General features: G+C 30.9%; 3 protein-coding genes across 5 annotated transcripts; all 3 read left to right on the forward strand.

Moving 5' to 3' along the window:
* Nucleotides 1-5,004: 5,004 nt before the first annotated feature.
* On the forward strand, nt 5,005-5,862 carry LOC132739804 (uncharacterized; the record flags this gene model as incomplete). The annotated part of the gene is made up of 1 exon (XM_060727608.1): nt 5,005-5,862. A coding segment is annotated over one exon (831 nt), but the record flags the coding sequence as incomplete, so codon positions are not given.
* Nucleotides 5,863-17,648: 11,786 nt separating this feature from the next.
* On the forward strand, nt 17,649-87,735 carry LOC132739801 (sonic hedgehog protein-like). Of its 2 annotated transcripts, none has more exons than XM_060727605.1 (5): nt 17,649-17,802; nt 65,854-67,167; nt 81,803-81,987; nt 82,937-83,034; nt 85,006-87,735. In XM_060727605.1, exons 2-5 carry the CDS (start codon nt 66,856-66,858, stop codon nt 85,680-85,682), a joined length of 1,272 nt encoding a protein of 423 aa, XP_060583588.1. In that variant the 5' UTR covers nt 17,649-17,802; nt 65,854-66,855; the 3' UTR covers nt 85,683-87,735. The 2 variants fall into 2 exon arrangements, with proteins under 2 accessions (XP_060583588.1, XP_060583589.1); XM_060727606.1 differs by lacking the exon at nt 17,649-17,802 and adding an exon at nt 31,420-31,874.
* Nucleotides 87,736-91,376: 3,641 nt separating this feature from the next.
* On the forward strand, nt 91,377-103,428 carry LOC132739791 (uncharacterized). Of its 2 annotated transcripts, XM_060727583.1 has the most exons (12): nt 91,378-91,633; nt 92,398-92,604; nt 93,044-93,153; nt 93,669-93,828; nt 94,279-94,323; nt 99,615-99,722; nt 100,270-100,473; nt 101,059-101,172; nt 101,412-101,435; nt 102,061-102,154; nt 102,445-102,800; nt 103,201-103,428. In XM_060727583.1, exons 1-12 carry the CDS (start codon nt 91,576-91,578, stop codon nt 103,206-103,208), a joined length of 1,488 nt encoding a protein of 495 aa, XP_060583566.1. In that variant the 5' UTR covers nt 91,378-91,575; the 3' UTR covers nt 103,209-103,428. The 2 variants fall into 2 exon arrangements, with proteins under 2 accessions (XP_060583565.1, XP_060583566.1); XM_060727582.1 differs by lacking the exon at nt 103,201-103,428 and having other exon boundaries at nt 91,377-91,633; nt 102,445-103,169.
* The last annotated feature ends 15,762 nt before the right edge of the window (nt 103,429-119,190 follow it).

Consider the following 119,190-nt stretch of genomic DNA (forward strand, 5'->3'; position numbering starts at 1 on the left):
ATACTCGGTATATCTGTTTCCCAGCGTTCCGAACTATTATAATGCTGTCTTCCTCTCCACTCTTAACACGTCATTAAAATGACGTCAGTTGATATGGAATATTGGTAAAAAGTATGATATGGGTAATATAGGAAATATCTACATGTGTGTACTATTCTGATTGTTACAGATCTGTACAGCTCTGGTTATTTGAGTCAAAAATAGTTTATAGAACGTTGCTTTAATCAAAAAGAGCCCGAGCCAGTTCACATCCGTGCGCTGCAGCCCGTAGTCCGAATACTCCTCTTTTGTCATAAATTTTCTGTAAAAAGCGTAAAGAAAATATTAACAGAAACAAAAGCAACAGTTTTTTTTTAAAGGTTTTTTTGACAGATGTTAAAATTTTATAACTGGAGCAATACGATTTCATAATGAGGCTGGATAGATGTTTAAAAAGAAGGAAAATGTGTGTATCATAAAATGTGTACATGTATAGATCTGCCAGTTTATAAAAATGAATGGTATATTGTTTATAAATAAACATGTGATATTGTCAGTTAGAAACTATTTGTTACCTTTTCTTCCCGATCGTTATATATACCTTTGTAACATACGCTTTCTAAACATACGAATAATACATATGTTAAATATATGTCAAGATAATTATATGTTAAAAATATGTTATTTAGACATGGACGTTGTTAATTGGTGTGATATGGTTTGTTTGACGTTTGAAGTTCATTGTTAAATTTACCATTTGTTAACTCATTATTTGTTGACACCATCTCTGATCTGGTAGATTTATCTGTAATATCATTTAACATTGTTATACATTATTATATCGTTTACGTTCTTACAACGTTTTACGTTATTACAACGTTTTACGTTATTACAACGTTATACGTTATTACTACCTTTAACTATATGTTGTTACAACGTTATACGTCATTACAACACGTGTTGTATTATGTTATTACGTTTTACATTGATTACAACGTTATACGTTTTACGTTATTGCAACACGTATCATGTTATTACGTTTTACGTTAATTTCAACGTTATACGTTTTACGTTATTACAACGTTAATTAAACGTTTTGTATTGTTATATCAATGTTTGTGTTGAACAAGGTCCATTACTGGATGATGTATTATATACACACAATATAGTACAGTGTCATTAGAATACTATAAAGATTTGTATGCTTCGCGATTGAAGTGCTTTGATTTTAACATGCCAGCGTATAATAGTGAACATGTATGTTTTATTTCAGTTTAAATGTTTGTTATTTAAAACCTGGCAATCTTTGGTGCAAGAATTAATAAATAGAAAGCATGTGTATTTTGTGACTTAAAAATCCACATCAGGTGTAATTGTTTTTGTTTTTTTTCTAAAAGTTCAAAATGTGTTGAAACAGTTTATATAAAGACATTTAAATACCATATAATATAGAATCACGTTGTTTTAATTTGTTCTTTTCTTTAAAGAAAATTTTGATAGGGTACGTATATTATATACTTTTAGTTGCTTTTATGCGATAGATTATCATTTAATTCAGTTATATATTTTAGATAAGTTCAAATTATATTTTTAAAACGATTTCATTTGTTCATTAACAGGGTCAGGTACCGTGTGGAACTTAAAATACACATATTTCACTCCATTATTTTCTGTTCGATGTTACACCATTAAAATGGTATTGTAGGTAAAATTGATAAGTTTTTTTGGCGTTTATTGATTCGGATTGTTATAGTTGCTTTCTGACACACAAAATCGCGAATGTTTCATAAAAGATCTATTAAAATATATCTCTGTTTTTCACCGCTCGGTAAAGTAGATATAAAGTAAACATGTAGTGCATAGTACTATATACAATTTTGTACTTTGTTTTAAATGGAAAGGGGTATTGTTATGAGCATTTTGCAGTTTTGCATTTTTCTGCATTGAGCTCACAAGGGGCTGGTGGTGAGGTCTGAATATATTTGTGTTCACTTCACAGCCGACGTCCGTTTATCACTTGACTGTCCATTCACTATTGAAGTTACCCGTTAATGCACAGTTTGTGTATTTTGACCTACATTTTATGGACCGATTCTAATTAGGAATATATTCGTCAAGTTTAGAAAGAGCCTGAAACAGGTACTTTGATATTTGTATAGACAGCTTTCACCTTAATTTCCAATGTTGCCCCTTTTTAAGTGAATACATTTCTTCTTTAAAACAAGCTGTTCGAATCCCACTGAAGACGATTCTCTTGAGTGGGCAGTTGTTCTACTTTGGTATATGTTTGTGCTTATGCACAAGGAGCATTTTAGGTCTACTCGCACTAAAATACTAAAAACTAAAATTTCGCTAGATTGCCTTAAGGAGGTCACTGTTAAAACCATAAAGTACGATTTGTGAACGAGCTATGTGCAAGGGAGATTACTAGGTTAATAATTGAGATCTTGTTTAAATTTGGATTTGTGTGCCATACATATATATACATGTATATATATTAGTTTATCCTGGCTTTCTCAGATGTTGTTTATGTTTTATTTTTATTAAAATACAATAGATATATAAACACTGTGTTGTTATGTTGATATGTTATCCCGTGATATATCTGCATGGAAAAACTATATACACATGTAGCAAACGATCAAGCATATTTTTAATTATGGAAAAGATGCTTTTATTAAGTAAATGCATTTAAATCGAATTCCTCCTTTGTTTTATAAACAATCAGTCGACCTCTTTCGATACATATTGCATAACAGATATTTGCAAATCAACTCATTTACTTTCGATAAATGTTCACAGAGCTTTAATGTCAAAGAATTTGTTTAACAATGTATGAAATCTTTCACTTCTGTAAACTGATGTCATCTAGGGAGATAATTCGGACAAAACTGTCACTTCAATTTAATAACTTGTTATTGTCACTAATATTATTATTTTAACACACTTAAATGATTTAAATTGAACTATTTTCAGCTAAATTAAGGAAAGGTTATTTAAATATGTCAACAGAATTGGAAACTTCATCCTTGCCCGTACTGCATTGACTATACTACATGCAGTGTTTTTGGAAAATAAAATGGAGGGGGATAACTTCCCTTCTAACATGGTCGTTTCGGCCAACTACATGTACTTAATGATATCCATACACATAACAAAATAGTTCACAGTTATTTAAGTAAATAAAACAGAAAAAAACTATTTACAAAGTTATATTTAAAAAAAGAAAAAGATGAAAAACAAGAGCAATGTGTCCATGAAGGTTTGGCAACGAGTGAAAATATAACACCTGGTATTTACGAGTGAAATACATTTTTTCATACAGGCAAAACAAACCCAACCACTATAGTTTTAACTTTATGATTTCCCCATTAATGCAAATTTTCATGAAAATTTTGAAAATGTATTAATAAGTAAAATATTTGCAAGTGAACAAAGAAAGTAACTATTACAATGCAAAAATGCACTTACAATTTATGAAAGTACCAAAAAAGAGGTTGAAATATGCAAAAAATGCCCGTTACGCAGTAAAAATATATATATGGTAAAAAAATTACTGCAAAATCGGTCATAAATCTCATATAACATGGAAATAATGACTTTTATCTTGAATCATTTTACTTCTCCTAAAATTTCAGTCCTTTTTTCTCAAGTTTGAATTTCTTGAACTTTTTTCGTTCATCTAGAGTCATATAGCTTTAAATCAATTTGACATACTGATTGAACTGAACAATATTGCGTTTTTCATATGCGAAACGAAACCCCTTTGACAAAACTCCTTGCCAAGAAAAAGACTTTAGTTTATCCCATTCATTATCCAACATAACAAATCATAAATTTCATCATTAGGAAAAATACCTTTTTTTTTATAGATTTCACACGACATTTATGCATTGAAAAGGTTAATTATTACAAAACAATGGCCACTTTATGTGACAAAATTGATAAAAAAAATCACTTCTAATAAAAATGAACACTGTCAATTTGGTGACTGTAGTTCACAGGAAGTGTGTTGCTTTTTTGTTAATTATTGAATTTCGAAGTCGGAGTTGATGAACGCAAATGTTTAAAGAAAACAGTTAAGGGACAAAGATGAGGCCTGCCAACAACATTTTCTTAAATCTACTGACCATTTTGACTCATCTATTGCCGCTAATATACCTGAGCTTGCAGTTTAGTCAAGTTAGTCCAAGTAAGTGATTTTCTTTCTTTCATTCATTATTTCTTTTTTAAATTTTCTTTTTTTAGACACATGCGTATGAGTTTTATTGTGGGGAAAAATCGTATCTTTGCTTGAGAAAAATGATTTTCAAACACTAAAAATTGAATATTGAATAGCTTTTAATCATATCGCAGACATCTTTTCTTATGGTAAACGGATAAAACAATTTTTTAAAGTACATAAAGAATTTGATACCTAACATTTCTTCAAATTACATTTGTATTTGAGAAATTTAGAAATTTCTTCTTTGAAATTTCTTTTTTTTAATGTAAGTACATGTATTGCCCTTCATTTAGATACTTTTATAGAATTATTCTGCATCATTCTGTTTTCATTCTTTGTTAAACCCATCATGTCCTGATATAAAAAAATGTAAATCGTATACATATACCTTTACTATTTTTTAAAATGAAAATACGATCACTTTCAACTGAAGAAACACATAAACCCGGATCGCTTTTACCGTATTTCATATTCATATTTCTGGAGTCTTTTCGTGTTTATGTGCAATGACGTTATATTCATTTGCTTGTCTAAACCTAGTTCGGGTTTTATTCCTTAGGAAGAAAGTTTCAGATTTGTGTACGAATTCTTTAGAAGGTATACACTGCCCGCTCGTGTGGACAAATATAACGATTTAATTATCAATAGTAGAACACTTATGTACCTAATGAATCTCATATATGTTTTATTTTTTCTTATCTCATTAAATGTGTTTTATTTAAACTCATAACCTGTTTTATATTTCATCTCATAACGTTTTTTCTTAATTATCTCATAACACGTGTTTTATCTTTTAATCTTTCTCAGGCGTATTTGGACAAGACATTTACTTGATTGCCCGTGAGTTTACATCAGACATCTCCCCTGCCGAATGGACATATTACGCCTATATACCAATATGGACGTGGCAGCTTCTATGGATATTTTTCGGCATCGGGAACGATTGCCGGAGAACTAAAAGCGGAAGATGCGTTTCTGATTATGACGTCATTTCTAATGACGTATTTATTTCATATTCATTGGCTAATATTATCTTAACAATATGGATGCAGCTATTGACGCGGAAACGGATAATATTTTCTTCAGTAGCTTGCATGTTTGTGTTTGTATTGCTAGTTGTTGGCTGTGCAAGGTCATGCAGACATATACAATTGCATCTTGAAGATTTGCTGAAGGCGGAACTTGGGAAAGACGTTTGGTATGTCAGAATCGTCCTCCATAACGGACTAGCGTGTTACGCCTTGCTTATATGTCAAGTAATGCTTGAAAACACGGTTGCGTCAATATTCTACACGTATGACGTAAGAGATGACGCAGTGTCTTATGCGTCGACGTCAACACTCGCACTTGTCGTGCTGATAATGTTCTGGCTGGATCTGCTCGTGTTTGACAAGTTTATGCGATATCTTATAGCGCCATATTTCTTCTATTTGTACATTTTAACTGGACTGTTTGCAAAGAACTATAACATTGGATCAAACATTGAAGTATCGATGTTCTTGACGTGTTTAGCGTCATGTAGTGTTTTGTTACTTTTTACAAAGATTCTGATGACGGTGAGACGTCATAACAGGTACCCGCTCGGAAATAGGTACACATATGACGTAGCAGAAACATCAGAAAATGAATGACGTAATTGAACTTTCCTCAAACCTCTTATCTGTGGAACGATTCAACTTTTAAAGTACAATTTTTCGAATTCAAAACGAAATGACCGTAAACAAACAGAAATAACTAAAGAAAATATCAATGAATTAGATTTAAGTATTTGTGCAGAACAGATAAATTTTATCGGTAGTGCTGTATTTTAAAGTTTCTATTTCATGTGAATCCCCCGAGAGGATGATTTTTGTAATGCTTTCTTTGAATATATTCAAAATAAAAAAGTACTTGTAATTGTACTGAATAAAGAACACAAATATTATTTGTTACTGTACAGCAAAGAAAGATACTGATGACTTATTAGTATTTAAACAATGCATGACTCACAAGAAAACGAAACCTAAAAGGTGACCCAAGACACTGGCGACTAATTTAAGACATTGCTCACAAGGAAACGGAATTTTTGACCCAAGAAGAGTATATCACTCAAACTGTCGCTAGAAAATAATATATTCTTAAAGAAACAAAAAACGAAACAAAAAGACCGTACAATATTAATTGATTCATTTAAGTTAATGATTATTTCTGAATTCAGGTAGTCTTTGTATCATTCAATCAACATGACAGCTTCTCTGTTACTGTCATTTTTTATTCATAATTACTTCCTGTGCATAAACAAAAACAACGAGTGGTGATGTATAAATTTGTGAATTGTTAATGATGTAATATTGAAAACTGGGGTGTTTATTGTTTGGAAGCTGATTTAAAATGTTATTTGTGTCGACAAAATAAAATGTAGGGCATTCGGGACTTTACTAATCAATGAAACCTTTCATTAAATCATCAGTTAAAAAAACTTCTATATTATAACAACCTAGTTTAGGCATGAAAATAACTTTTTCCTTGTACATATGACATAACTATGTTGGTGTGCCTTCAAGTCGGTGCTAGGGGGCGTGAGCTATGTTGCATTTTATAGCATCTCTCATGAACAGACTGAATTAAATCATTTTTTAAATTAAAGAAACACAGAGTTTCTAAAAATGCTTAAAGCTTTCTGCTAAATATATTTTGTATTTGATTGTATTTGCATTGTGTATATATGTTTGACTGTAATAATTAAATATATTGATTAAACTATTCAAATCAGATCTGCAATTTTCTCATTTTTACTATATTTAATTTTGCTCTAGATGAATCTCCATTTTCAAAGTTTTCTTGTCTTTAATATTTGAGTTTTTAAAACGATCGAGTGTCCTGATATTTACAATTATATTATAGTGATTGCCATGTGATTGTTCTACGACAAAATGTGGCTAAGGCATTATATTGTAAAGAAAATCAAATTTCTATTAAAACGGTCGTATTTTTGCTAGAATTGTATAGCATATGTTTATCCGAATCTTTTATTTAATGTCTACGCATTAAAACGTACCTTTTGATGCGTTTGTTGTAACCATACATCGTATTTAAAAAGAATAAATTGGCCTAGAACAGTGTTTCTTATAATAATCTTACAAACCTTAACTAATTGCTGGGAAAATCACTAGTATCTTATAATTTTAATACAAATTAGTGAATAAGTTTTATGTCATTCGGAACCATTAGGCTTAAAAGCCCACTAGACATACAAAACTTTATGACGAGCAGTTTATACATATAACAGTAATTTCATTATAGAAATATATCTTAGAAACATAAAATACATGGTATAGTTTGTTTTTATAAAAAAAATGTCTGATTCTTAACAATGTGAATTAAAGTTCGGGTATCCTACCTTAATATTTCTTTGTTTAGTTTTACGGCGCATCAACCCAGTTTATGTTATATGACACCGAAACATGAAGATGATATTGGCTAACCTCGGATGTAACAAACTTAAAACAACTACATGGATCAAAACCTGCTGGAGCTAAGAGATACATAGACTTCAGTTATTTACGATCACTCAGGGATAAACGGTGGCAGCAATTCTGATGCCTCAACCATGATAGGCAACTCGTCAGGCATAAAAAGATCCTACCTTAATAAGCAAAGTCAAAAGTGAAAATGAATCACCTTTTCTGTTATGTCTTATTATACATACTTTATCCAAAACAGGAAGATTATTTTAATGAAAAGAGAAGACAATGTCTGGCATACTTCTGGATTTCGTTTAGGTTTTACGAACATAAGATTTGATTAGAATGTATTTACTTATGACATAAATGATTCCAGGTCGTAAGGAAATATATATTAACCATTCGGATAAATAACTTTCTCTCTCAAAACCATAAATTGTGTTTTGCTTTCGCAATATTTGGTGTATGTACCTTTACTCTACAGCTGTACATATATATTTTAAGAAAGAGAAATAGAATCATTACTGCAATTGTATTATTATATTTTAAACATAAAGTTATACAGTTGAGCAAAAATTCTAAAATCGCTATATTTATTATAAAAGTGTTTGTTACTAGAACATACCAGATTATATGTCTAATGATTCCATTTCATTTTTATAAAAACTACATAGTCCAGTATCTTTAAGCATCACCTTAAAAAGTGATGATTGTGTTGCTATGATTTTATAAATACACTAATCTTAACCATTGACGGTTTCAATCTTTTATTCTTTAAAAGTTAAAGATAAAAATATAACTCAAATCACCTTCGCTATACGCTATAAATTGTCCCACCATTTTAATATATAGGTAGGTTTTATCTCAGTTTTGATAAATACATTTAAGCAAGACTGCAAATATATGATAACGGCAGCAACAAACAAATAAGAAATAAATCTATATATAAATAAATTCACAGAGCTAGAAAAATGACAACGTACACCCAAGGAGGAACACATCACGAAAATTATAAATTCTCAGGTGAATTGATTTATAATGGAAGGTCTGTTATACCATAAATAGTTATGTTGAAAGTAGTCAGTGTTATGTAAGACAAATTACCACGAACTAATGTATGTGATTCGATGTGTCATATCTTTATATAGCGCAGATAAATTGTTCTAGAACAAAATATTATTCATCATATAAATGATCATAGTAAATCACATAGAATTTTATAATCATTTCTTTTACAAGAAATATTTTTTAAAGAATATCCAAATGATACATTTCTATTGTTGTTTGTTTATTATCCACCCATTGTAGACCGATCCATTTTAACAATATTTTAACATAATCTTAATTATGCTTCTTTTTTATAAAGACCGTTATTTGCAATGTAAATGGAAAATTATTTTAAGGTATTAAGTAATTCAGATATTCTTTAAGTGCATTTAACATACTCGAAGGCGTTGTTCTACTAGAATATCTTCCTCGATTTGGTTAGTATGCTTGCAACATCCAAGTTCTAATTCTAAATTTTTACATAGAACAGTTATGTCGTTTGCGGTACCCATGAACACTTTAATTTTAAAATAGGATGCCGTTATTTTAAACATTTGCAACTGGTAAACTTTATGTACATTATTCTTTACATCCAAGTTAAGTTGTAAGCCATTGAACTCTTGAAGTTACATAAAATCAAATATATTGGCAGTTGCAATCTATATATTTATCATACGCATATGCACTGCTATGCGCACCTGTTTTATTGGCTCCTTTGCAAGAAGAAAGCAATTTTCACTGAGTCCAAATTGTTTCCTGTAAATTACACTATTGTTTCTTTGAAAATATTAACTCGATTTTGTATGCGTAACTTGGTTTCTCATATCACAGATTTTAGAAAGCAAACGTATTAAAAAGCAATTTAGAACACATCTGATGAATATTTATATTTGAAATATGCAAATAGCATTGAGGGCAAATCATGATTACGTTGAACAATCCCAGAACACAACTTTCAATTACAACAACAAAATGAAATTTAGTGGAAAGGCCGAGTAAAGAAAACAATAAATACGAAAACAATTGGAATAAAAGCATACTAATAACAGTACAAAAGATGATTCTTGACTGAAAACCAAACAAAAGACAACAATTATAATGAAAACATATTAGTGAAAACAGACACTATTTTGTTGAGACAGAAGGATACGAGTGTTCCCTAAGGAACAATATAGACACGAGTCTACAGAGTTTGATTATATACAATTGACGTTAAACAAAGATAAAAACATTTAGAATAAACAAAAAAAGAAAACATTTTACAATAGAATAAACATAAAAGGCCGTATCTGTTTTGGCTCTTTGAAAGTACTGTACTAAAACTATTATGACAATTTCAGAAAGTACTTTAAAGTATCATCGAATAAAGACAAAATATAGTTACAATCATTTTTAAGGATATTCACAGTCGATGTCAATGTAAAAGTTAAACTATTCATAAATTTTAGATGGTGAACATTAAGATTTGAAATGGCTACTAATCAGTTTGTGACAAATCGAAGAAATGCTTAGGATTTTAGCATATAGGGATCGAATTGTACAAATAAGAAAATTGTAACTATTTTTATATAAAAAAACGCTATTGAAACGATAATTAAAAAAAAGTGTGAAAAGGGTATGGTACAACCATGGTAAGTCAGGTCGGTCATACAAACATTATACTTGTTGCCAGAGAGACTACAATAACTGTCACCATCTCATATTTTGCAAATTTACTGAACTTTTCTATGATTTAACATTTTACGAATCGTTGAAAATACATAAAGTAAATGTAGTTTTTATATTTTATTAGTTTCTTGGAATAAAAATTTCAAAAATAAAAAATGTGATAGAAAAGAGACGAAAAAAAGGAGACAATAAATGTCTTGATGATAACCTTGACCATTGCACAGACACATCACAAAAATTAGCAAAGAACTGTTATAAACAATACGTAAGGCAATATTTTCTTCTTCATTAGACAGGCCACATTGGGATTTAAGCCTCTAAACTTGGCAATACACTGAATAAAGCCAGGATTTGCAGTTAGATAAATGTTTCTCACAAACAGATATTGACCATGTCTGCTATGATCTGAAAGTTATCAGAGGGCATGAAGACGGAGCAATCATTATTTCATCTTGGCCTAATATGTCTGGAAGCAGAGCTGTAAATGGACCTAAGATAAAGACTGCCTTGGGACGGCTGGTTGTGTGTGTCTGCTGCATATCGGGACCATTTACTATACAAACTATGACTCATTCCACTGTCGGTCTGTATATCAAAGATTGGTTCTGACCAAAGGAAAGCTACTTCAGAAAGGAAATTATTTTTTGAGGAAATCATTATTCAAAGGTGAGCATTTTTATAACTATTTCAATTGTATTTCATTTACTATGTTGATATATCGTACTACATGTTATCTTTCTAAGTTTTAGAACTAGGTTTTAGAACTATAGCATTCGTTATAAAAGCTTATTGAAAAGAGTCAAATGTACTTCAAAATGGAATTATATGTCAGTACGATAGCATTGTGTACGCTAAAAAAGTCATCTAGGTATATACATGATTAGGAACAACATTTACTACCTTATGCTATTAATTTTGAAATTAATAAATTTATAAACTTCCAAAGTCTTGTGAAAGAGACAAATGAATGCATTTTGGAGTACATTGTATATAAATATATAATAAATATGTCCTTAATGTATGAATAATAAAAAGCAACATTTTCATTATTAACATTCATTACCTTTGTTTGTTACAGAAGTAATGTCTATTGTAAAGTACCTTAACTTTTCATCTTTGCTTATATGTTGTATGATTACTTTTAATTACATTTAAATTCAAGTGTTGAATTCATTCATTTTGCAAATTTCATTTACAAAAAGGACGTATTTGATCTATGTAAGTTAAAATATGAACCACTTGCTAAAGTTATTGAGACGTCTAGACTTATAGTTATAAAATATGTCTGATGTCCTAAAAAAAGGGAAAAGTAACGTAAACTCTTGCGACGACCAGAAAAGTGGATATTGCTATTCCTCCAAAATTGTAGTATGTCTGTTTCATGTGCTAGCAATATAAAACACAAATTGTCTACAAATTCATCAGAGAATTGTCTGTTCCACATGTTTTCTCTTGCTCAGACTATCATTACATATTTTTGTCCGGGAACTGTTGAAAAATTGTAAGTAATTTTAGAAGTATTGATGATGGACGCAAGGAATATCGTGCAGAATGTGGTATACTTTTTGTATTATCTTTGTTTTTTTAAAATTAAGGTTAAAAGTTGTGTACATTTATTTACCTAATCAAATAATAAAAACAAAAATTTGAAATATGTAAAAACATTAATTACATATAATCATCAATAAGAATATAACATTTTTGCATAGTTTTTCACATATATATTAACAGTTATACGCACAAAATGAGACCAAAATATTTATTTCATTAAAGAGAGATCTGATTGCACGGAAGTAAAATTTAAGGTGTAATTACATAGTTGCAAAATTTGTTCAACATTTCACCTTTTCTCCCTCAGTATTTTAATGATAATACTTATAAAAATAATTCCCTGGCAAGTTTGCTCTTTGAAACGAAAAATGTTTGAAATAAACTAAGAGCAATAAGTTATAATAATAAATGTATTACCATAGTTTACTTATATATGGACGTCTTTGGCAGATTAAAATGTTTCGGAAACAGTTCCCTTTCATATTAAGTAAAATTGATAACATATATGAAATTGGATTTCAAAAACTACATGTTTGACAAGATTATCTTGAATTTTTACCTCAGCAACAATACAATCGATCTTAGTTTGTAAGGTATGTATTTATAAAGGAATGCCTATGTTTTGGGTGTTGGGCTAGATTTTGTATTGTTTCGATGGTTTTATGTAACTTTAAGAATATAATGAAAGATTAAGAGTCAACACATGGTCAGCTATTTAGCCAATTGTTTTCACGACAAACGTAGTGATTTCTATAAAAAGAAAAGAATATTGCTTTTTCGTGCATCATCAGGCTAAAGATGTTTGGCTTTGGGTTTCCTACGAACCAGATTCCGTTACACCCTACACTAGATATTACTTGCCTTTCCATTTTTCAATGACCCTTTCTTTACTTACATTTATATAGGTATTGCATTAAGAATATATATAAGATTATATACAAGAAACTCCTATTTCCTACCCTTTATTGTCCAGAAACACCACTTTCACCTTTTGGCCGGCTCAAGTACAACACATTGCAAGACCGAGATAAAAGTAAAACCTACAGATATGGCATAACTTATAATTATATACTTTATCATAATGACATACATGATTGAATTAAGAAGATAGATATTTTCAACTCCTACTTTTAGAACATAGAGAATAAGTTCATTTTCAAATGATTTCATTTAATCTTGTCGTTTTTCGAAACACTTTTCATGAAATCTTATTTCTTTATTTTGAACATTAAAGTTAAAGAATATCATGATATATTCCATTTGTGATTACTCTAAAGGTAGAAATTTTCGTAAGACAATGAGTGCTAGTGGCCAAGGATAGTAACGTGCATTTATCGATGTTGTATATTACTAGGTCCAGTCAAACAGTAATTGCAATTTGTCCAGCTTTATGTATTTTGTTTTCCAATATACAATACTCATGAAATATGTCGTTCATTGTAGACGTTTGAAAAGGTTTGAAGATTAAATGTCTGTTTTATGTTCTTTAGTTTTTTATGTATTGTTATGGACTGATTTTAGTTCTTCGTAAGTTACGTCGGCAACGTTAGTAGAGTTAGTGTTTGCTTCAAGGTTTGCAGGTTGCTAATGTACTGTCATGGACCGATATTCGTTCTCAATTACACTGAGCAACGTAAAGATATTGTCTGTCTCAAGGTTTACAAGTCATTTCAGTTCTGTTATAGACAGATTTTCGTTCTCATTAACATTGAGTTGCTATGTAAAATTCAAGTGACACATGAATGTCAAAGTTAAAAAGTTGTGTTCTTTTTTTAGCCCTTCTTATAAAATTTCAGTATCATTCAACATATCTGTAATCTTAAATTATAACGTCTATTTTGTCTGGTGATCTTAAGGTGGGAAAATAATTAAATCAGACAAACTATCGGTATCTATCTTAAAATAACTTTGAATTGGTATACAGTGCCTACTACGTGTGGACAAATAAACCCTTGTGTAGGTTGTATAGAACGAAACAAGGGGGTGGTCTTTGTGATGGCCCCGGGGTCACGTCAATCAAACAGGTACAAAATCTGTTAATTGAGACACATGCAAGGTTCATTTAAGAACGCGAAGTCATGACCCTGTGAATCGTTGATACCCGATAAAGCATAGAGTCTAGATGTAGATATACGGAGATACGTGTTACGTAATACCCCTCGTGTTTCAATGCAGTCTTAACTTATAATTACCCGCCTTATCTGAACGTGAACATCTTCGTCTGAATTTCACACGCAATGCAACGAGTAATTAAATGAAATAATACTTGAGTATTCGCTAATTGTCTCAAATTTGGGCATGTAATTCATCCACGATACAGGTGTCAGTACAAAAATAGGGAGACAATAGATATTAATCGAATGACTAATTGATTTTAATTACATGTAAAGTGCCACTTATCTGCACATCTGGTGTAATGGAGGATTTTGTTTTACTATGAAACGATACTACGGTACACAGTTGTTAAGCGCCAATGTCGAAGATTATAATATTGATACGTATAATCGTGACTCAATGGCAAAATAATATAATATAAATACAATTTAAAAAATACAAACACTGTATTCGGTCAACCAAGTGCGATAATACGCCAACGTATATTGCGTTTGTTTTCGGCATCTCATGCAATCATCCTCCATACCAGAAAGATAATAATTCCCCTTTTATTACAAACGATAATTTTCCTTTTTAAAAAAAGTTCCTAACAGCCAAAAGAAACCCATTTGCTCGATTTTTAAATAAGCGTGTTATGATAATATTTTATGGAAGATAAGAAGAGCATTAAAACTGTAAAAGTCTGAAAAACTAAATATATTAATAATCATATATTAAAGACATGGATTTCTGTTGCTGTATCAATTGGAGACAAAACAAATAAATAAAAAAGAATGAAAAATATATTCAACATGTTACCAGATAAGTCTGTATCCAACATCATTTGATATGTTATATCACTTAAATCTATCTGTTAGATAATTAAATAAAGTCATGGTGAGCAGAAAACGTAAACTTAATTGTAACCGCTTTTCATCAAACAAAAGCGACGAAACAGAGATGAAAATAAGCTTGTGTGGTCTGTGGTTTCAGTGGTGTTGTAATACAAATATCAATTATTGTTCAAGGAAATGGCACGCGACTGTCCTTTTTGGAGACAAACAGTAGCAATATTAGGTAAAAAAGGTAAAAAAACATAATGTGTAGCGGGGCATTAATTGTTGTTTTCAGATAAGTTGATGTTTTTTTTAAAGATAAAAGTGATATACATGTAGTTTCTATTATCAATGAATGGTGTATATGTCATTATTTAAAACACACAAACACAAAAAAGTTTCTTTATATAAGTCAAAGATATGTGAAAATACAACATAACAAAGGTGAATAGTGGCAATACATTTTGATTATTGCCAATTTTTCTCATCAGCTGAATGTCTGTAAACATTTTAAATTTTAGAAATATATGTACATTTGTGATCACTGCATTTTGAAGTATACCGTATATCAAAACGTATCGATGAAACAAATGTTGAATGAGGTGAAACAGTGATTATTCGTTAAACTAATGAATAACACCATATAATGCTGAAAAAGGATCAGATCCGAAAGCATAAAATGTTTATAAAGGCCTTTTCCTAACATAGGATTTATTACTATAAATTAGACGGGTTTTTGAAAATGTTTGAAATACTGAATAAGTAGAGAAGATAAGTATGAATAATAGTAGATTGAAGAAAGATGAAATTAAGTTGAAAATAGCCTTTACTAAATAAGTTTTAAACGGCTAAAATATACCTGCTATTCAGTTAAAACACTGCACTAAATCATAATAGAACACAATTGAGACGTCGATTTTCAATGGATAACCGTGACTATTACGTAATATTTACAATACTGATCATTTGTAACGTCGCTTTTCAATGGATAACCGCGATGATAACATAATCTTTATAAAACGTCGCTTTTCAATGGATAACCGTGATGATTACATAATCTTTATAATATTGCACGTTTGTAACGTCGCTTTTCATTGGATAGCCATGATGATATATTCTATATAAACTGCTGCTGTAAAAGTTTGAAGTAATATTCAGTCAAATAGTTGTGCTGTATCTAAAGATTAATGACCAAAATAAACAAAAAATAACCTGTCGAATATCTTTATAAGTAATGTTATAATCATATATAAACCATGTATAAAAAGAAGTAAATTCGTGCATGCAAACTATTATGGTTAAAAATAATGGTTTGATGTGTTTTAACTTTGATAACTATTTTACATTTCATATTCTGCATGTAGTTACGCAAAACAATAGTGCAGATATATTCTTTCTGAATATGTTTGTATATTTTGTTACCAAAACTATAAATAAAATCATGTATTTTTTTCATTTGAAATACCTACCGGGTATTTAACAAACTTTAATGTTTTTAGCTCGTGAATATTGTGATAATTCGAAAATATTTTGATGATATCAGATATGAGCTGTATTTTTCTTGTGCAACACGAACCCGATTGATTCTACAATAGCGTAGTGTTTTAGGTACTATTTTGTCCTGTAATGTCCTATAAAGCCGGACATTATTTAGTTCTGCTACATGACTATGTTCTCCAAAACAAGAGGAGGGGAAATATGAGAAATATGAGACCGCTAAGGAAGCCGCTAATTTATGAATTAAACTTAACCGGAACAATACATATCCCCATCAAACGGAGTTTTATGTGAATGATTTAAGTTAAAAAGAATTTTAATACTGATTTTATCTTGTTGACGAAAAACATAAAATTAATGAGTTATAACACATTTTATTGACTAAAGATCAAACCTCCACTTTAATCGCCGTTCTACGATTATTTAATTTTGTACAGGTAACATTTTGCAGTTTCTTATTACAAAAGAATAACACTTCGGCGACAAAAACAGATGCTAATAGTGGCAATTAGCACTTTAAGGTACTAAAATTTAGACAGCTAAATTTATGAAGTACTATATTTCATTAATAAATTTTATAAGTTGTTTCTTTATAGAGATTTTGGCGTTGGTGTGTGTATAAACTGTCATTTTTAAGATTTAGTTCAGATCATTTGTCTGAGACAGTAATGTCCGCGTGTGAATATAATGTGGTCAGTATGGTTCATTGTTCATGGTGTCATTAAATCTGCCCACACCGGTGCTTTCTTACAAGTACCATATGGTCAGACGTAGTAGTGCTTCAACAACGTATACACAATGGCAAATTGAGACATTCCGGTCATCCTATATGTGACGATGAGGACATACTTGTATATTCCCATAGTTTTTCTTTGCAAATAGGGATGAGAAAAAAAACGGATTAAAATTGAAGCATTCGAAATTGAAATGACCTAAGGTCGCAACTTACTTTAATCTATACTAACTTTTTCGCGTTTAAACCTGGTATCAAAGTACAACATAGTGCAATATTAGTAATTATATAGATTTGCGTGATGTTTTGATAGAAGAAGGACAAATTGCAACGAAGAATCGTCACGGGTGGGTACGATTGTCTCTCAAAGGTGAATGTTACAAATCAGGAATATGTTACCTTTAGTGTCATGACCATTTAATTAATCGAGCAGTGTGTGTTTTTTAAAAAGGGATCTTAAACAATTACTACAAACTTGGATTAAAACCGCAAAGATTTAAAGATAATACTTTTTGCAAGTATTATCTGAGATCAGGTGCTTAAATTTCACAAAAGGCAGAGGATACCCTGTCAATTAAGTGTCAGTGGAAAGAATGACATTCGGATATAAGATGGTTACTTATGTTAGATAATGCAGTGTAACTCATTCCATAATCTGTGACGTTGGTAAACGACCGAGGAAAAGTTAATTAAGAATACTATATTTGGATTTAAATGATAACAAGTCAGGTATTGTAATTGTTAATTATTTAAGCTTGTATTGTTAACAGGTATTTATCTATTTATAAGTTCAAATTAATTGGATGCATTGCAATGCCTGTGAAATTACTCGATTTAACATTGGAAAAAGGCGACGAAAGAAGCTATCATACTTTTTATAGAAATGTATTGTACTTTTTTGTTAATACTAGCAGTCACCATTAATATCATCATACTAATATGTATCAAAATATAATATTAGTTTACATTACTTATTATTTAAAAGTTGTTCTTTTCTTAATTTTGTTATGATACAGAGATATAAAAATATGAAATATACTTTTTATGATTTGAAAAGTGATAGATGCATTCTAGAATAGTATTGCATTGAAAGACAATGGCTTAGCTTTTAGAACAAAATAATTATAATCTGAAACATTTTCTATTAACCATTAAGAAACAATTGAGCCATGAAAAATATGTAATACATTTTGGTATTAACACAAAAAACTAATATTAAATTTTCCTAAAATAATTACTGTATATAAAGGAATTAGCTTTATAAAATAATCTTGTCCAAATTTATTAATGGACAAATCAATTTAAGATATTTATATAGTATTGATGTGCAAATATGATATATTTAAATATATACCCTATTAATTGAAGAAATCTCCACGTTTTCTTTACTTAACATAGGATGCCAATGAGATAGGTTAATACTTTTGTCTCTAAAAATTATGTAAATAAAACCACTACTTGGAAGATGTTTAAATATCAGGATTGTAAACAATGCTAGTTCTCGTTTGTTTTTAAATCATTAGATGTATGATTATATCATTCTTTTTTGTAACCGTCGAAATTCTTTACATGTAAAAAATAAAAGATAAATGAAATGAAATAAAATGAAATAAAAGTCATTTCTTAAGTTACATTTAAAAAGTGATGCAAAAAAAAGATATAAAATCAGTCCCATAAATCATTTCCAGACGATAATCAATTCAAAGCATAAATTAAAAAATCAAGCGATGAATTCCGAGGTTTCGAATGGCCTGATTTATTATTTTTGATGTGCAATTTGATTGCAATTTGGTCAATATTCATTTCTTTCTAAGTCATATTTATTTTTTTATTGTGTCAAGGGTGTATTTTATCAAATTGCCTTGGAGTGTCTCTCTCTTATTCGTCTTACACCTCCAGGTCAGTCTCGGCTTTAACATCTCCATGAAGTTTCCTTTGTTGTTTCAGAGGGTCAAATCGATCCCGCCCATGGTTTTGTCTTTTCAATCTTTATAGATATATTCTGATGTTAGATCTTCCGCACCACATAGGCAAACAGTTGATGGTATAAAAATCTGGAAGAAAAACAACAAAATTACATGAAAATTGCAGACTTGGTTTGATTGAGTCAGTACATGAGGGATAATGGAAAGGTGCAACAAAAGCCTAACAAGCCTGTTTTTTTCTGTATATGTTACCTTTTATTCAATTGTGTCCTGAGCAAAGTTCTATTTCTTATTTTTTCTTGTTAAACAGGTGATAAGCACCCTCTAGTTCCCATTGCGTATTGAATGACTTGATATTACTTTTCCCTTGTAGTTTACATGTTTTATTGGCTGGTTATTCTGTTTGTGTGTCTGTTTTGGCTAGTTGGTCAGCGTTCATTACCAGTTACTGCACAATATGCTGGAATCCATTTAATTTCAGTATTGCATATTTAGCTGAGATGTTCTAACCCTGTAGTAAGCTGTGCTGTTTTGATGTTTGTCAGGATTTCAATGACCGATAAGTTACGACTTCAACCATAGAAACTACTTTTATGAGTGCAACAGTGTCTGCCTTATAGTTACTAATTGTGCGGCTAAAGATTTGTGTTTCTCTTGCAAGATGTGATTTAATACGGACATCTGTTTCTCCATTTCTGATAGCTCTTGTTGCTGATCCATCAGTCTATGGGCCTGATTGATAGTCTTTTTGGATCATTGCTGGTATCAAGCTTTCCCGTAGTTTGATGTCCTGTTGAAAAACAATTTATTTTACAAAATTGATCAAATATATGATTTTCGGTTACTGTCTCACTTCAATTTAGATTTACATATCACGTGATCACATGGTGGAAATAGCAATGTGCTAGTCATCATATTTAATTTTGCATAATTTTCTATATGAGTTATCTCATGGCATTACACATTCTTGTAAATGAAACAAAAAGTGTTTTGGACCACCAAGGGAGACGCAGTCATATAATTATGATATTATAATTTGGTATGTTATTCTATATTTATATAAAAACGAATATTTAACTACTGGTTAGATAAAGGGTAATGTAGTGTAAATAAACATATCTTTAAACTAAGGATATCTCTATCTATTTTACATACAGATATATGTATACAGAAAAAAATGACACATCAGTGATCGGGTTTCTATATCTGTAAGTGTCCAATGACAAGATCTGGAATTTCAAAAGAAAAGTTTGTTCTCGAACGTTAACAACATTTTTGTCTTGTTTTAATCTTAAGATCAATTGAAGATGACCGACGTTGGTGTGTGTGGCATTTCGTTTTTGAATGAGGATCAAATCAAATGTGTGATTTCTGACCATTCTTCCTTCAATGTGCATGTAAAAATACTGTAAAGATCTATTTGATTCGTCTTTGTGTATTTGCCTTGAAGAACTGTAAATAAGTCATGGTACTTTTCTATTCAATAACGTATTTTCATCACTTTTTTTTGTTCACGGAAACCTGATTAGTGAGAAAGTTGTCTTGATATATTCATTTGAGTTCCATCCAGCATAATCATAAATGTGAATGGACCATTAGAAAAGATCTGATATTTATTAGTTATTGTACAAGAGAATCTTATTTTTGTTTATCAACTGGTTTTAATTTTAAACAGAATAGTTTAAGTGTATTTATATTATCATCATTCAATTTGGTCCAAGGTTTTAAAGAACCTTGCTAGGCTCAAACTCAGATCTCAGAAATTTGACTTGTCAGAAATCCGCAAAGAATGTACATTGATCATAGAATGAAAATGATTAGATTTTAGACAGAACTCAGAAAAAAAGGTTTATTACATTGGGGTTTGGTTAAATAAAACTTTTTATTTTTTACATGTAATTGAGCTAACTCCTTTCAAAGTATTAGCAATTTATTGGGCTATTTTAATAGCAGTCAAAGATCTAAGCAATGACGTACGGTTTGCTCTAGACTAAATGTCTTCAATCTTTTCAATATTGGCAAAACCCATTGTGTTATTGCATAACTCAAAATAATCCAATGATAATGTCAACCCGCCCGTTATAAACCAGGTATGTCAGTAAATGAGAAGAATATCAGAAATATTTTTTTAAATAAGGCAAGATGTGTAATGACCTTTCTGCGACCGGTATCTGTCAGCCATATTGTTTACACCATGACAGGTGTACAAATTTGGCCTAACTTCAAAAATAGTACGATTTGTAATAGTAACCAATAACGGATTTGATAGTGTCTAGTATTTCCAGCTCTGCGGTAGTTGAAGTAGTTTTTATGGATACGATGTCCTACTTTGGCCCCGTTGTGCAACTATTAGCTGTTTGCAGATTTTGAAACACTATAAAGTGTCATCGTTGTTTTTTGTTGAAAGACACACAACTTCTCATAATTAAAGAAATATTAGTTCTATAAGAATCAATTAAGTGTTTGGTTACTTAGCATTGTTTGATTTGAGAACATTTGTATCTGCCTAAAAATATGGTTGAAGTCTACATTAAATTACAGCTATTCAAATATTTTTGAAGGAAACACACATGTTTTTCAATGTGATGTGAAAAAATCAAGGCTGATTTTCAAAGTTTGGGTATTGTATATTCTTTGATTTTTCACTTTGGGTTGTTTTAATAGTAGAACATTTTCAGACCTAGTAGGAAAACAAATAATTACTCATGAGTCTACTACTTAACTTAATTACCTGAAAATGTGATTTTAGCACCGACATTGATACATTAATTCAATCTGTTCAAATTTAACCTGGTATTGACGTGTTCATCTACCTCCTTATCTCTATCATTTTTATTGCATGTTCATATTGACTAATGACATCTTCCTGATAGAATTCCCCACACCAACTTTTATGATACAAAAATTGCATAAGCATATAAGAAAATAAGGACTAATAAAAGTTGCTTGGTCTTTACAGTCGACATGAATATATGTAATATACAAATTTTATTAATTGTTAAGTTATATATGTTTATAAACCGCGCGATTGTAACATCAATTCTCTACAGTTTTTTAAATGATCTAAAATCTGTAATATTGTTTAAAATTTATCTCAAAGGATTATTTTACTCAAACTATATTTTTTATTGTGAATATCAAAAGACAAACCAACGTTAAATTGAATAAGACATTCGGTCACGTTGACTTTTATCAACTTATCAACTTGATTTAGCATCATCAATACTAATATAAGAAAATCTTTAGAACAGAATGTATGTTGCAGACACTCTTGGGACTAAAAGATATATTTTCCCTCCAAAGTATTTATAACACATTTTTTTGTCTCAGAGAGAGTATGAGCAACCGAGATAATTTTAAGAGAAAATCAAAACTATATAAATCGCAAAATCAGACATATTGTACATATATTACGTCAGGCAAATCATAATGTAATAAGTAAAAATATTACAATGTCATGAAACATTTTATCAATTATAAATTTCATACATTCATTTACCGGTTTCTACTTAACAGTGTTCTTGTACATAAATTTATCTAAAATGATAAACAAATTTAATTATTTTATATGAAATTTGATATGAATTATCAGCATCCTACTTCTAGAAAACCTGACGAATCTCAGCCTCGCCAGACGCATCTTAAAACATAATAAATCCTGATATAAAAACATTTGTCTTATTTGTCTCTTAAACTGTTGATTTTGAAAGAAATTTATTCACGGCGCCTGCATTTAAAGAAAACTGAATGCTATGGAACTGATTATCTACCTAAATCTTTAAGTTTTACCTTGCCGGAACCGAAAGTGTTTATCCTTTGTCACAGGTAGAGAGCACGGCCGGCTTATATATCTTATATATCTGTGCAATCTGAAAATGCGGCTCTATAATGTTGACTGACTACTTTTTTCAAACTTCCTCTTGATATCAAGTTTATAATGGACAGTTACAGAGTAACGAAGCTGGAAAAGTTCATTCAAGAAATTAAGCAGAATTGGTCGAAACTTATAAATTGATACATTTGAATCTCGTCCTCTGTCACTTATCTTTGTTATGATAACTTCGTACTTGATTAGAATTATACTATAGGTAAACTATCGCGCACTAGTATATTTAAAACATAAAAAAATATTTTTCTGAATTAAATTTAAAATCAATACAGGAGCTATGTTACACCTGATCTATCTTCAAATAACAAACAAGGTTACATGTAATAAACAATGAACAAACAAATTGAACAGGTGGAGCTACAAGGTTATGTTTGCTACAATAATTACGTCTTTTCGCATTTCATCAAATGATTTATCATACACTAAACACAATACGGTATCAAAGGAAACAAGTGAGAAAGCAAATAGTTGAAATTCAGTAGATAGTTGAAAGGGAAATGTTCTTGTTTAAACTATTGTTCAAGAATCACCTCCGGTTCTGCACTAGCAGTCTGATGTCATAAAGGTCATTTTTTTCAAAGAAACAAATAAAGTTATTAAGGGTGAACTCTGCCACACCCTATTTCTTCATGGGTATTGCTTTTCATTAACAGGTGCAGTAATTAACAGGTATAAATTACAACCAGAAGCTATAGATAAAGATTTGAACAGGATTAACGAAATAGTCTTAGAGAATTCTTGATTTATGTCTGCTATGCACTCAATTGTTTTTAATGCTGCACGGGAAACATGTTCACTACCGGGAAGGTAGATTATACCGTGTTTTATTATTCGTCAAATCGTGTCACATAATTATGTTACATAAACAGATATTGCGTTTCATTTTAATATCATAATTGTAATTCTAAATGGTGCATTCATTTGAAATTCATTCATAAAAACCGTTTTCTATTTGAATTGTTGGTTATCATATTTAGCGTTTGCTCTACTGTTAAAGCTGTACATAGAACAGCTGTTCTTTTTAAATATTGAATTTTGATATAATTGTTATAAGAGTCACATAAAATAGAATAATATCAAAGCAAGTCAATTACACTGTTAAATTTAAAGTAAAAAGATTGTGCACGGTATTATGAAATGGGATAGCATTGAGATTACTTCTTCAATCATAGTGTTTTTTTTAGTTAATTTTATTCGTGTTTTTTTTAAAAGAAGGGTGTGCAAAATAGTTAAATTATTTTGTTCTGAAATTTGCTAAAATTATGCTTCTAACCTATATTGAATACAGGCAACTGAAGAAAAACCGTCGAGCCAATAAAAATGAAACACATTTTTGCAACTTTTTTTAAGAAATTACATGTAAAATCTCTGTATATCTTTTCACAAAAATACAAACATTTTTATAACTTTAAAAGCTCAAAGCCAATACTTATCTGGGACGTGGTCAAACTGTTTAATTCACGGTTTTCCTAAAGTAATGATATAGCCCGAGGGGAGGTACAGTGAAAATGAAATTATAAGGTCAATTGATACGGATGGTTCTAAACCTAACTGACAATGAGGATTTGAATAGTTCAGATGTTTTGTTGAATATGTAAAACGATACCTAAACATCACATAGAGATAGAAACAGTTTGTAAACATTAAGAAATTAATTTCGGACGCATCAAAATGTAAATAAAAATAGTTTGTTCAGGCCAAGATGGAAATGTTTGGTTTGTAAAAACTAATCATTGCTTAAAATATTATACAATTCGCTGACCATGGAATAGAGTTTAAACCTTGTCAAAGGAACATATTGTCCGAGTTTGCGAAAGTTCAGTTCTTCTAGGGTAATCACTTTGGCCTCTCTGAATTGATGCTTCAAGGAGTCATCTGTCAGTAAACTTGTATCTTGTAATCATCGGTATTCAAGTTTATGAAAGTTTCAAGGGAAGAAACGATATAAAACATTACATTTTGTATCTCAAAGTCTTGTTCTATGAACTTTCACACGAATAATTATAATTTAGTTTCTTGCTTTATAATTTACCTATCACGGTGAATGATATATGTTTTATTCACCTTTAAAGTAATCCAACACTGTAATTACGTTGGTTGTCTATTAAAATGAATTTGCTACATTATTGAAAACTTTCTTTGACATTTAAATTAGTTTTACCTGTCTGACCGCATGTCGAACAGAATCACTCCAACAGAATATGCATCTGTAGATTAGTACGGTAATTTTCAAACCACTATTTTTATACTTTTTTGCAGTGGGCAAAAATGACCATCGCATTGTGCGTAAGAATATAATGTATCGAGCAAAAATGACAATCGCAGAAGTATACAAAATCATAAAAATTGTCATTATTTTGAGATTTATTATAAGCAGAGCAAAGTTACAAAAGCTTTGGTAAATTCAACTTTACAAAAGTCCAACAAAACCTTTCAAATTGTGTAAATGAATTATGAAATATCACATTTCTATCTCCACAATTTATCTACCTTTAATCCAAATAGTAAAACTAATTAATCTTTTCAAACTGATTTCTTTTTTACTCGTCCTAATGTGTGATCATCTTAAATGCGAATTAAATAGTCCTTAAAATACTTAACAACTGTTTCAAAAATTGAGCTTTACTGACTCATTAGACAAGAAAAATAGTCCATTACACGGTGAACACACGATCGCCTGTGTGGAGTGATCTGCAGTCTACAGGGGTCGCTTCCAGTTTACGCAAAATTAGGTGGCTATACATAATCTTCTATAAAAATTCATTCATGTTGAAAATTGTTTGCAGTTTTGAACGATGTAATGTTATAAAATGACTGTCCTGGTTTACATTTGCTGTGCAATCTGTTTCTATTTGTTGGTTGGTTTTTTAATGTGCACGTGATTTCTTATGGCTTTTATGCTTAATGAACATAACTACGATAGATTTTAAATATAAATTTTGTAATATGTACTCTTAATATAAAATTAGTGAATTGAGAAAAAAGACGGACACGAAGTGATAATATTTATAGTTTTATTAGAGTGTTTCGTTTGACAGGTTGTCACAAGAAAGAAAGTCTTGAATGATTATAAAACGTTAGAAACTCTAAAAGACAATTCCTGGCATGATAATGTTATCTAACATCACTATTCCTGTTTTCCTGACAACGTTCTGAATTCTTGTCAACGTTTTTATTTCCAGTTGATAATTTTCGTATGAAAAAAAACCTGTTGAAGGATGCACTTAGATAAATTCACTATATTAAGAAAATTGTTTCTGATTCGGAACGAATTTAAATCGATAACAATTAGATAAATATAGGAAATGAAACGAAAATAACGCACGTTTACTTTGTAGACAGTAATATGGTTGCCTATAAATGTCAAATACGTATCGCACTTATTTGACACTTTCATTAAGATGAAACAATATTCTCACATTAGTTTTTATGAATCAAAAATCGATTATCAGTCGGTATTTATGATTCTTTTATCATTATCAATTTGCTTAAAATAAATACAAAAACGCTATAAATTTCATTCATAAGTTCTAATAATTCTAGGCCGTTATTATTTTCATATGTGTTTTATAGGCATAAGACATTTATTCCTTTGATAAAACTAGTAAGCCAATTTAAAAATACTTTTAGCTCGAAGTAAAATATTTCTGATTAGCGTTTTTTACGTCTAAGTAATGTATATTAATATATTCCTATTTCGTTAATATTTATTAGTCATTTAATTTTTTGTTGTACTGTAAAACTTCATGTTTAATAGAATATAATCATGAAAATTCCGAATCTTAAAGATAACAAATAGCTGAATGTGTTTATTTAAAATACAAGTACCAGTAGATAGGTTTTGTCCTAACCGCAGTGTCCAGTGAACACTCACTCATTCAATAGCTTTATTATGCCAAGTATTCAATGCACAAGGAACTCCTTATCAATGAGGGACGATATGTTAGTTAGGGTAATTGTAGGATTACATTCATCTTCTACGTCCATTACTTTATATAAAAATGTACATGCAACTGCTGCGTCATCTGAAACATAAATTAATTTCATAATCCGCGAAAGAAATGGGGAAAACACCAAAGCTCAAAGAGACACATTTTCTTGTTTAATTAGAAAATGACCCGGTGTTTCAACTTCGGAACAATTTTGGACTGACCAATTCTTTTCACGTTTCGATGATTTTCAACCGCTGTTATAAAAAGATACTTTCGGGGCCAAAGTCAAATTGCAAGTGTCAACATGGAAATAATAAGAAAAAATTGATACATCTCCTTTAAAGAAATACAAAAATTTATAAAGCCCAAGTGACCGGGCATCAGTACAATTCTTTTGTATGGCAATTAATTAAGCACTTGTCAATTTTCTGTCAAAATGATTAAATCTTCCTTTCATGTGTTGCTTCCAAATCTTCAGACCAATTATCAATCTATATATTACAAATATAGAAATACTTCCATACAATCAATGGATCAACAATTATATAAATAATTACGATGTCTTGAACAAAATTGTACGGTGTAAGACCAAGGTTTGTTCTTTAAATCCAAACGTTGCTGGTACTGAACGGACTTTAAGTTTCAGGTAAATCATCACTGTCTATAATTTTAATAAATACCTATTGTCTAATCTTCAAGTTTTTTGGGGTTTTTTTTTAAAAAAATACTGTTTTAGATATATGTTCATTTTCTTCTAATGATCTTGCTTTTTTCCTCTAATTATCTTGCTTTTTACATCATTTTTTCTTGTCATTGTTTCAAAATCATATCTATTTTTATTCAATCTTGTAAATTGGAAATAAGTTTCTTTTATTCTTCGAACTTATCTAATGTTTCAATGAGGCAGGGATTGATGGAACTTATTAAAATATGATTTACATATTTTCTTTTAGGTGACGCGATATTGTTGTGATTGTTACTATTTCAAGTTGAAATGATCATATATAGGCATCAATTGTTAGCATACATCTAATAGCATTACTCTTAAACATACAAAAAAGGTGAAAGCTGTGGCAAATATACTTAATTCTGAAACTAACGCATTGTATTTTCAATGAAAGTGAACCGAAAATGCTTTACATACATGTATATACATATTTGTATAATATAACAAAACAACAACAACAACAACAACAAAAACTACTCATAATTGAATGATGACATAAATATTTTTGATAAACAATTTTGATCATATTCTTAACAGCCGAAAAAACAAATTCCGAGTATGAACACATGAGCCAAAGTTTCATTTCTAGCGCAGTGTGATAGTTCTGAATAAATCTACGTCATGGACTGACTATGTTTTTGTACGGACTATTTCCTGTCTGGCATCGTAAATCCAAATTATTGATTTACAACAATGCATTCGATCTGCTAATATCTGCGACTATTTTTGGATTTCATGTCCCCATTTGGCATATTTATAACGACAATATCATGTTAAAGACTCTATTTGCATTCTCTCAATGAAATACAAGCAGAGCACTTTTGCTATCTTCCAATCTCCATCATAGATATTGCAAATATTTTAAACACCCTCGACATAATTTGATTCATATCTGCAAGTTTTCTATTCTTTGTGCAAGCATAGAATTGCTGATGTTGTCATTTTCATTAACAGGGATATGGGAACATGTTTTGTTATGAAAAATTATTTGCATGTGCAAAGATAATACATGTTCATTATCAGCCATTTACCAGGTTAACGAGAACAGTAGCACCAAAGTGAATAGTTTTTTTTATTGTGTCAATTCTTTCAAATTTCAAAACCATATATAATGTTATATTCTTGAACTGTTTTAGAAAAAGTACCTTTGGGCTAGTTAAAAGAATCACAGTGAAAAGCAATATTCTATAATATAGAAATAGATCTGTGTGCTATATGAGCATATTTAAATATTCTTCCAAAAACAACTTCTGATATTCCCTGAACTGGACAGATAACCGACACTTTCATATCTTTTCTATAACTCTCCAAATTGCGCAAAATACCTTAATTATAATACTTCATTAAGAGTGAATCATTGTCAAACTTATTTAACACCCTTTTTCTTACCTGAAGCACATTTTTGTAGAATCATAGCTGGATTAAGAAACTACAAATTTGAGCTCTATGTTCAATATGAAGATTGGACTAATCAAGAGAAATTTAGTCGCACATTTTGTAATGGTTCGCGTGTCAAAAAGTTTCGTTTACCTGATTTTGTCAATGCTCGGGAAATGAGTTCAAAATTTAATGTAAATAAAAATGATACAATTTCAACTGGAATCAACAATTAACACCTCAAACATGAGACGTTTCAAAGCGATCATGAGTTCTTTAATATCCGTAAATATCAAACATTTTAGTACGGTAGACGTTTAATTCATTCATGTTTTTGTGTGTATGTACAAATAGATCTACTAGGACGAGCGGCTTATCATTAATCACATTCTGTGTATTTTGATATTATCTAATCGTTTTACCCACGCCCGTGATTGTGTGTGTTTATTGTAACTGTACGTAGTATTAACTAAACAATGAAATGACACCTAAACATGAATAATTATAACTGATCTTATTACCTAATAGATAGATTGAAAATAAAATGATTAATACCGGCTGTAAATACAAATGATTTATGACTTCTTATGACAAAACTCGTGTTGATCAAAGATTTCTATCTTATACATATATTTCTTTATTGATAAACTTATCAAATCGCAAACTGTCAGTTAATTATTAAATTTTATCAACATAAACGTATACGTTTAGTTATTAATTATGAATGTTTAATATTACTTAATGATATAGTTAAATGATTAATTGCTGTCTCAGTGATTTATAGGTTAAATAGTTAAATGTGTTATAGTTTCAATTTTCAAATCAGTGTTTTTATGAATACATTCGTCTCAACAAAAGATCAAAGAATTAACCTTCATAAATGTAAAATTTCTTGTATTCTGCACGTCCTTAAATATACGTGATTGTTTGTTTTGCGTCTCACGGTAGATTATTTTCATCAACTTTGATGTAAAGTGTGTCTCAGATGTACATATCTAATGCCAGTTCAGACAAAATGTACTTTAAGTTATGCAGAAAATAAGACCTTGGGCATGTCATCAGACATTCCTTACAAATGTTTAAAGCAACGTGATCAAATTGCATTGCATGAATGTTTATTAAGTTTATACCATTAGAATTTTCTTGACATCTTATAAATAAATAAGGCAATGACCCCATTTCCACAAGAAGCTTCATTACCAAAAAATGACACAAAGTTTACCTAGAAGCTCTGCTTTGGTTTCAACTTTGATGTTGCAAAATGTAACGAAAAATCAACAGTATAAACATTAAAGCAATTTTTTAAAAGTACAGACCCTTTGTATTTTAATTGCAGAAGTCGGAGGAAGTCCGAAATAAAGTTACTCAGTATTGTTAAATTTTTGTAGTTAAAAATCAATGATTTCAATACTTATAGTGTTGGAAGTGGAATACTGCTCGAGCCGGTGCTGGCGAGGGGGTTTAGTCATATATAAGTGTTTTTTTCTTTCTTTTTCTATCAATTTAATTAATCGAAACCTTTTTGCGATTTTTTATTTTCATTACTGCCCCTTTACCAAAAAGTGAATAAAATAGTATTTTAATTAACCTATATATAATTCATAATGCCATGTTATAGAGTTTCACAAAAAAAATGCAAATCAAGTAAATATCTTTTGATATCGGCCTGGTCAGTTATAATGAAAAATTTATTCACTGCAACTATAAAATGTATAAAGCTTGTTAAAAAATTCTATAAAATATATAAATGATAATATTATGCTGTTTCAGCAATCGTATTGTAACGTAGAATGATTGTCTCTTTTATCTAAAACACCTACATATAATATTATGCTGATATTTTAAGGAAACACTTCAACCATAATTATAACAATGATCTAGCTCTTAAGGAAAAAAGAATCAAACATATTCAATCATACAAATATTTCAGGTATTTTTCTTTCAAATTAAAACATATTTTTGTAAACATGCAGAGAGAAGAGAAGATATATAATTCACCTTAATTGAAAAATGGCATCAGATTTAAAAGCAAACGACATGAATCTTTATACAAAGTGTGGGATCATACTATGCCATCCTTTGCCAACACTCCTACAGTTTTCGTTGTTAACTCACAATTGACGGTTATGCTAAATGTTAATTTAAATGAATTATCAAACCTTATATTTACTATTATGTATCTAATTCTTGCTTTGGTTTGTGACAATCCGTACCAGTCATTTATCAAAATTAGTGTTATAGTATGAAATATGATTAACCTCGCGAATTACAACAGCTTTTCAAAGGAAACACAAATCATATTTGTAGCAATTTTATCATTAGCAAATTGTAAAATAAAATTATATCACCGTAATTCGTTAAGGAAAATCTAAGATATATAGTAGCTAGCAAAGTTCCAATGATAAACGAGTGTATGAAATTGATACCTGCAAAGCGGTATTGGGTAAAAGAAAACCTAACTATTTTTTCCATAATAGATTGAACACTAGATCACTAAGCTCGTGATTATCACTTTATTAACTTCTTATATTCATTTATTCACTTATCAAACTATTTCAATTTATTAGAAATAATCTGGATATCGGACACATAGTTTTTTTAATAATCACATTGTCGTTAATAAAACTGGACTTGAAAACTGCAATGGTTGTGAAGGAATGTGGAAGAACAACTAAGCATATATGTTTCACAGCTTCTGAATGAAAACTACCTTAGGAATAAACTATCTTGTACTATTTTTAAATTAGAAGTATTTATATTTGTAAATTGTGAAAAGATGCACAAATAGTAACCAAACGTTTAAAGTACAAATATTCTAAGGATTATTTAGCGGTATAAATAACAAAGATGAAGATCTAAATGGAGGAATATTATTCTAAAAATGGACTAGAAATATTTTACAGTGACACAGAGCGTGTAATTAACAGGAAATGTATGGATGTCAATATAAGGTAAGAAAATCCTCTATAATGTATTCACTGTAATACCTCTAATCAATGCACCTTGTCTTTGTTTTGTCTTTTTCACGAAAGCTTAAATCTCAGTCAATATATAATTGTGTCACCTAGCTTAGCGTTAAGCTTACTTAATTGAAGTATTACTTTGTGAAGTAGCGTTGTTAAATGTACTTGTTTAAATGATGAACCTGCCAGTCATTGAAGGTATAAACGGCTCACTTAACAAACCATTTAAAAATCATGTCAAGATATAACTGATGTTTTGTCTTCCTGATTATAATTTTTGAATTTCCCATTTTCTAACATCCATCTTTTTTAGTCCGATGCATCGAACAAAACAGACCCTATACGAATTATAACTTTAGGTATATTGTAAAAATTGTTAACTTAGTACCTGGGAATTTATCAGATACAATACGATAATGCATTCAACGTGTGAAATATTTCGTGTATCATGAAAACGTGAACTATGTATTAGGTCAGGGATGAGACGGTTTCTCGTATTGGTGTCAAATACTTTGTCATATTTATCCGCTTAAAAACTCATCATATCTGTTGAATGTAATTTTGACAGGTGACTTAAATACTGTAAATTAATGCTAATTTAATATGTAAGCTGCACTGATGTATAAACAAAACTATTAAAAAGCTACGGTTCATGTCTATATACATAATGATATAACCTTAAGACCCTTATTGCTATTTTTAGTTTTTAGTGCATTGAATAAAAAAAACACAATGACTATTTGAAAAAAAAACGCCCCACCAACACACAAACAATGAAGAATTGGGGGATTATACTTAAATCTATCTTTCCTAATATAACATTTAAATTCACGTTTATGACAGCAATGCTGGTTCAAATTAAAACAGCTTATGAGGTACAACCACGACGATATTATTTATTTATCTAAGGTAATGTGCATATCTAAGATTTCTGTTGATCTGCAGCACTGTTAGTTTTTCTGCTGCTCCAGATTCGTTGATGTGTTGGAGTTTTAGTATAGGTTAGTGTTTAATAATACGTATAAAAAGCTGTTAAAGGTCGTACATTATGGTCTAGTACTGTAGGGCATGTTGGATGTTGAACGTTCTATTATATCTCATTTTGAGACTCAATCAAACCGAATTATTTATTTTATTTTCAAAACCTTTGAAGGATGCTGTTTTTCGCGGTTATATTTTGTAAAGAAAAAAAGATCATAATACATAAAATGGATTGCCAGTTATTATGTAATCAAATCATTATAATATTAGACTTGTTTATTGTCGAATTATCAAATTATTTACTAAAGGTCAAACAAGTACTCATGAAGGTCATTAACATTATGATATCATGAGGTTAAATAATGATAACATGATTAAGCAAAAATGCGTACTTTTGTCTTGCTGGACCTTGAAATTTGGTTATTCGGTTAGATCAACATATGTCCTATCCAAACATGCACCTATTGCAAAATTAAGCACTTCGTATCCCTTTAAAAAGTGTTCTATTTAGATGTGATAAGATAAACTTGTTATTTATAGACAAAGAAAAATTAACTTGTAAAGCAAAAGTGTAAAAGGATATTTATACATTAAAAAACATTAAGATATGAGCAATGGATAACAAATTTATCCAAAACACCACCTTTAAGGGCGGAACAATAAAATGGGAAAAAACTGTTTTGTGTTTTACTTAACTTACCCTTGGGTGAACCTTTAATAGCGGAATTGTTCAATGAATGAGGTGAATGTAATTACTAAAGGTCAAGATGTCAAATAGGCATGACTATGATCACAAGCGGCATAGCTAAGAAGTCGCTTAATATGATATCACAAAAAATAATTAACAAACAAACACAAGATATCGTACACTAGTGTACCGGTGTCATTATAAATGACATAACAAATTCTAAAATTTCTGTTTTGACAACACACACATATTTCTTCTTTAAAAATGAAAATACTGACGTAACACAGGCACATGCAGTGTAACTTCTGTCTTAAAGTTTATTAAGTGCAATTTTAAGCTTCGACGAAGAAATGTGTACAAGTCTTAGTCTAATAAAAGCCTTAATTGCTGTTTTCTTTACATTGATGATAACTCAAAACTGGTTCTTTTCCATTACATCTGATTAGGTCTACATCAGTATCAAACTTAACATTTCTGTGGTTGCTGATTTGTGCCATGTCGTAGTTTTGCCACGCGGGGCGCTAGACGAAACAAAGAAAACACTAAAAAAAGGAACCACTTTGCTGTATTTTCGTGTTTTACCTTGAGCCTTGCAGAGCAAAAGGAAGACGAAGTGGTCAAATTGTCGTAATTTCGTGTCTTCGCCTTGCAACCTGTGGAGCAAAAATACGACATGACACAAATCAGCGACCATATTTTTCAGTAGAAAGTAGAAAATGATAACCCTATAGCCATCAAAAGATCACATTTGTATTTATTACTGATATAGATTAACCTGCTTTAAATTTGGAGCTCAAAGAATTTAGATAAAAAAATATATGAATTAGTTACTACCAATATAAAGCCTGCTTGGTCAACATGGATGTGCAGGCTTGTCTTGCTCTATACTTGGGACAAAGGTTGTATCACTTTCAGTTGCAACAGGGAAAGTGTTAAAGCCTTTTGTGAACTGTGTATGGCATTAACACACAGACTAAAAGTTTCCCAATAATTGTTGGCAAATTAGAAGTAACAATGTCGTGCAGGCGAGGTTGGTCGAGAATTATTGTATCCTTTCTATCAATCTGTCAAGCATGTTTCTAAAATAAGTTGACAATACAATACTCTCACCTGTTTTATATTGAACTTTACCTATTCTTATAGATAAATAGTTGTTGTTGTTTTTGGATATTTTTGATTTTGCTATTTCCTCTTGTGTATGCTACATATGTTCTTTCGTGTTTACCTGTTGATAAATGGTGCGCAACTGTGTATGCCTGGTTGTGGGGGGTGGGGCGCTTTGATCTTTGGATGCTTCTCTTCCTTGTTGACTTTTTTCAGTAGTTTAATTTGTCAGACATTTAAGAGAAAATGCTTGCATAAAAAAGTTCATTGGAGAATTGTTCAGCACGACATCAATCAATTTAATCTTTGTCTTAATGAGTGATACTCTGACTTAAATACTGTTGAAATTAAATCTGCTTTTTAAATTTGTCTCATGGCAACTGTCCTGTCTCTGATATACAGGCTTTATAACCTCTGACCAACTCTCAAGTTTTCGTTTTGAGCACACCCATTTAACTTTTCTTGTGGACCTTTGGCCGCTTTTCAAGGAATGGTATGAAGTGTCACATTGAAAGTTCTATGATTAACGCCGTGTAAATTTGCGGTTACTTCTAACATGTAATTTATACATCATGTTATTTTGAATTGTTATTGTTGTTATATTAAATTGCAAAATGCTGGTTCTAGCGCTGTATAACCGTATTTTAAATTTGGTCGCGTGTGGCGTTCTTTAATGTTTCAATTTTATATATTTCATGAAATCAGTGATATACTAGGTATGGTTGCTCTCTTGCTATTTGATCCAGTATATTTTTGTTTTACGTATACATTTCTTAGTCTCCTACATATTTCATCTTTGTAATATAATTGATCTGATGTTTTATTTTACAAATAAAGAAAAAAATGATCCACATTGCAAATTTTAAACTTGATGCAATGTTTTAGTGATTTCCTTGTACATCCAATGAATGTGATATATGTTTCACCTTGTGAGAATGTTGTGCAGCTAAAGATTTCCGGGAATGCTTTATTGCTATGTTAAGAGGTATACCTAAAGCGATTAAAAAATATAAAGACTGCCGTTTTTATATCTACTTCATGATCTCTGAATGGTTTTGGCTTTGTGCACGGTATTTTTAAATGCACAACTTGTGTTTCTACCTCAGGCTGGTCCTTTCACGTTACATATTTATTAAATGTATTGTTGTGTAAGATCAAGGTTTGTATAGACTTTTTAACAAAAGTTATTACATTTATTACTTTAAGTTTTAGCAAACATTTAGCTTTAAACAAACTTAAATTTGTTTCAAACGCTGGAATTCTATCACTTCTTAGTAAATGTATTATTTGAAAAACTGCTAATATCATTAAAGAATGGTTTTAAAACATTATTAATGAAATTATGTTTTACAAAATGAATGTAAGTAGCAAAACAAGCCCATGTATTTTGCTTAATCGAAAATTTGATAAATCCACAATCAAATATAAAAATATGAAATATATATTCTGTTTAGAAAGAACAGAAAGTAATTAATTGGAACTGTTGCGCCATTCAGCCACATGTTTGGTTCGCCAGTTTATCGATGCAGCTTAGCATATCTAATGTTGTTTGGTTGTTTAAATGCTAATTACAAATATTTGAAATATAAGAAGTAAATGTTTATCAAAGCAGACACTTAAGATGGGTTACTCTACGTGACTCTATATTGAAGCCAGGAGCAGTGCACTCCCTTGAGTTACACTTTTTTGTGTAGTGTTGAGACAAAATACACCTTAAGTTTGATTAAACATCAAAACTTTATTCCGATAACTTATGCCTGTTAATGGCTCTTATTGTTTAAAAAAAAAATTCTTGTTTAGACAAACCATACATTTGATGAGCTGGCAATTATTTCAGAGGTTGTCGTTTTGCAATCTTAATTATTGCTGGTCTGCTGCTTTATACGCTTCAACATGAGTAGTTACTGGTATTTGTAAATCACAAACTTTATGGGTCAGTATATCAATTCAAGCATCTTCTTTAGTAAAACTCTTATAATTTCAACGTTTATGTTATTCAGAACTGTAGAAATCACATACATCTTGCAGTTCTTGTTAAATGACATTGTCTCATTTCGATTTTTTGAATTTTTCATTCATTTATTTGATGGTCTTTTTCTCCGCCAAAAAATAGAAAATTGTCAACTGTATACATGTATGGTCTGAGTGGACATTGAGACTGGGTTGGTCTCGCTTTATTAAAGTACTCTGCTTGCACTTCTAGCGGAAATATAACGTGGTCTATTTTTGAGGTTTTTTAATTCTTATAACAACTACTTTCGAAATGATCATAACGAGTTATAACACATCTTTAAATTTTAAACCCTTTTAAATGTGGGGGAGAATGGGGTTTGGTACATTGTTGCAACACTTAATTACTCATCGAAACAATCAAAGACGTAGCAAGGATTCATTTTAATGTCTTGAATTATTTTTTTTACTTTTAAGTGATTTCTTTGCCTTCTGTATTTTATGGTCGATTTCATCTTCCGACTAACTAAGTTTGTTTTATTGCAGTGCACTAACCGAAGCACCACAAGATGTTATCCGCCTTTTTATACTGAGCATCGCGGTTTTAAGTTCCTGATATGACTTAGATGACAGTGTTGTCTCATAAGTGTGAGTTTTCTCAGGTTTTTGCCAAAACAATAAATTTCTTTAAACGACTATTATTTCTGACTTGTTGACAATTAGGTATTTTTAATTTATGTTGTTAGACTTGTTCTAGATATGAAACTTTTGCATCAAAATGTGGTGACCCGGAAAAGAAATCATATATACATATGTTTACACCTAATATGCTCATATCTGCATTTAACGTTCACTGTAAATAGCGTTTTAAGGACAAAACTAGTTTATTTAATAACAAAAATCTTAGGACAAAATATATTCATCTTAAGACAAAAGTTCTAATATATCAAAGTTGTGAAAACTGAATTGAAACGATTGGAAGAAGTTAAACCCCTAAAAAGATATTGCTTGAATTTTGTCAGGTAGTAAACTGTATATACTGTATGCACGCATGCAATGCCAGTCCATTACTAATATATTTTACAGACATGGGCCATGAGTAAATACCATTTTAATACATGTATATATTATAGTTAACAGCATTAGTATATGCTGGTAGGTATTTCTACATACATGAGTACATATAGTTGAGTACCAATTTTATAAAATAAAGCAAAACGTTTGCTTATGTTTCATCAAAGAACTGTGAACTCTGATATGATATTTTTCATGTGCCCACCTGTATTACATGATGAGTATCGGAACACAGGTGGTATTCCAGCAGATAACACGTATTTTATTGACCAAACTGTTGACGTGATTGTAAGTTTATTGACAATTTATGATACGGAAAATAAATTCAAATTAACACTTGTATCCAAAGTAGGGATATATTGCAACGTTATTGCATCACAAGCATCGCTGGAATTTCTACAGGTCAAAACAATCGGTACTTAAAACTGATGTAAAGTAATTAAAAGTGCGGGATAAGGACTTGGTGAGGGGGCGCCTTCATCACCACTAGAGGCGTTGTTATACAAATATAGAATATTTTCTTTCTTTATCAAGTTTACGTAATAAAATGTGGATTATTGGCTTGTAAAGATGGCCATAAAGTTGTACTCGACATGATAGAAGCTAAACCTGCAAAGCACCATACGAACACTTTTAAAAAATGTTTACATTACTTTACATAAATGATAATATCATTACATAAAATTCGGATTTAAAGTTGTATAGTAACCAAAACTTAAGTTTAAGCATATGCACTTAGATCTTTGAATAGCTACTCAAATTCACCGTATTACACTGAACAGTCGAAACTAAAAGACACTTTATTTGTGTGGCCACACGTCGTCCTTGCAAACTTATAATTTTATATTATATTATATTATATTATTATATTTATAGTTGTAACAAAATTTAGCTAAGATTGTGCAATTTTAAATTTAACTTTCTTTTTGTTTGTTTTAATATTTATCATGATGAAGGTGAATGCTGAAACGTTGATAAGTAAAAACAAGTAATTTATATTCACGTGTTTTTGTTGTTGACTTTTGTCTCATACAACCCTCTCCTTCAAAGCAATTGTTATTTTCTGTCCCTACCAATTCTGGAAAATATTCTTCTAAACTATATGCATGATTAGGAACTATCACTGCATACTTTATTTATTCTTTATAGAAAAATACATGAAAACATGTATATCGTTTTTCTCAGTGTCGCAGTATGTACTGGTATTTTATGATCAATAAGCTTTTGAGGACATTTAGAAAAAACTTAGTTTAAATACGAACATTACAGGCCCGGATCATTTCACATACTTTGTTCACGAAATATTTAAAAAAAATGCAATATCTCTAATGCTCCTTGCATAAACTCAAGATTATTATTTATTATTATTATTTATCATCAGAGCTTTGATCATTGAAATCAATGCCATTGAGGTATAAGTAAGATATAATAATACCGAGAAAGGGTGCAAGGTGAAAAGGGAAAATCTTAGAGAGCCATGGAAACAAAATTTCTGAAAAAAATTTATAGAACAAGATTGCAGACTTGATAAGATTGTGCTAAAATATAGATTCTTTTTTATTCAATTATTTCTTCACAGTTTCTAGAATAAAAATCAGATTTCTATATACATCTCGCCAGCTTTGCTGCAAGTAGGTCAGACAATGCCTTTTTTAAAGAAGTTACTAAAATTCTTTCTTATTTGTTTAAAACAAATCTTAGAAACATTTTATTCAATTACCACACCTGTGCTTAAACGATAGTTTAATCTTATTGGAAAATTACTGGTTATATAGATTGGACTGTAGTCACAGATGGATTTTGTTTTTACAAGCAATGGTGAGGATGACTGGTGAACTGGATGTATGTGTAAAGATAGTATTGCTGTTCAAGATGCTTTAAGCGAATAATTATAGGTTTACGTAGTATCATTTAAATAAATCATTGAGAAAGGAGAAAGACTGATGTGTCGATATTTAAGGATAGTTTGATCTTGGCCTTTTTGCATTACAGAGGACCCCAAAGCATATTGGTCGTTACTACAAACATGTTTTTATAATTATCTTTCAAATAATCATTCTATTTTTTGAAATTAATGGTTATTGAGTTTGTTTTATGTTCTTGTTGTCGTCATCGAAAACTGGTTTTGGTGTTTGTTCTTTATCTGGACTAAAAGGGTCATCTTGCAAATTACGTTACTTGTAGCAAAACAGAGAGTTAGATGCATTTATAGAGACTACTTACATGTGTTAGTCTTTAAAAAAGTTAACGTTTAAAATATCTCCATTCCACTGGATTTGACATCTTTACATGTTTCAGTGACTTAATTTTATTTGTAGATTCATAAGTATTCAATTTAATTCAATTCAAGTCAAATTCATTTCAATTCAATTCAAATAGTTTATTTTCGTCTTATCACATGTACATCAAATACATTACAATCACGATAGATAAAACTGATAAAAGTACATATGCCATTCAATACAGAATTATATGAAACGAGCAACAAAAAGAAGAGGTACATTTTTTTCTACAAATTAGTATGCGTCTAAATTGTTTATATCAGCATTTTGTCCATGGACGGCAGTGGTTCGAATAAGCGTTTTTTCTCGCCCCCTAGAAACGCTTTAAGCAGAAATTTCAACATTTTATATAAAAATGGTAAAATTTTGAATTCAGAAACATCTTCATACATTGGTCTTTTTTACTTTCTGTTTTGTTTACATAACGGAATAGTTTGTAACTCCTTTGTTTAAGGATGGTTATTTTAGATACCAATTGGGTGAATGTTCCTTTTTATGGAACACTTATTTACTTTAAACAACCATTTAATTGATTTACAGTAAAGTTATCTATTAAAATATTTATATTTCAAGCAAAAGGCAGCGGTCAGGTTTTGAGGCTTTCTTTTCATACCTAGGTCACAACTTTCTTTGTAAACATGGTAGGCAACAAAGTTTCCTTTGTGGCAGAATATTTGAAAAATACTAAGATTTCTTTGTCAAATATTATGACTAAATCCACCTACTAAGATATAAATAATTGAAGATAAATAGCATGCTTTTAGCAGTTTGTTAGTAAATATGTAACGAGATATATTCACACCGTATTACAATGTTTGATGTTTCGACATACCCTTGAAATTTTCCATTTTAATGCAAATACCGGCCGACATTCAAATCTTCACACTCACATGTGACCAATAAACCGACAGATAGTTGCTTTCTTTATAGATTAAAACCTAAGTTTGTAGTTTTTTAATTTTTGTCTATATTTCACAGTTAATGATTCAGATGCAGTGTTGTTTTATAATGCCTTTACTGTTGTCACATAATCAATTGCCCTTTTTTGCTTTTATTTGTCTATTTGAAGTAAAACTTTGGATTTACTATCAAGAGTAACACGTATGCGCGAACTCCCATCGAGTTTTAATCTTCAAAAAGATCGTCTGTCAACCTAGACATTTTCAGTGTCTGTCGTTTTTATTTTAAATAAGTGATTTATTTTATGATATTTTCTGAATTTCAGACAACCCACATATTTTATGAAGTGGTGTAACCAACAAGAAGAAAATACTTAATATAAATAATAACTTTTCTTCGAAAGATAGACTCGCACCCTACATAAAAAAAAACTTTTATGAACTTTTTAAAGCATCTTCTGTTCTTAAATTATGTCAGCCTTCAAACCAGATTTTAAAAAAGTCCTGAAAAATAAAAAATTTCTGTAAAAATAATTCTACATTATCGAACATAATTTCCTAGCACAGCATTTTGCATAATTTATTTAATCGAGTTGAAATTTTTGCCAAGTTACAAACGTCTTACTATTTTTAATGTCAACAAAAATACATGTGTACTATAGTATTCAGCCAATGGTATACTAGCAAATCAAATTTAACTGACTTCTGGTAAATTTTAAAATTTCAAGACAAAAAAGAGTATATATTTCTTTATACAGTAAAATGGAATTACAAGTCTTTATAAAGCGTGGACGATTAATTTTTCATTTTTTTTAAATTTCATTTCTCTTAATTTGTTTAACCTTTTCCTTTATTCTTTCTATTTAAGTAGATGTCAATTCGCATTTCGTTGTAAGATATCTGACATTATATGGTAAAGAATTTACATTTGTTAAAATTAGGGGTTGGCGGGTGCGTTTTATCTTATTAAGCGGGTATATCAGGGTAACCCGAAGCCCCGTGTAATAAGTTCTTTTATAACATAAGAGGGAATAAATTATTGTTGATAATTTGATTATCGCTATCTGGCTAAGTTATCTTTTCATATCAGAATAATTATGTTTCCTCATAAAACTCGCACCCTCCGATACCTGTCAGGTGTTTCATTATGAATAAATAAACAGTTCATAAACAGTGTAAAGCTGATGAAAATAACGCTCATTTTTAACGATACCGCTTGTTCATAAAAATGTTGTACGTGCGTCAAGTATATGTTCTTTTTGAAAACATAATTATTGTCCTAAATGTCGTCAATAAATGACAAATTCTTTGAATTCCTTCTTTGTCCGTGACCTCGACAGTAGTTGTCTATTATCATGTACTCACTGATTCAGGTTTTGATTTTTATTACAATTCGAAATTGCTCCAGCCGGTGCTAGGGTGTATGAGGAATGTCACACTTTGCATTTCTCTTATGAACAGACGTCATTTAAATGTTGAAATGGCATAACCATTATCATTAAAAATGTCAAATATGTGCTGTTATCAAATAATTAATAAGTTATCGTTTAAATCCTAAATAAACTAGAATATGTATCATATACAAATATTAAATTTCCTTTATGCCTCAGAAATGCCTTTATTTTTATTTCTCAAAATCGTTTTAATATTGGTGTACTTTTATAGTATCCAAAATGTTAGTCATTGGACAATTATGAACCATATTTTTTTTCTGTTGATTTTGGCAATACGTAAAGTTATAGATAATTAGTTTTAGGTATGGAAGTTAAAATACTACCTTGATTGCATTCTGTTACTCTTATTACAAATTATTTCATATTAATCGCTTTTTTTCTTCGGGTAACAAGCATGCAACATTAATCAAAACCATTACCTTTCTAAAGAAGTAAAAATTCATTGGTTTCTGGGACATAATGTGCCTTCAAACACAATGCGCCATGTACTTCTATAATTTATGTGAACAAAACTGTAATTGATAATTATTTTAACATTTTATCTCGTTTTGTTCTTTCTATGTACATTAATGTCTGATAAATATTACTCCAATTATGAATGTAATCTTGGCATTTTCAGTCTTTAAGCCGAATTTACAAAAATAAACGTCGATTAAGGTTAGGTAAAATAATGCTATACTCTAAAACCCTTTTATAGAGATTTTGTTAAGGAATTAAAATGATCTGCAAGAACTAAATAGTGCAAACGTTGATACAGAGCTATTTGACGAGTATCTTACTTCCTGGAACGACGTGTCATATTAAAGAAAAGCAATTACAGATAAACAATATCTTATGCCTTAATGGTTACCTGCTTTAATCAGATGTTTTCTTTAAGCGTAGGTGGTCTCGTAACGAAGGATCCATGCTCATATTTGGCAACATAAGCGAACATAAGCGTTGAAAAAATGCGAGCAATTCTCAACAACTGAAAACGTTCTCATATTCCAGATAGTAGAATAAGTAAGCATTTTTATTTTAAAAAAGGAACAATTTCAAAATATTTGACGGCACTAAGGACTAGATCTCATTTCCGTTGAATAACGATTGCATCTTTTTGCTAATTCAAGCTTCCTAATAAAAACAAAAAGTGCAGCAAAATATTTTAGAATATACAGGTGTTTTGTGATTTTTAATTACGATATAAACTTTTACGATACTATAGTTTACATGAAACACATCTTAGAACATTTTAGTTTCATTTAATGATAAGATAGAATCTAAAACTCTCTTATATGACAAGTTTACTGTGCTTGCATTGAATTAACATGTCATTCCTGTCACAAAATATTATTTCCATGAAAATAAAAAATATACCCGTTTATTTATCTGTAAATTTTGAATTAGAATTTTACAACAGAATAAAATCTTTATTTGACTAATATTACAGTTTTATATGCGTAGAAAAAGTGACTTTGCAATTTTATATCTTAAGTGATGATATTATCACAACCGCTTGGACATATTTGTACTTGTACGCCACTACATCTTTTTCTACACGAATGAGTGATCGTTTCTGTATATATTATTGAACGTGTTAAATTTATGTATTGAACGGAAAGTTAGGCTTTTCAATCATTTCACTATATTTTCAGGCTTTTCAATTATTTCACTATATTTTCTTTTCTTTGTTGGTAGACTAAATCATGTTTCAAGTGAAAATTATAATAAAAAATATTTATCTCCAACTTAGAATTTAGACTTCACTTAACTACTGTGCTGCATATTATCATATTAATTGCCCGTTTTATGTACTTGAATAGTTTTCTAAGATAAAATTTTGATTAGGACATAATATTGTTGATACTTAAGTGTTAATTTTTTGCAGATGTTATTTTCATATGAGCAGCAGTGACATTTTCTTCATTCTCTGCGTCCTTAATCAAGTCTGATGTTTAAATTAAGATATTTTAATGAATTAAACCCATATTTACTGTAAGGAAAAAGAAAACTGTCAGTCAACTCAGCAGGTACATTGAAGTGACGTACACGGCTTGTTTAACTTACATACCGTCTCATGCAGTTTGACAACGGGCCGCATTCAGCCCTCCCAATTACTCTAGCAACTGTTAAAGATCTCCCACCGATGATTTCATGTTATCCTTTTACCAATTTATAACCACTGTCATTTTCATTTGCGACCCGTCAAAATTGTATACCTCAAAGTGTGTTTTTGTCAGTGAATAAGAATGACTTAAAAGGGGAATGAGCGTATTAGTTCTGGCTTGCAAATCATGTGAAAAATTAATAAACTGTCAAAGTATGAGAGAGAAAATTATAACCAAATCTGACAATATGAAATATTGCAAATCAAATATTTCGAAAGTCTATGAATGAATTATTAAGTTAAGTGGCCATGGTCATTAGCAAGGTTTCAATTGGGAATTAAAAGCTTTGAATAGAGGAATAAGGGGTGAGAATTGAAATGAGCACTCGCAGTTTTAAGCAAACTCTTTCGTGGGAATGCTTGAAAAAAGTTAACAAATTAAGTCGATTATAAAAGGTGACATTTACATCTGTGTGTATAATATAACGCATACTTGTGGAATGATCAAAGGTGTCGGAGATTAAACCAACTGACACTGCACTAGTGAAAAGACAAGAACTTTTACAGCAATATTTAAAAGTAAACAACTGCATTGACCCTTTTGCAAGGCATTTATATATCCACTTTAAAGATTACTTCTTACTTTTTTCACTCTGGCGTCTTAAGGCTTCTTCATTATTGCAATGGAATGTTGTTTGTTCGAATGAAAAATACTAACTGAATGTTGCTTCGTAAAGTACATCAAACATTCCATCATTTTCATGTTCAAGTGTTGAATGGTGCTCAAGCCGGTGCCGGGGTGGGGAGGGAGTGGGGGTAGGTTGCACTTACCACTAACGTTCATGAACAATCTCATTAAAACAGAGCCTGCAACATTTTTGATTACTTACTTGTCCGATTTGGGCATTCTTAAGGACTTGTTTGAAATGATTGAAATAAGGTTCTTTTTTTGTTCGTATTTGTAAATTTAGAATGATTGAATGTATATTTCGACATATTGTTACATATTTCTAGAAAACATATGCAAAAGTGTGCACCAATCTGATTTTTAAAATGACGTAACAGATATTTATTTATTATCGGTATCAATAGATGGGTGGCATTTAGCATGACATGTAAATTTGGTGCAGAAATACGAGGTATGTTCAAAAAGTTCGTGGATTTTTGCTGTCATTTTTTACTTGGTTCATTAAAACACCCTTAGTGGATATGAATCGAAAGAGTGTCTTTATTTCTAAAAGTAAGATTTACTTTTATTGTAAACTTTTATTTCCTTTACGAGTTATGTGCACTTTAATAACCATGGCAACGCAACATCGGCGCACGCCGAAATTTTCATAAAATGTTTAATTATAAACAAATGTTGAAACAAACTGAATGATTGTTTTATGGAGTAAAATACAAGTAATCATCTATTAATATTTAAATGACATAAATCTGAAATTTGACGTCGTTTGGACGTTGAATAGCTGAACAAACAGGTTTTGAGCAGCAGTAGACAGACGGGTAAGTTGGGAAGTATAAAGCCCGTTTAAAAACTAGAAATTCGCTCTTTCGGAAATTTTTACCAATAAATGTGGGATATTCCTTTATATTTTTATGTGGTGATTAAATTAACGAAGAACAATGAGTTGGCGACCAAGTATCTTGGTTTCAGGTCGCGCAAGCGATTCAAATACGGCAAATACATGCTCACAGACAGAAAGGGCGACGGATAATTTTTGGCGGCAAATTGTTGGGACGTTTGTAACGTCAATTGCAAAAGATCTACAGAAGTCCAGACATTATGAAAGTTTAGCGAGATGTCCGACATGTTAAATTTCTGCATCGGGTCTATGCATTCAATTCTGACAAAACAATTTAATTTAATTAAAATAATATTTTATTTCATTCATCAGGAGATATGCGTATTTACAATAAATAATTGTAGTTATTATTTGTATCACGTGTATTTACCCTGGTCCGTTTGACAATTAATGCTAGCCGGTGTTCAGTAGATTTACCGCATAGAATAATTGTCAGTTGATAAAAAAAAATTCATCATTGATAATCATATTGTTTAAAGATCGGACGAGGGCGGTTTCAAATTGATATAAATCAACAATTTAATTAACTTAATAACACTGTCCGTTAAGTGTCGAAATTACTCAAAAACCCCGATAAAGAGCGGAAAGTATGCGGCACTCGGACCTTTATACGGAGAATGGAGCGAAAAGATGATCACTTTATATCTCGGGTCATCATCACAAACAGAAAAATGGTTTGGTATATTGTCCGCAGATATTGAACACTAAAAAGAGTACTTTCAGAACCAATGACGCTGGTAAAATTTTTCATTTATATTGCGACGTCACGAACGTCATTTTGTTTCATCATCAGCGTGCGCCGGATTGTGCACCCCTTGTGATTTGTAACTGTCACAGAATTGTTATTTTTAAACATATTGTATTGATTTTTTCACTGTTTATTAAAAACATATTTTCATATATGTATTTTGTAAAATCATATACGCAAATTAAAAGATGTGAACAGTAGAGCCGCAGTCCACGAACTTTTTGAACAGCCCTCGTATTCAGAGGTTACATAAACTAATATCCTTCATTTGGAAGAATATTGTCATTTTAAATCCAAAAATTACTAAGCAATCTAAGCAATTATTTAGCGAACTAAACAATACAACAAAACATATATTTACGATATCTCGCATATAAAGAACTGTCTCCTTCAATTAGTGTATACCATATGAATACTGAAAATGACTAAAAGGAATTTAAACCGACAACGTTTGAAATAATATCACCCTTATAACAATGTTTTATAACTCATTTTGTCACATTCAGTGCATATCTCTTGATATAGATTTGATGTTAATGTTTTTTGATGTGCCTATTACCACGATATCAACATTGTATTGTGATTCTAATTTGATTACATGAAAATAGAAGTATGAATCAAACGATTTACGTAAAAAATGTGATTTTATTATTTGAAATCTAAAGGGGAGTGCAAGTAAAATAAAAAATACAGGAATATCATATCGAAGGATTTTTTTCTTCAGTTCTATATGCTATTGACTAAACCTTGAAATGTTAAACTTGATCAATTACTAGATTGACTAGATTAATGGAGTTTACTAAAAATGAACTTGACAAAGTCATGAACGTGCCATATGATGTTTTAGAAAGTGCACCATTCAAAATAAAATAAATTAAGTGATTAATGTACGGACAAAATAAAAGACAAATAAAAGTACAGATGTTATAGATTAATTTTAAGCAGCATGCCTCTTGTTTCATGTTGGAACTTTTGAAAATGGATTTTAAAAGTGAAAATATTGTGAAGCGAACAAACAATGTAATTTTACGCATTTCGAACGGCACTTACAATCCACGTAAATTACCAAAACTCGAGGTCAAAATATGCAAAAATAACCCTGACAGCGTTAGACACGCAGTAGAAATGTGCTGATAAATACCGCAAAATAAGTCATTTAATTGTACAAAACATTAGAATTATTGCTTAAATATTTAATCGCTTTACTTTTCTTAAAATCCTAGTTCCTTTTTATCATATTTGATTTTCTTGAAATTGTTTAACTAAACAGGAGGCATGCAGCTTTAAAGTATTCCATGAACAAAATTGTTTTAAATATCATATATGATAGCAACGAGTTGTACGAATGCATAGGGTGTCTTTTTTTATGACTTATACACGATTCCGCCCAGTAAGAATGCGTCAACACTTTTTCATTGCATTACTCTTAGCCTTGCCATGTCTCCAGTAGTCTGACATCCTATACGAAATATCACCATTCCATAACATGTCAACATATTGTGTTAATTATTTTTCTACCAGTCGATACGTTTTTGTTTTATGTTTATTTTTAAATACATTGTCCCTTGTCGGTAAATTTCCGGTAAGATATGTAACTTTATCTTATCTAGGGTCGATTATTTTCAATATCCGTCACAGAGAAAAATATCACGTGAAGAGACTTTCTTACAGATCAAGATGGTTATATTGTTTACAACTGTCAAGTTTTTATGACGTAATTGAATTTTCTAAAGTGTCATATGATTCAATTACATAATTTGAGAATTTGTCAAATTTCAATTTTTCATTTGTTACAATTGCGTTCATGATTTTGTTATTTGGATGGTTGAACCAAAATTTCGATAACCGATCTCTATAATTCTTTAAATGGTTTTATATTAGACACTGTAAGAATTTTGGGCGCTCTTATGAGTGTTTTAGAAGAAAATCATTACTAAGGAACATAAAATGAAGGCATTAATGAAAGATGTATTCAATTATTTGTGATTTAATTCATCCATAACGATACAATATTTTCGTAAAATTACATTTTTTAAAGTTAGTATTTTACGCCTCGCTAAAGTTAGGCTATTAGTTTTGATGTATTTTCTCCATTTAGACATGCATTTAAAAAGAGAAATAAAACGTGCAGTTACAGCCCAGCGTTTAAAAACAAATCAGCGTAAAATTATGAAAACGTAATATGACTTTCTTTAGCATACAGTTTCTGGTTATTTTACGATTTTGTTTATAATAAAACTAATTAGAAATTCATCATTTTTGCAATATATTTAATTCAGTCTATAAATTAATGCATGTATGAATTGCATGTTTTACGAGTTAATTTATTCATGCTTTATTGCCCACCGTTTTAAAATTATTTCTTTAAATCTCTTAGAACCGTTTTTTTATTTCCTGTTATTACTTGTCAATTATTTTGATCTTTGGCAGTAGGAATATTTCTGGTTTTCAGATAGTGTGCGGGTTATATCCTTTCTCGTAAAAAGGGCGATCTGCTTTTCAAAAAATAAGCGGTAAAGAATAGTTCCAATATTCAAATATTACAGTGATGGATAGCAGAATCGCTGTTTAAGACTTTTGTTGATACTTTTACAGTAAAGCTGGTCAGACTATTTTCGAGAAAAACACCAAAGATTACATGATGATGTTGATGTGGAAGATCATAACGGTGTAGATAATGATAATTTGACAGGCTAATCTGATGTTTTGATATACAACAGTAACGGAATTGAGGGAAAAGTTGAAACAAGTATTTCACCTGATCTTAGCTGTACCCATTTAAATTGTAAGGTTATATTTATTGTACGAAAGAAATAAATCGAAATTGGCATGTACTGGCTCCTGAAGATTGAAAATACAATCAGTTCTTGATTATATAGATTATTAACGTCTATGAACCTTTTAATGAAGCTATGTTAATGAAAAAACGCTGGAATGAGATATTATTTTTATAACTCATGTACATTATATACTTTTTAATCTCATCAATCATCTTGGAATCCATGATCTGTCTGGTTGGTTTTGATGGAATTTCAGAAATTCTGAAATAAAAAGATTTGAAATGTATCAGGAATTCCAATACAAATCAAAAATAGTATTGTGATTAGTTCATTAAATGTTACAGATTATTAAAATGAGACAAGAAAAGCAACTCTTTGGAATTTTGGTATTAAATCCAACATATATCTCTTTTCTGTTTGACATTCCAATGACGATTTGAAATGACGTCATCTTTTTTTTAAATGTGTTTTTTAATCCTTTATATCAATAAACGTGGTAAAATTTGAGTTTTAGAAAGTCATCTTTAAGCCGGTGATAGGGAGCGTGGACTTGCACTTTAATTTCAAGTACGGTCCATGAAAAGGCTCTATCAAACCGAGCCTGCAACATTTTACAATTTTGTCATTTCGGGCGCTTTTTAGGGATTCTCTTTTTCTCTATTTTATGTTACCTTTAGAAGCTTTAATGTAGACAACATTTTGATCATATATATATATAAATTTCCATCGCCGTAAGCCGTAAATAAAGCAATATGTTTAAACAATCAAATAATCGATTTTGATTTCAGGGATAAAATAATTTTAGTATGCCGTGTTAACTAATTTTTCTAGTATTATAACTTGACTGTTTCAATGCCCCTTAAGATGTACTTGTTACAAATGAATCATTTCGTCACCTTAGTGCAATAACGGAATAAGTCCTTCTAAATTTAATAGCAGTTAGTCAATTATTGCACTAAGGTGACGATTTATTCTGCTGTAGGTCTGTCTATGTGTGTCAATATCTATTTTCAAATTTGTGCATCTTAAATGAGATCATATAAAGTTCATTCAGTACACATACTGAGTAAGGTCATATCAACATAAATGAGAAAATCATATAAACGTATATCTATATTGAAAAAGTGTCTAGTTTGTTCTGTCTAACATTTGACAGCTTACAGATCCTTATCGTGATCTACATTAATTTCTTACACAATATGGACATTTACATCATAAAGCAATTATTTAGGAGTGAATCTCCTCGGGAAGATATACAAACTTGAATTGCAAAATCAAAACTAAGAAAGAATTATTGAAAAAACATTTTGAATATTTTATATACGTCGTACACTAATCAGATTGTTTTCCCTTCTTGTCTTTTCAAACGGACATTTGTTCGGTCTTCTTTAATCTTTGGTAAATTTCTCAAAATTTTGATATTATTGTAGAAAAGGGTTCTACAACACCATTCAAAAGTTGTGTACTTGTTTTTGTTCATATTTAAAATTAATTAAGTTTGACTTTTTAAAGTTCTTTCTACATGTGGTCCATTTGTTTGCCATTAGATGGAAACAAAATTTCAATGTCCTTTACCAAAGGCTTCCGTTTTGGCTGGTGAATTTAAAAAAAGGTTTATTGGGTTTCCCAATCATTTGCACCTCAAACCCCCGTGGGGGTTTATTCAAAGGCCCGCCAAAGGGTTTATTATTTCTTTAAATTTTTTGAGGCTAACCCCGCTAGGGTAAAAGGGATCGGGGGGGTTTTTTTTTTCGGGATTTAGCTTGGTTTTTAAAATATCGGCGGGCCCCGTATTCTCTTCCCTTTCCCCCGAAAAAAAGGGAGAAAATTTCCCGCCAAAACCAAAATTTAATACCCTTGATCTGGGAAACCAACTAACAACAGAATAAACCCTAGGTTTTTCATTAAACAATTTTTTAAAAAATATTTTTTTTTCGGGGCATTTTCTTTTCATCAAAAAGATTTTAAGTTTTTTTTTTTATTTCTGACTTAAATTTTTTTTCATTCATTTATTTTTTATACAAAAGGGAAAAATTAAAAATAACAATTGGGGGTTTTTACAGTACGATATATTGAAATTTATTATCAAATTGAATACAAGTTGACGTGAGAGGACGATGTTAATTTAGTGCTTTTAATGCATATCTGTGAATTATAAAATATGTAATTAAAGAATTTTGTAAATCATCGAAATCTAGTACATGCCACTTCTGCATACGATTTCCCCTTTATCTCCAGAAACCCCCAGGAAAACATAAAAGTCAACAAGAATTTATGAAAATATAGATATTCTACACGAAATTCCTTCGTAAGAATCTCAGCTAAAATAGTCTTTCAATTAAAAGATAACTCTATAATTATCATCTCAAACGGAAAATACGGTTACAAAAATCAATATTTTGCCTACTCTATATATTGAGTAATACTTGCGAAATGTTCCGAGCCGGATATGTGATAATTTATACCAAACTTACGCCCAACGTGTACTTTAGTCACAAGGCTCAGGTACCAATCCCTAAAGAGACTCTTGTACACGGGTACACTCCTGATTCACTTTCCGGAAATGAAATGACTGATAAACTATCATCTTCTAAGACGTACACCCACTTCTTTATATCATTCAATATTGTTGGCATCAATGCTCTTGGAATATTGTCTGTCTGATACAAGACTGACAGCTAGTCCGTCGAGACATTAGCTCTATAAGATTTGATATATCTATAGAGAAACAGACAAGACTGGGAAAAATGGTGTTTTATCTGGTTATGGTACAAAATGTTCTTGTAACTTTAATAAGTATGGACAAATTCTTGGCCATACGAAACTGGGTCAGATTTATTTTATTTTTACTCTTAAAAAGCCCCAACCTTATGTGATAAAAGCCCAATCAAAAAGGGTTTAAAGTTTTTCTTTGGTTTTTTGGTCTACGGTAATTGAAAAAATTATATATAAAAAGAATTCAATCAAAATCAAGTTAAATACCTGGCCTTTAAACTTTTATGGAGGATTTTTAACCGCCTTTTCCCGGGAATTATATATTTTTTAAAAATTCTTATAAACAATTTTAATTTGCCCGATGGTCATAAAAAAGATAAAACAAAAAATATAAAATCCAAAAAACGCAGATTTTAAAAAATCATTTCAAATGGTACCCAAATTTTACTATCCCTTTGGGGTTTTAAAACCCATTGCACAAAGTTCCCACGAAAATCCCCCTTTTTTTAATAAGTTAAGTTTTTTAAAAATTGGGCATGGAATGCATGAAATGATCGAAAAAATTCTCTCTAGCAGGCTGTGGAGCATTTCTGAAATTGTTTTCTGAAATTGACTTGACTTTACTATCCGTTGCAAAATCATATTAAATCTAAATATTACGTAACCGAGCATTGACGTCTACTTGCAGATGTAAATTCTTCAGTTATTAGTAAAGCGTTCAGCAATGTTCTCTAGACAGAGCCGAAATGTTTTAATGGTACAAGCACCTCTCTCTTGCGATTTTATGCATATGAATATGCTACGCTTGATAGATAGAAAAAATGAAAACGAATTCATTTCACCCGTTTCACCTTAAAGTGTCTGTATTAATTTACAACACACTGTCTAACCTTGCTTATCATAAATGCGCTCTTATTCATTAACATTTAAAATTCAGACTGTATTTCAATTAACTTCTAGTGAATCTCAAATCTGTATTTTTAGCAAACATTGAAAAGCACTACGCTCTTGTAAGATCCGATCAACATATGACCTTAGTATTCACATTCTGTGTAAAAATTTCGTTCATGCTGTATTTCTAATTATCGCTCCGAAGAATCTTGATTGGAAGCATTTATATATACTACACACAAAAAGTTATTTGCCGTTTGCTGCATAAAGATGCTCTTGACGAACAATATGTATCCCATAACAAATGAAGTAAATATCTAAATAAGTATATGTTTGAAAATGTAAAATGACTAAATGTTAAAAGTACTGTAAAATATCAAAATTGTACTTGCAATACGTAGCAGTTTTAAAAATGTTATATATATTAAAAAAATGTCACTGCAATTCTTGCTAAACATTTGTCCTGACTGGCTCCTTGCCGATGATCCTGTGTTTGGGGATGCGTTTATTGTATGCCACCCTTCCTTGTTGAATTTGTTTTCAATTACACTGCTCTCAAATCTTTACTTTCATTAATTTAATATATCACTATAAAAGTGTTCATTCTTCATAGCCCTATATTTTTGAACAGAGCAAATAAAATAAATATTTTTTATAATTTTTGAACAAAATAAGCTCTCTGTTAAGAACGTTATATTTTTGTAAAAATATAAAGCACATTTGAATTGTTATATGTCTTAGATTTTCACTAGAGCCATTTTGCATCACTATATGCCTTGTTTAACAGACATTCTATTTTGTAACAGAGTTTTTGTAGAGAAGTGTCGAGTACAAGTCGCCCAAGTGCACTATAGTAAAATTGTCTGTAAAACATATCATCCTGAAAATAGCGATTGAGGTTATTTGTTTGTCATTCTTTGCAATCTGTTGATTTTTCGAATATTTTCCTCTCATCTTTAGCATACATTTACAATTATGGTTTAATTTTTATATGATTTTATGATATGATTATATACCGCCATTAAAATTTGATTACATTATAAGATTGAACTTATGTGAAATTTTTATTAGATATATGATGTAATGATTAATGACATAAAAATGATGATGAGCTTAGAAAAAGACATATTATATATTTTCTTACAATTAAGTCAACAATTACAAACTACAAAATTTTTATAAAGTTTGTAAGAAAATACAATTATAAGATGTTTTTGCTATGTCGGACTTTTTATCATATTTCTGTGTCATTTACAGATGTATCATTATCTGAAAAATTGTGTCAAATCATCGCTTTTAAAGAATGAGAATAAAAAAGCCTGAATATAAAAAAGCATTGAATTTACTGAAAACTTGTTAGCTCTTTTAACCCTTTTATTTACTTGTATATTTCTGATTTTCATTGAATGATATTAAAGTGTCACATTTAAGGTTCCATGATTACCGTCTTATCAATAAATCTGTGGATTCTTCTTAATTCACCATTGTCATGAAAACTGGTTAAGTCTGTGCTAAAGGACATGCAGTAGGTCGTACTTGCAACTACAGTCCACGAACGGGCACAAACAAACCAAGCCTGTTACGTTTTCAATTCTATCGGTTTTGGCGTTCTTAAGGGATTTCGTTTTTCTCTGTAAAGAACCCTTATTGCCGTTTATCACACAATGCACAGAATAAGGGGACTAATATTATATAGTTTCATACTTGACAGAAGCGGGAAAATTCATCAACATGTAAACTATACTATTTATGTATTATCAGATAATAAAACATCTACTGATATGATGTTAAGCAAGTTTGACAAGTCGAATGAGTTATTGAAGTTATGTAATTATATAAGGGTAGCGAACAGCATCGTAACAAGTAACTGTCATATTGGAATGAACTAAAACGTACACTTGCATGCGTTAAATTGGTGTTTAATAATTGTTTATATTAAAAGTGTCTTAAATGCTATAAACTGAAACGAAAACACATTTCTTTGAAATCGTGTGGAACAGGATTTCTGCGCAGGCGCGCGTGGAATATAAATATGAATAAACAAACACGGTACAAATCGGTTTCACGCATGTCGTTTTTCGCGCAGTTAGACACGTTACCTACCACCCGAGTAGAAGGGTACTGTATCGGTGGTAACTTCTCACTGTAGGTAGAACGTTTAAGCAACTATAAGGCGACCTATTAAACTACCACTAACTGATAGTAATTTTATGAGGGAAGTTAACTGAGAAGAAAATAAGCGGGTTTAGCCCCTGTGACAATAAAAACAAATGCCTCCCTAATTGCATGTACGCCCCCTAATAAAAAATGTCGTTAAAGGAAAAATAACTTTGGTCTCTGAAAAAAGATTTTCAGACATTTTCTGACAAGACGCAATTCCAATTTTCCTGCTGTTTATAGTAGATGTTTTCAATATTGTTAATTTGCGTTTAACTGTTGAAAACAGAAGGAAAGTTTTTAAGACCCAAATCTTAAATTTTATCGTCACACACAAAACATGGTTTGGGTTTTTTAAAACATCAAAAAGTAGAAAGTGAGTACTTGCACGCAATTATCTTAGCTTTTCCGACGAAAAACCTGTTTGAGAATGCTTCGTATGTTTTAAAAATTGAAAAATTGAAACTCCAATTGAAAAATTAAATTAAAATCTAATGCCTGGATCCTCTAGTTTACTAAAAAAAACAAGGGAACTTCAAACGATTGATGAAATTTAAAAAATTAGTGGGGGATTTAAATTTAAAGGGAAAAATGGTTATGATAAAAAACCCCATCTTTGGAAAAAAAAAACCTAAATTTTTTTTTCATATAAAAAAATTGAATAAGATGTTTGGAAATTTTTGGTTCATAAATTTTGCTATATTGCGCTTATTTTCTTTTTTTTTAAAATTTCCCTTTTGCCTTTTTCGTATTGGATTTTTTAAAAATGCCCAAAAGTAGGCTTTTCAGGCCTTGTTTCCTTTTTTAAAAAGCTTTTTCCCCTTTCTTAAATTTGAATATTCGGGAGTTTTTTTCTGAATTCTTCCTTGTTCTTATAGACACTTATTATGCCAATTTGATATACAAGGCAAAAAAGGTAATTAATTCCTTCTTAAGGAGAGTGATACATTATCACACTGTTTACTTTAACTGGTAATGAAACTTTTGTTATGCCTTTCATCATTTAATATACAGTCATACTTCATTAGAGACTTTGTACTTTGAATAAACAATCTTACATGAGAAGTTATTTCATTCAGAGCTTATACACATTGAATCTGTAACGACGAATGTATTACAAGCGGGATTTATATGTTTGTCCAGAAAAAATTTACAACGAATGCAACATTTACAAAGCATGAAAAGGCCAAAAAGTAAGATATACGTAAAAGTTATAAATCATTGGACACAAGCGGTGTGATAATATATAATGCCAATTTGAAGAATAGCATATGCATCAACTACATTCATACAATAACAAACGAATGTATATTATTTCGAATAAATAAGGATAGACACAAACATAATAGGTACTGCTACACCAACAAGCTACAGAGAGTCCTGAGTTTGTAGAATTGTCACTGCACAAAGTCATTCCTAATGCACCTGTTCCTGGGTCAATACTTTGCGGCGGTCATGATTCGAAAAGTTTGCTTGCTTGTATATGTGTGTTTGTTTTTCAAACGGACTTTATGACACTCAGCCTGCAACCGTTTTTGACAACCTAAAGGGTGTTCCAATACCATAACATTGGTAATACAAATATCTGGAGAAAGAGTGATCCCTTGGAAGCATAAACCACAACAAAATTACAAACATGAAAATTGCAATCTCGGTTTGATGAGTCTGTACAAACACATAGTTGATACTTCGGACAATAAGAAATGGCAATAACTCATTGCCTCTTGTGAAAGGACTTAGTCATAGTTTCCTATATTTCTTTAATTTTCTGGGGCAATTAGGATAAACAATATAAAAAAGCAACATTTATAAGATTTATTCTTAAGTCTTTGACTACGATAAACTTTCAGTCTTGTTAGTATTAATCAACAATTATTTTCAACAATTTTAAAACTCGATTTAACAGTAAAGGTTCCATTACAGATTAAACAATTTCACAAAAAGTAAAATTTCCAAAAATGGTGTATACATTGTATATTAGTTTACCCAGGGTCATTTTAAAGCTATTTTTACGAGCAAATAAAATACACACCGACAATGGTCTGGTCTGATTTATTCGTTTCCTAAATAAAATTCAAAAAGATTTTATGCAAACTTATGCGAAAATAAACACAGCAGATATTCAACAAGGGATTTATTGTTTGATCAATTTCAAATGATTTTTACAAGTCCTTTGATAAAGTAATAAAATATTTGTACACTTAAAGGTATATTTCAAATAAATTTCAAGAGGCTTAAAGACTGACCAGCGGCTAGTTAAACACGCTGTACTGATAACCTTATCATATTTCAATTGTAAACATAACATAAAGGTTTACTCATCATGAATACTTGAGATGAATGGAGCTATCTCTATATTGCTGCAATTCAAGTTACTGTTAAAAGGTTTTAGTTTTTAAACAAGCTATATCTTTTGTGAATTGTCATGATCCTCTAGATATGTCAACATTAGTTGAAATACACTTTGAATGGACAGAAATAAAACTAGTTAAATGAAAACAAAAGTTTACATTTGTTTTATAAGTATATATTATGTATCTATAAATCGCTTTTATATAAAATATTTTGATAAAAGTTGTGTAGATTTTGTGGATAACAAAAATTCCAGAATCATGCATAAGATATTTGTCATCGGTTGTTGACGTTTACTCGTTAACAGATACGCTACAGTTAAAAGATACGAGTCAAAAGGTCTTGCACACCATGGTTAGTTTATTCTAAATCACTGGCCTTTTGTTTTCGTAATTTTTCATCCCATTAGGTCTTAAGTGTTTCGTAATTATAACAAGAAAATTCATCAATGAAATCACAAACCGCAATCTTTTTTCCCAGGGTGGCTTTCGCCGTATATCATTCAACATGGTTCACCACCGTTACTTCGATTGTATCTGTTCTAAACTTTGGTGAATTAATCATATCATTCACTGTATGAAGTTACACTACTATATTGTGGTTCGTTTAAGTTACTACTACTGTTAGAATTCAATAACTTTGACATGTTCTCTTTAAATTCTACACTTTTGAAAACTTGTTTTATTGAATATTATGATCTGGTGTAAATATTTTGTATCTTTGCCTTTTGGAGAGAACTATTTTCTCCGTTAGATGTTTTTAAAGTTATGATAATAATTGCATATATCTGAGTGAATATTCTGAAACTTCACATTTTGTTTGAGAAATAAATAAGTATTTAAAGTAAAAAAAACTTTAAAAAAAAAACATCTAACTTAAATTATTCAAATATGTCTTCCACAAGAAAGATGCGCGTTTCGTTAAATTTTACACATAAACGTCAATATATAGTTATAATATATGAAAAATAATAAGCCTTTGATATATAAATATGTACCGACAGTCTTCTTTTTTGAAAATTGACTGTCGTTGATCAATTTACTCATTAATAAATCTTTTAAACTTCTTATCAAGCACTTAATCAAAGAAAATATAAAACATAGTCTAACATAAAACACAGCCTTATTAGACACAATTTTAATATTAATCGATAAGAGACGCACAACAAAGATTGACCCTTGGCGTATTTCACTTTTTGCTCGAATGGCGCCGAGTCCTTTCTGTCTTTACACCTTTCTCATTTTTATCGCAAATTGAACAGACAACTGCCTCCGTTTATAGAACGTTCCCATATAACATTGGTGGCACGAGTTTGGACTATAAAAATATGAGCGCTGTTACGTGCCCTGTGGAAAATGATGAAGACTATGATATTTTATTGATTCATCACGATTATTTACCAATTTTTGTCAATTTTCATCCCACGACCACTTAGCAAATCAAATTTAACTCTATGTCAGCTTTATTTGAATTGATATAAGATCGTAGATTAATTATGGAATCTCCGTTATTTTTGTGCTTTAAAAGATATGTCTGCCGCCAATATTTTTCTTGTCTTAGATGGTGTTTTTATGAACCTCAACATAGTTTTTAATAGATAAATGAATTTAACACCGGCTTATGATATTTATAAGCAATTAAGTATACACTATGATATGTGCATTTCATATTTTTCTAAAGTTATCATTTTGCCTGTTCGATGCATCGATAAGAAGCGAACAATTTCTCAATCAGTTATTCGTATATTGGCGACCTAGTTGTTTGTAATTCCAAACATAAATCTGGATAATTTCACGGTAGAAACTGTACTGATAGTAAACTAACTGTCATCGTATTTTGTTTTTACAATATTTGTTTATCTTCCGAAAATATAAAAGAATATTTCATTAATGAACTATTGAATTGAGGTACTTGATAGCGTCAGTTTAGTCACTAAAATTCTATACTCCAAAGAGCTACCAGTGTATAATGCGTAGGTCGAACGACTAAACAATGCGCTTGTTGATATCCCGACAGCACAGTTTGGCTTCCGTTTGACCGTTTAGTTAAAAAGGTCACATAAATTTAACATTATCACTGGATCTGTTAAACTTGATATACAGAAGCACTTAATGGTCGTTAAAGATGACAAAGCCTTAAATAAAGTATCACAAGATGTCAAAATTACAACAAGCTAATAGAGTGATTAGATGAAACTACTGTATTAATCGGATGACAACTTTAATCGATGGGTCGGAACATCCCTTGAAACAGAAACAATATAAGAATGCTCGTAAATTATTTTTAAATAGAGAACTATTTTATATTACAATCTGGCATTTAAATCTTATTTTGCTACATAAATAATAGTATCTGCATCATACACAATAGCGAACAAATTAGGTGTTTATTGGCGAACTTTAACATTGTAATTGAAGCAATCAATTATAGTAATTGCTGGGGTAAAATATGAAGAACATTTATATAAATTACATGGCATATTTCAGTTTAAACATTATTAACAAATTATGGGACTTCATTCACATGGCATAAACGTATTAATTTCTTCTACTTATTTATTACTTTTGTTTATATTATTTATTAGTATAATTATTAAGTTACTCGTCTAAACAGAATAAGAACAGGACATCGGAAGGAAATAATTAAAAGCTGTGACGAATAATTTTTATATTATAATACAATATATACGGAAATATGGTTACGTTTCATTATGCATAAAAGAGTGATTATGAATTGAATCTGGATAATTATGTGTCTTTTTGGCCATAAGTGTCATGTCATATGTAAGATTTAAATTCATTTAGCACTTAAAAATACTAAAAAGTAACAAATGAAACAACAAATACAAATAAAAGGAACAAATTATGAGACATTCAAAACTTTACCACTTGCAATGAACAGTGTCGTTTTTGAACGAACCGCTTGTCTCATAAATAACAAATTAACGGTTTTGCAATTACTTATCATACTGATTATCAAAGCCGGCTTATACTATTAAAACTGATTTACGAGCGTAGTTGTTTTTAAGCCTGGATTAACACGCTAATAGGGACATGGTATAGCTTCTGTGGGAGGGGCAGTCAAGAGTGCTCTCTGTTCGACAGTGGTACTCGTGAATTGTTTAACATACAATGTTAAACCGAAATTGCATGACTTTTCACCATAAATATAGTCTAGTTATGGAGATCACTTATCATAAAGGCTAAGAAGTAAATACTGCTATTTGAAATCAATTTTGGCTCGACTGCTTACACGTGAGTGTCAAAACGAATATCTTTTAGACGTTAACTGTTGCATTATCTCGATTTACAACTTTTCGAACAAGCCCTTCAGTGCGAATGAGTGTAAAAGAAAACAAATTACGCAAAACTTCTTGTTTTATTTATATTTGCTTTTGAAAATAAATAGACACGTGGTTTTTAGTTCTTCTCAACTATTTCAATTTCTTATAAATGGATGTCTGATATCAATTAATAGTTTCATGCAAACTTATAATATTTTTGGAGTTGTTCGTCTCCTAACTGATTAAAATTGAAGATTTTAACCAAGTGCATGTAGTACTACTATAAATTCTTTCCAAAATTAGTAAAACTATTTAGTTAGTTATGTTAAAATTGTATATAAATTGTAAAGTTATATAGTGCATGCATTTATAACGCTTTTCTAGCTGTTTTAAAAAATCTATCAAAACGTAAAAGTCAACTAACAAAGTTTCATCAAAACGTGAAAAACAACTTAAAGAACGATATCAAATCGTCTTAACAACTAAAAGAGCAATTTTAAAAAAAAACGTATTATAAACGAAAGGAGCTTAACAACTAATAGAACTATATCAAAAAGTATTTACAACTAACAGAGCAATATCAAAAAGTAAAAACAAAACATGAGAATTAAGTTGGATTTGGTTTTTCCCCTTTATCTCGGATTCTGGTTTTGACGGTTTTATACTGCAGTCTAGACCAAATACAATATAATGTCATAAGACTGGAACATATCCAAGTATATTATAAAATGAACTCTTAGAATTTGCAATAAATTCTGAAGATTCACTTACTGTAAGAGAGGTAAATTTAAAAGTTATGAAATCAGTGTTTGATATATCATGCATTTGTCACTATTTTGTGATATATGGATTACTGAAACAGTTTGATTATATTGTTGTCGAAAATATGTACGTGAGTTATTATCAAAATATAGATATTATCTAGGTAGAAGTAGGTGTGAAAGTTGCATACAATTATGTAACAAGTAGATGTTAACAATTAATGAAATTACATTCATAATATAGTTTTGACATGCAAAGCAGGAACACAAATCCTTGTCGAGCTTCATATTTATTAATGTTATATGATAAAACTATTAAAATTCTATTTTTTTGATGATGTTGATGATGTGAAGAAGATGTTGTTCATTTAAGAACATTTTAAATAAACATTATACGTATCAAATGCAAGCATAAAATGTTCCTCAGACAAGTTAATCAATATCTGTTTAAAAAGAAAATACTATATTTCATGTTGACAGATTCACTTTATGCATATATATCAGTATATACAGTTACAAGCAGTATATTGACGTCAATATACCCTTTTTATGTATTCTGATATGTTTGATTTTGGTACATGCAAAGCATGCAGATAACATTTAATTTAGTTTTTCCATGTACAAAAAGTCGTGTCTGCAATTTTCATGTACTTTTTGTTGTGATCAATGCTTCCGAGGGAACACCCTTTCTCTAGGTCTTTTTACATCAAAACAGAAGGTGTCTAGTGCCGTGTGTCTGCTTCAAAAAGTTGTACTTCAACGTACTTCTTTCTCTTCAGTGTTGCTATATTTTTCTGGTCCTTCGGAATCATTGCTTCCAGCACTTTTAAGTGATGAACTTTTTCATAATCCATCTTGTACAGACTCAGTCAAACAGAGTCTGCAATGTTCATGTAATTTTGTTGGGATTGATGCTTCCGAGGGATCACCCTTTCTCCATATATTTTAATTTTTAAATACTTTGAAACGAAGAATTCGTTCCTTCAGTGTTGCTTCCCGTTTTTGACAATCATCTTTTCGTGTTGAACAGAATTAAGTTCAACTGTTTAAAGCTACAAGCACTGCTAAGGTAAATGTGTCTTATTTTGAAAGCATTAAAGACAACAAATCATTTGATTTATTCTGTGCATTCAAGGCGATTAGTAGTTTTTATATATTTATGAACAGAAAAAAAGAAGCAATAAAACAATTATAACCTGTCTGGTAGGCCTGGGAGGCCAAGATTTGTTCACAGTTTACTGGAAATGTGAGACCATGTTACTCCTCGCTCGAGTAAACATTGACACTATATAGAAAGATAATATAGAATGTTGACACATTTGGTCGTTTAGATTACTCAACATGGCCCTCCTGTCAATGATAAACAGTAAAAGACTGAGGGCCAATGCATTATTTGTGTAACGGATATTGGGGGCAGTAGTGATAAAACCACTGCTATCATGAAAGAATATGATAGTTGAGCAGAGTTCGATCACAGTAAATCTTAAAAACAGAAGTAGACAAAAATAGGGATAAAAGAAAACATAAACATTATTTCCACGATTAGTACTACTGTAACCTTAAGTAACCTAAGCACTTTTTGTTTTAATGATATACTTCAAATTCATTACATCATCAAATATAAATAGTGTAAAAGCGTGTTGTTTAAAGTACATTTCCTTTGCTATTAAGCCATTTGTCTGGTGCCTAGATATTTTCTCTTAACACTCATTTTCTCTATTTCTTCTTTTGATTTTAACAGCATAGCTCGAATAATGAACTTACGTGGAATCATACGAAACGAAATGCTCTAATCAGACGGATGATAATTGGTTTGAGAAAATGCCATATTCTACAAATAATTTCCTGAACGCAGACATACTCGTATTAAGATGGCAACGATAATTAAGACGAATCATTCGTATTCAGTCAACAAAAACGGCTAAATAGCTCTGAACAACGCCAATTACATATAGTAAATATAGTTGGATTACTCACTCTCGTAGATAAAAACGTCAATTGTTATAAGTCAGAGCTGATTTAGTGTATCCCTGACAATCACACTTCATTCCTTGTCAATTATGAGCGAAATCGTATGATTGGGAAAAAGAGAAAGCTTTGTCAAAACAACAGACAACAAATTCCGGTTGTATAAAATGTAATGTTTTCTAGCGGATATAAAGTTTCTATGGCATTTCGTGTGATGTCTTCCATTATCTATATCTAAAAAAACAACGGACAAATGAATAAAATGGTTTCCATTTTAAGACAATATATATTCTCAAGGTATCTGTAGATGAATAGTTTTTGTTTTCAAATCACTTTAAATTTTTGATATATATGTACAAAGTGGTATATGTGTGTGCATCGTCTAGATTTGTGTCACGATGAACCGGAGTAAATTTCGTTCTGTCATTTTCACTAGACCTTTTCTTAATTGGTTATTTTCATCCGTGTTGTTAAATCACCTTGTTTTACATCTTTTAGTTAACCATTCTGACACTGCATATTTAAGATATCGACTCCAAACCATCATCATTTTTATTTTTAAATTCCATAAGGCCACATGGCCTTTGAAGATGTGTCATACAATGAATTATGACAAATCAATGTACAAATAAATATACAAACATAATTGATACAACAGATGAGTTTTAAAATTAATTGCCTTATACATATAACATCTGCTTTTGTGTGGTGTGACTTTTACTGCCTTATTTTTAATGGCAACTTATTCTTTAAAAACTGAATCATACAGGTTTTTTATGAATTGTAAAATGTATGTCTGACGTATATTGCTCTTACATGTAGTTTTGTTGAAATACAAACTATGTATATGTGGAAAAAGGTATTTATTACTATGTGTGTACAAGAAATGAGTACACTTTGATATAAAATTATCATAGTTCAATTGATTTGAAATTGAAGAATATGACATAAAATGAAATGAAAATGCCGCACATACTTACTTATACTAAGTTATATCAATATATCAGTGAAAGACAGATATGTGGCAAATTGAGGTTATTTACGACGTATTGCTATATTGTATATGTATTGATAAATTCTTAAAATTAGGATACATGTCATAATTGAAATTATATTTTACAGATATATCATTTAGGTTGTAGGTCGCATTGTTTATCTGTTTACAGAATGGATTTATTTCAATAAAAACATTTACGTTTGTCAAATCATGATGATACCGCAATTTAAAAAAAACGATGTGCTATTGATTAAATTTTGAGTTTTATATCTGAAATGAATGTTTTAATTTTGTTTGTATCAAGAGACACTTAAAGACATCCGGATTGTTATTCTTGTGCATAAGCCGAGCATTTTTAACTTTTTCTGTTTATATTTCAAATCATAGCAATAATTGAATTTATTAATTACTAAGTTGTGGGGGGGGGGGGCTTAATTAGGAAAAATCCAACCCATTGTAGATAGAAAGATAATTAGTGTTACCAGTGGTATAACTTGTGTTTTCTGGGGTTGGCTGCATTCAAATTTTTTATTTAAATTGGCAAAAATATTTTTAAATAAACGTTTTTAAATAATGAATAAGTAGCACCATATTTTTCTTTTGACAAAAATTGTACGTATAGAAAATTGATTAAATACCATGTAACTATTATTTACCATATGAATTTTGAAAAATTAATTTAATAGATAATTATAACTACAGATATTTCAGAGTATCAAAAAAATTCGAAAATATTAAATTTCCAAAATATAATTTCTTACCAGCTTTTTCAAAATGATGACTCAATTAACTTATTTAATTACAAGTCAAAGTTAAACTGTCTCCGAACAGCTACTCTTGAAAATTCTGTCATAATAAAAGATAAATAAATAACCAATTAAACTTTGCAAGATATTAGTTCTGTATAATTTGATTTCATTAAAAATAATATTAGACTATCGTCTATTCTAAATGAACTTCAAACGAGTTTAAATAAATCCTTTTCATACATTTATAATAAAGACTAGTTACTTTATACAAACTTTCAACCTTTTTAAACCTGATTAAAACACTTGACTGTGCTCGCATTTTACAAAACAGGAGAACGCGGATTACCGTCTATTCCAAAATTTATTTAATACTGCATTTCTTTTTTTCCTTTTATTAAGCTTTTACATTCATTTATATTCTACGGACTTTCGTTTCACCTTTTGTAACTTTTTAACTTTCAGAAAAAGCAAATTGGAAAATTAATTGAAAAAGAGCGAAGGACTTCATATGATGAATGTGGGTAACAGTTTACAAGTGGGTGGAGAGAGCGGAATATAGGTGTAGCGTTGGAATAATGAGCGACAGGTAGACAAGGGCTACGTGATGACTTCATATATGATACAGGTACCGTTGTTTGGACACTCTAGAGTAGGTGGAGTCTATTTGACGTGTGTGACCAAATAACTGTAGTATAGAGGTGCCTATCAATCGATCCACGTTCGTTTAACCTGAGTCCTTAGCGAATATATACATACATATCATAGAAAAGGGAGGATGTCTAAGTATTTTTAGTGTAAAAGATATTGAACTATTGACTAGTGATTCTTATGAAATAAAAGGTGGAAATTGTCAAAGCTTACGTCAGGAGATAGTTGACTGATATTTGTCAGGACTTAAGACAAAATAACGATGACGACACCCTGGCGAGATTTGGGCCAATCATTTAAATCAGAGGTTCGAGGAATTATCGCAGATAGTTATACTTGAATTGTGAAAGATTGTGAAAGCGAGAGAGAAATATATAAATATTATTGCTTAATTTACAAATTGTTCGCAAGTATTGTATTAGAAATTATTTAAATAATGTCTTCAGAGACATTGGGTTATTTTTAAGGAATATCTTTGTAACGTGAATACAATATTACCAGAAAATATAGAAATAATTTTAATAAAATAAGTTTATAAATAATACGCGAATTTACATTTTAAACTGTTCTAAATTATTGCTTATTTTAACAGAATAGAAATAAAAAATCATAAAATATTATCTGTAAAAAATAAACAACATGAAAGCTTAATGAAGAACTGGAATATGAGTTTTATAACATAAAGCTGATTTCTCATAAATGACAGGAGTTATAAAATTAAAAGAAGTCAATGTTTAAATGTTAAGTGCACCGTTCATAAATCTGACAAAATCGTTTATACCTTGCGACTGACGTTCCTGATTTATTCCTATCGGAATGTTTTCATCGAGAACTATACGCTGTATTCAATCTATAGCGATTGTGTTATTAATATTTACTGGATATACACGACCATGTGGCCCGGACGTTAGGGTTGGAAGAAGGCGAAATCGTACAAAGAAAGCGACACCGTTTGTTTACAAGCAACACGTACCTAGTGTGTCAGAGTTTGCATACGGTGCCAGTGAGCCGGCGGACGGTGCCATACATAGAGATGACCCTAGATTCCAGGATCTTGTTGAGAACCATAATACCGACATAATATTCCGAGATGAGGAAAGAGACGGCTCGGATCGGATTATGACCCAGGTAACTTATTCCATTTTATTTAATATATATGTTTTTATTCATGAAAATGATACAACTGTCATGGGTTTATGTTCTCGAGGTAAAAAGTACTTAGGCAAGAACATGTTGATCATATTTCATTATAAAAATCTAGTTCATATTAAGCAATTTTTTATTTTACCACTTCTTAAACGATTCCACTAGTAAAAACAGTTATTTATCAAAGAGTTAAGTAAATAAAAATGTAAATAGAGAGATTTTATTGTATTATTCATAGTATACATTGAACGATGTCAAATTTGACAAGTACAACATCTGGCATGAGACATGTAGGGAGCATGCAAATACATTCTTCAAATTTTATTGTCAGATTCTAAAAATGTTAAAATAGAAAGATTCAAACGGTAAAGAATTCTCCAAATAAACGTTACAAAAATGCTTAAGAATCAAACCACACAAACCGTTTTACAAATATTTCTAATTCACACTTTGATGTATTGAAAAACAAATAATTACCATGTCTGATGAAAAGAACGAAAACAAAGCTTCATTGCGTTTGCTAACGAGTACTACAGCAATTACGAAAATCTAGATGCTAATTAAGGATAAGAAATCGGAAAGTTAGCGGAAGATATGTTATAAGATAAACTAGTGTTAAAATACCACCCGCATACTTTTTTCTCTGTTCACTCCACTGGTTTATCACTCTAAATCTAGTGTATACCACGTTCAAGAAGCAAAATGATGGCTGTAAACATATTTTGTAACGACATGCTTTTTTATACATAGTTACTTTTGAAAAAATCTTTAACCGCAATCATTTTTCATACGAGAAATTTACTATCCCCTGTTCCCTTATGTCTTTCAACTGGTATCAATAGAACTAAGTTGAACTACTACGCAAATTCTTTAATTGAACAATATTCTTTTATACGTAATAGAGAGCCCACTTATAAAAGGATTCAATTAAGATAACCTAAAAATCTGCGTAGAAGATTCAGCAAACAAACATGTTTCAGAGTTTATTAGAATATTTACCGTCTCTAATCCGAATCATAAGTGCAGAGAAAATAAGAAAATTATTACAATAATTATAATACATACAAAGCCAATATTCCCGTCATTCAAGAATAGAGCTGCGTCTGAGATAACGTCCAAATAACACAACGAAATCTGTAAAACGTTTCGTTTGCGCTGGAAACGCTTAACACATCTTATAAAAATTATATAGCTCATCAATTGAAAATGACTTCAAAGAATGTCTGGAAAATAACATTACTAAAATAAAAAAGTTAGATAAAGGTGTGTATACCATAACCATGTATCACTTACAGGAAATAGACAAAAACAAACATAAACTAGGCTAATATTTAATATGAGTAAGGTAACCCTTATAAGCAAAACTTTGAGTAAAGATCATGTATGAGGCATTTTTTTTATTTAAAGTTAAATCCCCATCATAACTGAAATGAAGCCTTACTAGGGAAGTGTTTAAGATACCAATTCTTTCGTGTACAAAGCAAAAAGGAACCTTAAGCGTGTACATGTACCCAATTGACATTTGGATCTAGAGAATCGGGAACTTTTTTACACATACTTGTCAATGTAGCTTTCTGACAAGCGTTAAATGCCTTTAGACAGATAAATAGATAGACGGTATTTTAAGTGGAATTTCCCAATTTTACATACTCTGAAAAATCAGGGAAAAAGTTGATAGTGTGTGTGTAACGTAACACGCTTTTACTTGGCATAAAATTTACAGCACTTAAACACATGCTCTTGGAAATTGTGAATTAATAAGATGCTGAAACCACTATATTCTTAAAAATGAAAACACCTTTGTATAACATACTTTCGTTAATTTTTGTATATCAATCTACATAATGAAAAAAATGACCTTTTATGCTATTTTTATCATTTTATCATTCAAAGAATATTACTTCTTTTCAAAGTATTCTCTGGTGGTAGGTTCAAATGAAAAGTTGTGATTATGAATAAATCATTCTAGCTTTTAGATATAGGGCATTTGATATCTAAATATATTTCAATGCAAGTGAGAAAATGTCCATAACGATATTTGTATCGCCATGATAACATGGGTAAAGATATGTCGATCTTGAACAATACGTTTAACAAATGTAAAAATTTATACTGTATCATAGTGAAAGTTTAATTGTCGCATTAATGCGGTTAAAACCATATCAGAAACATCTTAAGATACGACGACAATCGAGGGTAACAAGCGTAAAATAGTGGGCAAGTGTAAAGTGTTTTAAGGTCAGGGCTTTTTATTCTCAAGTTTGTGGACAATAAATGTCCATTGTTCTGTTAAAATCTTGCATTTGCGTGTTAAAGTTCAAGCGGACAAATTTGTAAATACAATCATATGAAATAATAGCGTATTTAGACTTCAACAATTAAAATTAAAATTACAAAGCAATAAATATTTAACTTAGACCTATAATCAATCAATTAATCAATCAAAAAATAGTTGTGATTCGTTTCTAAAATGATTGTGATTGGTTTTGTATATACATATGATAATTATATCAAAACAAGTCTTTTAAATATCTTTTTTACTCATATCTTAAGATAACCCTTTTTACACATATTTTCTTGGGGAAAAACTACAACTGAATGATGTAATATAAGTCTTGCAATACAATCCAACAAAATAATAGAAAACACTAGAACTGAATAAAAATATTTAAATCAGTAATAATAGTCCAACAAACATTAGATTGTGCAGACATATTTAGGGGTTTTCATAGTTAAAGCTTTATGCTAAAATATGTTTTAATCTTTAATATATTTAGTTGATATGTAATTTAATTTATTTGGTAAGTGATTTTAAAAGTGCAGAAATATCGGTGGAAAAGGTAACTAATACATATATATTCTTAAGATTATACCTTTAACATCAAATAAGGGATACTTTATGTAACATTGGAATAATGACAAAAGAAGTAACTTAAAGTTCTATTATATTTGTGTTATGTTTCTATTCCAAAATTATTTTCATTTCTTTCATTTCATGTAAAATTTTGTGATGAAAGATTCAGTTTGCCGGGAAATTACTTTACTGATCAAAATTTGCATTATAAATACTGATATAATTTTGACAACTGCAAATCAATTATATTTACATTGCTGCTGTTATTTGTAAACTATAGTTTGTTAATTAGTGTACATCTGTTCCGTTCAAATTTTCTGACCAACTAAACAGTGAAAAAAGAATCTAAAACCCAATTGTTAATTTGATACATTACAATATATAATTATGTTAAAATAAATCAGGCAAGTATGCCTTCTTATTTTTGTCAAAGATCTTTATACATTGTATTTTGCTCCATGATTTAAAGTACACAGTATTGTCAAATACATTGTAGAGGTACACATATTATGTAAATATTGTAATTATAATAACAATATTAATATAAAAGCTGACTGCACTTTTCTTGACATAATATCATCATTTTGAAACCCTAATCTCTTTCTAGCAATTTTACAGGGAAGCTTCCTTATTCCAAATATTATAAAACTACCGTATTAAGATTATATCAAAAGCTTCTTAAATAATAACAGAAAGAATGAGTCATAAGAAAATGGCGACGTTTTAAAAGGCTAGGGATAGAAAGATAAGATAGTAAATACTATCACTTTTCTTGTAAGACAAATAACAGGAAGATTTATAGGAAAATGACACCATTAACCATACAATCTGTGAAAAAAGAAGCACATGGGACACCAAATAACAAGTTAAACGAGATGAAAATCGTATTATCCATTTAGGCAAATGTTCTGGTCTAGACACGTTCTCTGATATTCCAAGGAATCTATGAGCTATGACATGCCATGCCGTGACATTGATAAATCTGATATATTCGTAAGAGGGAATACGAGAAGGACCTTTCTAGTAAATTTGACCTGTGTTACGAAACCTTGATATGTCCTATATTGATCGTGCATTTGCAAGAGCACTTCTAGAAAATCAAATCATATCGAATTGTCTCAAGATTTAATAGACTAGACAGTGAAATTTGCTGCAGTTTTCTTATATTAGAATTTGCTTATATATACAGAAAAATTGAATCAATTTCTTATTTTTAATTTCGTGTTTTAGACACTACAAACAGCGAGCTTTCTTGCAGCGCCAATTTTTTTAACACGTGAAAACCCTTATTGGAGTAGCCATGGGTCAGGGATTTATTTAAAAAAAAATTTTACAGACGTATCAGTGTCCAATTAGCCATTTTCTTACGTAGTTTAAAAAAATGGCGATTAGATTCGTAGATTTCAATCAATAAGTATATTTCCATTGATAGCAACTGCAACGTATTTTAACACTCTTACAAGACATGAAATTTATAAAATTGCAACATAACGTTTTTAAATAAGTTTTCTTGGAGAAGCAATTACTATCAAATAAAACATATTCTAACACCTTTTATCCGTTATTATTTAAATTATTCTTTTCTAAGTAAGGAATGTGATATGAGGAGTAAAGCACTCCCTAAAATAATTTCTGTCTAAACATTAATGCAATAATTGTGTTAGTATAAACAAGCCTTCAAAGTTCACTATAATGCTTCTTTCCGAGGTATGATAAATTCTCAGTCTATATATGTATGGTGCACACAATTGTTCGCCTTTTACTATATGAATATTGCAACAAACTTGACAATGAAATACTATCAAAAGCAAATGTATTAACAAATATGATCAAAACTTGTTCTTTGTCAATGTTAAATGTGGCCAATAAACTGTTTTACTGCAGTAGACTATTGTAATGACGAGCTTTGTTTGGCCAAACAGTGGTCAAATGATCACTCTCAACATTTTCTCTTGCGAAGACAGTCACCTTTATTAGCGTCCGTCACGGAGGCAACGGATTGTAATTTCCTCTGTTTGTTTTGATTGTCCAGTCGTTTCCATTATTCCTGATATTGTGGCATCCTCATTAATAACAAACAAATAGATTTGATAGATGAACTTTGATAAATGTACCATTAGTAAAATGACTTTTTTTCTCTTTAAAGTTAGAACCTTTTATATCATTTCACCCTACTTTCCAATGCTTCATCAGCAAGTAGATATAAAACCAGTCTAGTTATAAAAACGTTCGTCATAATAATAATTAATTTATAAATACATATAAGACTTTGCTTTATGCACAACCAGGGCCTTTCCTGTATATTGCACGTGATATACGTTAAAACGCTGAACAAAACAATGTTTTAAATTGTCATTGGTAGGAGAAGATAAGAATGAAACATCAGTCATTTCGGGTTAAAAAGTACTTTATTTCAAGTTGCAATTCAATCAAAAGATGCATAATATTGCAGAAAATATGCAAAGAAAGTAGTCTTCATATTGCTAATTTTGAATAAAAACTTCTAAATTTATGACTATTTTGTATCCATCAGGCAAACGTGCAAATCTGTTTTAAACAATTTTGAAAAAAAGTATGTGTTAAGTACAAAAGAAGTTACACAAAGTTACGCCTCATATTATTTATTGTATTTTATTCACACCTACTTGTTGGAATAGATAAAAGAAATAAATTAAATGCTTGCTTTAATGTCATTTCATTTATACTTTCATAAATCTGTTATTTTTTCCAACTTCTAAGTCGTGTTTTCGTCGTGCAATTGAACTTCAAGTGTAAATGACGGATAAAATTCCAAATGATCGCGCAGGAATTTGTCACGCATCATTCTGTTCTTTACAGTGACTTTTATATATTTATTTTACTGAAAACACGGTATCAATCATACTCATATGCTATAGATACTTCAAATGTAACTTTGCTTTAGGTTTAAATGAATGATACAATATATATAGAAAAACAATGCATTGGTATTGATTCAACAAATACGAATATTAACGAAAGCTATTAGCATTAAATAAGGGATTAAATATTATACTTTTGTGATATCTTTAAACAAATCCATGGTAAGAAATGTCTGCGATCTAAATTTAACATTCATGGATGACTCATTGCACAAATGAGAGAAAGTCGAAAACAGAAAATTTTGTCAGAATATATTAGCCAAACAGTCAAGCATATTGTCTTCAAATGATAGTAATTGCAGCATGAAAATCAGCTAATGATATTTGTCTTTTACGTTCCCCTGCTCGCCCAGTGTCTAAATGATAGAAACAATTATCATTTGAGAGAAAACTGTTAACAGCGAAGACAATAAAAACATGAAGGCACCTTGTAAAACCACTCCGCGGGGCAATAAAATCAAAGCGTTTCAGGTCTGCCCGGTAATTGACTACCACAGCGCTCGTTGTTTGAGGGAAAGTGGATTTCGACAGATCGAAAAAAGGTTTAAATTACCGTCTTATATAACGTATTGTATCTAATAATATGGCACAAGAGTTGTATAATCAGTTTGATAAGGCAGTTTGAATTATGGCTTTTTAAAATCGCTCCGTACAGAATTTACAGTTTAATAACTTTTTCATACTTGTAGCACGTGCATGATTGTTGAGATATATTTTTTTATCTTGTCAAAAATGTTAAGTGTAGTGTAAATTAATTCCACTATCCACGCGACAGGAATAAATATATTTGAGAAAAAAAATATGTTGATGCATATGTTCAACATATATTCTATAAAGCTATAACTATTTATGAAAATCTAACTTGCCTTCATCAGTTGTTTATTGTTTTTGTTCTTGTTGTTGTTTTTATAATTTCTTGGCTTAAAAAAATGAGTAAAAGGGCATTTTAGGTTAATAATTTTGCTACATGCAAAATCTCTCTAACCCTACCTGGTTGATAACTGGCTATTTAATTGCTAACTAATATCCTGTAGAAATTTCATACTATTTTAGTGTTTATACCGATTTTTATTTCCCTTTATTTGTTTTGCCAACATGAAGAACAAAAATCAATTAATTTAAACGGAATTTTAATGATGGAGACAATTGTTTTCACCAGTCCAAAACTTGCCCTGATCTATTTTTTAAATTCTTTGCTTTTTCAACACTCCAAAGGTATGTTAGATTCTGACGGCTTGTCAGTTTTAACATATTTCATTCAGCAACATTTCAACAAGAAAAAGAAAGGCATAATGTTTGATATTGATATACATTAAAGAATTAAAGAAATTTTTTTATCACTTATGCATGACCCAACCAAAAATATCAATTAAACTTTTTGGGCATTCAAATACTTATCAATGGATGATTATATGAAAGTGGACGTACCCATAGTCTTTGTAAAATTACAAAAAAATGATTCAGTTTATATAACCGAATGCGTTTCTGTAACAATAATAATCACGATATATTTTAATAATAAACAATGTATAACACTACAACGAAAATGTACGCAAAGTTTATCCATTAAAGTTTGTCTTCGTCAAAGCAATCAAACATACCTTAAAGGTATATTTTCATAAGAATAAACAAGAAATAATTCAATTCTTGATTTTCTCCAAATAAATGTGATACAAAAAAAGTCTTATTGATATTAATCATGATTGTTATCCTTGTCATTATCATTGGTGTTATCAATATTATGATGACCATTATCAGCATCATCAGTGCCAACTTGAAACATCGTGACTATCATCAGGGATATTTTCAATATTATGATTATATCATTATTGTTAAAACTCATCTTTAGGATCTTTAGTTTAATTGTTAAAAATATCACAATTGTTTTACTATGATATTATTATCACCCTTATAACTTTTTATATATGCGATTGTTTTATCAGCATATATTCAGTGGTAAATGGTAGCCGGTAAGCTATTTTACAGGACTAAAATATAGTGATTTTGTTACATTGACCTTCTAGTCTAACAAGTCAATTCATCTGAAATAGAAAGTGTATCGTCTTGTCATAACAATATAAAGAGAAGAGCAAGGCAAATAGATTTTGCGATCAGTGGTAGTCTAGCCATTTGTTCGATCTATAAATCTTTCCCTTGATTATTTACAAATCTCTTGAAAGAGGTGGTCAGTAGACGTTCTCACCAATGTTGATATATTGAGATAATATTGTTGACTTCTTCGTCCAGCTTTGGCTATTTTATTATATTTGTATTTATTTGTATTTATCTCTCCATTGCTTTCCTATTGTGTTTGAATATTGCAATTAATTTGTTTAATGCATAGTGTCTCGGATAAGTCAAAATATTTTGAATTCATTTCATTGTAAAGAAAATCATTTTGATAAGCAGTGGGTTTTATTGTTATTCTTCAGATTTATAGAAAACAAATCTGGCTAGACTGTTTTCAAAGTCTTATAATTAATTAGTATGGTCTAGTATGGTAGTTCTTATAGGATGAATTCATCGAAAGATGGATATTTCTATTACTGTTTTGATTCATCTAGGAGAATATATTTGAAATTGCAAGACAATATTATCAATTACGATTCAATATATGATAAGGAAATATAAGATGATTTAATGTCTGGTGGAAGAAAGTCCTGTATAATAACATAGGCCATTCTAGTCTTTTTATGTTTACTTGTATATGTGTTTGTTTTATATGAAGCAGTCAGTGATCATGTAGAGTGAGTCATCAGTTTCTCTCAACTTGCAGAGCATATTTTTCCTATGTTTGTAAATCGTTATGAAATAATATTTCTATTAAGGTATAAATTTTTACGTGATGTTTTCTTGTTTAGTAAAGTTAAGGTAATTGTGCAATATTTTCCGGTTTAATTTTCTCAAAACCCGTAGAATATAATGGTTTTATAGAGATGTACAGACATTATAGGTAAAATTGATATAAAGAAAATGTAACATGTATTGAGAATTCATTATTTTCCTATGTTGTCTTAAATTATCATCGTTTAATTTATGCCTTCATAATTGATTATATTTTGCTTGATGTGAACATTCTTTATTGATAACATTTTTTTTAATAATTTTTAAAAACCTTCAAATTTAGTATATGTTTACAACTAGCCTGTGCATTTGTATACCCTTCAAAGTTTTGTTCTTTTAGTTGAGTCATAATAAATATAGAATGTGGGAAAATGTGAACACTTACATAACTTCTTTTACCTTGAAGATATGAACAAAGTACTGAGGAGTCCAAATTTCAGAGGCTATCATCTCATTTGAACATAAAAGTTGTAAATTCGTTCCAACTCACTGTTTTCTCAAACAATTGCCAATTCTGTTTTAGCAACGGAAGTACGTGAATTTAAATTGTTACCTCTTTAGGGGTCTTTTAAGGTTGATAAAATTTGAAGTTATCTTATACCTGCAACTAGACCGATAAGATATATTAGAATTGCATATAAATATAAGTCTCCTGCCGACATTAGTCATATGAATAACAAAACACATTTTTATAACCTTACCAACTAAACACAAATATAATATGTATACTTTTGTTGGTTTCAAAATTTCTTCATCTTGGTTATTGAATGTATTCAAACCAAAAGTTTATTTTTGTTATAGCATTGTTATTTGTAATTTATTTTGCTTGAAGTTACGTTTCATTTTAATTTATACAAAAAAAGTCATCATGTAATTTTTTTTAATTGTACAATTGTCTATAGTAAAAAAATGCAGATTTTTGTTTTGTCAAGGTACTTTTATCATTAAAATAATCAACAATTAAAAACAAAATATTCAAAAGGTGGCCTTTTTGCTACGTATTATTGCCGTGAATAGAGAAATTAAATCATTTCAAATTTATCTTTACTTAAAGAAAAGTGTTACATATTTCCGCACGAAACAAATCGCGTCAGTAAATCTAACCACTCCATTTTACAAAACCCGAAAAAGACGTTGTTATCGCTGTGCTGCGATTGTTTACAACTTTGCGGATTTGTAAGGCGATAAAATTCAGAAATGAGCAAACAGTCTAGATAAATATTATTACCGTACTCTGTAAGTGTTCGAATATGAAGATGAATGTATTTCTCATAAGTCTGGGCAAGCAAAGCGTCATTCGATCGATGTCATCTCGAAACTTTTGTTTGTTGAAGCAGTTTTGAATACACAATACTGTGTATTACAGAGAGTCGTCAATACGTGCTGTTTTAAAACAAGGAGCACCGGACCTGCTATGTTCAGTGTACTGTAAAGACGGAGTAGAATATCCGTTGTATTGTAAAAAAAGGAATGAAAATTAGATGTACACAAGTTTTAGAACAATAGATCCGAAATTTGGTGTGAATATAAAGTACCTTAAGTTGACAGCTTTCAAAAATGATGCCTGTGTTAGACTTATTGAATTTAATAAATACTTTTTTTTAAAAGTTGTCATCGTAGTTGAAGAGAATGTCCTAATTAAAGTCTTAAACAGAAATCACAAAATGCCTTGTTAGGGGTTATATATGCCGGTAAAGCTCGTGTTCATCACAAATACGAGACTTGAAAATCAGTTTTACATGAAAAAGTGACTTTTTTGATACCACTACAATACTTCATGTACTATATTTCAATTAGGCAAGAGTTAATATATTTGAAATATCGCTTTCAGTAAGGAAGTAATGCATTAACTTACATCATACCGTGTACTGACATCATGAGCCAGTATATAATAACCGTTTCTATTGTGTTACTGATTTCACAAAAAAAAAAAGAAATAAAAGACATTTTTAAATAAAATGCTAAGGTGTAAAGCAACTATTGCTTCTGAATTAGTTGTTGTCAGTGCGAATCATAAAATAATGCTTTTTCCAACACAATTATATTATATATACATATGTAAATAAGTCCTGCTACAAAAATATGTGCAGGCAATATGCATTCCTGTAAGAAAGGGTGGATACATATTCTATCAAGTGCAAGCTACCTTAAGAAAAAAAGGCTGCGTATCCCAGTTTGACAATGTCCACGCCTTGTCTTTGTCCCACGAATTGTTTAATACAATTTACCAAAGCTTGATAAGAGAAACCTCGTGTCATAAAACATCACAAAACAAAGTTGTCATTATTTTGGAATTTTTGCTATGTTGTATTTTACCATTATTGCGTTTTTGAGCATTTACGAAGTGTTTGCTATACACTTACAAAACTTAGACTGTTTACATGTAACGGATTTTAACATGTTTAGTTTGGATTACACCTTGTTTGCTGATATCAATTTCTCTTTTATATGCAATAATACCAGGGTACAGGTTTTTATAATACACGCCTAAATAATTTAATTAGTGTTAAAGTACTTTGAACAAGGATTAAGATATAGCGCTTAATTTGGCCAGGAGAATTACGCAAACTGTATATCATTCAGAAAGAAGTATATTTTGTAACACAGTCTATTCGCGTCTGTATAATATTGTTCACATAAATGATTTTAAATTTCACATCATTCCACGCAAATATCTGTGAAATATCCAATTAAAATCGCATCACTACAAGTCAATGCCAACACGTGTCTATCCATCTTTGTAGTTGGAAATGGCCTAAATAGATGAATTAAATAGTTTTCTAGTTGGGTTGTGACAAGTTTATTAAACGGGACCTGATTTTGAGTAAACTAAAAACAACTTTACAAACACCCTACTTCTTTTCTTATTCTAAAAAACGTAAGAGTGCATAATTCAAATTCAGTAGCTACAAAAGACAAAGAAAACGCCGTTAAATTTGCTCAACTAAATTAGTGATTGCCAAACATGCTATCCAAAGCCGGTAACAGGGGTCTCATTTTTAAAATTAATGGTTTACTAAAATATATATAAAAATATGACATACACATGGCCATGAAATGCAAATATGTTGTGTACATTGTCTAATTTCCCGTTCATCCTATGTTAACAAAAGAATTTTTTTTAATAATAATTAATTCTTCATTTATAAAGGTTGTCTGCCAGTGAGATATATAAAGAACACTTATTTGTTTTACATTAACAACTAAATGTAATTTAATATCATTTACCACCTCTTGCATATCACAAGGTGCATTACTGATCCCGCTAATCCGACATGCACTTCACAACATAATGATCACTTAAGACTCTCGAATAATCCTAATCTTAACCTAGGGATTATCCGATCAAACCCTGGGCGACACATACCTTTCCTGTGTCATGTTTTACACAGATCTGAGTAATGAACTTCATTAAAATACCCAGACGTTTAAGGCTACGGTAATGCACCGTTTTCAGAAGAATATCAAGTCCAGAGTAAATTTAAGATCTTGTGGGGAGCCATCGTCCTAGTGTAGCTCAAGACGAGTATTTAATCCCATAAGCTACAATGTTCCATTAACTGATTAACTGTTTTACTCATATAATTAATTTCATCACACAGAATTCTGTGTAACAATTGAAAACACACTGTTGCGAAGTTTGTTTTGTCTCTTTAAAGATCATTTGACCTTAAGTTGCTCACAAATTCACTCAAACCCTATTTTAATATGTTAGAATTCGTTCTTTGAGAAATGGATACAAGTATGTAAAATAGTAATCAAACAATTTTGATTGTAATCATGTTATGTATTAATGTGTTTTATCTTATACAAATACATCATGGGATAGGAATTACAGTAAACGCATTTTCAGTGTGCAACTTGCAGGGACTATGTGTGGTAAAATTCAATTATAAAATTACACCTTAAAATTACACCTGCAAACAGCAAGACAAGAAATCTTTTGGAAGTCACTGTCTCCCAAATATAAATATCAGTTCATCTATGTAGATACAAGCTTGTGGTCGTAAAATCAAAATCAAATCAAATTACCAGGTGCGAGGTCAAATAACTTTAAGTCTTTTATCTAGAAATTAGAAAACAAAATATAGAATATTATCAAAGTCTTCACAAAATGATCTCTCTTGCAAAGCCTTGCCGTAGAGGTTCGTAACGAAGCAACGGGGCTTTCAATTTTACGTCTTAAACAAAAAAATATACTAAATATATTTATATGTTTTTGCTCTTTCAGATTTATAAGTTAATAATAATTGACAATGAAATGATGTTATAGGCCTATTAACACACATCGATGATGAATTTTGGATTTAAGGTGGATACAAAAAATACATGGTTAAGGATAAAGAAAAAACGTATCTGAGAATTCAGTAAAATTCAAAAATAGGACTTAAGATATGACATTATATTTCAAACTATACAATCTAATAGCTTACAGTGGTTAATATCTAGTAGCTCATAAATCAATAGTTTCTATAAATTTTGAAAATTTAGTATGTGCTAAGTGTATCATTTAAAATGATAGAAAACGCAATGATAGTTTTGCAACTCCAAAATGTTTGGTCTAATTAGGATTTTTTGTTTGGGGGTTTTCTTTGTTTTATTTTTATTTTGCTCACTTATTGAGCTTGTAACTTTCAAGATTAAATAATCATTTTGATATCTGTAATTATTTTAACCGAGAACCCCCCATTTGAAATAAGCCTTTGAGCTTTCATGTGGCATCCTAGGTTAAACTTATACTTATATACAATATATGTTTACTTATATTAAGATAAAATTATTACTAGTTACCATCGGTTTCTGCAAAAGTGTTAACCAGTCCAACATGTTCTAATAAAGCATCCCTGTAAAAATGCACAAATATCTTTTTTGATAGCTAACAGATACAGAAATGTATCAATTTAAAATGAATTGGTCCGATATGGTAGGTCTGTAATTCCACAAATTATTAAAGACCACGACATTAATTATATGTAGATGTTGTTGGTAAGTGTAAACAATATTTATATATAGCTAATAATAAATTGTTCTAGATAAAAAAATAGTATTTTTTATCATATTAATGTCGATACTAATCGACTTTAAACTGTATTAATATTTTTTGTCAAGAAATATTTCATGAAAAATATCCAAACAATACATTGATTTTGGTTTTATCAAATGCTTTTATTACTTATGTAGACCAATTGACTTTAAAATACATCCATTTATACTTACATTTGTACTTATCTTCAGATTTGTTTTATGCCATTTTATAATATACATTGTTGTTAAATGATTTTATCTAATATATGTATAATAATACAATATTCGTGTTTTAGCCTAAATAAACACGAATCAATCAATCAACACAGTGTATTCTATATGGATATTTCTGTTTTATTTCGCTAACAAAATGATAAGAGACAACTATCGAGCAATATCACCATCTTTTTATCATCCTCTGTAAATAATTGGGGGGCATAAATTGAGTAGAAGCAAGTAACTGTATGAGATAGGAATTGAGATTTTGAATAAGTTAATTAAAATTTCAAAGCCCCATGGCAAACATCTGTTTTAAGAAGAGCAAAATAACATAGAAGCAGAAAAATGGACTATATGATGATTTGAGATAAAGACTTGTACAATCAAACTCCGACTAGATATTGTAGGGGAGTTGTAGTCGTTCTTCGTACATTTGCGCTTTCTCATTGTTTTTGTACTTATAATATAAACTTATTGTAACAGTATGTACATATATTTGATTGTTCACTTTAAATCTGTAGCAGGACACAAATAGTAAAATACAAACATGCTGTGTTATATATCCTGTTGTACTCCATCATTAATAAGTAGATAATGGTTAGCTATTAAATGTTATGCTCATATATAAACGAGACTTTCGGAAATTACGCTTCATCAGCATCATGTACGTTTGCAAAACGCAAACAAACGTGTATAATAAAATATTGAAAAACGAAGAATCATAATGTTTAACTTGTCAAAGCAAAATTATAATTATAGTTATATTTCATTTCAGCGATGCAAAGAAAAGCTAAATACATTAGCTAAACTTGTACAACTACAATGGCCGGGTAACCCGCCAGAGGTCCCTCCTGTGAAGGTCAAGGTTAAAGAAGCCTGGGATGACGACTTCATGCATGGGGAAAATTCTCTTCATTATGAAGGTCGCGCAGTTGACGTGGCTACCAATGACCGCGACAGGTACGCATAAATAGATTTAATTAGATTTTAATGAATAACTGCAAGAGTAATATACTAATTGATATACACAATCTTGAAATTAGAGGGCAACGAAATCAAAAGCAAGAAGTTGAAAATTACAGAATCGATTTGTTTAAGTGATTGGAAAGCGCAACAACTCCCACCCCCTAGCACCGTCTAAAACGCTATTAAATCCTCAATACTAAAATTACTGGAATCAATGATTATGAAGAACAGAAAAAATAATGAAGTACATGGCAAATGTACCTGTCACACAGCAATGAATACTTCTATTAAGTAAAGAAATATGGAATTTATTCAAAATTTAAATGACCTTATAATGGATTTATTACCGTTAACACCAAGACACTAACATGATTGGAAATATCTAAGGCTTTTTTATTCTGTCTTCGTTGTTTTTCTTTCAAATATTTATTTGTTTGCTTGTTTGTTTATTTCATTATCGTAATACAAAATTTGATATTGTAAAAATTATGTTAATAAAACGTTCAGTTGTTCATAACTTTGAAACCCAGTGTTTACTGTTCAAGGATTTTTATATCTGTCTGAGTAATTTATTCCTTAAAACAAATTTCAGATAGAAGTCAAACTTTATCATTTTTATCAGGTAGTTATGAACTATAAATCAAAGACATGAAACCGCTCGATGAAATATACGGCGATATTAGGCGTGAATCACAATGTAATTGATGTATATACCCGAAAAATGTTTGGTGAAGAACCAAAATTAAAATTAAAAAATAAACGTCTACAAAATTTAAAATGAGTTTTATAAATTGTTTGCGTTTAAATGTTATGAATTAATTATTTTATAAACGTCAATTTTTCCTGAAGAAAACAAAACGTTGAAAGCTAAAGAAAAGCGATTGTTTTCATTGAACTAATTATATAAATGTTATGAATTGTAATGGTTTTGTTTTTATGGCAGGTCGAAGTTAGGTATGCTGGCAGGCCTGGCGGTGCAGGCAGGGTTTGATTGGGTAGAGTACGAGTCACATGGCCATATCCATTGCTCGGTAAAATCAGGTCAGTACCATTATATATACCATCATTAAATAATAAATAGAGAATAACATGATACTGTCTTTTGATTGCCCTTTTATCAGACGAGGCTGATATGGGCTAGAAAGGGGCGAGGCTTGCCGATATTGCACCATTTATTTTAATTTTCAAAAGTACATGTGTAACGAAAGAAATATATCTATTAAAGAGGTTCAAACAAAACTATAATAGATGAAAGTTTTTTAAACAATAAATAATTTTATAGGATAAAAGAGAACATAAAGAATTAAATTTATGATGTTCTGTTTAATCGGAAAAAAGACTATACACTTTTTCAGTTGACTGAGTATATCTAAATCTTATCAAAATTATTATAAAATTATGATCAATTATTTATAAAATAGTTTGAATAGTTTAAATGGAAACAAAGGAAAATTAAAATATATGCCGCGTTGGTTTCATTATCTTCTCTTTAACGGCACATTATATGTTGTAAAAGATGCCTTATTTCACGTTATCTCATTGTAAAGCAAATGGTAGGGCTTGCCTAAGAAAACATATTTGAATAAATATTTACCATTAACAAATTAGTTGCTATCATGAAATAATCATTTTCTAAAACAAATGAAGTTTTGCTTTTTAATTTTGGGAGGTCTTTCTATGATAAACCAGACATAAAGAAAACAAAAAATGTTATAATTGAGTTTGATAAAAAAAATGAAACGTTAATAATTATGCATGTTTAGAGTGCTACATATGGATGCATCGTAATGTTTTCAAAAATTAATCAAAATTTCTAAGCATTTATATTTACGTTCGGAAAAGACGATTCGAATATGATATTATGAGTAACAATCAGTGACTTGAAACTTTCTCTTTCTTATTTTCTACGCATTTCATTCAAAGTCATTTTTTTATCATATTACATTTCAATATTTAATTTACGTATAAGGGTATTTGACTTCGGTAAATATGTGTATTTTTCTCATAGAAAGATTTATTACAAAGTATACATATCACTGTTATCTATAATAAACTGTTTATTTAATTTTTTCAAGTCTTTTGGAATTTTCAAAAGCATATAAAGGATGGTATGTGTACTAATAAACCACAATAAGTTCAATTTTAGCTCTCCATCAAGTATTAAATATTTGAAATCAGGGATTTAATGAAACAGAACTGTTGACCTTCTACACCAAGACCGTCTTTTCTCTGTCTTCATTTTCCCTTTTTTATTTACAATTTCCACAGTGTAATCCTTGTTCTTCGGTTTCAGTCACGCGCTCTTTTCGATTCGTCGATTTAATGAGGTTTTTAAACTCTTCTCTCTTTTAACTAATATAAATGTTAGTTTTAAAAGGCAATTTTTATGTGGATTTATCTATTGTACTACGCGGTCAGATCGTAGGCAAGGCACTTAGGTGTTAATGCATGCTTAATAGAAAAATAGACTATCATGCTATGAAATACCGGGTCAAACTTTATACGCTTACAGGTTTATTGTAGTTTTGTCCCGTGCTGAATGGAAGATAAAAACGTGCGATATTTGTTCTTGATTTAAGTACTTTCTATTCCTTTAATACCATATGCATGAGAAATCATCAATTCAGCATAAAATTGATGTTCAGTTAAGATACACTGAGATTTTCTAGACATTTTATGAGATGGGCTTAGATCATATTACTTACGAGTGAGACTTACCTAAGCTGCTATCAAATATTTAGAAATGAAACAGTTAAATCTTATTACATGATATTTCTTCTACAAGTCAGTAGAGTTAATGCTATATAAGTACGAAAGATCTATGGCATCATGTGGAGTTTTTAATTTTACCTTTTTTACATAAATTTGATACAATTTCGAGAAGTACTTTCAGAAATTTGAAACAAAAAATGTTATCTGTATCATTGAAATTAGGCCACAGCTTTTGTTAAAATATTTTTAAGAAGAATATAAGAATATATATTTAATTCCTTTCCTTTCTCATTAATCTAGATTCCTCAGCAGCAGTCAGAACTGGAGGATGTTTCACTGGAAAGAGTTCCGTTCAGATAGAAAATGGCGAATCTATTCCTATGTCAGACTTGCGCATTGGAGATCGCGTGCTGGGCATGCGCAGTGATGGTGTTTTAGAATACAGTGAAGTTATTAATTTTATGGACCGTGATGATTTTGGCTATGGATTATTCTACACACTGTCCACGGCGTCTGGGAAAGAAATAACGCTAACCGCAAAACATTTATTGTATGTCGTAAACCAAAACTCCTCATTTGATGTTAATAGAATTGAAGCTGTTTTCGCTGATAGTGTGACTGCGGGGCAATATTTGTTGCTAAGAGACAAAGACTCGATAATTACAACAGTTATAACAAAAATCGCCGTGCAAACTCGGAAAGGGATATACGCCCCTCTTACGAAGCACGGCACTATTGTTGTTGACGATATCATAGCATCTTGTTATGCATATATAGACAATATTGATATCGCGCATGCTGTATATGCGCCAATGCGGGTGTACCATGACATATCACAAGTTTTCGCGATGTTTTCTTCACAAAACGTTGAAAGTCGAAATTCAACGAATGTACCAAATGGTATGCATTGGTATGCCAAAATTCTCTACAAAATAGGTACAAAAATACTAAGTCCTGACACTCTCTTTGTGCATTAGCTCTAAAATAAAGTTAATTCTTCAAATTCAAATTTTTTAGTGTTGATATCTGTTGTTACACGAAAAACTCATTTACTGACGTAATAAAGTTGTTGTTATAAAGATCTATATTTAGATTATGCATTTAACATAAACATTTTCCACATTTTGTTTCTCGGTGTTAACGCATGCCATCGACCAAAACATGTACAGATCTTAGCTTGTTGGTTTTTGTCATTTTTTTTTCTGCTTCGGTTTATGTCTTGCAGTGGAGACATTAATATTAAAAAGACAGTTGCATAAGGAGGGAAAACACTTAATAACTATTGTATCATTATGAACGTTAGACATTTAATTAAGTATTGTTCAAGAAGACCATTTGATTTATATTTCGAACACGAAACAGTTCTTTTAAAGGTAGTCAGTCCACGAAATTTTGACGATTTATTAAATTAACATTATTTTTTAATTTTTCAATTCTGTATGCAACTGTCTTCAATATAAAATCCATTGAGAGACATGTTTACGTCTTTGTTAATTGATCTATGAAATCCAGTTAAATTATGATGTATATATTTTGTAATTATGTTGCATTAGTTATAATATATGTAAATATGAGCACCAAGTGTTGAATGAGTAAAGGGACTTAAATGTACAGAAGATAAGCACGACATAGTTGTTTCCCTTGAATGTCTGTGATCGTGAAGCTATTTATTATTTGTTGCTTTTACATTCGCTTTTTGAATCCAAGAATTCTATTTCTTATTAATTTATGGTTAAAGAAATCCGTAAAATTCCGCACACAATCTGTTAAGTTTTAAGAAGAATCAGTAACAGAAGTGTTGATTTTTATATTTCCGTTTTAAAGTAGTGACAGACATTTTGATAAGGAATACATGACTTTAAATCGCAATAAATATAGTCCCTTGACCTTGACCATCATATTTGTTTTGACCGACCTTGACCTGTATATCTGTGTAACAGAACAGTGAGATTTTTTTAATTATGTAGCATATATTTTATTTCTTATCGTATAATGTAATAAATGATGATATAATGCATGGACGATTTTGTTTAGCTATGACAATGTCCAAATGAAATTGTATAATAAAACATTTTGTAAATACTTACATATTAAGTATACAACTTGTTAAAGAAACTGTGTTAAATTTTGATGAACTTTTGTTTTTTGTTACCTATTTCAGTTCACATTTGCACTAAAATATATTTGAGCCGTGTCATGACAAAACCAACATAATGGGTTTGCGACCAGCATGGATCCAGACCAGCCTGCCCATCCGCGCAGTCTGATCAGGATCCATGCTATTCGCTATCAGTTTCTTTACTTGTTATAGGGTTGGTAAGCGAACAGCATGGATCCTGATCAGACTGCGCGAATGCGCAGGCTGGTCTGGATCCATGCTGGTCGCAAACCCATTATGTTGGTTTTGTCGAGACGCAGCTCAATTTTCTAAAAGACCATCTCTTAGGACCAATCATGAAATAAATTTATGATCTCTCACGCATTTTAACCTATCTTTATTAGGCTTTTGAAGCTGGCGGAAGTTTATACTTACAACATTTATTAAAGTTTGGCGCGCTTTTTAAAATTAACACTTATTCAAGTTTTGAAATTTCGTTTCATGGAACGCTATGTTTTAATGTTTTATTTTTAAATTCAAACCAGCCAGTTTTAGCTGATCAAATGAGTGTTTCTATCATATAAAGCATTGACATTTTCTCATTATCTCTCAAATTTATCTCATATATTTATCTCGTCAATTTATATCACCAAATTTTCTCTTCATTATCAAAAATAATTTTTTGTCCCTACTCCAAATAGTAAGCAAGCAATGTACATGTATACTTGTTAAAAAATACAATTAGTAACATGAAAAGACTTAATGAAATTCTTGACTAAATTGTATATTACTGATTAATGTTTGATGAATTAGATGTTTTTTAACTGACAGGTCAGTAGAAATAGTAAACTTTATTGTATTTTGTGACTTTTAATATTGTTATTCACATCATTCGTTTTATCTTTTTGCAATATCTTTTACACTTTTTTTCTATCCGATAAAAGAATATCTTATTATTTTCAGATATTATTTAAATCTTATATCGGAATCAGAATTGAAAAGTTTAATTATTTTACTCTGTAAAATATTTACTTTATGACACAAATATTTATTTGAGATTAAAACTGTTTCCTTTTAGTATAAAAATTTTACGACATTGACAACAATGGCGTATGTAAATGAAGCCATAAAGTGGCTAGTTACTATAATAACTTATTTTCAATTTAAAAGGGTAACCTTGAGTAATTTGTATGTTCTTTTAACCACAAGATACATTTGTACAAAACAATAAACCTATAAGCCAGACTGACTGGCTGTCACTCGTATAAAATCTTCTGTTCAACTTGTATAAAAACAATAATAAAATGTGAAAGTGACTTTGGGCTATTTTTAATAAACGCCGTACATGTTGATTTAAGTGTTTGGGTGAAATTTCTACAAAGCATTGATTTCTTATATTTATAAAAGGCTTATAATGAAATAACTTAATTTTATTTTGAAATTTAGCTCTAAATCTGAAATTTATCATGATGTTTATATATTTTTTTTGTTTCATTAAAATTTTTGAAGCTGTAAGGAAAAATTCTAACGTTATTTCTACAACGGATATTATTTGGCCTTGTGAAATATGTTTTAAATCTTTATACTTTGAATACCATAAATAAAATAATACAAAATATATTCAAGCAAAAAAGACAAAACAACACATGTCTTTATCTTAATAAATATTTTTGTCTTTCAGAAATACCGAAAAATTTCTTTTTACAAAAATGATATCAATATAAACTGCTGTATTTTCGTTCCGGTTAAGATGTGTCATAAGGCAGTATCTGTATAGTGAACTGGATTGGTGCAATTTCACATTATAATATATGTACCCAAAACAAGGTCTCACAAGTTGTTGTGTATACCGATTAACTTTTAATAATAAAACATATTTCTTGCCAAATTGTGTTGTTATTGTATTCAAAAAGTGTTTATAAATGTTAACCCTGTATATGCTAAGTTTATCAACATAATTATATACTTTATGTACACTGATGAAGCACTTCTCAATATAGGCATTTAAGTTAAACCATTCCCATCTTAAAAAAAGATCCATTATTCTTGCCGGAAGATGACATTACTCTTGCCGGAGGATTGCCCTATTATTGCCGGATGATGTTCCTAGTCAGGTAACCCCACAGTGGCATTTGACATTTGAATGTCAAGAAAGGACATGTTAAAACATATTATATGTCTTAATATCTTAAATCATACCTGATTGAGATTCTGAACTTTGAGTGTATGTAGCATGCGCACAAGAAATTACAAATCGATTCCGTCTTGCAAAACCGTCTAAGAAAAACTCACAAAACAATCATGAATATGGCAAAATATGAAATCAGTTGCATCTTCGCGAAAGGCACGTAGGTCTTTTTATTTTGTGCGCGGCATGATGAAAACATACAATATTTCCTGATATTTTGTAAAATGTTATATATGACATAGGTATTGTAAATAAGTTAAGAGTAATCCATACAATAAAGTGTACACAGAGAATTACCACCAAACATGTGCTAAATTGGACCTCTTTGCACACGAAAAATTATATTTTGTTATTTATCTACTACAACAAAAAATATATATAAGGGCTTCCGTGTCCAAGTGAACAACGAATTGGTGCGTCGTTATTGTTACAAGTTTAAATCCCGTCAGGGCTATTTCCAGTAAAGAGCTATGCTATCTAGTTATCGGTGGTTCTACACAGGTGGTCGTTAGAGCTTGAGAAAATGTTCAGTTGACATATAAAGTCTTCCAATAAACAGTTTAGTAAACAGGAAGTCACTATATGACCTTACTAGTGCCGACAAGTTTTAAAAACCTACAAAAGATATATTTAGTGTTAAGTTCACTAAATTTGCACTTGAATCATTGCGGTTTGCATGCAATATGAGATGCACAGTATGTTATTTAAGAGGCACAAGTAAACCACCGGAAAATACATGTATCACCACATATAGTGAATTTCCTGTACAGTTTCTTCCAGTGAACAGTTCGATCATTTTCCGGTTCTGAAAAAATTAAACATGGGTATGCCAGGTGAAGGTTATACATTCACTGCTGTTCTTTGAAAAATAAGAATATTTTGTTTGATAAAAGAATGGACAATGATACTCAAGTAATATCATTAGCCATAAAGATATTTGACAGGTTAAATGTTCTAATATAAACGGTTTTTAGGTTATATAATCCGAGCCGCCCGCCAAGGGTTATGTTGCAAATAACTGTGTAATACGTACATATAACCTTCCAACAATCTATAATACAGTAAAAGTCATTCTTCTAACCGAATAAGTAACCGTGTATGTAGAATATATTTATAAACGTCCCGATTATCGTTACAAACGTTCAGTAATACTTGTATAATACTGCCCTTTTGTAACATTGATTTTTATTGGTCAATCATAACGTTTATTAGTGTGAGTATATTATTTATACACTAAGGCTGATGTTAATTAATAGATTAAAAACTATTTAAAAATAAAAAAGATATATCCAAAAGAAACCAATCATGTTTTATTATATATTCTTTATAAAGACTTTTGACTGATTTAGAGGGCGTATACAAAATGTTGTTTGCAACATTGCATAGCACAGATTGTATTAGCTCCAACCAGTTTATGCTTGGTATATAATCTGTCAGAATTTTTAAAATTATTAGTAAGTTTTAGAGTTATCGAGATATTTGTATATATAACAAAAGTAATTAAAGGTAACCCAAAACTTGCACGTACACATATTCTTAATTCACCGTCTTAATTCTTATGAATTAGAGCTGATGAATTTCTCAAATCGTTTCACTTAAATATTTTATCAGATAAAACTGAAGTTGTATATAAAAAGGAACATTGAAAACTTACAAATGCAAATTAACAGAAAATTATTATCATTTTTCTTTTTACTGCTTTGTAATACCGAGTAAGTCGCTGTAAAAACTATAAATACGTCAAAATACTAAACAAATACCGGTAACTTCTCTTTCATTTTGCAATTTATTTGTCCGATTTATTTCCCTTTGAAAAAAATGTGTTTTTTTCTGATTCTGTATTTAATAAGTACCACAAAGTCACAAACCCGCCCATTTTTGTATAAAGACATAGCTTAGTGTTCGAAATAAAACTAAAACTATGTCAGAAATTAATTAAGATACATATTGAATTATCTATTTTATCTCAGAAAAATTTATCTCAAAACTCAAATTAAATATTTTTAAAAACAATGAAAATTTTTATCCCCGGAAACAAATATACTCGTGTGTAACTCGACATTATTTTGCAGTGGCTAAGCGCAACATCATAAAGAAATACTTTGTATATGTTGTGAGTCAAAATTCAAAATAAATTCAATTAAAAGAATAAATTACAAATACTGCATCATCTTTGAAGTTTACATCGATACTTAACTATACTTATTGAAATGATTCAGCCTTGACTATAAATCTATGTTTTTGTGTTTTTCCGTTATATTACGGAAGTTTAGTTACAATCTGTCAAACTTCTCGCCGCTGGATACACAACAAACATGCAAACGTCCAATAGTTGAACATTTCTTTATGAAATTAATTTTTTACCCGAGGCCATTTAATTAAGGAACGATTTGTATCTAGCGTAAAACTTATTGATAATTTACTAATTAGACACTAAATGCACGTGCTCGTTGTAAGAGATCGCCATCTTCTTCATGGATTTTATCATCTTAAATAATTAGTTAAATAATTAATTAATTAAAAGAGAAAGGATTAAATTAATTACATCGTGACATTAAGAATTTTACATAATTCTACGTTTGAAATGGAGTTAATACGAATATATGTGTTTCTTGTAGTAGCCGCCTTAGTTTCTGCAACAGGTAATACGAGCAGGTTTTTTTCTTGTTGCTGTTGTTGTTTTGTTGTTTTTTAGTATTCATTTATTTAGAATTCCTTTAAAAACTAGATACCGGAACAGTATCAATCTGCGTTCTCAAGTTAATTAATAAGTACATATGAACAAATCATAATTTTATTCAGGTGCATAGCCTCTCTTCTTCATTAAGATTTTGTAACAAATACAATATTTTAGATATTGAATCTCCAACAGTAATTAAAGTAGTTTATGGAAAGAAGTTTCCCCAGGGTGAAAAAATGGATAATAAACTTTAAAAAATGCCATATACTAGTATTTGTGACGACATGAGTATGGACTGCTGTGGTCATTGAAAGATGTACCCTGAACCTCGATATTACAAATTATTTTATGGAATGTCGGAACATTTCAAGCTAAAAGCATGACTTATTCCTTATAACTTATGCCGTTATCATTAATATATATAGTTGTATATGGACATAGATCTAAATTTCTAAAATCCATACGAATTGAGAAAAAAATGCCTATAACATATGCTATTTGTAATATTATATCAATATTGGTACTGTTTATAAGTATGCGACATTGCCTTTTTTAAAGTACTTATTATGTAAAAAAAATCATTCGTACAAAGATAATCATACATTTTCACGACATAAAAATATGGATAAACTCTTTAGATGTCATAACTGTACATAAAATAATGTGAAAATAATAACCATTTTAAACACCAAAAAATACTGTATTTAAAAACACGTTGTATTACAGTTGCTGATAAAGGTCAAATAAAGTACAAGCATCTGACGGACAAGAAATCATGGCCGGATGCGGATGCAGATTGCCGGTCACGTGACGGATCCCTACTCGTCCTTGATACACATTCAAGAGTGATTGAGTTCCAAAACAAAATTATGCTAGATACTGAAATATGGACTGCAGCATATAGGCAACATTCACCATGGGTGTGGGTTGAAGGTTCGAAATTATAGATATATTACGATTTGTAAAACTTTAAATTTCAAAATTAGGTCGAATAAAATAACACGTAACTTGTTTCTTGCAAGAGGAAACATGTTACTTTTAATTTTAAAAATTGCAACTTCTGGTTCGATATTTCAAGCAAGTACAGTTTTATTTTTAACAGCACGTTATATCGCTATGAAATAATGTAAAAACTTAATATTTAACTTTAATATTTTGACTTAAACGTTGTTTTGTAAAAAAATGTTATTTATACAATTTTATTAAGATGCACTTTGGCTTTCATTGTTTTGATTGTTTGGAATTTCATTAAATCTGTCAGTTGTATATGTTTTACATACCAAAGCATTTGCTATGACTGGTTGCTAATTTTCCTTTAGAGGATAATGATAATTCGGACATGTTGTTACCTATATTTCTATTTTTATTAAAGGATGTTTTTCGGCTTCTTTCCTCACAAAGAAAGATGGTAACCGGCTTCGTCTAAACAAGGCATCGGAATGTGCCACACTGTGTAAAGATAGTGCTTACGCTGCTTTAAAGGTTTGTAAAGAAATAAACCGCCGAACTACTTTATTTCATTTACATATAATTATTTTTAACCGTGCTTAATTTCTCAAATAGACTTGTCCGTCTTTTAACCTTGACAAAACCATCTTCTAAGTTGATAGCGAACAATGCAAGCACATATTTGTCGGCTGCTCTTCGTCTGCACTGGTTGCATCGGTAGGTTAAGTTGCCGCCATCAGGTTAAGAATAAACTAACTCTACTTTAAGGTAATTTGAAAATAAATATATTAATGTTAATATAGGTGACATGATGTTGTAGAACATTTATGAAGACAAATGCATAACAAAACACTTATGTTTAAATATATTTGAAATTTGAAAACAATATTTTGCTGAAGATCAAAATAGATATTTCTGATCAGAGGTTGTTATTCAAAAAACATATCCATATCGATAAGCCAATCAAATTCAGTTATATGCCATGATGTTTTTGATCTTACATTTCGTCTTTCATTGTTGTATTTATGTACATCGTATTTATGTTTTAGGGATATATGTGTTTCTGTATTGAGGACATGCGTGATCTGTTACCAATGAATGCACGTGAATGTGATACCTCGTGCCCAGGGTCACCGGGTGAGATGTGTGGCGGCCAGAGAGGGGGTGCTGTGTCACTTTACAGTCTAGGGGGCGTTAACGGTTACAAAGGTCAGTCAGTGCGTTCATATACACAGATCATTTTGCAAATCAGTTTTTTTAGTGTGTTCTATAAGTAAGAATCGACATTAAATTTGAGAAAATATAAACAATAGCAGGATGCAAACACTAATTTGTAGAGTACACCAATAAGAGAGTTTAGGAACATTGATTGCATTGGCCTTTGTTAGTTGTTGCTCTTTGGTGTATCTCCATTTGTATTATCATAGATACGGAAGACTATAGAGGGGATTTGCTCGAAAAGAAAAAGTTATATGAAAAAGTAAAAACAAATACGCTTTTTTGTGTTTCTATAGATAATATGAAAACAAATACAACATGTCTTATTGTCCTTGTGACATTATATCATTTGCTTATAGAAATGCACTAAGTACTGTTGTACGCGTATAATAAAAGTTGAACATAATAATTATTTGATGTTTAATGACATGCATATTTCAGAGTCGGATAAAGAAATAGCAGAGCAACTTCAGCAGACAAATCATGGTAATAATTTCTATTGGAATATTTTCCCCAATTTCACATGTTAAAATATATGTTCGTACGTGTATAAAATTATGAAAATTTGTTTTGAGAACTTCTAATCTAAAATTACATCAGGTGATATGATATCATCGGGTTTTGTGAAATTCCATATATTATCTCATTAAGAATAACAGTGCAATCTTTGTTGAGCCTTAAAAGTTTTAGGGTCGCTCTGCAAAAGTTGTACTGTCTCTTTTCTGTCCATTAACTTTCGAAGAATCACTAGTATTTAAAGTTTTTTTATGCTTGTTATGTAAACAATAGACATAGAAAATCAACAATTTTTCGTATGTGAGAAGTTAGCAGTTAACAGTGAGCTAAGCAAAAAGGCATTATGATTTATATAGGGAAATCAATGATCTGCTGTTACGCTCAGCTGGGTAAGCAATCTAGCAGAGCATTCCAAAATAAAGTGTAGAAATGCTTTGCTGGTATGCTCAGCTGGGTAAGCAATCTAGCAGGCCATTACTAAATATAGTGTAAAAATGCTCTGCTGGTATGCTCAGCTGGCTAGGCAATCTAGCAGGGCATTCCTAAATATAGTGTAAAAAATATTCTGCTGTTATACTCAGCTGGCTAGGCAATCTAGCGGGGCATTCCAAAATATAGTTTAAAAATGCTCTGCTGTTATGCTCAGCTGGCTAAGCAATCTAGCGGGGCATTCCAAAATACAGTGTAAAAATGCTCTTCTGTTATGCTCAGCTGGCTAAGCAATCTAGCGGGGCATTCCAAAATATAGTGTAAAAATGCTCTGCTGTTATGCTCAGCAGGCTAACAATCTATCGGGACATTCCAAAATATAGTGTAAAATGCTCTGCTGTTATGCTCAGCTTGGTAAGCAATCTAGCGGGGCATTCCAAAATATAGTGTAAACATGATCTGCTGGTATGCTCAGCTGGCTAGGCAATCTAGCAGGGCATTCCTAAATATAGTGTAAGAATGCTTAGCTGTTATGCTCAGCTGGCTAGGCAATCTAGCGGGACATTCCAAAATATAGTGTAAAATACTCTGCTGAATTTCTCAGCTGGCTAGGCAATCTAGAATGGCATTCCTAAATATAGCGTTAAAAATGCTCAGCTGGCTAGGCAATTCAGCAGAGCATTCCTAAATATAGTGTAATAATGCTCTGCTGGCAAGCTCAGCTGGCTAAGCAATCTAGCAGAGCGTTCCAAAATATAGTGCGAAAAATGCTCTGCTGGTATGCTCAGCTAGCTAAGCAATCTAGCAGGGCATTCCTAAATATAGTGTTAAAAATGCTCAGCTGGCTAGGCAATCCAGCAAAGCATTCTGAAAATTAGTGTAAAAATGTTCTGCCGGAATGCTGAGCTGTCTAGGCAAACTAGCAGGGCATTCTTAAATAAAGTATAAATTTCGTTGGTCTGCAACTGATTATTTGGCACTCGTAGACTTTCTAAAATATTTAGTGCCAATGCAGATAATGATATTTTTTACTTCTACGGGACCCTTAAGTGTCTATTTCTTTGGTCTCGACTGATTCTGGGACGATCGCAGACTTTCAGGAATTTTTGGTGTTAATGCAGATAATGACATTTGTGAATTTTTAGGACCATCCAGAGTCCATTTCGTTGGTCTGCGAATGTTTCTGGAACACTCGCAGACTTTCAGAAATTTTCGGTGCCAATGGAGATAATGACATTTTTACTTCAAAAGGACCCTCCTGTGTCTATTTCGTTGGTCTGTGACTGATTCTGAGTCACTCGCAGACTTTCAGGAATTTTGGTGTCAATGCAGAAAATGATATTTATGACTTATTGGGACCTTTATGCATCCATTTTTTTGGTCTGCGACTGATTCTGAGGCACTCACAGACTTTCAGGAATTTTTGATGTCAAGGCAGATAATGACATTTTTTACTTCTAGGGACCATCCAGGGTCAATTTTTTTGGTCTGCGACTTAATCTTGGACAGTCACAGACTTTCAGGAATTGTTGGTGCCAATAGAGATAATTACAATTTATGACATTTTTGACCATCCATAGTCTATTTCGTTGGTCTGCGACTGATTATTGGGCACTTGCAGACTTTCAGGAATTTTTGGTGCTTATGCAGATAAATGACATTTTAGGGTAAAAATGCTCTGCTTATGACTAAGGGGTCCTTAAAAGTAAAAAAGTCATGATCTGCAATGGCACTAAACATCCTGAAAGTCTGCGAGTCTCAAGGAATCAGTCGCAGACCCAAGAAATGTACTCTGGCGGTTCCCTAAAAGTCAGAAATGTCATTATCTCCATTGGCATCAAAATTCCTGACAGTCTGCAAGTGTCCCAAAATCAGTCGCAGACCAGCGAAATGAACTGGTGGGTCGCTCGAAGTCAAAAATGTCATTATCTCCATTGGCACCAGAGATTCCTGAAAGTCTGCGAATGTCCCAGAATCAGTCACAGACCATAAAAATGGACTCTGGCGGGTCCCTAGAAGTAAAAATTGCCATCATCTCTATTGGCACCAAACTTTCCTGAAAGTCTACGAGTGTCCAACAATACGCTGCAGGCCAATGAAATGGACTCTTAAAGGTCCCTTGAAGTCAAAAATATGATTATTTCCATTGGCACCAACCATTCCTGAAAGTCTGCGAGTGTCCAAGAATCAGTCGCAGACGACCAAAATGGACTCTTGAGGGTCCCTAGAAGTCTTAATTGTCAATATCAGCATTGGCACCAAAATTCCTGAAAGTCTGCGAGTGTCTTTCAAAAAGTCGCAGGACAATGAAATAGTCTCTTAAAGGTCCTTAGAAGTCAAAAATATCATTATTTCTATTGGCACCGAAAATGTTGAAAGTCTGCGAGCGCCTCAGAATTGCCTATAAGTCGAAAATGTCAATAAAACTTTGGCAACAATAAATCCTGGAACTCAGAATCAGTCTGCCAACTAAGCATTCCACCAGAGCATTTTTTAACTATATTTCGGAATGCCCTGATAGATTGCCTAGCCAGCTTAGCATTCCACCAAAGCATTTTTACACCATATTTAGTAATGCCCTGCTAGATTGCCTAGCCAGCTGAGCATTACACCAGAGCATTTTTTCACTATATTAAGGAATGCTCTGCTATAGTGCCTAGCCAGCTGAGCATTCCACCAGAACATTTTTACACTATATCTAGTAATGCTCTGCTAGATTGCCTAGCCAGCTGAGCATTCCACAAGAGCATTTTTTCACTATATTTAAGGAATGCTCTGCTGTAGTGGCCTAGCCAGCTGAGCATTCCTGCAGAGCATTTTAACACTTTATTTAGTAATGCCCTGCTAGATTGCCTAGCCAGCTTAGCATTCCAGCAGAGCATTTTTACACTATATTTCGTAATGCTCTGCTAGATTGCCTAGCAGCTTAGCATTCCACCAGAGCATTTTTACATTATATTTAGGAATGCCCTGCTAGATTGCCTAGCCAGCTTAGCATTCCAGGAGAGCATTTTTACACTATATTTAGTAATGCTCTGCTAGATTGCCTAGCCAGCTTAGCATTCAAGCAGAGCATTTTTACACTATATTTAGTAATGCCCTGCTAGATTGCCTAGCCAGCTTAGCATTCCAGAAAAGCATTTGTTCACTATATTTAGTAATGCTCTGCTAGATTGCCTAGCCAGCTTAGCATTCCAGCAGAGCATTTGTACACTATATTTAGTAATGCCCTGCTAGATTGCCTAGCCAGCTTAGCATTCAAGCAGAGCATTTTAACACTATATTTAGTAATGCTCTGCTAGATTGCCTAGCCAGCTTAGCATTCCAGCAGAGCATTTTTGCACTATATTTAGTAATGCCCTGCTAGATTGCCTAGCCAGCTTAGCATTCCAGCAGAGCATTTTTATACTATATTTAGTAATGCCCTGCTAGATTGCCTAGCCAGCTTAGCATTCCAGAATAGCATTTGTACACTATATTTAGTAATGTCCTGCTAGATTGCCTAGCCAGCTTAGCATTCCAGAATAGCATTTTTGAACTATATTTAGTAATGTCCTGCTAGATTGCCTAGCCAGCTTAGCATTCCAGAAAAGCATTTGTTCACTTTATTTAGTAATGCTCTGCTAGATTGCCTAGCCAGCTTAGCATTTCAGCAGAGCATTTTTACACTATATTTAGTAATGCCCTGCTAGATTGCCTAGCCAGCTAAGCATTCAAGCAGAGCATTTTTACACTATATTTAGTAATGCCCTGCTAGATTGCCTAGCCAGCTTAGCATTCCAGAAAAGCATTTGTTCACTATATTTAGTAATGCTCTGCTAGATTGCCTAGCCAGCTTAGCATTCAAGCAGAGCATTATTACACTATATTTAGTAATGCCCTGCTAGATTGCCTAGCCAGCTTAGCATTCCAGAAAAGCATTTGTTCACTATATTTAGTAATGCTCTGCTAGATTGCCTAGCCAGCTTAGCATTCCAGCAGAGCATTTTAACACTATATTTAGTAATGCACTGCTAGATTGCCTAGCCAACTGAGCGTTCCAGCAGAGCATTTTTACACTATATTTAGGAATGCCCTGCTAGATGCCCAAAACAGCTGAGCATTACAGCAGATCATTACCTTCCCTATATAAATTGAAATGCCTTTTTGCTTAGCTCACTGTTCACTGCTAACTTCTCACATACCAATTTTTCATGGTGTTAGTACATAACTTATGTTTGTCCTTGATAACTATCTTATTTGATTATTTAACAAGGGTTTAAGTCACACCGCCACTATAAAGGTCATATGACCTCTGGTGCCCCTTCATGTATGATTTCAGACCCAAACGGGTACCTGAGTAGAACGGCTGTGACTAAAAAAAGGATTGGAGCACCACACTAAATACCGTATTCCGGTATATACCGGACAAGGCGCTTGAATGATAAAATGCTTAAATCTTGTCTTTTTATCCAACGGAATGAACTTTAACAGGTCTAATTCATCTTTTCACACCGAATCAAGTACGATAATCAAGGAAAAATGTAAAATTCGGCGAAAAAAACGATATTTGTATATTTGTGATCATGATTTCTGCAAGCGTCTAGAGGTACTGCTCCAATCCTGTATTGAGCTAAATCCGAGTAGAACCACCGTCCAGCGCTAATACATGAAGGACTCCAAAGTCCTAGGCGGGAATCGAACCAACAGAAGTGAAGGACATATGATTTTTGAAAGCAAAATATCTTAGATATGATAATATTTTCTTGTTTTGCCATACGACTTTGTATTAACCAGTATCTAAATACTTAAACAAAATAACTAATATATGAGTATTTATATATATCTTTCAGAGATGAGTCGGTCAGACTGGAAAAACTGTGTCTACATTCTCAAGCATGACACACCTATTTGGATAACTGCTGACTGTAGAAAGAAACTGCCTTTTCTTTGTAAAATATGTAAGTAGGCAATAAAATGTTCTTTATATACATGTATACAATTTGTTATGAGCGTTCTTGAATTCAATGATAGCAATTTTTTCTATTTGTTTTAAATCATATTCAAACGTTTGTACATAACGATAAGAGTAAATCAGCTTTTTACAATGTTTTGAAATAACATGTACTTAGTACACAGCAGATGTTAAGACTGCTATTGTTACTCTACCCGGCCCGAAAACCTATGTGTCAACATCCTTTATTGCAAAGATTTGTTTTTTTATTATTCAGCAGTTCTTCGATCGTACTTTTATGTTCTGAGATATATCAAGTACATAACTAGGATTGACTCACTAAGTACTTCATTCCACATTATAGATCCAATTATAGAACACTCCTTATAATAAGATTTAGAGAAGCTTAAATTATGATTAATTATAAAATGAAGAGAAAAACCCTGGCGCATCGATTTCATAGAATCGTATTAGAATATCGGATGTGTCATCGGATAATCGCGATGGTTCTGTACGATAATGTATCTAACGTTTGATAATTTTGCTTCTTAAAGATCGGGATAATGGTGCCATTATTGAATATAGAAGTCCAAGAAAGAAGGTCGGTTCGTGGATGGAGGCACGTGACATGTGTCTGGAGGAAGGTGGTACATTGGCGGATCTTCATGCGAACAATATGGAGGCGGTATCAGCTCTCCCGGACCACAGTGAATTCTGGGTCGGGCTGTACAGAAACACTTCGTGGGCGTGGCAAACAGGTATGAATCAGGTTATGTTGTGATAGTTACATAATAGGTGAAATGGTTGATTTAAAAGTTTGTTGGTGCAAATGAACATAATTTTAACCATATTCATAATGTAATAACTGTACTATATTTGATATGCTACGGGACAAATAACCAGCTAATGTAATAAACTTGACCTTTAGTTCATAGGACCCTTATTTTTTCCAGAGATATATAATTATCCGGTAAATTCGAGTTTACCTTAACTTAATTTAAAGTTGCAGTTATGCTTCTTTGAAGTTGTAGTTCTGCTATTTCTTATGTTCTAGTTCTGCTTATTCAAAGTTGAGATTCTGCTTCTTTGAAGTTCTGCTAAAAGTTAAGCGTTTGGTAGGAACAAATCATTAACAATTAAGTTAGTCGTAAAAGATGTGTCATTCTATAAATGACCTTGACATCCTTTTGGATGACTCGTAAGACACGAAATTACTATGAAACTTTTTATCATCATGAAAATTTTATAAACTAAGTATATTTCAGTTAGATTTTGTAACTTGATAATATTATTTAAGTAAGACAAATTTAAAACACAATTTTTGTTATTTTAAATATTTGCAGACGACATCGTGGAGAAGCCGTCATGGTGCACTTCAATGACAGAAGACCGGACAGGAGAACTTCATTTCAAAACCGAGACATGCAGCATGCCCAAAGAATACATATGCCAAATTCGTAAGTTAATTTATTCTTTCAAAATCAAAATAAAGATACTCTTATTGTTAAATTCGATTTTTTTTCTGTTCGTTGTTGTGACACTGAGATTTGTTTAAGATTCATTCTCACCATGTTTTTGTACAGAACATCACAATTTTAACTTTAAACAAGTCTATGTATTTCTATTTAAAAAATTTTATGCAACGGTATAAAAATCATTGTTTAAAATAAATATTTTGTATATTTTTGTCTTTTAGCTTTACAAGTTGCACAGGCAAAACGTAAGTGAAATTATTTTTCTTTTCTATTTTGTAAAAGAAAGTATACATGTAATTACTCGGTTTAAAATGTTTCAGTTCAATGTCATTATATCCTTACACAGTTTGATTTCTTTTTCTTAAAAGGGGCATATAATATCCCGCAAGAAAGTAACTAAAATGTCTTACATAAACTTTTCGCTCTGTTTTCATTTCCAAAAATCAGTGAGTAGAGTTATCTTTTTCACGCTAATGATTGTGGGTTGTTTTTCGCAATTGCTACCAATTGTGTTTTCAAATAAAATTAAAATGGGAAGCAAATTCAAATGTTTTAGGTCAATGTAAGACTTTATGTTAATTACAATACGACGTTCAATAAATGGCAATTGTCTTTGAAGCTTTGCTAACAGCTATCTTGTATAATATATGCCAGACCAGTCTGTAGATCTGTGCTGTTGTCTATTCAGCTTCATCATATTGTATTTCAATCCTTCAAATTGCAAATGACCAGTCCCTTAATCAGAGTAGCTCAAGACCATAGTTCATTACACTAATACAACAAGAATTGAAACATATTTGTTCAAATGGAGACACGTGATAAAGGTGTTCAAATACAATAATATTGTCAATGTTTAATTATATTTTACAGATAGTAACATGGTTATATTTCTGATATGTGGAACGGTTGCCTGGATACTAGCTGTCGTGACTGGTATTGTCGTCTTTTATATGATGAGGAAGAGGTCAGTACACATTTAAAACAATTAGAAATATCTCATTAAGTGTACAAACTTAAAATATAATGTTTGACGTATTTAAAATGGAAACTGTATGGATAACGATTGACTAGATCGCATCCTTCCCTTCATAAGAATGAATTGCTGTCAAATTAAAAAAATATATATTAAATTAACTGGATAGCTATAATAAAACCCATTGTCATACAATTACATTAATTAGATAAATCAGTCACTAATGTCTTCTACATTTTTGATATGTCATATATGTTTCATTTTTGCTGTTACTTTTTCAGAGGATATTGTAAGAGAAGTTCGGCAACGGGCTCAACTGGTGAACTAAGAACTAGTTATTTAGATTTAGAAGAAGATTCTTCTAGAACTAGACCATCCAGACCACATTCTTACGTCAACAGTGACGTCAGAAATCAGCCAACGTGTTCACGACCACCACCTGCAGATGACCTCCGAAAGCCAAATTCCTCCAAAAATCAGGATCAAACTGCAAGATTCCAAGCTTCTAATGGAAATGAGTATGCAAGCGTCTGTATGAGCAAATTTGATAAGCGTGGTCCTTTGGAACAGTATGATGACCTCAGTCACGAGGCTAGCGCGTGCGGGTCGTCAAACAGAGGGTCAACAAGTACTGAAGGTGATTACGATATTGTCTGGGATTCTGTAAAATTTGGAAAGCATTTAAATAAGTTAACAAAATCTGCTAGAGGCTCGACATCGTCTGAAAATATTTATACAGAAATTGAACACGTGACACGTGTTGAGATTCCTCCTATCTCTGAAAACAGTGATAATCTATTTCCTCCAAGCGATGCATTTGGGCTTCATGGAAATGGCGGGAAAATGCCGCTCGGTCGCACACGATCAAAGAGCCACTAGTTAGAAATGAAATGTTTTGTAGAACAGTGACTATACTTGTTTTATATTAAATTATTTATTTATTAATTTATTAAATCTTAGAGAAAAAATCATTGTCTTTTTTATTCTTTACCTCCTTCCGAGTGACATAAATTGACAAATATATATTTATTCAACAGGATACTAGTGGTCATCAAACAGACATGTATGAGGAGAGAACTGCAGTTTGGACCATATAAAACCAGAGACATTGTCCACATCTGTTGTGGTCTTGTATAGTGGAACTATATCATCGTGAGACGTATTCGCCGAGTGCTTTGAAACTTTACAACTCTAGAGTTGTTCTCGTGTTATTGTTCTGGATACAGACAGTTGATATTATTTCATTTTGTATTACATGTCTCCTGTTTATACATTTTGTATTTTGCTTTTCTGTTATATATACCTGTATTGTTTATATTTATTTCTTGCTGTGTTGTGTTAATAATTCATACTTGTAACTACCATGCATTTAAAAAGATATATTTATGAATAAATTTTTGTACGTATCTTAAATGGTTGTTTGGTTTTTTTTTTATCTGGACGGCTTTGCATAAAATCCTTAGAATACAAATGGGAACTACACGATAACGCCCACTAAATTCATATTCCTTTCTTAAATGGACTTGTCCCTCATTCAATATTGACCAATCATTCATCATTTTGGTACAATTTAAATAATTTGTACTAACTATATAGCGAACAGTGCAGACATTGATCAGACGGCACGGAACCGCAAGTTGATAGTGGTCTGTACGGATCTCATGGTTTGACTATTATGGTCAATAATTAATACGTACATGTAAGCTTTGATCATATAAAGGTATATATATGTGACCATGGGTTCAAAATAACCATCTATTTCTCCAGTAGATTGATATCCAAAAAATTTTAATATTAGGCTATGTATTCTGTATTTTTTTCATCTCATTGATTGCATATAGCGAAATAAATGAATGTCAGTAAAAGATTGTTGTCAAAAATACATTCATTTTGTACGGATGGAGAGAAGGGATATTTGGGAAATTCTAAGTCACTGTTTTAAAACTCATGGTCAGTCATATTAAGGCATTTCAATACTGTTAGTGCTGAAGAATAAGTACAATTTAATTTAGCAATTTTTGCGCTTGACTACGCTTGACTACGCTTGACTACGCTTGACTACTGAGTCTACAATTGTACATGCCTGATTATAAATATCTACAGCTTTAATTAATTAAGCATTCCCCTTTAATCACTATGTCAATTACGAGTGGCGACCTGTATAGAACCACGAAGATTTCGCAAGCTGAGCGGATAGCTTTACCACAAAGCAATGATTTGAATAGCAACACGTGATTATTTTTAGAACGCTGATGAATAAGTATTTACCGTAAAGTAATTATCATTCTTTGATGCTGTGATAAGCAACTGCATATTTTAGAATTATAACACAATATAATTGCAATAACGTTCTCAAACGTTACATTTGATATTAAATGAAAATAATTATATGATACAGATGCAAAAGCATTTTATTGAACTAATTAATTTTATTATCTTTCGCTCAAAGGTTGTTGAAGTGCGATTAAAAGAATTATTTTCGCAGGTAGTATATCTGTGTAAAAATCAAACTTCTTTAATTAACCAAATATCAAAGGCTGGGCAATTAATTCTGTGAACACTTAACCATTTAATTGCGGTATTTATATTTTTTCTTTGGGGCAACTAGCCTGCAGAATTTACGTTTATTACCACGTCATCAACACAATTCAAATTATATGATGTCATGTCACGCGAACAATGCGTTATATGGAATACATGGAATATGGCTGTCAACAGAAAAGAAATTACAATGACGTAAACATTACTTCTAAAAATAGAAAGCGTAGCGTTATTACATGTTTTCTTAAAGGCACATTATGTCTCAGAAACGAGGATTTTTTAACATGTGTTTCATTATGTTTCAATAATGAATTTACAACATGTCAGTTGCTTATCACCTGAAGAAAATAGTACTCAATGTGAAATAATGTGTTATAAAGGTACATGTCCTATAAAGAAAACAAAGTGGTATTGTGACTTCCGTACAAAAATATTTATTCACTTTAAATGTACTAATTACCAAAATCTCAAAGGAAACAATATAAGACTTAGATATATGGCCAATTAGTAACATTTTGTAAACTGTAACAGTACAGCAAAAATAACAGGTTTCAAAAAAATGTTTGCATTATTTAGGCTTGATGGGCCTTTAACTATTGAAATCGCCAATATATTTGTGCTTCAGGAACTCAAATGCTTTGTTGTAAACATTATTAAATTGATGAGGTTATTTGCATTATATTGTCAGTTTAGTTGTTTGTATTACAGATAATTTATATAAGCTTTCAATGATTTTGAAAACAGCATAACTTAACACTTTATTAATTCTATAAAGATATACATGTTTTTCATGAGATATACCTTTATACCCTTTTTAGAGTTAAGTAATCCTAAAATTATGCTTAAATCTGCCTAAGATTCTTGCTAATTTTCATAAAAAATGAAAATGTATTAAAGAATTAACTATTCTGAAGTAAACAAAGAAAGTAACTTGCAAGTTGCAAGCGTCACTAACAATCAACGGGATTACCAAATAGGATGCCAAAATATGAAGAAAAAAGTCCTTTCTATGTTAGCCACGCAGTAGAATGGTGATAATTACTGCAAAGTCAATCATTTATCTTACATAACAACGTAAATCTGATTACTTGTATCTTGGACTCTTTTTACTTTTCATAAAATCTACATCCTGTCAAGTTTGGTCTTTCTCTGAAATATTTTGGCTCATCTGGAAGCCATGTAGCTTTAACCATGAAATTACTTCGTCCTATCTTATAGTCGGTCTGTAAAAATACACTTTTTTATAATTGAGTCGTCTGTTTCGAAAGCCAGATATCTTTAAGCCCTCTTTCTTCACAATAACATATGATTTCCTCCTTGCACTGCTTAAAAAACAACCCCATTTCCAGTATCTTTCTTTCACTGTTTTATTGCTGAAGCCGAAATTAGATTTAATTTTTGAATAAAATCTCTATACAAATTCTTGTTTATTTTTTTCCATCAATTACTCCATCAAGTGTTTGGTATCCAATCAGATTGGTCGGAGTCAAATTGGATCATTGTCACAACTAGAATCTAATAGATCATCCCGTCAGGGGAATAACGTAGCATCCCTGGATAAGCTTAATGGTAATGAAGCAACAGGCCGACATTTTACAACAGATAAATTACAATGGTAAATTTCCTTAGAAGAAGTTTTAGCCAGCATTTAGATTTTTTTTGCAGATTCATGTTAACTATAATACGGGATTGAAGGAAGAAGTCAATTTTGCAATAGCAGAAATTCAACTTTGAAGGTCAGAGCTGGTAAGTCGTGCCAAACCATTGGTGGTCATTCGTTTAACAAAGAAGGTAAATGTGCAACAAAACATGTAAAGGGGTCAATATAAGCCCTGCGTCCAATTAAAATTTGAAATGTAAACATAATGTCCGTAATTTAGACATTATAAATGTATATAATATATATACATAAGAAAGTCAGCTCGTCGAAACACAACAAAATAAACCAAGTTAGGCGCGAAGAACACACTCTCATCATTTGTACCATCTTTCAAGTATTCATGTCATCATATTAAAAAATATCTATATTTCCAAACAAAACTTTCTCTCAATACATGATTCAACTAATAGACATAGAGATTTGTTTTACTTTGTTATTATTAAATATATTTTGTACGAATGTATTACCAAACTTTTATTTGACTATGGAATCGCAATGGTATCAAAGTATTGTCTCCGTTGTGTTTTGGCTAAGTATCACAAACATTATGTCTATGTGCAATTAAACAATATACTTCATATCGTAAGTCATTTGAGTGGTGTAAAACAATAAAAACGATCATAAATTAATTTTTCCAGATTTTATAAAATTAAACGTGATTAAAGAAGAAATAAACCGTCTTATAAAACCAAAGTCACAATTATGAGACCGTCAAAAGCCATGCCGATATTTTTAAAATATTCCATTTAAGAATACAGCGACATTATTTTCACATATAAATTGCCATAGTTACAATGTCTAATAAATAAATCTCATTACATTTGTCATGGTAACCAAAGTCTTAACGTGCCTTTAAAAGAGATTGTGTGCCCAATAATTCAGTACAGTTTTCCACTATACGCCACAAAACACATCTCTTGAATACTCAGTTAACCTTCACTCTCTCCATCCCATCCGCCATCAGAAACATGTCCTTAACATGAAACAGGTCGGTCTCACAAATATGCCTTACTAACGCTTATTCGTCAATTGATGGACCGCGGAATGGGTATACAATGAGACGATGGTCGTCTATTTACTGACCGACGGCAAATATTGTCTCAGTAATTTAAGCCAGGGAGAGTGCTCTGTTCATCATGTCAAACACAATGGCTCTCACTCTCTATTGATTAAAATACAATGTAATAAGTAGCGCATCCAAGTGAAACTGTCTTCATTCCAGAAGCATCCCTAATTGAAGAAACAAATCACGTCTTCTCACATCACACCAAAATTATACTTAGGATCATTTAGCACTGAGGCGCTAGAAAAATTTAAAGTGTTTTATTTTGTGGACATATTTAAAACAGGTGAGCGGTTTTTTTTATACAAAAATATTTAATGAAAATAGTTTCATTTAAATCATTACAATTTATTTTAATCGTTTTATGTTTTAAATATTAAATGCCAGAGTATATACTGAAATTATCTAGAATAGTAAAAAGTTGCTTTTATTAGAAAAGACGCTTTCATTTGGAATAAATTATTGCTCCTTAAACACTCTAGAATGAATATTGAATTTGGACTTTCTTTATTTCAATACAAATCAAAATTTTAAAAATGTTTTGGTTACAAATTATTACAACTATGAATTTGTTATAATGCTTTTTAAAATTTGATACATTTACACATCAAGGGGATATACAAATTTGTCTTCAACGATTTACGAAAATATTATTCTTAATGTGAATTAAATTGTATCCATGTTAACTCTTTTTTATCATAGTGATGTGAGTATTACAATAAACAATTCTTAATAATATCCTTTTAATAATATTTTGTAAATAAAAAGGTAAATATTTAACTATCAAAACGAAATAAGATATTATTACGTTTTCTGAGTGTGATATTTAACTTATTGAAACATGCAAAAAAATTGCAAGTTGGGTAACACAAATTATGAAAATTGTGAGTTTTTTAATATAGGCATTGATTAAATAGGACATTTATACTACATGGAAAACTTTTATCATATGCTTTAATAAATAGTACGCAGCACTGAGAGGCTCATAGAGTTATAGTGACCGATCAGCCAGTCAGCAAACGGCTTTGGTCCATTTAATGTTTGGGGCTACTGGGAGGTCACTATAATGCAATGAGGTCCAAAGTACTGTGTGCTATTTCTTACATTATACCGCACTTTTCTAGAAACATAAAGGTGTTCAACGAGGAAGAAAGTATTGCTTGAATCACAAATTTTCTAGTAAAATGTACTGAAGCCCGCTGCCATTGTGCGTTTTCAAAGTCTGACAAAAACATAAAAGAGTCATCTTGGGCGTTACTATACTTTTCTGCAGGACCGCTGACATTATCGTGAATATCATATTAATTAAATACTTATGTAAGAGAAGGAACACATTTATGTAGTATAGTATAACAGTAATACTGTCATTTGACTTTGAACTCTGGTTATCAACCAAGAAAGGTGTATTCAGTTTAAAGCATTAGTTTTCGTGTTAATAAATAAATAATCTTTGTTAAAGACACATTATGCCTCAGAAATAATTACATTTTTGCTACATAAGAAATGTCAAACATGAGTTTTTATAAATAAATAATAGTTTTAGAGCATGTCAGATTCACAAAAGAATGTAACGCTGAATGTGAAATTATTTGTCTTAAAGGTAGCAAAATGTAAACAAAGTATTATTTTGATTTCCATACAAAACACTAAATAAAAATCAAAAGAATCAAATGACGATTCAGATAATTGATCAATGAGAATTTATTTGGAAACTATAATAGGACACCAAAGAACAAAAATAACTTTTGAAAACTAAAATCAAAAGCATGGCTGGGGCATAATGGGCGTTTAAATTAAGATGTTATTTCAATCATTAATGATATATCTGAATAATTTACGTTTCTAGTGAAAGTTTTAAAACTTGAGTTGTAAAAGTACATATTTATAGTGATGGTATAACACAAGCAGGGTTTAAAAGAAATACAACAAACAAAAAATATGAGCCGTGTTATGACAAAACTAACATAGTGCGTGTGCGACCAGCATGGATCCAGACCAGCCTGCGCATCCGCGCAGTCTGATCAGGATCCATGCTGTCCGCTATCAGTTTCTCTACTTGTTATAGATTTTGGTAAGCGAACAGCATGGATCCAGATCAGACTGCGCGGATGCGCAGGATGGTCTGGATCCATGCTGGTCGCAAACGACCTATGTTGGTTTTGTCGTGACGCGGCTCATATTTTTTTATCTATAAGACTATAAAGCTTCTTGCCATCAGCAAGATACACATGTTAGTTGTGATAATATGGTGAAAATTAGCATTAAACTGATACATAAAATGATGGGTGTATTTCTACAGTATCATAAACGGTGTTTGAGGAATAAGTATCAAATTAGAATGTTGAAAGTGAGTTGAACGACGATGTTGAATGTTAGGCAAGTTGACCCCTGTTATAAAGAATCATTTCACATTTTTCTTTTCCTGGTCATACTTTACATTTACTTACGGTATAATAGAGCATTATAATTTTCAAAAACTTACAGATAAGTAAGATTGTTTTTGCATACTTCCATTGTTTTTTACATGGTGGGCATCCACCATGAAGGTGTATCATAAGTAAAATATCAACATTTTACTGTGAAAATCGTAGCCATATATGTCCAAATTCTTGAAATAAAAAAGTGGTTGTTTAAGCAGAAAAAATTCTATTTAATCGATGACATAAAATGTAATGCAATTTAAGGACTAAGTATAAAATTAATTATTCACTTCTATTGAGTTTATCTTCTTCTTTCCATCTATTTATATGGCAAAAGGAATGGCAATTAAAATAAAGATATCTTCTCATCATGTACGACATCGTTTAAATGTTTCTATAATTAGACATTTATTTTCGGAAATCAAATCTTTTATTTAGAAATGCTAGTAATACATATTTTATATCAGCCGAAATTTTATTAAACATCGGTATTTTATTAATATGATTTTTCAAAATTATATTAAAATTTGATCACCGCGATATTCATACGGGAATTGACTTCTATGGGCTTGTATTTGATGCTATGTGGGAAGTAATTGAATTTCAGACAAAAATCAGATAGTTGGTTTGTTTTCAGGAGTGGTTTTGCAACAAGAAATGTCGTTTTTGATCACACTTTATTTGAAACGTCTCATAGTTTACAGTTCATGCTATAAAGTAATAAAGAAAAATGTTATTTCTAAAAGGACATAAAAACTTGTACATTAAATGATATAAAATAATATGAAAAAAGGTGCCCGGCTCTTTAGGTGGAGTCATGTTTTTCAAGTTTTTAAAGGGGGTCAAACCTGTTTTACTCACGACAATTCCGGATCCAGGAAGGGGAATGAAAGGTTTTTTGTTGTTTTTGAAAACATGTTTTATGTAACGCTTAATAAGCAAAAAATTTTAATTAATTGTTGTTAAATTAATAAATATAAATTTGCAACTTAAATAACATTGATTTTCTACTCATAGTATCTTGATTATGTATGATTTCTTCCTTAAGGCACATTCAAATTTCATTTTTTGTATACAAAATCAAGTATATTTCTAAAGAGAATTTAAATAATCCAAAACATTTGAACGATTCTTTGGTGATTTAACTGAATGTTACTTTTTTAATTTGTTCAGATTTCAGTCAAAATATTTCATTTTTGTATATATATAGTATTTATACGTGTGCCTTTGTATTTAGAAGTCAATAAGTTGACAAGATTTTAGTAGCCACTTTAAATAGCATATAAAGGACATTTATATAGTGACGAAATGTACCGAATTTTCACAAACTTGACCGATAATTTACGATTTTCACTACATGGCAGACTTAACTGTAGATGATAGAGACATTGCACTGGCAGTGTAATGTCTCTATCATCTACAGTTAATTAAGGATTTTATTCAAATAAGTCACCTGTAAATCTCAGATAATCTGAAAAATCCTCAAATAGAATTTTCATTCAAGCTGCAATTTTCTTTATGAAATGCTCATGCATCAGGACTTGCATATTGTTACGTTTTTGCCCATTACGTTTCAATGCAAAATTATTCTCTCTTATAGATGAATTCCCTAGAGATTTGTTAAATAGATTGTGACACTTTGCTCGAGAAAATCCTGGTAGATCGCTTCAAGTGTTATCCTCTAAAAGCACAAAATGCTTTTGTCTAGTTTTGAATTTGTTTTAATAGAAATTGTCAAAACCGATTTGGCATCGAACGTAACAATTTTAACCCCTGTTTTTGACAGTGTCATAAAATGAGCCGCGTCACGACAAAACCAACATAATGGGTTTGCGACCAGCATGGATCCAGACCATCCTGCGCATCCGCGCAGTCTGATCAGGATCCATGCTGTTCGCTTACGGATCCTATAACAACTACAGAAACTGATAGCGAACAGCATGGATCCTGATCAGACTGCGCGGATGCGCAGGCTGGTCTGGATCCATGCTGGTCGCAAACCCATTATGTTGGTTTTGTCGTGACGCGGCTCAAATGCTACTTGATGAAGACTTTGCGACAAAGTAGAGCGTCCATAGATACGGAGCATATCCTCTAAATTTGAATACGCCATTTCCTTCTGATACTGAAAAAACACTTTTACTTTTAACTCATCAATTTATATTTCTAGCAGGCGATATTCTTTTGTAGAAAATTAGAAAATAATTCTGATTTGTTTGAGAGTTTTCAGTGATTATATGTAAGTGATAATGACACTAAATCAAAGACAGCGGAGTGAATGAAAATATTATACTAGTTTATGTTTTATAATATATATGGCATACACCACAAACTTGAGTAATATTTCGTGTGCTTATTGGATCCCTGCTGACTAAATAACTGGTGCTAAAAAAAATATAAATATAAAAATAATTTTAGATACATCTGATGTGACATTCCGTTCTTTCCTCTGTGAATAAAAAAGATATGTAATTCAGTTAGAGATATTTCTGAAAAGAAATGAGTGGGTTTAAACACAATCAGTTAAGATAGAAAGAAAGAAAGAAAGAATGACATTTAAAGTTAGAAACGTGGTACTTGTTAACATGCGATGTTTTCTTATTGATCACGTGACACATTTTCAAGGTCATACAGATGAGTTGAAATCCAAACTAATTAAAATCGAGGATTTGTGAAGAAACGATGACGTTCTTACCGTAATTAAACGCAATCAATTGTAAAATGACAATGAAGGCAAAGATATCACTGAGTACATTAGGAAGCGAGTATTATGTTTACTTTCTTTTAGAGTTTTCAAATTTACTGCACGGCAGAAATTGTTATAACTCTATTATTGGTGATTTTTTATGGCCTCGTCTATTGTTGATATAAAAAGAACATATACATGGGCATCTTATTTTTGAAAATTTTGTTACTAAATGAAAGATACGCAGTACGAGTGTTCAAATATGAATGCAAAATACATGTACTCACCACCATGTAATATACAGCATTTTAGTTTAAATGCGTTTTCATGATATTTTCGAGGTATACTGTTCAGACAATGGAAAATGGCCGAACCGAGATTTTTTCGCGTTTGACATTTTCTTCCAGCGAGGTGTTTTTTCTTTGAGCCTCGGAAAACGAAAAGTTACAAGGGGAGAGATCTGGCGAATAAGTAGGGAGAAGAAGATCGACAACCTTTTCCTGTTTTAGATATTATCGTACAATGGCCAGTTTGTGTGACGAAGCATTGTCATGCAACAACCTCACCTGACACCACGAATACCAGTTGCTGGTCGACGGTTTTTGAAAAAAAAAAAATTCAATTTATAAAGGACCTTGCCTTTGTAAAACTTGGCATTTGCATATTTACCCACAATTTGAATAACAGGACCTTGATTGGTAAAGAAAATTACATACATGACCGTTTTGACGCTCGTGGTGCGTTTTGCTATGCAAGATCTTTGACTTCCTTTGGTTATTTTGTTATGTATCTTTCGCTTGGGCTCATATCTCATCGCCAGTGAGGATAATTTTGAAAGATCCATTGTTGTATTTAGGGAACTGTTTCAACAATTGTTTGGAGATTCTAAACCCGAGCAAGGTTTTGCTCTTTTGTAAAGAGATGGGGTATCCATCCTGATTTTTAAATCACGTCTGAGAATTGTATGAGCGGCTCCTCCAGAGATACCAACACATTTAGCTATATACCTAGTTGTAAATTTTGCATCAGTAGCAATCACACTATTTACTTTTTCAACAATTTTTGGCGAAGTTGCAGTTTTCGGACGGCGTGCATGAGGTGCATCTTTTACTGAATCCACACCACTTTTATATGTCTTACACCACCGTGTGACAGATGAAAAAGAAAGTTCATTGTTCCAATAAACACGACATACTTGACCGTATTTAGTCAGTGAAAGGAGACATTTTCCCAACCATTTTAGCTTTAGTATACACGAGTAGATAGCGTGAACTATCTGATACTGAACTGATTTACACATGTATTGTATCTGAGGAGAGCTTACACGATACATGTACATAGTTCGTGCAAAACGTGGTTAAACTCGTTGCATTCATAGTATATTATATATATAAATATAAGTGACATAACTAAAAAATAGTGCATATGAGCTGTAAAAGGTACATGATTATTGATGGACCGTCCAATAGTATGACTCATTGTAAGGTATATACTTCTATTTTGTTTCTATTTCTTTTTATATTCTACTGAATCAGTAAAAGATCGCTAGATGTAAAGAATGATCTAATGGCAGCAAGCAGTTTGCTGAAAAATGTTTGGACATAGAAATTTGGATACTTTTACCCTGTCTACTGTTATAATAATCCATTATTGCGATGTATTGTGAAAATATTTTGAATTGTGCTCTTTCTACTTGTGCAATTTCATCCAAACTTTCCAGGAATGACCAGTACCAAGTCTAGTTGTACATATCGTCAGCATTTTCCGGTTCAATGATTTTTGTACGAGTTATGGCTCTTTAATATTTTTTTTAAGTTTGTCCGGACTTCTCCTCTTATACCACTTATGCAATTTCAATGAAACTTTACATGATTGATTTTTAACTCATGTCCTTGCGCATATTGCAAGGATTTTTTGGTTGAATGATTTTGGGCCGAGTTATGGCCCTTTAATACAAAATGTGTTTTTTTCTGTGTGTTGCCAGATACACAAAAGCTTGTCCGGACTACTTCTCAAAAACTGCTGGTGCAATTTCATCCAAACTTTACAGGAATGATCAGTACCAAGTCTAGTTGTGCATGTAGTCGGCTTTACATGGTTCAATGAACTTTGTCAGACTATGGCCCTTTAATAATTTTTATTTTTTAAAGTTTGTCCGGACTACTTCTCATATACCACTAATGCAATTTTAATGAAACTTTACAGGATTGATTGATAGGTCAAGCACTTGCGTATATTTCACGGGTTTTCCGGTTGAATGATTTTTAGCCTAGTTTTTGCCCTTGAAATAATAAAGTTTGTCCGGACTACTCCTCATATACCATTAATGCAATTTCAATGAAACAATACAGGATTAATTGGTAGATCAAGTACTTATGCATCATACACAAGTTTTTTCTTTGAATGATTTTTGGCTGAGTTAATGCCCTTGAATAAAAAAGCTGGTTTTTTTTTTGTGTTGCCAGCTACACAGAAGTTTGTCTGGACTACTCCTCAGAAACTGCTGGTGCAATTTCATCAAAATTTTAGGGGAATGATCAATACCATGTCTAGTTGTGCATCTCATCAACATTTTTCGGTTCATTGATTTTTGTCAGAGTTTTTGCCCTTTCATGATTTAATTTTGAAATTTGTCCGGACTACTCCTGTTATACCACTAATGCAATTTCAATGAAACTTTACAGGATTGATCGATAGCTCAAATTCTTGTGCATATTACACAGGTTTTTAGGTTGAATGATTTTTTGCCAAGTTATGGCTATCATGATGCGACACATGTCATCACTGATGGTCCTTGTTTAAAATAAAATTTGCACACATCAAGAACTTACTTACGGTTAAAATATATAAATTTACTGACAATATTTCAATACTAGATTACTTTGATTTTCTCTATTGATGCCTGCCATTTCTTGTAATTTGGATTTTCATAATTTGGACGTTTATTTCTAACTTTTAAAGTACCAATGGTCAGTATGGTCACAGACACTTGGGGTTATGTGCGTGGCTCCCCTTCTTGATCCGCACTTGTGTATACACATCGTCAAAATATTTTCACATATTAATACCACCTGGTCACATGTCTTGAACATAAAACTTGTTTCCGCTATTTTGACAACGTTTAAAAAAGTCCCTAAATTATAATAATTTCATAAAGATTTCCTTTGATGTGAGACGACTGAAATGAGTTTCAGCACTGTTTTGCGCTTTCATTTTAATGCCAAGAACCAGACATAATTCTCTAACGAATAAAACACGTGTATTTTTTACATTATCACACCCAAACGAATTTCATCCAGCCAATTTGATAAGCAAGGGAAATTATCAAGTAAATGATATTTAAACAATGAATGTAAAAGTCTTAACGTAAAAAGAAATAAAATTATTCTTTATTTTTTATTGTTTACCTTGTATTTTCGCTCCAGAAAATATAGGCCATGCGCACGTGTGTGAGACGATAACAACGTGCATTTTCATTTATTAAACTTTTTTACGAAATTGACTGTTTCCCTACAATTTTTCCGCTGTAAGTTGGGGGACACATTCCAGTCGTCATGAATTCGCAAACAAACATGTGTCTCGGTTAAAGATCCTGTAAGACATTTTTTCATGGATTTATTTCATAAATATGATGCTAAAATTAAGATTTGTCAATATTGTAACTTCCAATAAGCATTATGTATATAGATATTACCGAATTTAACATTTCATGTAAACAAAGGGAGGTAATTAGAAATTTATTTTCTATAAATTCTAAGTCAAATTTTCCAATAAGAAATGAATGCATATAATTTATTGATTAAATATATTGTGAACAAATATGTGCAGTACACATTTTACATATTATTCGATGTTTGAAAATTGTTTTATTTGCATAATTATATACATATATTATTTTTTGCAAGTGTGGTATACACACAGTAATAATATCAATCACAAAACATACAGGATTTTTAAGAAAATTTAAGTAAAGCTTGGAAAAAAGTACGATCGGATAGTAATATTAACAATGATTTAATTAGGAGAATATATACCTCGACTGATTTACACAAGAAAGAAATGGCATCCGATAACATTAATGCTTGAAATTCATGTAGGTCAGTTGTGCTTGGTATCGTAAGGAAATTGAAGCGTTGCTAAAAAACTGACTTTTTTTAAACGTTATGAAATTCTATTCAAACTTGTTCACGTGTTAGACACTTAACCGCCTCATACTAATATAAGCATTTACAACTTATTCTTGTATTAAATAATACTTTTAGTTTTTAATATACAGGGGCGGAGAAGGGTTTGGTCTATACTCCAAGTGACCGTGAATATGGTAGGCTCTAACACACAATTATAACATACAAGTTGAATATCTAGACACGTATATTATCAAATGTAATTCATGATGGTCATCAATTTTGATGTACATTAGATCAAAAGTAAGTCGCCAAAACGTATTGACATGAATACATTAATGAGCCGTGTCAAGAGTGGGTTTGCGACCAGCATGGATCCAGACCAGCCTGCGCATCCGCGCAGTCTGATCAGGATCCATGTTGTTCGCTTTCAGTTTCTGGACTTGTAAAAGGGTTGGTAAGCGAACAGCATGGATCCTGATCAGACTGGTCTGGATCCATGCTGGTCGCAAACGCACTATGTTGGTTTTGTCGTGACGCGGCTCATTTTTTTCTTCAGAAAATAAGTTACACAGCTAAAATGAAAGAATTTACATTGATTGTCTATATGTCTTTTCTTCTAGGCAAGTTAGAATGTGACAAAAGAATAATTATATTGTCTGTAGTCTAATAAAATCAACAGTGTCCATTGAGCACATATTGTTTTGTCTCAAATTCTCAATTCAATTTGTAGCCTTTTCTTTAATATACGACATCTGAAACGATCGATTTATATTACACGATTTGTTGACCCGTTCTTATTTAACATGTGCTTTAATATGTGTGCAGTACAGAACTAGCACATTAAACATTACTAAAATATTTTATATAATGATATATATGTCACACATGTACAAAAACATGTCAAAATGTGCTAAAAGAAATAGGACTAAAAGAACAGATAAAATTATACATCATAGATGTATTTTATGACACTTGGTCATAGTGATGCAACATGGACTCTAATGAAGAAAAGTCAACCAAATTACCTAGCTTCTTATATAATTTTTTCATGCATCACTGAATACATGTATATTTGCATGACCATGGATGTGTGTGTGTATTTAATGCCAGTAAACGATTCTTTTCTGTCTATTTTACATTTGTTTAAGTTAAGATTGGTATGTATTTCTTTTATCATTTAAACTGATTCGTTAATGTATATTTATCGTCAATTAAATGTTATACAAATACAGAAATAAACTAACACTGACCTGTCATGACAAGAACATTCGGAGAATGATATTTTTTCTAAGAATACTTCTTTATGATTTACAAAAATAACTATATGGTCTAAATCACTTTCGGTTTGAATGTTCCCTTTTTATATCTATAAATGAACAAGCTTAAGACCAATATTATTGTGATGCTGTTTCTGTGGTTGTAAACCATTTATCCATTATAATAAATTACAAAACCTTGCATCGATCAAAATGAATTAATATATCAGTTTGTTAATATTTCGCCAGCGTAGCATTCAAACTTGCAAAAGTAAAACTACTTTTAGATGAAACGCTATTTGAACGATAAAAGACTTACAAAGAATAATTTTTTCTATGATAATAGCTTAACACGTTGCCAAGGTGATGTGTTTGTTGCTAAGGAAAGAAATCACCATGAAAGAACGCATGGGATAGTCTCGCTATCTTCTTATTAGAACTTAAGTTAATTAAAATTAATCATTACAGATAAAATATATGCTTCATTCAGCGTAAATTCATTCAGTATAAATTCGCTTAATTAAAAAAATTTATGGTCTACAACAAATGTAATATATCAAAATGTAATACGTCTTATGAAAAAATAACTATTATAATCGTATTAGTACGGAGGCATTCACCTTGTTTGATAAGAGCATATTACAATTATGATCGTGGTTACTGATATAAGTTTGAATTGATTAGAATTAATTTATGTCAGGTTTAAAACACACATTGATATAATCTATAAGCATTAATAAATAAACAAATAAGGTATCCCCAATTCATTGTGTGATTTTTTACTGATTAAATCCAAGGTTACTTAAGCTTCCATTAAACACATATATATTTATTATGCTCAAATTTGGTATTTGAAATTATTGAAAATTGCTACACAGTCTCTTTGTAAAATATGAACTCAACAAGTTTCGACTTCACACACAAAGTATAAGATATGTTAAGTTTTAAACACAATATGTGATCACAATACGAGTATGAATCTACACTGGCATTTTTTTTTAAAGAAAAGACCAACTGAATATACTTGACCTGTAATATGGAATGCAGCCTCCTAAACATAGTTTGTTCAGTCTTTCATTCAAATTAGACAAAATTCAATAAAAGTCTCATAGATTTCAATAAATTTCTGCGATAAAATTGTTTTACTCAAAGATGAGATAACCATAGTCTTTATAATAAATGTTGAAAAGGAGTAGAAACAAACATTGACAATTAAGAAAATATTTAGAGTAAAATTACTTTCTTAAGTTAGAAAGAAGTAGATAAGTGCTCAC

Source organism: Ruditapes philippinarum, unplaced genomic scaffold (assembly GCF_026571515.1).
Source record: "Ruditapes philippinarum isolate M1 unplaced genomic scaffold, ASM2657151v2 ctg232_1_1_1_1, whole genome shotgun sequence".
Lineage (NCBI taxonomy): Eukaryota > Metazoa > Mollusca > Bivalvia > Venerida > Veneridae > Ruditapes > Ruditapes philippinarum.

Excerpts from the sequence above, each read along its gene's own strand:
- LOC132739791 (XM_060727582.1), top strand. The coding sequence starts at position 91,576 with ATGGAGTTAATACGAATATATGTGTTTCTTGTAGTAGCCGCCTTAGTT. Across the intron at positions 91,634-92,397 it reads CGCCTTAGTTTCTGCAACAG|TTGCTGATAAAGGTCAAATA; the intron begins GTAATACGAGCA and ends GTTGTATTACAG. Across the intron at positions 92,605-93,043 it reads ACCATGGGTGTGGGTTGAAG|GATGTTTTTCGGCTTCTTTC; the intron begins GTTCGAAATTAT and ends TTTTTATTAAAG.
- LOC132739801 (XM_060727605.1), top strand. The coding sequence starts at position 66,856 with ATGTTTTCATCGAGAACTATACGCTGTATTCAATCTATAGCGATTGTG. Across the intron at positions 67,168-81,802 it reads CGGATCGGATTATGACCCAG|CGATGCAAAGAAAAGCTAAA; the intron begins GTAACTTATTCC and ends ATTTCATTTCAG. Across the intron at positions 81,988-82,936 it reads GCTACCAATGACCGCGACAG|GTCGAAGTTAGGTATGCTGG; the intron begins GTACGCATAAAT and ends TTTTTATGGCAG.